This window comes from Myiozetetes cayanensis, unplaced genomic scaffold, assembly GCF_022539395.1.
Source record: "Myiozetetes cayanensis isolate MyiCay16 unplaced genomic scaffold, myiCay2020 scf1, whole genome shotgun sequence".
In the NCBI taxonomy this organism is placed as follows: Eukaryota; Metazoa; Chordata; class Aves; order Passeriformes; family Tyrannidae; genus Myiozetetes; species Myiozetetes cayanensis.
This window is the reverse complement of record NW_026086604.1, coordinates 147,566,106-147,710,284: the sequence shown is the minus strand read 5'-3', so window position 1 is coordinate 147,710,284 and position 144,179 is coordinate 147,566,106. Positions and strand designations below refer to the sequence as shown.

The 144,179-nt window shown below is 41.9% G+C and overlaps 2 protein-coding genes across 2 annotated transcripts; both read right to left on the bottom strand.

Moving 5' to 3' along the window:
• Window positions 1–1,687: 1,687 nt before the first annotated feature.
• AQP1 (aquaporin 1 (Colton blood group)) lies at window positions 1,688–20,650 on the bottom strand. Its single transcript, XM_050319648.1, has 4 exons — window positions 20,148–20,650; window positions 5,637–5,801; window positions 5,152–5,232; window positions 1,688–3,640 (listed from the first exon to the last, which is right to left on the bottom strand). Exons 1-4 carry the CDS (start codon window positions 20,535–20,537, stop codon window positions 3,461–3,463), a joined length of 816 nt encoding a protein of 271 aa, XP_050175605.1. The 5' UTR covers window positions 20,538–20,650; the 3' UTR covers window positions 1,688–3,460.
• Window positions 20,651–71,827: 51,177 nt separating this feature from the next.
• Window positions 71,828–139,968, bottom strand: MINDY4 (MINDY lysine 48 deubiquitinase 4). Its single transcript, XM_050316111.1, has 18 exons — window positions 139,751–139,968; window positions 138,425–138,544; window positions 137,842–138,050; window positions 134,563–134,821; window positions 133,122–133,531; window positions 120,095–120,153; window positions 119,663–119,772; window positions 118,579–118,695; window positions 115,969–116,057; window positions 112,053–112,154; window positions 111,028–111,091; window positions 109,899–109,964; window positions 109,574–109,641; window positions 94,032–94,095; window positions 91,547–91,708; window positions 82,099–82,279; window positions 77,753–77,825; window positions 71,828–72,999 (listed from the first exon to the last, which is right to left on the bottom strand). The coding sequence occupies exons 1-18, from the start codon at window positions 139,811–139,813 to the stop codon at window positions 72,951–72,953; spliced, it is 2,265 nt and encodes a 754-aa protein (XP_050172068.1). The 5' UTR covers window positions 139,814–139,968; the 3' UTR covers window positions 71,828–72,950.
• Between the last annotated feature and the right edge of the window lie 4,211 nt (window positions 139,969–144,179).

Below are 144,179 nucleotides of genomic sequence, written 5' to 3'. Positions count from 1 at the left end.
TCCTGGACTCGGGAATACTTCCCTCTGCTTTGTCACTTCCAGGGACTGCAGGTATCTGTGTGCTGTGAGCTACTTGATGGGGGGCTACTGAGACCGTGGTAGGTGGTCCCCAGGTAATCCATGGAAGCATCTACCCTTTATCATCTTCCCTGTGAGGGTGGGGAGGCCCTGGCACAGGTTTCCCAGAGAAACTGTGGCTCCCCCATCCCTGGAAGTGTTCAGGACCAGATTGGAAGGGGGGCTGAACAACCTGGTCCAGGGGGTCATGTCCCTGGCCACGGCAGCAGGGTTGGAACTGGATGACATTTCAGGTCCCTTCCAACTCAAACCATTCCAGGATTCTCTGATTTTTTTCTTCCTCTTAGAATGTGCAACAAATATAGAGGTTTGTGCCTGGGAATCACCACACAGCTGTCAGTCCACAGATCAGGAATTCTCAGTGCTTCATCACTGTTTCTGTTCAAACAAATGTTGAAGTCTCAGGCTTGCTCTGTCAACTCTGTTGACTTTCTGTCTGATCACATTCGCCCACTTGACATTTGCTAGTGGGTTTCAGTGTTTGCTGCTTCATGCTTTTAAATCCTTTGCTGGGCGTCTTCCAAATGTTTTAATGAGATGATAATAACTTTGAAGTGTTCTTGTCCAGCACAGAGCAAAACCCTTTGTGCCGGGAGGGAACAGCCACGGCCTGAATCGCTGTTCTCAGTTCAGGATCTAAGCACTACTAAAACTTTTTAAGTGGATGATTAAACTTTGCTTTCTTTAAGAAGAAGGGAGGGGCTTAAACCTGGAATGCTACTGAAATATTTTTTTTCATTTAATTTCCTTAAGAGCTTTCCTGTAAATTGTTTGAACATTATCACTGTGAATAAATGGTCTAGTGGAAGGTGTCCCTGACCACGGCAGGGGGTTGGAATTAGATGGTTAATGTCTAATTAGGGTCCTTTCCACCACAAAACTTCCAATGATTCTATGATTCTATAAAATACAGCAAAAAAATCACAACCTGTTTACTTTGATTCAGCTTGTTTCTTTGTTTGTTTTTTCACTAGTGAAACAATTATTGTACATCTTTAATCTACTTTATTTACTATTTTGGTGACCATAAGCCAGAGCAGCTAATATGACATAGGCTTACTCTACCCTAAATGAGAAGCCAGTCTTGCTTGTCTTCAAAGTTTTGGACTTTGAAGTGCAGAAAACTAGCCAAGATATTGCTCTTTGCAGGGTGTAGCCCAAGGAACAAATTGTGAATCTCACATTCCTTCCATCACTGGCAGTGTTAATTTACCTCAAGTTTGTCAAAACAAACTGTTTACTTTGGGTGGCTTCTGCAGCTGTTCTGGCTCGGATTTTGTAAGGCAAAAAAAAAGGTTAATTTGGAGTCAGTTGGGACAACAGCAAATAAAATTGAAAAGATACTCTGGAAAGTGGGTAGAAGGTTGTGGTGTCTGCTTCATTTCCAAATATGATTTGGATGGAGTTGGATTCCAGGTGAGGGCCTGCTGTTCCTGCCACAAAAACAAGGAACACTCCTTTCCCCAAAGGGTAGCATCAAATCAAAGGAGCAGTCAGGAGTGGAAAAGCAGAAATTGCCTCAGTCTTACCACCTGAAGGATGGTACAGAAACTGAATTTGCATTGTGTTACCCAGCAAATGAAAAATCAAGAATCATGAACAGTTCATGTGTTAGCACAACTGATTTTGTTTATTTTGAAACCACCCCAAAATCCAATCATGCTCTATGTACACAGACAATACACGAGATAGCACACCAAGTGTAGACAAGAGAGATAAAATGTATTCTGGTTTATTTTGCTGGTGATTTTCCTTTTTATTATTTTTTTTTTCATTGTACATCTGCTCAGGTTGATGAGATGATCCAACCCATATGGATTCCTGTGTCAATCCTCTCTCAATTCCCATGCTTCACTGTCTCTGTAAGAAGAGACATCCCTCTCACTACCCCTGGGGTGTTTCTCTGAATGGTGGACTGTGCTGATTTTTTTTATTTAGATTCCCCTGGGCCTCATTTCTTATGGAAAACTGTTTAGTGCAGAACAAGTATATCAGCATGTATCTGCTTTAACTATATTCTATAGTTAGTAGGTAAGACCAGCTAATGCCTTGGGTTACTCAGGAAATCATAAGTAGCACACACACAAAACCAAAACCAGAAAACAGACTTCCAAATCATTTAAAGTGTTAATTTTCTCCACGTTTCCAGTGTCATTTATTTTGCTAAGCACTGCTGCAATTCTTTTCTTTCCACTTGTCGTCATGCTCTGATTTTCTTACAAAACAGTATACTAGGCTTTCTGTATAAAACATATATATAAACATTTTTTTATATATATATATATATATATAAACAAAGCAACGACCCCCAAAATGGACTTACACTCAGGTATGCCTTTGTCCCTCATTAGAAAATATACTGTGTGTCCATCTATTTGTTGTCCCTGAATATCCCAGCGCTGGCTATTGGAATGGGGTCACAAAGACAGGGACTTCTATTCTCCTTGTTTTGCTTTAGAACATACAGATAAATTACATAAGATGAACAAAAGCAGAGTAGTGACAGGAACAATCAGATCCTGCTCACACACACTGGCACCATGTTGTTCTTGTGGCCATTGTTATTACTACTCTCCTATTTGACTTCTAGTTATTACTTCCCAGGAATTTAAAATATCTGTACATTGTTTCTTGTCCCATATTCTCTCCCCTCCCCATGAGCTGGATGCAGGGTCAGGGAGAATGAAACACTAGGAAGTCTAAAGGATCCCAGGACTCTGGAGATTTTTACCCTGCTAAACTTTTCTGGCCCTCCTCTCAGAGAAGAACAAGCATTTACAAAATTATGGTTAATTCTACATACCAAGTAATTTTTAGGGGCCTTTCACTCCAAAAGACTCTTTTGGACAATGATTTGAGATAGATTTTTCCCATGCATTGCTGGTATTAGATACCAGCCTTGTATTTTTGTATAAATGCTTTTTTTTTCAGATGTAAGTCCCCCATTATGATGGTTCTCTGTCCTCAATATCCATTCTTTCAGCAAACAGCCTGATCATTTGAACTACTTATCATTACCGAGTGATGTGGTGGGAGAACTGCCCGTGCTAAATACACCAGAAAATTTGGTGCTAGCAAGGGAGGGGTTAAATTTCAGCCCAATTTATTTAGCTCATGCAAAGGTGTCTAAAAATGACTTCTTGGCCTGAAGACTCTATAATTGAAAAACCACAGATATAAAAAAGAACCCAAAAACATTATTAGGACTGGGGGCATAAAATGGAAAACCATATTGAATTAAAAAAACCCACAAAGTACTGCTTGCTGGTTTACAAAGAGTCTATAACACTGATAAAATCTTCGGAAACCAATGTGCTGCTTTTTTTTCCTTTTTTCTTTTTTTTTTTTTTTTTTTTTCCCCCCCTTTCCTCCTTGTCCTTCTTTATTTCGGCTTCATTTCCACACGGGAGTTCATGTCATCTCCTTCCAGGTCGTACTCTTCCACTTGGCCGCTGGTCCACACCTTCATGCGGTCGGTCAGGTCGCTGGTCCTGGGAGCCAGGATGAAGTCGTAGATCAGGGCAGCGCTCGCTCCCCCGATGATTGGGCCAACCCAGAAGATCTGAAACACAGGGGCAAGCCCGGTTAACGCATCAGGTCTTTCCGCATTTGAAGCTCCCTCCTCTGCAGAGTTCCTCATTCTCACAGGGAAAACGACATGGAACATCGAATTGACACTCTGTCTCCTGAACGCTTACTTAAGCACGAGGCAAGAGATCAGGAATTTCTCACCGTGAATTGGTGAGAGACCCAGAGGTGAATGACTGTGACTGTGTTGCCAAGTTCTGATATTTAAAATCGAGTATTTACTACAAAAACATCTCTGCTGCTCCAGGTAGGTTTGGCAGCAAAGCACAGTTTCTAAGACACCGGGGCATTAGATTCCATTCTCCCTTTAACTTCCAGTGACAGGTGAATTTGAAAGAATTACTTAATGAGGACCTAATTAGGAGATTACTTTGCTACTAGCTGCTCTTTAGTTGTGATATTGCTGTAATTGAATTGGTCTAACCACTTAAGGCAAGTAAAGTTTGGAAGGACAGGTAATAAAAGGATTTTAGTAGACAGGTCGATTTTATTAGAAATAACTGCTGATATTGAAGGATTTGAAAGGCCAAAGAGTCACTGAGTCTAAAAACTTTAATTTCAGCAATACCAGAAGTCTAACATGAATTATTACCTCTATCTCCTGCTGCCTGTACAAAGGATAACACTTTTTCTATTAAATTCTGAAAATACCAACTACTGGCTTAGTTGCTTTACCTCAGTACCCCAATAGAAATTTTTGTGTGAAATATTTTAAAATTTCCCCAGTATTCTTCTTTTGTATTTCATTCTTTCAATTAAAATGGCCTCCATACCCACACTTTTCACAGCCCATTGTAGTATCACTCAATTTCCACCAATGCCTATGCAGTGACTGCCAAAATCATGAGTAGGAGAGTCTGAAAAAGCTACATTCTATATATTCGAGAACACATGCTCATTTACAACTTTTTTATCATCCTCCTTTATTGAGCTTTGGTGAAATGAATAAATGTTTGTGAAGTTGCTCATTTTAACCACATTCAACCCCAGGGCATAATCTAAAATTCATGGTGTTTCCAGAGCACCTATCCTTGAAAACACATGAGCAGACACTTAACTTTAGGATGCTGAACATTTTATTGGCTTCCAAATATTGGATGATCCATTTCAGTTTATAAACCTGCTTAATAATCTTCCTAAATTGGGTTTTACCAGATTAAGCAGCAGCACTTTATAAAGTCAGTTCAAACAATAAATACACAACACAGGATTTTGTGTAATAAGGCTTAAACATGTAAAATGTTCAAAATAAATAAATATAAAGGGAAATAACCTAAGAAAATCTACTGTATTACTTTGAACACAGGGATTGAATGAGCTTGAGGGTCTTCTGATTGCCCGAGGAGGGAGATTTTTCTTCGTTAAACAAAATAGAAACAAAAACTCAGTCAGCTGGTCCTGATGATGCGTGTTTAAACGCTTCTGATCTTGTAGGTTATGCATATTCAGAGAGTCTTTTTAGGTAAAGAAACTTCTCCAACTTACCCAGTGATTTTCAAAGTTGTTGGCGATCAGTGCTGAGCCAAAGGATCTGGCCGGGTTAATTCCGCAGCCGGTGTAGTCGATCTGGGGAGGGGGAAAGAGAACCCAGTGTGAGGCACATGTGGCACCTCCATTTCCCAGTAGGGCAGGTGGCAGCCTGCAGCAGGGTTTGGATGCCCACAACAGCTTTATTCACCCCACCCATTCTTCCTTGGAGAAAGGGGGAAGAATGTTTGCCCCAGGTTCGTCCTGTCCCACCAGGGAGACAGGTCCTACACAGCAACTCCTCCCAGGTGTGCCACCTCACCACTTGCTGCCACAACCACAGAGCCCTAGAAAGGAGGGTCACGTGTGTTGCAGAAACCAGGAGAGTCTCAGAAGTGGAAGGAGAAGGAAGAAACTATCTCTGCCCCATCATCTTCCTGCCTTCACCGGCTCATCCTGGGGTTGGGACGTTGCAGGTACAAACTGTGAGGGCTAAAACTTACAGCAAGCAGATGCCCCAGGGCAACAGAGAGACCGATGGCCAAGGGTGCTGATCCCGAGACATCATTCCTTCTGCGGTCTGTGGTGGCCAGGACACACAACACCAGCTGGAAGGTGGCAATGATTTCGATCCCCAGCCCTTGGCCTGCGTTGATTCCCTCTGAAAGCTGCAGTGAGACAAGAAGCAAAATGTCACTTGATATTCCTACCAGGCTTCAAGCAGTGTAGCAAAGTTTTGTAGGATCTATTTTCTCAGTAGGAAAATGTAGATCTGCACAGCCATTTCTTTCCTCAGGTGAGCTTTGCTTAATGGGGGGAAAAAAAAAAAAAGAAGGAAAAGTGAATGGAAATTAGTTTTGAATCTTGCACTGCAGTAGTCAAGTCTAGGCATAGACAAATTCCTGGTGATTCAACGTGGTTGAGTGGCTGCTGAATCCAGACAAAGTAGACACTCAACCACGGCACAGAATGAGAACATAACTAATCTATTTGAGAAACAAATAAGCCAGAGATTCTCCCTCAGCACAATTTACTTTTTCAGGAGTGAACTGTGGTGCCTGAGGACATCAACTCCTTGCTTCTGAGATTTCCACATTATTATTAAGATACCTATGCTGGGAACCAATTGGCTGAAAATATTCCTCTAATTCCAGTTAAAATGACCTGAGATATCCACGGTGTTGCTGTGGGGCTGGTAGATACAACACAAATCCTACAGAAGACCAAAGGAGACTAAAAAACCCTCTAGATGTCAATATTTAGGCAGTGTATCTCTAACTTGGACAGCTAATGGATGTAACCGTTGGAGAGGAGATCCATTCAGCTGATGAAATGGAGGTGATCATTGAAAGCCCTGCCTTTAATTTTATATAGATCTCATTTGGCTACAAAGATCTTAGGCACTTAACTCAAATGTAGATTCTTTTTGGCCTAAGCTAAGACCTAAACTAAATCTCATTCAACTTTTTTGGGATCTATAAAAGAGCACCCACAACTCAGGAATCCTCAGGAGCTGAGGGAGAAATATTTCAATTTCCTCCTAAAGGGAAGCAGATTGTCTAGAAAAACTCAAACTGGCACACATGGATATTCCAGTGGTATTATTAGCCATGAAATCAGTAGAGCTTCTTATAAATGTAAATGCTGTATGACACAGCTGAAACCACAGTAATCACACAAGTGAACATTACAGAGTGGAAATGCTGTCAGTATTTCAGGAGTACTGATGGAAATTTGTGTTTAGCAAGAAACCATGGAGCTAAACCATTTTTATAACGAGTTTTGAGTTCTACTTCTAATTTCTGTATTCAGTGGTGTCTTCATTAAGTCAAGGCAAGGCTGTTGCTGAGCTGAGTAACTTGGTGTTAAGCAGGAATAACTCAATTGCACGGACAGGATGGAACATGAGCTTGGACACAGGCCAGAGAAACTGAGAATGGGAGTGACTCGGAGTAGGAAGCAAACTCTGAAAAACTTCTGCTCAAAAATACTGCTGTGAGGAGTTTCTCCTTCTGTCAAAGTCTCTGCACTGAAAATTGCTGGACCATGCGTGGCAAAACTATAATTACATGTTGTTGTGACCTGTCCAGAACAATGAAACCATGGGAGATCTTGCCATAAATTTGGTTTTGTGGTTTTATCCCCTAATTTCCCCAAAGTAATATTTCAATAACCTCAAAACTTAAAGATGTTGAACTCTTTCACTGTCCACCTTTTCTACTCATTTTCTTGTTTCTTCTCTGTGACAAAGTAGCATCATATCAAATCCCTGAGTACTGGAAAAAAAAAAATCTCAGTTTTTGGTCAGCATAAATCTGTTTAGCTACATAAACCCAGTGAAAATAAACTGATTTTCAAGTCCTGCTAATCTGAGACATCAATAAAGTATTTTTATGTCTTGTTCTTCAATATGCAGTAGTGATATCCTCTCAGTTAAGAGCAGTTTATCCACAAACAGAATGGAATTCTGGTTGAAATGGTAGATATTTTGGTTCCTTCAGCATCCATACAGCAGAAACTGAAATCAGTTAATGAAACCTTCAGCATTAATAGAACTTACATGTGAGATGTATCAGTCTGACACAAATATATACATATGAGACCACTGAAAACTGCATGATCCAGAAATTCATGCTGAATTCCTGATACATCTCTTAATTAATATTCTATTACTTAAGTCATCCCCATGTTAAAAATAAACACCGTTTTTCACTGCAGAGACAGTGGGATTTGTGGATCTCAATAAATTAGGCTTCAAATGTGCTTTCTTGATATCAAAAGTAATTTAGGAATCTGGACTGCAGACTCTCTGGAAAATCCTACTCACATTTGGAAGGCCAAATGGCCAAACTTAAATCCAGGTGACTTAGCAAATAAGTGACTGATGTACACACACCCAAAAGCAGAGAAGAAACTAAATTTGACAAGCCTTGGCATTTTAAGAGATGAAACACTGACCAGCCACTAGGCTTCCCCCTCATTGGAAGGGCTTCTATAAAAGACAAAAGACAACAAGAGCAAAAAAAACCTGTGCTTTAAAACAAACCTGTGATAACCCTTATCTTCGAGAGGTGGAAATCATATTCTTCCTTTCCCTGCAGCGCAAACACATCCTCCAGCTGACGTGACTTGAGGTCATTCTCCCTGCTAATCAACACTTATTGATGGGCCTTGTGGAATCAAAGAAAGCCTGGAAATGTCATAGGAAAGCCCTTGCTTTCCTCTAGCGTGTGATTTTACAAAGCCTGCCAGGAACGTAAGATCCCAGAGCAAGGGCTCTGGGACCTGTTCCAAAGCGAGGCCAACCCAGGCAAGCCTCGGAATTCTGCTTTGCTGTGGCCTAACAAGGAGTGTAGGAAGGTGCATTTCCTTGCATCAGGGTAAAATGTACATATATGTGTGTATGTTTATGTTTATATGATCTTTGTTCAGAGGCTCTGTAAGTGTTACCCAGCTAAGAGTGCAACGTGAGACACCTTTTGCACCTTTTAAAGCTCTTGGCAGAACCAGGTAAGCACAACCAAAGTGACTTTGTTGTCCTTTCCTTGTATCTTCCACTTTTTATTCTGTTTTTGTTTGTCTTTTTTTGTTTGTTTGTTTGTTTTAAGTAAAGCTTGGATTTTTGTAGGATACCTGGCTCCAGAAGCTTCAGGGGTGTCTAAAGCTTAATCCAAATCTAACAGGAAGCAGTACTGTACATTAAACCTGACTAAAAATCGACAGCTGGTCTTAACATCTGGCAGTCTGCTACAGAGAATATCAAGAATATGAGGTGACTGTATCTCTGGTGCCTAAAGAGACAAAATAATGCCTCAGAACATAAGAAACAGCCACCTCTACTGCAGTGTTGGGGTGAAGGGGGCCTTTTCCAGTGACTGTACCCACACTGCAATGACTTTCTTCCCTTCACTGGTCATGAGGTCTGTGGGCTAACCCTGCATTTGCCTTTGATTAATCTCATGGAAAGTCTCTGACACCTCCTCTCAACCCAAAAATGGTCATTTAAGTCACAGAAAAAAATGTCAGAGGACAAGGAACAGCTTCAGTGACTCCCTGAGCTTTTCATACTTCAGACTTGGGAGATTTGAGTAGATTCAGTGCTTGAAGGAACCAAACACACTTTAAGGGATGGAAATGAACCACACAGGCCCACATTCATCTCCAACACAGTTTCCCACACCATAGGAGTCTGTCCAGACTTCTCCTTTTTTGCTCACATGAATAATTCCATGATATTTCATTTTTAGGGCACTATTTTGACAGAAGAGGGACCAGAAACACACATGAGAAATGTGTTGCATCACTGGCAAGAGCTGAGAATTAAATGTAGATACATTCATCTGATCAGCTGAATCAGTCTTGGCTGCATTAACTTGCACTGAGTAATTCTCTCTTGGCTGTCACAGCACCCAGGTGACAAGCAGAAACCTCCATGTAGACACCCCAAGGGAGGTGTATCCTGTGAGCAGAATTCCACCATTTCCAACCACAATGATTCTGTGATTAGTATTTTTACCCTGGTTCCTTGTGCATCTAAACAACTGCATGGAATAAAAATCTGCTGGAATTCAATAAATGTACAGAAATCAAATCTTCTTCTGAAAGCTCCTGAGATGGAACTGATTGGAACCTAAGGAAGCACTTAAGGCAAGCTGGAGCCCTCTGCTTTGCATTACTGGGGATGGAATGAGGTACAATACTGGGTCCCCATTCAAATATTAACTTTATCTGCTAATGCTGCTCCTGAGAAATCCGGTTTGAATTCACTACTGACTCTGCTTTGAGCAGGAGGTTGGACTAAACACCTCCTGAGGTCCCTTCTAAGCTGAATTATCGTATAAGAGACCCTGGTTCTTTGGAAAGGTTCTTCCTGGAGGAAGGTTTGGGGCTGGATTGCCTCGGTGCTCGCTGGCTCAGCTGAGTTAATGATGTCTGGAAGCAGCTGGTGACAGAAGCAAGTGGAGGAACCCCGAGTGGGGGATCAACCCCAGTGAAGGCTCTGAACAGATCTGCTGGTGATATAACACACACCGGTCAGTGACTCAAGAGACATGAGCTGTAATCAAACAAGGACTGGTAAACTGAGGGAAATATTAGTGAAAAATCATTATCTAACCACGAACATGGGAGTATCCAGCTGAGAGGAACACCCTCTTTTTTCTTAGGAAATGGGGAGCGGCCACGTTGCTTCCAGTTCTCTACATCAGGCGGGAGGCAGGAACTGTGGAATTTGTTTCTCAGAAGCGCCCTTAGCTGCCATGTTTAGCTGACTGCCTTCCACAGCAATAATTTGGGCAAATTAATGGTATGTTTTCTTTCCTTTTGATTTTTTTGCTTTGTTTTGTTTGTTTTTTTGGTTTTTTTTTAGGACAGGATATTTGCCCGTTGTCCGCCTTCAGAAGAGAAACGGGGACAGGAAATTAAACTGGCCCAAGGTAAACCCCACTGTGTACTTCTCCAGTGCCTTCATATTTTTCTCATTATGAGCAAAAGTATATCATGTCCAAACCTGTTTCCCTTTTTATGGATAAGGCAGTTTGTTATGAAAGGTGGTTCCATCCCATGGTGCTGTGCTCCATCTCATCCAAAAAGCCCAGGACTGGAGCTTCAAGGGTCCAGCTTACTTTCATATAACTGGGATTAGTTTCTCATCGTTCCTGAAATATCACAGGCCTCTGGAATTGGAGAGGTCTATTTTTTAGCAAGGGAATGCCAGTTTTCCCCATTCTTATGAAACACCACTGGCTGGTGTGCTTCAGATGGAGAAAATCTAAGGCAAAGCAATTTAGTGAGACATACTACTGGCTGGGACTTTTTTTCTTTGCATATCTCAGCCATCCCCACTAAATTATTACCTTACCTCTGCAACAGCAGATATTTTTTTCTTAAAAGCAGATCTTTAGCATTTTATTCAAAACAAAATCTTGCAATCTTACTGCATTTTATTCCTACAGCTTAATCTATCCTTTCTGTGATTTTCTTCTTTTTCTTAATAAGTGAAAATCTTCACCTTAGTTTAAAGGGTTCATTCTCTCTTCTTCATCCCCTTGCTTGAGATATTAATTATGCTGCTTTATACCAACTATCATTTCAGTGTTTAGCTGGGCAAAGTTCTTCAATGCAATGTTCTTCAAATGTAATCTCAGAAATTCATGTCCCTACTTCCCTGCAAACCATCTCCCTCTGCTTCACCTGCCATTTTTTCAGACTTTTCTCATTCTTCCAGCTCCAACTCTGTCATGAAAAGAACTTGATAGCTTCTACCTTGATAACATACTTTTCTTCTGCTGGAATTCTGTCCCAGATCTCCATAGCTGTAACTCTTCCTTTAACTGACAGTCAAAATTTATTCAGAGATTTTATCCCTGGCTATTTAACTGCTGTTATTCACTTCAACAGTCTCCCTGTGAAATGGATATTTCTATACCCATTATTTGAGTGTTGGGGATTCAGAGAGAACAAAAGTCTCATTTTTTTAGGAAGTAGAGACAGGCAAAGATCTAAAGAGTTTCACTTAAAATTATATGACAGGAGCACTCAGAAGCTGCTTATGAATTAGCTTTGGATTGTGTCCTAGATCAACAAAAGAAACGTTCAGCAGAACCTGGGGACAAAACATATTGTCCTCTGCTAGATTATCCTTCCTATAAATACAGCCTTAAGAGCTCTAAAGGGGACTCATTCAATTCCCAAAGCAGAAATCATATTTTCCGTTCTTTGGACAGCAGACACCCTCCAAGAACAGGATTAACCTCCCTCCTCCCACCCTCTCTGATGGTCGAGGAGAAACCAGCCAGGGCTTTGTGTCACAGCAGCCTGGTGAAGAGAAGAGAGGTGGTTTAATTTATATTAAACCAGAGCACATAAAGTTTTTATGTCAGATCAGTGACAGGCAGTAAAAGTCAGCCCCTCTATAGGACTTGCTGGTTGGAGACAGACCATTTGTCTTACTTGCACTTTCCCTTTTGGATGTGCCTCTGGGAAAGCTGTTTCTGGGGAAACAATTTTTTTTGTTGCTGTTGAATCTTGCTGCTGAGAAATAAACAACTGCTGTTCAGACGATGAGGAATTGTGAGGTTTTGTACTTTTCTTTCTTTACCCAGCAAACCACAAGCAAATAGTTAATTTTCTGTAACATGTGAAGCACTTATTTATATCACAGAGCTGTTTGTGATCTCCTGGATTACCAGCCCAAAAGGAGACAGTCTTTCAACGGAGAATTCTTCAACGGGAACATCTGAATTGCAAGCCTAATAGGATCTTCTTTTCTATGTTGTTACTGGAATAACCAGCTGGATTTGCACAAACCTCACAACATGGTTCTTGGCAATGGCACCAAAGTGATATTTTATATTTGTAGACAAACACTCCAGCACAACTTTGACATTTTCAAACTTTCCAAGTCTGAGGTAGTTCATGCAGTCAGTCTTGTGCAGCCTTGGCATTTCCATGAAGTTAAAAAGCAGTTCTGAATACGTGCAATGGATTTCAGGAATTAGGGGAACAATTCCAGCTCCTTCATTTCTCCACCTTGTTCATCAAGCAAGAAGTCATAACAAAGGAAGGAAAAGGGGCCAAACCCGACCTTGCTCATTCCTCAGTCCAAACACAGTCAGCACTGCCTTCAGGAGAAGTTGTGTATGTGAGTAAGGAAACATGTGCCACAGTTCTGCTCTGAAAGCATCCATTGACTTCCCTTGGCACAGAATTAGTGTCAAGAGCCTGGAAATATTTAGGTTTCTGTGATACCTCTCAGTGGTTCCTCGAGAGGGGATGCACACGGGGCTCATCCAGAGAAGCACACTGAGCACTTCCTTACTCCTTTCTAGTCTGAAAATGCCAAACGAGAAACTCATGGCAGAGATTTCAGGCCAAATTTTTGCCCTCCTGCAGTTTATAGTTTCCTCCAGGATGCCTGTCAGGCCCTGTATATTTGATTTAACAGGCTGATGTTTTGCCTTAGCCTCAGATCTCATCAGTGGAGCTGCAGCAGCTGAACACCTGCACCAGCTTTGGCTCTGGATGCCAGGAAGAGCAGTACTTCCCCACCAGGTTACACATTAATAAATACACAGGGACTGCCTGCTGCTCCCAACCAGGGCAGGAAAACCTCCAGGAGACACTCAAATGTTCTGTGACATCTGCATAGTTATTATTCTGGAGGTACTGATGGGCACAGCCACAGACCATGAGGTCTCACTGTGATCAGCAGACAGGGAAAAGCTGCCTCTGCTCACTTGTAGTACAGAGACAACACCTAAAGGCAGGGAAACTCAGGAATTTAAAACCACAGATACATAACATACAGATTGTTTATTCTGTATGGAGTTGAGCACAAGCACAATAGCTTGGATTGGTTTCCCCAGCTCTGGAATAGGGATTTTTTTCCAAGAATGAAGATTTCTTTGGCATTTTCAATTGTGGTGGCAGGTAAAGACCTCTCTCTTATTGAATCCTCTCGATGAAGCTGCAGAATGGACAAATAAGCAAAAATGTACCATTGCTCTAAAGAAAACAGGCAATTTCCTCTCGAGACAAACAGGAAATTTTTCAAGGGTTATTTTTTCTTCCTTTAGTACTTGTGATGTGGTTTGGTACCCTTGTTTTAAAAATGCTTCTCTTAAAAATACCTGTACAGCCCAGATAGTGATATTATTTAGGATCCTCTGATTAAAGAAACATTATTCTCCACTCCCTGAAGGTTCACATTATCTGCTGAAGCCCATGAGCTCTGCTACAAAGATTTCTATTTTCTTCTTACCATTGGACCAATTTACCCAGAATTGATCCATAATATCCATCCTCATGTTTGCTGTGGAAATTTCCATTTGTTCCCAGGCTGTGGTTCCTGCTATGTCAGATCTTTAGACACCCACTAACAGAGATTTTTTAAAAAGTTCTTTCTAATTAAAATTAAAACAAATTAAATTATGGTTAGAGATAGATTTCTATCTATCACTGTGGTGTGTGAACACACATACACACAGAATATCCCATACATATGGCACAACACATAGAACACCATGGAAGGGAAAAACCATCTTAACTTTTTATTCACCAGTCAGGAAGGGTGGTGGCAAAATGAATTTCCTTATATTTCATACTTAATCCTACTTAGTTTGACAGCTGGTCAAACACAGAAAGAAACCATTCTCCTAAAATCCCAAAATGACTCCATTTGAATTACAATATTAATTAATCTACCAAATTAATAAGGGGTTTGGGCCTATGGCAACTCAATTTTTTGCAACCCTCTGTTCACACCTTTAATAAATTTCTATCATTTCTAAGTGAAATTTTAGAAATAAATAAAGGGCATTTTAATCTGAGTCTTGCAGAGCATTTCTCAAACAGTGAACCAGATGTCCTTGGGTCCTCTGGATGTGGACCATGATACAAAACCCACTTTGAAACCCCCTGTTCTAGCACCAAAAGGCCACTGGAGGATCACTCAGGCCTTGCCTTGTGTCAGAAATAGCTGTGCTGCTGCATCCCTGCGTGTCCTCTGCCAAAATCTCGGGACAGGGCTGTGTTACTACAGAAACACTAAGCAAATCTTGGAAATGGAAATGAGATAATAACCTCTCTGAGATCTGAGATAAGGATTAGAGCTATAATCCCCCGTTAGCCCCAAATGCTCCGGAGAATGGGTGATAACCATCAGGTTTGTGTCCCAGCCCAGACATTTCTGCTGTCACTGTGAGAACTCATTAGAAAGAGGCCAAGACCGTGGCCAGTTTTGAGCAGGTGCCTTTCCTGTGTCCCACCTGCCCGGCCTGGGGTGATCCAATACAATGCTGGCAGGTCATAAAAGGCCTCTGCTGCAAAAAAAAACCTGACACTGAACAATGAGCCATTGTTGTGACAGTTCTTGGTTAAGAAATAAAAATCCCAGATTAATCTCATGTGCCAGAATCATTTTGCTCAAGCGGTAGTAGGAAGAATGAAGCTCCTCGCTGCACTGAGGCTAGAAAGTCACAGTATGTAATCTAAATTTAAAAAAAAAAAAAAAAAAAAAAAGACATCCAAGGATTTTTAACGTGCGCTAAAGGTCAGCAACTCGGCCGCATGTCCCGTCCATCCAGCGGCACCTCTGGAGCTGCAATTTTCCACACTGACTCAGAGGAAAAGCAGCATCACTTACTCAGTTGTCCACTCACGCTGTCAAGCCCTCAGTTTATTTTGGAAGTTCTTCCAACTCGAGCCTGCTTTGTTTAATTTGAGGTTGAAGGAGAACAGACCCGCAGGGCGCGGGCAAGAGGAGAGAGGGAGATCACAAGGCAAACAATGAGTCACCAGGGGCAACCATGCAAGTCCTGCTCCCCGTGGTCAGAGGGCCACCAGTGGTGCACTGGGTTGGACCAACTGTTGGGAGTCCCATCCGAGATCCCCTCCCTGCGAGAACTTTCTAAAGGATGGGAAAGAATCAATGAGAAATATCAGGATAAAAACTTCAGTACTGACTCAGGAATACCATTAAAAGGTGTTGCAGGTGCATTAAAAGGTGCAGCAGATCTCAACTGTATGCAAGGGAATTCCCAGTGAAGGGTCAATTTAATGTTTGCACTTGAAGTCTCTGTGCCTTGGACATTTTTTGGGAGAAAAATCACCTGGGTTCATGTCCTAGAGATAAAATTGTGTGGGAGATCCATGTATCCTATGCCTTATCCTATGTTCCAGTCTCCTGGAGATAAGAGGTTGTTCATCTTCTCCAAGTAGCAGAACAAGGCTGGACCTGGGGAACGCACAGACAACACGCGAAAAAACACATCTCCAGCATAAGGGTTCTAAGCTGCTCTGCTGGTGCTGGATCACAATGCAGCTTACTGGGATTAGTCACGGAAAAGAGGACTCATTTCCATGACTGGAAGTGTTCAATTCCAGGTTGGAATGAGATGGGCTTTAAGGTTCCTTCCAACCCAAACCATTCCACGATTCTGTGATTGTGTGGTGTGACTCTGGTGAGGGTGGAAGGCATCTCAAAGCAGCAGATACTGTCCTGGTATGAAGAGTCAAAGACACCAAAGGTTTCCTTTCTCCCTAACTGTTTATCACCAAAGGATGCTGCACCTTATGGGCACAAATTCTTCTGCCACAGCTGATCCAGGTTTGGGGACACTCCTCTCAGCTGTGGTGGCAGAGACACAGCCAGTCACTCTGGAAATCCAAAGGGTGTTCCAGCAACATGTGACTTTCCATGCCCCAGGAACAGCATCTATATGACTATTCACCTGTCTCAAGAAAACGCACCAAACCTCCAAATCCACTGACCACAGACCTCTCCTGGCTTTTGCAGAAAGAACTTCAGTTACACAAACAACATTTATCAGTCCACTGAGTGTTTTCTAAACCCAAGTCCTTCTATTTGTTATTCTTGGTTGTTTTTCTTTTCTCTTTATCTACCCCAGCAACGCTACCTTCAGGTCTGTTTTTCTTGCCTACACTTTCTGATCCACTTCGAACTTGTAAAACCCTCTCTTTCATCATAAACTTTGAAGGCAGAGTTTTCAAATAGTTTTCAAATTATAGCCCCAAGAGTTAGGGGGCACATTTCCTGGCACTCCAATCTGTGTGCCAAAACAGAGAAAACATGAAATTGTGAAGCGGTGTCTGCGTTTCTTACAATCTCTGATTAACTGAAGGCATCAAATTAACCTGAGCAAAAGAAACTTCCTCAGAATGTTTTTAAAATCTTGATAAAAGCTCTCCAGATAATCATTGCTGAACAGCAAATAGTGTGTTACCTTAAAGCACAGGAGGCTGCTCTCCCCTGTCCTTCCTGCTTGAGCTCTCTGTTGGTCATTAACTGCTCGTGCTGAATAGTTCCTTCCATTATCCAAACTACAGATCTGTCTTCACTAGACAATAGCCAGCTCTGCTGGCAGATGAGTGCATTTGGGATTAGGTATTCTCTATTCTTGCACTTTTACCTAATGGAAACTTGTAACGTGTAGTAAATCAACTTCCAAAGAAAGATACAATATGATGTGAGGAAAAATATCTAATTTTTTTTAGGAGAGCGAGCACACTGCATACTCCTCTTTCAGCTTTTCCAATTCTCAAAGCTTTTACTTTGGCACCCACCCCACTACTAGAATATGTTGGAAGTTAAGTGTTTTAAAAGGATTCAGTAATCTAAATACCCCCTGAATATTGTCCAAAATGTCTTGCTCGGAACCAGCCAAAGTAACTAAAAATATTTCCTTTGACTTCAGTAAAGTTTGGATCAAACTCTTAATGTGTGACTGCTTTGCTTGTCTTAGTGTAAATGACATCTTAATATGGAACATGTTAAAGGAATCTCCTGCATTTTCATTCTCCCTTCTTTCTCTTCAGCCTTGTACCTTCCATGGCTGAGTTTTGTGTTTCATTCACTTGTGTTTCCCTTGTTCTCTTGGGGCAATGAGAAAGACACGGATTTATCCCGCTTAATTTTGGATACTGAGCAGAGGCTCCCAAGCCTGGAGCCTCGTCATGTCAAGGAAGAGCTGGGTGTCTCTGGAGGGCAACTTGATGGATCTAAAGGCTGAGGTCCCTCTGTTTGTCCCTCCTTCTCTGTGAACTAGAGAGGAGCCTATGGACATGGATTCTCAGCTTGGTCCCTCAGTGCAGGACCTACAGCTGGGCAGGATAAATCTAAGCTCAGGCATGCAACCCCACCCAGTATTCACTGGGAACACTGGATGGACACTCACTCCATTAAACTGCTTCCACCTCATTTTTCCTGTTTAAAAAAAAAAAACCAAAAAACAGCTCTCCAAGAGCATGGCAGGGTCAGGACAGAGCACAAAGTCCCACACATCCAAGCCCTCTTCCAAACCTTATCAAACAAGCATCTCATCAGTTAATCCACACCTCATTTTCCACAAGAAGGGCAGGAAGACAAAGCAGCTGGCAGGGATGCCAGCTCTGTCCCTCCCCTCCTTGTCCTCAGGTTAAAAAGCGTAACATTAAAGCAACTGTCCCTGGTTTCTCCTTGTCCTCTGTTTGCTGAGGGAGGCACCGTGCTCCTGGTGCTGGGCTGTGGTTTCAGGATGTGCCCTTGGCTGAGACCAGCTCTGCACAAGCACAGCTCAGACCCAATTTCCCTCTCAGTTCTCCCCTCCCCAGCCACTCCAAGCTTGTCACTGGGAAGTGAATGGATTTGCTTTCCCTTCCTCTCTAGTTCTTTCCTGCAAGGGAGAAGAACAGCTGCTGCCCTCCCCATCCCCAGGGAGGTCTCCCCACTGCTCCTCTAGCCAGAACATTTATAACTGGATGTGAAAGAGGAAAGAAAAGAAAAAAAAAATTAAAATTGTATGATAATGACAAACACTGAGACCAGGGATTTTAGGAACTATATTATCCATTCATTGCACAGAAACTGTGGCCAAATATGCAAAATATACATGATAGAGACATGACACTGTCTGGTTTTGCCTTTGTAGCTCGGGACTGAGGAGTAAGAAGACCTTTACCCCGCTTTACAAATGGCCAGTTTTGGGGTTTTTGGTTAGAGGAAGGAACCAGTCCTCAGGATTTTATGGAAGCAAAAGGGAAAGACCAAGCTTAAGTGCTACTGAAACCAGACCTCCCGTGTTTAATGGCACTTGGACCTCTCGAGGAAACCACTTGGGTGGATCCCCTGTCCCGTGTGGTTGAGCTGTTCCCTCTGCCAGTGGTTTCAGAGGAAAAGATCATGTATCACACACACAGACAGAGCCTTCTGGAGTCAATAAAGTTAGTTGCTTTTCTTCCCCAAAGTGTTTTGCATTAAACCCATCAGAATTTCCAAGACGGTGGCAGGATGGAGTAGCTGCAGGCACCAGGCTCGAGGGAGGAAGGCAGTAACACCAGGGTGGGTGACACTGAGCTGCTCAGGAGTCACCTTAGCATCAGATTTTATTATGTTTTCTGGCTCCTCTTCTGAATTAGCTGCAATGCCACAGCGTGCAAAACCATATTAATGTTTTGCCTAGTTTATTTCAGAAAAGGTACCCTATCTGCAGCTTCATGTCCCAAATATCCCTTCAGTTGGGTAGATCTTTCAAATTAGCTCAAGTTATAAATATTCTGCCAGAGAGGGGCTACAGAAAATATGTGAAATAGTTGTTTTTAAGAGATCAGGTGAAATAAGTGACTAGAAGGCAATTTCCATTTATAGTGCTGTGTGTACTGCAGTGGCTGTAGCACTGCCTCTGACAGTGGGATGATTTCAAGTTTAAAAGTGTATTTAGCCTTTTTTTCTCCTATTATGGTGCAAAAACAACAGCAAAATGACAACATTTTGAGGAGGAGGAGTTGTGGCCAGGCAGTTTTTAGGCAGCATGATGTGAGCATCTGGCTGGGAGAGGGATGAAACCTGCATCACTGTTACCTGCAGCTGCCTCACATCTTTACACCTGAGAATTCAGGATTTGTCCCATTTATGCACAGAAATACAGGGAAAGGGCAGCTGGGATTGTGTCAGGCAGGATCTGAGCACTCTGCCTAATGCAACAGGTAAGGCTCACACCTTTGGGGACAGGGTTTCTCTTGCTACACTCCTCTCTCTGCTCCCACAGGTTTTCCTTGCAGTCATCATCAGGTTACACAAAACATTCATTAGGTATTGAAAATGAAGCACATTCACAGAAGCCAAAACAACACTGGTACATGCACATTAATCAGCATGTCACCTTAGAGACCCTCAGAACCACGAAAGATCAGGTAACTGCCCGAGATTTCAGTGTTAAATTGTTGTCAAGAGCCATCTTTCAGCAACTTGGATGCACAAAACTGAACATAAGCAAAAACTCATCCCGACCAGAGCATCCTAAAGCTCTGAAATGAGGGTGGGGAGGAAGGACCATCCCTATGACACAGATCCCTCCTGGAATCAGTCAGGGCTGGATTCTCTGCCACAATAAGCAGTTGGCTGCCTGAGGTCACCATCATCCCCCCCCCCACACACACATGCACAACTTTAGTAGGTTACATTTCGACCTGGGAACAATAAAAAAATAAAGAAGGATGCATTAAAAGTTTCTACTCACCGCATTGAGCCCCAGGAGGTTGTTTGGGAGAGAGGAGGTGACTCCTGACAGAATTGCCGTGGCCACCACTGCCCCCAGGCACTGGGCAAGGATGTACATGAGCGCCTTGAAGATGCTGATCTGGCAGCTGAGCAGCAGCCCCAGCGTCACCGCGGGGTTCAGGTGGGCCCCGCTGATGTGGCCCACGCTCTGTGCCATGGTAGCGATGGATAACCCAAAAGCCAGCGAGACCTTCACGTTGTCCTGGGACCTCGTGGATGTTTTGTTGCCCACCACGGGGAAGCTGAAGCCCAGAGCCGAGCCAATGCTGATAAAAATAAAGAGGCTCATGGCAAGGAACTCAGCCACCACTGCCCTCCAGAACATTTTCTTTTTGAACTCACTAGCCATCTTTCCTCTTTCTCTCTCTCCCCTCCTCACTTTCCCTTCTCCCTCTCTCCCTTCCTTTGCCTGATAGTTTTTCCTTTGAGGTCTGAAGAGAAATCTGGAGGAAAAATACAGTCCTTGGATTATTTATAGGGCTTTGGGTGGTCTGTAGGAGGGAAGGGGTGTTGCACAAAAGGAGGAAAGAACATCTACATAGATGCTGACTGTTAGATTGATGTAAGACACTGTTTGCCTGCCAAAGTTTTTTCTTCCTTTTTTTTTTTTTTCCTTTCCCCTCCCTTACCAGCGTTCGATCTCTGCCGCCCGTTTTTTAAGAGGCTTTTAAAAATTCTTGGAAAAATCTTCTAGGAGCGCCTCGGGAATTTTTTTTTACCCTCTACTTCTTGAACTCCTGTGTCATCATTCAGCACTGGGATTGGAATGAAAGCTTTGATGGGATTTCTGTCTCGAGCCAGACTGAAACAAAAAGCAAAGTTATCTGTGCAGGCTGGTGAGTTATTCACGCTCAGCTTCAGCGGCGGCAGAGAACAGCTCAGAGTGGCAAATAAGGCTGACAACTAAATAAACCCACACTCCAAAGACTTCAGCACCTCTGTTTCATTTAGAAACAGGTAGAAATGTCCTTTCTCTTGGCTCTGTGGACGTGGAGTGTTTCGGATGCCAAGTCTGGCGGCTGTACGGACACACTTGTGGATTTACACGGCTCACACGAGCTGCTGTTCACTGAGGAGGGATCAGTTTTAATCTCTGTGTAAAGCTGACATAACACTGAGAGTAAGCTGGAAGCTTTCTGTGGATGCAGTTTGGATGCTGAGGGGGAATTGTTTGTTGTTTTGTTTTTTGGTGTTTTTTTACTGTTTTGTTTTAATTTATGTCATTTCTTCGCTTTTTCTCTCCAAAGCACAGAGGTGTTTCAGGGTTTCCTCAGCCTTCCTCTGCTGACCAGCAGGAATTAAAAAGCCAGTCTGGGGTCTTCCTGCAGTGCAAACCTGCGTGTCACCACCCTGATGAGGGTCAGCTCCAGATGTCCTGGTTGTCACCAGGGAGAACTGGCTGCTGCCTCTGAGCCTCAGGACTGCCCAGAGACGGGGACAGAGGGGAGAGCAAGGGAGAAGGGAAATTACATGCTTGGTTTTGCAGACAGAATGAATCTCCTGGCAGTGCCAGAGTGTCTCTGAGAGCAAAAGGTCCGAGTGCCTGGTTTATCTCAGCGGGACTTGCACACACGCCTGGGATTAACCCCTGTGCACTCAGATCCCTGCCTGCCTCAACAGCTGGGGGCACCTCCATCTGTAAACCAGGGGGTTTGCTCCAACTTCAAACCGAGGCAAATCTGATCCAGAGTCAGGAGCTGATTCACCAGACACAACTCTTGAAGGATGGGTATTTAAAATCAGCCTGCTTCTCTGCCTCCTCTTTTTTCTCCCTCTTCTTGCTTTAACATCTTCTAAATTGTACTTAAATTAATTCAAGGCTTTTTCATTTGGACAATATGTTGGTAAGAAGAAAAAAAAAATCAAACACACACCTGGATAGTATTAGACAGTCAATAAGGGGTTTTAAAATATATTCAGTTTTCAAAAGATGATTCAGTGACAAAGCTGAAAACTGTTTAAATAAGAATCCAGATGTCTGCAGCCTGTCACCCTCAAGTTTTTATTCTCCCTAGGCATCAGATGTTCTTGATTTTCCATATAGCCAACTTTATTTCCTTCTGTTTTATAATGCACTTACACAACAGAACTGTACCAGTGAAAAAAGAAAAAAGCAAAGAAAAGGGGAATAATTCAATTACCAGGTTTACCCTTCTAATTACAGTGGGACTTCAATGAGGAACCATGTGACAGGCAAATCAAAGATCAAATTTAGCCAAATAATGGTAGACGGAATTTTAATATAAGATACAATTGATTCTAGTTGTATCCTTTTCAGGGAAACTTTTTATTTACTGCAAACAGTCTCTGAGGCTTCGAAGACCTTCAGTGAGCAGCTTCTCTGGTCCCACCAAGCAGATGCCCAAGACACAGGGCATGTATCACACACCTCAGGGAACTGAACACAAGAGTTTCCATGTGTCCCAAATTGGCACCTGTGGGATGGCTCTGCCCAGATAGTCAGCCCTGTCCACAGGAAATTCCCTCTTTACTCACTTCTTCCTACAATTAGGAACTGGATGACCAAGTAACTTCTGTGTCAGTACTGATAAGGTGAGAAAGAATCCCTCCAAGGAAAATTTCTAGAAGCCAGGAAAACAGCCAGGGGAAGCATTGCAAAATGCTTCCTTGATTTCTACAGTCTCCTCTAAATATCTCTGACTGGACTATGGAAGAGACTGGGTACCAGGAAAGCCAGACCTTTAGTCTGACCAATGGAATATGTGAACACCACACAGATTAAATGTCTCTTTGAGAGTAGCAGGTTGGGCACCCACCTTGGTGCTGAACCAAGGTCACCTCACACTTGTGTTTTAATCCTGGGACTCCCTGTTGGTCTCTTCATAACTATTACCCATCTCTCATTTCACATTTTGAAACTTGGTGCCACAGTAACTCAATAAAACAATATTTCAGGCAGAAAAAGAGAAAAAAAAAATCTGAAATAAATTAAAGACAGAAACGGTTCCAGGGGATATACACACACAAAAGAGATGGGTGGAGCTATTATCCAATTTTTCCATCTATGCTGTGATGTGAAGTAAACCATGATCATCTCTGCTGTGTTGTTACTGATTGCCTGCACGGTGATGATACCCAGGGCCCCTCAACCTTCAGCTCTGGGCAGAGAGAGCAGACACAGCCTTGTCCTGTGTGTAGAAGAACCACCAGGAGGGGAAACAGAAGGGGATGAAAACAAAAGAACAAATCTATTGCACAAGAAGCAGAGGGAGATGTGGACAGAATAAATTATACAGCAGTTTAAGTGTAATGAGGAAAGAGAAAACATGAGTAGAGAAACCAGTTGGACTTCTTCAGAAATGTCCACCCCAACACAGATCTAATTGGTGCTCTATCCATTATTCCACTTTTCCACTAAACAAGCTCCATCCCATGTTACTCAGGCTGATGGCAAAGACCCCAGTGCTTGGCCAAGCAGCCAGAGGCCTCTAAACTCAGACCCCACAACCACCAAAATCCCCCAAAAAGGACAAACCCCAGTTTCCTACACATCAGATCTGCTGGGTTTAGTGCAGACAGCTTTTCTGGGTGTGGTTTTAGCTTATGCACCCAATCACACTTGCAGGTGGGGTTTGGATTTTTCTGGAAATAGAGAGAGATGACTGCCAGCCTTATGTAAGTGTTTAGGACATGCAATTAAGAACAGATCTGATGGGAACGAGAGGGAGAAAGTAGCTCTTTAGCTGAGGGGCGTTTCTTCACAGATGATTTAAACCAGTGTGGTCCCAACAACTCTTTGATTTAGTTACACTAGAGACAGCTGAGTGAAAAATCAAGCTCACAGGACTGGATATTTAATTGCAAAGATCCCAGGACTGACTTATTTTTTTTTTGTCTGAAACAAATCAGGTTCTGGAGGGCTGTAGCACAAATCTCACTTAACGTTTCAGTCAGAAAACAAATGTACTTGTAGTTCGAGTGGTAGGCTTTGTTCTTTGCTCCCACACGTCAAATTGCACAGGATAGCTGCTTTTTGAACGAGAAACAAATGTCAGCGACTGCAAATTTGGTCTTGGCCAACATGAATTCTCCGGGAATTTCCCTCTTAGGTGAAGGAACAGTCAAAGTTGAAGGGCAGAAGGAATGTGTGTCAGTCCAGCAGTCAAACGATTGGGAGAAGCAGGGGAAATTCAGCAAACCACAATTATTCTTCTCCTGAGAAGAATTAGTTACCCCGTGACCCTGCCAGACCAGTCTTTTAGCAGGAAAGCAGCAGTTCCAGGAATACTCCATTTTATACAGTTTCAGAGACAACAGCAATTCCTACTTCTGCCCATAGACTTTCACCCCTCTGAGGCACCACCAGCTCTCACCACCACGGAGAAGAGCAAAACCATGAAGCAAGGAAGAGCTGTAATCTTGCTCCAGCACCTCAGAAATGGGAAGGAGCCCGGCATTTCTGGTTGGAACGAAAATGTTTTCCCCAGAAAACGTTCTGTTTGGTGCTGTCCACACAGAAAGTTGTAGCTCACAGGTGGGGTTTCCAGTAATGCCACTGAATTAAAGAGATTTGCACCACCAATATTCAGGAGCTGCTCCCTGGGCTCCATTCTTTTTCTGGATATAAAGAGAACCTCCCAGTTTTGCTGTTGTAAAAAGTAAAAGGTGGCCACTGAGTCAAGGGAAAGTCACTTGGGAAAATCTCTACAAGAGGTCCCTGAGCACAACCAACACCTGACAGCAGGTGATGTGCCCAGGAACTGGCAGGGGCTTTAGAATGAATCCCTGGCTTAACTCTCCTAAATCTAGGCAAGATGGAAGATTTCAGACACATCCCCCTCTCCAGCATTTGCTACCAGCCAGTCTAAGCACCCACTTGCACCATATGGCAACTGCTGAAAATTCCCTCCTTAGGGACTCGGCTGACTTTGTTCCCTGTGTGGAAAACTCAGAGCCTGAAACCTCCGCCCTTACAGAGCTGGGCCCTGGAATTGCTTTGGGAAGCTGGACCTGAATTATCAGAAACTCACCTGTGAGGATCAGCAGTTATTTATCAACCTCGTGAGTCATCTGGGTTTTTTGGGAGCTGAGATGGGATGTCACCCTCTAATGAGCAAGATTCAAAGGTATAAAGTTCACATGATTAATTTTCATTTAGGTACTTCCTGATTCAGTGAAATCAAAGCATGGTTTGAAGACTGATCAAGTTTTTCCTTTTCTTAGAGACAAAAAGTATCTGCACATTCCTCCATGTTCACCTGGATAACATAATTCTCTTTTTGATGGATTTTTGTTCTAATTTTTCACTAGATGGGGTTATGCTGAGCCTCATTTTTATTTTATTTTATTTTTTCCCTTCAGACCGTAATAAAAGTGTAGAAAAGTTTATCAATGAATATATGACTGGATAAAATATGTGGTTGTACAATTAAATGAATGGAATTCACTATCAGCAGAGGCAAACTTATTTACATCGATGATCAATTTAGTCCAGATGGACAGAGAAGATGATAAAAAAATTGTTTTCTCTTGAAGGAGATTTTGGAGGCATCTGAAGAGAAAATCCTTCCTGAATTTCCTCTGAGAGTTTGCCTCCAATTTCAAGTTTTCCCTCTTCTGAGGGCAAGAGACCCTACAGCACTTCCCGAGAACATATATGATGCAGTGATAAATGTGTCAGTACAGCACAATTTTTCATCACAAGTACAACAAAGCCATGTGGGTGGCATTTGTCCCTCCTAATTGTTGGTATCCACCATGAAAATGGCTCTGACTGAGCTGATGTTCTTTGTCTTAGTGAATGCACAGTGTGTGAGCTTTCAGAATGTAATCACAGTCCTTGGTTTCAGACATCTACACTCCATTGGCTCCATTTAACCAACTTTTTAGGCTTCCTGGGCTGCCCAGCTCCAGAATCAGCATTTATCTTTCTCTGGGAGTCCCAGTTCTCTGGCCATGAGAACTGTCCAGCTGCCAACCACACCAGTGGCAGGACTGTTCTTACCCTTTTTTTGACACTTCTGGGACATTAAGTAATAAAGATTACTGTCTTCCAACTGAGACATAAAAGGGAATTTCCCAGACAACTGATAAATCAGCCTGCATCAGGAATCAGATTTTTGCTTCCCCCTGATTCTCCTGTACCACCAAGCTGGCAGCAGCATTTCCACAGAGAAGAGGTGTTTTCCAGCTTGAAGAATTCTCTGGTTCCATGATCGTGGACCATGAAGTTCTTCACCACTGCCTGCTCTCCTCACACACAGCAAGCAGGGTGCTAGGAGAGGGTACAGAGAAGTTGGCTGTCCCCAGGAACAGCTTTTGTCTGAAGGCACCTTCCAAATTAGGCATTTCTTCTCCCCAAGCTGATGCTGGAGACAGAAACCACAGGCTCTGCTGCTTAGCAGCAGCATTAATGCATTAAGCAATGTCCCTCTTACAGCAGCAATGGATATTAACCAAAAAACCATCAATGCACTCTAAGATCAAGCCATTTTTTTTTTGTGAGAAAGGGGGTATTAATCCCTTGTCATGAAATAGGAGAAAATCTTACCTCTTTTTCTCCAAACCAACCTTCTCATATGTGTCTTATTTAAACACAGCTGGCTTGTGAAATGGTTGGTTTTTCTGGTAATCTGAGAAAATGCCACCACATTGAGGGTTAAATGCCAAATATTTTTTTTTTCCTAAGTGAACATATTTAGCAACAATTGTCCTTTTGAATTTCCTGTGCCCAGTGCATCACTGGGAGGTTGACCAAATTTTTTTTTCTTTTTTTTCTTTTTTTCCCCACTGCACATTGTGTTACATAAAATAACAAGTCTGCCAGGAATACTGGGCATGACACGCCAGTGACTGTGCTAATGAAAGCCTTGGTACTTCATTACAAATACAGGAGGTGAATAAACCATTGTTGCTGCCATAGGAAAGTTTTCAGTATGGATCACAATTCGCTCAATTTTTTGGTGTGCAGAAGAAATCAAGCTGAAGATGCCACTGCTATAAGCTCCACTGGAGCAATGCTGATGATTTGTTCGTTTATTTGGAGGTTTTTATGCCATTTTCCTGAGTTTTGTTCCCAGATTTCATCCCTGTGTGTGCTCTGTGCTCTGTTTCCCCACAGTTCCACTGCTCAGGCTCACAGCTTGTCTTTGGCACAGTCCGAGGTGCTGATTCAACATCACAGACTTCTTTACAACAATGAATTTCTTTTATCTGCCAAGTGTTATAGGGCACTGGATGTTGAGCTGATAGGAAAATAAAAGGGAGACCTTGAGGTGAAACTTGTGGCCTATTTCCCAAGCACAAAAAAGCCTTGAGGTGAACTTTGTCAGGTTTATCACAAGGCCACAGTCTGGGAAGTGTCAGCTGGACTTGTCAAATCTATGAGATCACACAGCAGCAGCAAAGTAATTCACCATTTCATACAGGCTGCAGGGATTAGGCAACAAAACAAGGTCACTGCAGGCTTTTATGTCTTACAGAATGTCACTCATGGTAAATGGATCTTCCTTGGAAGTTCCCTAGTCTTTCCTGCATCTCCAGTGTCATTACAATCCTCCTGACAGCAGTTTATCTAGGCTGCCTTAAAGACCTTCCTCAAGGGTGGTGAATCCTTGTATGCCTTTAAATGTTTGATTCCAGTGCTTACACCCAAACTTTCCAAATCTCCCTTGCAAGGAAAGCCCAACAACATGGACCTTGGAAAAGATTCATCCCTCCCTCTCAAAAATTTGCTAGATTTTTAAATGTCTTATTAATTTGTAGACTAAACAACTCATTTTCTTGAAAACTTCTGTCTTTTGGCCCTCTTGACTTCTGTTAATGTAGTTTTTTATCTGGTGTCTGGAGGATTATAACACAGTGAATTTCCTCTATAGAAAAGCTTCTTTGTACTGCAGACCAGTTTTGCAATTCACAAGGTTCATCTTAAATTCTGATCTTGCACCTCCACACTAATGCTGCCCCTTCTAAGTCAACTAACATTTGCAACTTTAACACCTCCTCGCCACTCCAGCCCTCAAACCAATGGAAAATAACACCCCAGAACAAGAGTCTAGCAAAGGAAACTCAAAAGGACAATTGTTGTTAAATATGTGCACCTAGAAGAAAAAATAATTTCTGAAATTTAACCCCAAAATGTGGTGGCATTTTCTGAGATGGCCAGAGAAACCAACTGTTTGGATCTCCTGACATCCTCAGTTTTGATGATGAACCATCACCATCTTTGGGGGCAACTTCCCACAGCCATGCACTTGCTGTAAATCCATAATCCTCGCTGGGATTGCCCTCCCCCTGATTACAGGAGCAGAAAGCTCGTGGTTTGACTGAGCTCAAGGAATAACAAAAACTATTGCAACTCCCTTACAGGCGACACTTAAATCAAAGCAAGTCCTGAGCAACAGTAACATTCACCTCACCTGACTTCACGGACATTCCATTTTATGCTACTTGTTTCCCTCATTTAGCGGGAAGAAACAGGCACTCGTGGCACTTGGCTCATGGAATGTGTTTGTACATCCACGTTGGGACACAATTGACCATGTTGATCGAATCTTCACTTCAAAGTGAACTTTGATGCGTAAAACTGCTATTCTTGTCTGTCCCACAGATCATGAGCAAGGCCTGCCCCATTCCTCCAGGAACAAGCTCAGAGCACGTTGGCACCGGGGAAGGCAGGAAGATCTGTCAGCATCTACTCTGGTGGTAACAAAAACATAACTTACAACTGGGAACGGATCAGAGTCTCGTGGATATGAACTATCAGAGAATGAATCAGCTTCCTGGTGGTTGTATTTCGGCAGGAAACACTAAATTTAGCCACGCTGTTAACAAGCACACACAAAATAAATAAATCTACCAAACCTCAGGAACTGTGTCTTGAAGTTACTTTACAGGCTGAAGATCTGTGTGGTCCTGTAGACACACAAAGGCAAAATATCTGCGAGGCCTTTAGCTAAGGTTTGGGTTTTTTCACAGAGAGTCTCATCCTGGTTGCATTCAGTAGCATTTGGGCTTGCACAGCTTTGTCACAAAGCTGGGATCCTGCAAATCCCTTTGTGATTCTCTTATGAAGGGACTGAAGACTCTAAAATGTTACTTTCCATCAGGAGGATGGATTGAAAGGAAATGCAATGTCCTCTGCCATGAAGAAGGTCTACCTTTCCTCTGCCATGTGTCAAGATGATGTGAATCACTTTCAGAAAGTGTCTTCCTTCAAGAGCTATAGAGGGACCTCAGATGACCATCTTAAACTCAGTGTTTAACTTCTGGATGGATGAAGTTAAATGAAATTAATCTCGATCTCGGTGAAGATCTCAGACAGAGAAACTTCATAGAATGCAAATCACAGAATTATTTGGGTTGGAAAGGGACATTAAATGTTATCTAGTTCCACTAGGCATGTTCCACTAGACCAGGTTGCTCCAAGCCCCATCCAACCTGGACTTGAACTCTTCCAGGGATGGGGTTTCACTGAAAGCTCAAGTTTCCCATGTTCCTAAACTCAATTATTTCTTTATACTCAGGTGAGTGGAGATGGGGTTCTCTCCATCACAGCCAAACACAGCACTGCACACACCCCTTCTCTGTGTTCACTGGCACAGTCTCCTAAAGCATCTTTGCTGATAAAGCTCTTCTATCAACTGTCTCCTCTCTTTTTATTGAGGGTACCATCCACCTTCCCATTTCTGAATACTCTGGAAAAAATAGCCATGGGCATTTCATAGACTCAGAGAATCATCTAGATGGTTTGGCTTTGAAGGGCCCTTAAAGATCATCTGTGCACCTTTGAAGGCCCACTGGTCCACTGATGGATATAAAACAGTGATCCTGACATAAAATGAGCTTTTCCAGAGCTTGCTGTAGTGGTTTAAGACACGTTTGTATGCAGTGCTATCCCTGCACTGCTGTCCCCATCCCACAGGGAAATTGGGGCCAGGGTCTGTGTTCAGAGGAGACTCAAATAAAGCAGATAATTAAAATAAACCCCTTGGCTTGGACAGAAATTGATTTTGGATGTGCACATCGTGTGGTGGAGTCTCGGCCGGCTGGGAAGGAACTTTCCTTTAAGAGATGGGAAAAGGAAAGGCAGTCACAGAGGAGCCCACTCTGGCTGATGTGGCACCCTCCATTTGTGCATTCATGCCCTTCAGCCAGGGAAGACTGGGATAATTATACCCCCTACCAGGTTTTGCAGAGCTCTCAGTAACTCCAGACTCAGTATTTGTATTCTGCTGTGGAATTGTGTGTGTTTGGATGTGTGTTTTCCAAGCTTTTTCTTCCTGAGCCACTGCCTGAATATCTGTGAGTGGTTCAAATGCTAAGTGCTCATCACTGTTAACAACATTTAGCCAAGTAAGGATTCCACTGATGAAGTGAATTAAAAAGAAAACCAAAAACATTGCCATATGCCACAAAGATTGCTTTAAAGGAAAGAAGAGATTCCTGAAAACAAGGCTGGTAGGGCAAAACCTAAGGAAAATCAAGTCAGCAATAGGCTCAGTTTAAACTCTGAACACCTGAGAGGAAGAATGGCTTCAAATAGCTGCTTTTGAGGGTATTTCAGGAGTTTTGTGGGCTTTAGAGACTTGTTCCTGCCCTGCATTCCCACTTGGTTACTTGGATTACATGGTAGGAAGACTCTTGTGGTCTTCAGGGAGGGTGGAAAAATGGAAGGCAAGATGCCACTCAATGGCAGAGACTTTCTGAACAAGGAAGAAACAGGAAAAATCAGCCAGTTGTGTGGTTTGACTCAATCAGCAGTTCTAATACCCAGGGGTTTCAGAATTTGCACCAAGATGTGTGTCCTAGAAGCTCAGCTGCTTGTTTGCAACACAGGCAAGCAAGAGGATAAAGAGTGTTCCATAAATTAGGTCTGTCCCAGCAATTAATTCCACTTTTCCATAGTGACTGGATCGATGGTGGGAGGAAAAGAAGAGTGAGATTGGATGATCTGGCCTGTTCTGAAAGATGACACAGATAATAGGAGTTGGCAGGTTTGGTAAGGTCATAACTTGGCCTAATGGGGCAACAGCATGAATGTAAATAGCAGCTATGAGGTCTGTCCTCAAATTTGGGGTCTCCCAAGCTTCTTAAGGCACAGCTGGACTCCTCAGAAGTCAGGGACAGTTGCCACTGTCACAGAGCAGTGACATTTCTATTAGCAAAGAGCTGCAGATCTGGATGAGGGTGTGATCTTGTTTTCTTTGGTTATCCACTGCCACAGATCCAGACAAAAGAAGAGCAAGGAACAAAATGCTGATCATCAAGCCAAACTCTTATTGTGAAGTTTGGCTCAAACTTTGTGTGTTTCATGTGAGAATTATGCTTGGATTGAATACGGTGGAAGGAAAAATGTCAGTTTGTCTGAGAGAGGGAACATCAAGAGAAATAAAGAGGAACAGCTGGACATGGTTGAATTCATGTAGAGGTCATCACATTGTTACAGTCATTTTGTCTTTTATGGACAAGGAAGTGGAAAGGCTGCAAAAAGCAGTTCCCCCTTGCCCAGCTGACACACTTTGACAGGACTGGGACTGACATAAACCGTGATTCCAGTTATTTAAAATAACAGTTTTACCAAATGCAACCCTCACTCTTTCTTCCTCTCTCCCTCTGTGCAATGTGAAGAGCCTGAAATGGGACTGAGATGGGCAGTAAATATGTAAATTGAACAAAATTAAATATATATTAAATATATATTAAATATATATTATATATATATAAATACTAATTAAATGCACGTTCAGTTCAGATTTTTCCAAAGGATTGTCAATTTGCATTATTTTATTTACATTTGGTGTCTTCTAGTCCTAAAAGGCAAGGGATGTCAGGGAGGTGTTGAGGACAGAGAAAAGCGAAGTAGATGGTGATCTCTAGAATATCTCCTGCCATCTGGGCAGCCTGAACATCCCATAACATGAAGGGTTTGCACAGAAACTTCTTGTACCTCAACCTATCCCAAAACACAATTGAACTTCAAGACTCCAAGGTGTTATCATGCCAGTGTTTGTTTTCATTTTCTATTTTAATCTACTGGAAAGCCACACATAAAGACTGCTACAACATTTTCCAACCTTCTCAAAGATGTGGGGGGAGGGATGACATTCCAGATGGAGCCACTGAGGTGCTGAACCTGGAGTTGTTTTCATGGGAGGATGATGTGCCTTAGCCTCCCTTGCAAGAAGCTTTAAAAATTAAGCCCCTTAGGCTTCACAGTGAAAGATTTTCTTTCCTGACCTGGATTGTGTTTGCAGCTCTCCTTTGAACTCTCTCCCTTGTTTAGGTGTCTTTTCAGAAGTGTCCTCCAGAGCTGGGCACATCACTTAACAAGTTTGAGATGGTGCAGTTTACTGACGAAAGGTCACTTCCCATCTCCTGCTGAATGTTCTCCATGTGCTCCCAGAAGTTGCACTTGTCTTTATTTTTTTCACAGTTCACATTGAGACAGTTATCAATGCTTCATTTACCTCTAGACAGATAAATTCATCCCCTCCCACACACAGAACCTGCAGAGTTTCCTTCCCGATATTTTGGCCTCAGTTTGACTTCACTAAAACAACTTTGACTGGACTGTGAATAATTAATCATTCCTTTCCTATTGGTCATTTACTAACCTGTCTTTCTTGTGATACCAAAAGCAAGCCCAGAAAAAATTTTTCTGAACAAAAATGTTCAGAAAACTGAACTCCTAAAGGTATTATATTCTCATGGGGTGGTTCCTAAGCATTAGATAGCAGAGGAACAAGAAAACCTTTTTCTCTCTTTGGTGCTTTCCTGAAGCCCAGAGAACCTTAAAGACCTTTGGAAATTTAGGTGGCATAAAGTCATTGTGTGACATGATAAATCACTTCCAAAAGGGTCTCCTCTGCTGACCACATGATCTTGTTTATCCTTGATGCAGGTCCTTCATTTTCTCATCGGGGAACAGACAACTCTACTGCTGTTGGCTCATTGAACAACATTCTGTCCAGTCTTTCCATTTTTTAATATATAAACTTTGCTATTTTAGTACAAGACTGATCTGTCTTTCTGGTTTATCCAGTCTATACAGTCCTGGAGGCCTTTTTAGTCCTGTCTGATACTTAATGAGTTTAAATTAAACAATTTCTCAGTTCTCTGTGTCCCCATGCATATCTTCTTCTGTGGCAGATTCTTGCAGACTGTTCTCTGCTTTACTTGCTGCTTTGGGTTTTGAAGATACAGTTCCTTTATTCCAGCTCTCATGTTTGTAAATTCAGTGTCTGTCCTTATCACTTGAATCCCTTTCACTCGTGTGAAATCTGCAGCCACGCTGGGAAAATCAAAAAAACTCCACATCACCCCTTCCTACCTTTGCAAGGTGGCCAGCAGTTCATGGACAGCTGGATTCTTTGGTTCCTGAAGGATTATCAACATGAAAATAAACACACTGGCACATGAATCTTGAGCTGTAGTTGCAAAGGAACTGATGGAATTGCTTCTCTGGCTCACTGCACTGTGCCCACACGCCCTGGAAGCTGGGTGAGGAATGTCTGGGGTTCAAGGTTCACACTTCTGTCCTTCCATGAGCTCAGCAAAACTCCCAAACTCTCCCGAAATCCCAGTGTTACTGGTTCCATTCATGGCAAGAAAGGAATCAGGGCACTGGAGAGGAGGGGGCTCTGGGTCTCACGGTGAAGTCAAGGCTCAGCTTGTTGGTCTTTTAAAGGCTCATTTACATTTAAGTGGTTCACTCTAATAATAAAATCCATCACAGAAAGGGACAATAAGCCCTAATGAAGAGTCCTAAATGCTAAAGATCTTTTGTAGCAGCTTTTCCTTGCACAGTGGTGGGTACTGAATTGCCCAGAGAGCACACACACTGCCAATTACCCAAAGTCTTGATATCTTTGGCAGGATCACATAAATAATGTTTCTCCTAGAATAACATGTTCTTGAACTCTTTCTCCAGTGTATTCTCTGCACATGTGTTTCCCATTAGTAGCAGACAGGGAAGTATTACCCAAGAGCACTTGTAAATCCAGTTTACAGAGGCGAAAAGGAGAAAACTGAGACATTTCTAACACCATCTTTGAGTCTGGTTTGGAAACTTTCTGATCTGCCTCTGCTTCTTTATAATTGTTTATGTGTGTGTGTGTTAAAGGACATGCAGGCTGTGCAAGATTTTAGATGTTTTAAGACCAGTTCCCACACCTGTGATCTCTGAAGACTGGATAATTCTGCAGGTTAGGGTTGAAGTAGAATATCAGAATATTAAACACAATTAGCATTGTAATATTGTTATAAAATGAAATGAAATGAAATAAAATAAAATGAAATAAAATAAAATAAAATGAAATAAAATAAAATAAAATAAAATAAAATAAAATAAAATAAAATAAAATAAAATAAAATAAAATAAAGAATCTTTCTAGGGTTCAAGTCTGAGAGAACTGGGGTTGTTCACCCTGGAAAAGAAAAGGGTGACCTTTTTGTGGCCTCCCAGTACCTGAAGGTACTGAGAGATGGAAATGCACCTTGTCCAAGTACAGCATCCAAGAGCGGTGATGCAACCCATTCCCTGGAATCACCAACTTCTCCCTAAGAAGAACTTCCTCCTCCATTATCAGGTGGCTAAAGTTGAGGTGCATCCTCAACTTTACATGGATTTACTTTACTCAGTGCACGTTTTCCCAGTACTGTTTCTCCTCTTACCAGGTGAGGATGGAACGTCACTCATCCATAAGGAGTCACTTCAGCCTGGCCGAATTCCCTCTGGAAGCCTCTTTGACACACACAGAGGCTCGTGCTGGCACCTTCCACCTTGACAAACACACGGGACCGACACGATCTCATTCCAAGGTTGGAAACATAATTGATGGTGTGTCAGGGTGACTCACATCACCACTTACCTCATGTTTCCCCTTCTCAGCTCTGCACAGCCTCATTTTCCATCAGGAAACCCTGTGCAGGTGGCACACAGAGCTGTCCCCTCTGAGTGTCACCCTGCTCGGTGTGGCTTCTTCTCTGGAGACAGGCTGCAAAATTTCACAGCTGTCAAAGTTTCTGTGTTGTTGGGAAAGACTGTCGTGTCCTGAGCCATCCCACCTTCCTCCAGTTAATTTGTTATTTAATGTTACTTTTCCTGTCCATCCACAGAAGGGCAGATCCCATCTGGGCTCTTTCCATCAGTCCTCTTTTGTCTCAGATCTTAAAATACACAATCCTGGTTATCTTGGTTACCTTGCTTTAGGAAAATCCTGAATTTTCCACCGTGTTTCCTTAACTGGGGGTTACTGATCTCTTGTCTTCCTCCTCTGATCCCTCACCCCACTCCTTCTCTATCATATGAAAAAACCTGCTTGTTTTCAATCTCAGACCTTTTCAGATATTAATCTTCTTTTCAATCAGTATTAACAAGGTGATAGAAACCTCTAAGCAGTCAGTGAGGACAAACATCTTCACCTCTTTGCTCCATTTTCCCATGATCTCATCTTAGACTGTTTCCCAGCTTATCTTTTACCCAAAAAAAACCCCCAAAAACCCCAAAACAATTATGTGTGTACGTATTCAGAACAAATTTGTTGTTCTCTACTCACCTCTTCACAGAATGCCAGAGTGGCTGAGGTTGGAAGGGACCTCAGAATGTCGTCTGGTCCATCCCTGCTCCATCAGGGATGATGGTTCAAACCTCTGAGGGATGGTTCAAATCTCTGTGACAGTAAGACCAATGAGAATCATCTCAGCATTTTAGCTGGCTACACATTTTGTAGGGTCAGTAACTTCCAGAAGCCCAGGTAACAGGATCTCTCACTTCATGTGATACATCCCTCAGGTATCACAGATGTCAGTGCACTATTGTGATAGAAATATGTCTCCATGAGTCCTTTTTGTTTCTTCAGGGATTATATTGTCCTGTTATTGGCAGCCTTATAATTTCTTTTCCAAGATCAGCTAAGAAATCATAGGATGCTCACATCTTAAACTGAATAACCCATAAGAGACATGCCAAAAGAAACAAAGCTGTCTGTTGAAAAACTTATTACCCCTGTCAAACTGTGTTCACTTGTTAGGAACACCATGAGTTATATCTTTCTTTTTTATTAATGGTGTTTTCTGGCGGCATTAAGCTCAAAAACTCACAAGTCTCAGAGTCTCAGAAGTCTCATATCTACATGTAAACTGGGTGCCTATGATCCCCTTTTATTGAGTTGAGATCTGGGATTTAATTTAGTTACCTTAATATAGGTATCAAGAAGGTTTTGGTATCATATTTTTGTGCCAAGGGCATTTGAGGTTCCATTTCCCACCTGACACTACAGTTGCAAGTCCATACATTTGTAGATCCATTGTAATGGTCACTTTTTCCACATAGATTAATCACAAATGGCACTGGACCCTGCCTTTTGATGACTCAACTAGAGGGTAAAACTGCTGGAGATTCGGGACTTTTGAAGCTTAACTTAAGGAAAATGCTCATATTTGACCAGCTGAATTATTCTTTAGACCCCACTGATTACATGACTGGACATCCAAAAGGTTGCAGTGGGATGTAAAAATCTAAATATAAGTGTCTCAATCTCTCAGGTGAAACCCAGCGCATAATTTAGACCACCTGCCTCACACCAGGCTGCCTCCAACCCATCTCATTTCTTGACAAGGCACAGTTTCAAGCAACAGTGTTCAGTTCAAACCATTGTGAGGGTCTTTCAAGTGTGGTGTTTGTATATTGATTGGCTTTGAATTGTAGCATTTAGATGTCAACTGTACACTTGCTTTCTACAGTGTTTTAATACTCCTTTCTCCACCCTGAATTTAGATCTCTTAACTGTGAAGAGTTATTTACTGCCCTTGGAAAAAGGGTCTAGGACCTGACAGATCTCCTGACTCTAAAGTTGTTTATTGCATTAATCTTAAATTACTTATTTTCTTCCTCTTTGTTCTATCCTCCTGGTTATATTCATAGAACCCTGGAATGGTTTGAGTTGGAAGGGACCTTAAAGATCATCTAGTTCCAACTCCCTTGAAGTAATAGCACTGAATCCCTTTTTCTCTGCTGCACTTAATTACTTTAAGATTATTCTGAGGCCCCTCCACCATTGTTGAGCAGGTTATTTACAAAACTTACCTTTTTTCCATGAATTTTAGCCCTTTTCATGGCCTTTGCTGTCTCTCAGAATTCACTCCAGCACATCTCCATGTAGATGTTTTACATTTGGAATAATGTAGTTCACAACAGTTTTTCCAGCCACAATATGCCATATTTAAGTATTAAGTATTAAAAAACATCTTTCTGTGAATTGTCATCTGTATTTTAGGATTATGATGGAGCTATTTCCTGCACACTTAACGTCTTTCATGATCTGACAAACATGATAAGCCTAAGTGCCTAAGTTGTGCCTTGCATCAGCTTTAAACAAAGTGTTCTCTTCTACGAGGAGTTGTAGCTATTCTGAAGAGAAATGAGGGGTTCTGCATAACCTTTTCCATCATGGATTCACTGTGCCATTTGGCAAAGCAATATGTCAGTTATTCATGAGAACAAAAACACAGAGAACTCAAAATATCCACTCTATTTCTTTTTTTTTTTTTTTTTCCCCTCCTTACCACAGGTTAAAATTAGAATAAAATAATCGGCTGGATACAAACTTGGTGAACTTACTTGCAGTTTCCAGCTGCATTTTTCCTTTACCACCTGAAAATGTGAAGTTAAGTGCCCTGGGGTCCAGTTCTGACCCTGTTTTCACTCACATGTGAACGAGCCACAATCCTGCTCAAAATGAGAATATAGAGAATGTGAGAGACTAAGTCGGGACCCCTCGGTGATATTATTTGCCAGCACAGATTTTTCCCAGGACAATAAAGGGAAGTGATCCAGGAGGAGGAAACAATGAAGCTCTCTCTGGTGGGAATAATGGAGAAAACCATTGTTGGTGGTGAAAACAGCTGGAGCTGCGAGGCTGCACTTCTTGGGATGTATCTGAGCTGCTGCCACCAATTCTCTAAAAACCAGAGTGCTAATGAATGGGCTTTTGCACAGCAGTTTATTCCAAGGCCTGGTTGCTTTCCAGGTGATTGTCAGCCTTCCCCAGCCCATGGTGTGAACACCTTGGCCCTGGGCCTTCGATTCAAGCCTAAAATTGCCCTTCAACGATGCTCCTTCCCCCTGTGCAGCTCTGCCACGGGCTAAAATTGCAGACTCATGGTCAGTTTTTCTGCCACTGACCACAACAGGCCCTGGTCTACAGCAAAGCCTGTACTCAGAGAGATTAAATAACATACACAATTTCTTTAGAGCAACACCACACCGTGCAAAATACACTACAGAGCTTCCTTGCTATGTGGCAAAGCCACACTCTGCTTTGTCTCCTGGCACAGCAGAGCTCATCTTGTGTAGGGTCACAAGAAAACAGGCTCAGGAAGAAAACCTTTGATTTTCAAGGGCCACAAATTATTTTTTTTTTTTAATTATTACTATTACAACTGACACTGAGCGAAGAAAACTCTGATTTCGCTGCATTTCTTATAAAGTGTCTGCAAAAGGTTAAATTACAGTAAAATAGTCTCAACAGCAATCTCTATGATGGTAATGCATGGAAATAAAATATGAGAAAAGAGACTTTTAGAAAGGAGTCCTAGAAAATGAGAAACAGAAAATAATCAGTGATACATGGCCTTGGAGGATACAGAGTGAAAGCAGATTGCTTGCATTGTTTTGGAGGTTTCAAATAAGGGAAAAATAGCTTATTTCAGGCTGGGGTTTAACTGGTATTTGGAAGACTTCCAGTGGTCACAGGCTGATTGAGCCTTGTGCTTTAAAATAAAATACAAATGGCTTGACAAACCACTGGGAATTTGTGTAGCCAAGGAAAAGAGGCGGGGGGGGCTGACAGAGGCACATTCCTGACTCTCCTCTGGATGGGATGTTGGAGTGCACCAGTCCTGGGCTTGTGTCAAGGGTTTCTTGTAAAAACAAACCTGAAGATGTAGAGGACAGAGGGGCCACGGAGCCCTCAGAGCCTTTCCTGGGTGATCCAATGGGATCCACTGCTCTGCACACCCACCTTTTCTGGAAGAGCATTCAGAAACTCTGGGTGCAGTTTGAGAGTGGTAAGCAAAAAATGTATAAAAGGCAGAGAGGCTTAAATGAGTAAGAATTTAAACCCTGTTTTCTAGGATTTATAAATACACTGACGCACTGGAGAGATTTAGAGCCTGAAAATTGTTCTTAAAAAGAAAACCACTCCAAGCAATTTAAAACAATTTTTAAAAGAAAGACTTGGAAGGTAGGATGATGCAGATATCGATCTTGGCTGAGTTATCAGTGCCCAGAGACAGATGGCATGCACTGACTCATGGTAACAATCACAGGGATCATCTTTTAGTACACTAATTGTCAACATGCAAAGCAAAACATGATCCATAATCCATTGTTATTTTCTATTATTTTCGTTCAATGTTGTTGGATTATTGGGGCTGTACTAATGACCAGGAGTAGTGAGTGTTCAACTGACCATGGCCCCACGTGATGATAGAGAGGATATTTTTAACTTTGTGTTGCAAACATTTCTGCATTTTCCTCCATATCCAAAAGTGACTCTGAGCCTGCAGGACCCTGCTAAAATCAGGTTTCTGTACAAGTATCTACAGCACTTGGACAGAGAGTGTTGTTCAAAGGAATAATATGGGAATCACACCACGTAGGCTCTGCTCCTCCACACATTCAGTGGGGCAGCCAAGGCCAGGATAGCAGTGGGAATGTGCCTGAATTCCTTCCACCAGCTCAGGTGAGAAACCAGTGAGCTCCAGCACTGTTGGTGGATGGGACTGTCAACAACGAGGTTCTCAGCTCCAGTGTTTCAGCCAAGGAGTTTGGTGGGTTTCAACCCTTCTCTGGTGTTTTGGAAGAGTTGTCAGCCAAGCTTTCCCAGAGAAAAATTTGAGAAGACAACCAGACCATGGTAGCAATTTTATGACATGAATGGGTGCCTGCTGGGGACATGCCCCGAGCTCTGGACCCATTTAGTTTTCCAGTACAAACACAGGCCATTTCAGCCACCTGGATCCACAGGAGGCTTTACAGGAGGTGGGGTGGTGGGATCTGTAGCTGAAACTTCCCTGTGGACTTTGAGCAGGACTGCTCTTATTTCTCCTGGGCAGGCATTAGGATGACATGGGATGTTCCTCATTCAGGCACTCATGACACAGCAGGAAGATCAAGATGGTACCACCAGCAGCAAAAGGGATTATGGATGAACATCTTCAGGAAGGGTTTTAGTTACTCCTGGAGAAGAGGGCAGATTACACAGCTCCTGACTGTTCTGGGGAGGGAGCTCTGCTCTACTGCACTGTAATAACCTCTCCTCTTTCCTACCAGGCTGCAGTGGTTTTCCATTTCCATTAACTGGCCTGGCCACAGGGCTTTTGCATTTTTTCTTTTATGCAACACAAATATCAGGTAGTGAGTAGTTTGATGCCTGGCTGATGCATCACCTGGGTTTATTAACTCAGAGAGTCAGTGCAGAGCAGTGGGTAAAGAGGGGGTAGGATGGGCATAAGAAATTATTTCCAAAGTCTTTCTCTTCCTATTGTTCCTTCCTATTCTCTTCCTTCATTGTTCAAAAGCAACAAATGCCAGAGTCTGCAAAATGCAGACAAAATTTCTCTGATTTTGGCTTTTCCCTGATACTGAATTTATAGAGCAGTAGTAATACACTAGGAGTATACTAGTAGTAGCCTACTAGTAAACAGTAGAAATATAGTCAGCAGGCACTAGAAACATTCTCATGATGACAGCAAATGGTTTATACAGTAGAGGAAATGGGAATAAATGAATTTAGAGTCTTTTCTGGCCATGAAAGTCAACGAAGCCTCATCCAGCCTGAAATCCCTGGGGCACAGCAAACAAAGCACCCGGAGAGGAACAGCTGGATTAAATTTGACTTAAAAGCCACCATCTTTGGCACTGGCCAGTGGACTCGAGTACAGAGATGAGCAGAGTGATTTTCCAGTGGGATAAATTATAACCTGCTTCCAGTTTTGACTCTGCTATTTCAAATTGATGAGCTGATTGAGAAGAGCTGATACCGCTGAATGCAATAAATTGGGCCATGAAGGAATAGATTTATGTGTGCTTCCCCATAAATTAGACTCAGATAACTCCACGATTTTATTGAACATAAACCAGCCTCTTCATTTGCTGAGAACTGCAGCCTGATTTCAAAAGCTTTCCTCGGCTGAAATCTTCCATATCCTGTCCCTAATCTCCTAAACCATCTCAGCCCTGGAGCACAAATATTAGAGGAAAACAGGGAGTTACATTTTCATCCCATGTGCTTCCTCTGCGTGGATGTGAATGGCATTCACAACCTCTGAGCTGGCCCATGTGGTTTTTGTTTCTTGGAAGAGAAGCGAGTTGCACGACCCCTTCCATCATCAAATTCAGTTCACTGCTGTTAAAAAGATTCCATATTGTGTTCTTACTTCAAGAAATACATAAAACTCCATCTTACAAGCAGTTAGCTCTTCTTCACCTTCCTCTGTTTCTCCCATTACAAAGCTGTTCCCAAACTTCATGGTTTGGGAACATGGTTAGGAATGTATAATTTCAAAATACATATACATTACTCTTAAAATAATCCCACTATTCCTGTGCCATGCTTTACCTTAAACAATTCTTATTTTTCAGTTCTTCATCTTCCCTCAAACTTATTACAAAGAAACAGCAAAATCTTTCTCAATCATTGTTTTTAGCCCAATTCTTATACTTTGTTCTTTGGAACAGGGATGATGAATTTAAAACAGACATAAACACTCCACAGCGGGGTTGTATTTCTATTAAAGTTCATCCTGTCTACTCAAATATCCCTTCAAACTATCTATAATTTCTGGAAGTCTCATGGTTATCAAGAATTCCAGCACTGAAATTAATCAGCCAGCCTGGTTTCTCATGCTAATCCAGACTTCTTCCACATGGAGCCTCCTTTGGTATTGTGTGAAGGGCCTGACGAAGTCCTCCTGCAGTTTGAATGACACTTCATATGAAACAAAATTATTCTTGGGGGATAAAAATATCTTTCTTTGGTTAATATGCTTCCCAGGAAGCACTTTCTCCCCTTTTATTTTCTGCTGCCCATACTCCTGATTACACGAGGCGGGCACTGTGTCCAGCCAAGCCCTTCCTTGCTGGCAGGTTCCAGATGTATTTCTTCCTCTTTATTTTTTAGGGAGTTGAATTAAATTTTCACCAATGTCTTTTCTAACCCCTAACTAAGAAAACTAGGTAAACCAGTTTTGTTTCAGAGCTTAGCTTGTACTGCTTGTTGAGATGAAGGATTCAATTTACTTCCACAGTGTCTGATGTGAGTGATTTGTGGGGATGCAGGAGCAGATCCCCCCTGGATCGTTTTGGATTTGGGATCTGCACAGTCCAGGCATACTGAGCAGGATAAAGAGGAAGGTGGTGACCCATTAGGGCTCCCCTGCTTAAAATATCCCAGTTTACACAAGGCTGAGATAGCTTAATAATGGCAATGCAAATCTTCCTGCTGCAGCTGCGGCATCCAGACCTTCTTTCTCCTTGGCTTTCAGACACAGAACACAATTTTAGGTATGCTCTGGGCACTGTCCTTGGATGCTGCCCAAGACCATCAAGCTGCTCCCAGAGTCTTGTAGCTGTTCACATGGAGCAAGTGTTTTCCACTGAGCAGAGGAGCAGGATATTGGAGGCAAGATTAAGTCCCCCCCGTTTCCCAGCACTGAATCAAACAAAACCTTCTTCCACCCACACGTTGCTGTCTCAGCTTAACAATAAAAACAACCTGCCAATCTCTCCCCACACAGAAACCTTTAGAGTTTTCGTCAAAAGCAAGGGAAAGGTTCTGCAAAATTTCTCAAGCCCACCAGGCACAAATTGCCATAATTCCTTTCAAATTATCTGCTGTTTGTTGTTTTCTTTGAAATCACTGGATGAATCAGATCAGAAGAAAGGGAGTGGGGTATTTCCTGTACCAAAAACATGCCACAAATAAAGACAAGAAAGTTTTGCTCCTCTCTAGAGAAGCACTTGTTGTGCAAAGCTGTCAACGTTTCTGAGCAAAAAATTCAGCACAGAGAGTCAGGGAGGTAAAAGCAAATGGGAGCCTTTAAATGCAGTTGTAGGTTGGGAGAAGACTGATTTGGGAAAGTCACACACACACAAAAAATGTGAATTGAAGAACCTCCCCTAAACAGAGACAAGAAAAAAGACAGGAAAATAACAGAGTGAGGCTCAATTTTCATAAAGCTGAGACAGCTACAGAAAAGAGAAGCAACCGAAACATTTGCACTGACAAAGAACGAAGAGAACTAACAATGAATACTCAGAGTCTGATGGAAAGAATATGGCAGAGCAAGAAACTGGATTTAGCTCTTCCCTGACCTGCAGCCCTTGGACCGTGCTGACTTCCTAGAAGCAAGCTGGAAAAATTAATGACTATTAATAAAAGACTCATAACAGTCAATTGTTTATTCAAGCTGTTCCCTATGCAGGGATTTGGGGTATCATATCACTTAATGATGTGTTAAAAAAAAAATCAGGAATAATATGTAAGGTAATCATATATCATTCATATTTATATATAGATATATTTTATATACACCTCTAGGTGGAGGAGAAACTTTCCCAACAGGACCACTTGCATTAAGAGCTCCCCTGGGGAAATGAAAAGCACAAAATTTTTTTAAAAACTAAATAGAAGCTTTTTCAAAACCAACAAGTTTGCACTGGAGAGAAAACCTGCACTGGCAAGGAATTGGACCTTTTAATAGTCTTTTCCCATCTCTACAGTTTGTGAAGATCTTCACAAAGATTCTCACAGAGATTCTGACAATGCTTTCCAGGAGTTTGCTGACAGTCAAAAGGGAGAAAATAGCTGGAGAGTTACTGGAGCAGCTCATGCAATTCCCCAAACCAGATCATTCTCATCATCCTGTCCCCTTGGAACACGAGGGATCCCAGAGTGGAGTGGCCAACTCCAAGGAACACCTGGCTATGCCCACTCTGATCTGCTGCAAAGCCCTGTGCCCTGTCATTAGCAGGGACATTGTTCACTAATTCCCTATTAATTTCAGGAGGGAAAATTCAGAAAAACAAAAATGAAGATAATCAAAACTGATGAGGCAGAGGAACAACAATTTTTTTTTTCCAAGCTTATTTCCAGTTCATCCCTGCTGACCCACCCATCTCCAGGCCCCAGTCTGTGGCCAGAGAGCCAAGGGCAGCAGCTTTGCTCAACAGACAAGCTTGTGTACCCACTGCACGTGGGTTTTGCCTATGAATCACCTTCTGATGTTGTTCCTGTTCTTTTCTGTGCATTTATTAAAACCATTCCAAGAGTGGGATGGACATCAGATGAAAGATGTCTTGGTAGAAGAAGCTGTAATTTCATATGGAATTGCTTTGGGACTTATCAGGCTGAGAAAACTGTGCAGATGTTGTGTTTCTGAGCATTAACTTATCACTGAATAGGCACTGCTTCAACACAATTTATATTTCAGTCCAGGGATTTCCCTGACAACCTCCTCCAAATCATTTCTATCTGTTAATGTCCTGTCAGATTTAATGATTCTGGCTCTTCCGACAGTTTTATCCTTAATGTGAAATAAATGCCTTCCTGATGCTTCACTGCGTGCTGCTAATGGAGTGCTAGATTAATATTTTTATTTATGTTTGTCTTCTGGTCTTCAGAGGCCAATCCAAGCTGGCCACTGGAGGCCACAAAGCAGATCCTGCTGGAAGTTTCACAGGTCTCCTGGCCAGGTGGGAATGCCATGGGCACTGATGCAGATATGGAGGGGGGATCAGCCTCAAAGGAGGGGAGCAAATCTCAGAGGAAGCCACTCCTACTGGGTAACTAAAGGCAGGCGAGTTATTTGGGAGGCAAAATATGTTTTGCCAGAGGAATCAGAAAGAAGGGAAAGTCTTGAGGCTCTTGGGACATCAGCACAGGCACAGGACCAGCTGCACTGAGCACAGGCCAGAGGAAGGAAGGGTTTTGCCCACTAAAACTTCTTTCACTCTGTACAAACAAATATCTGGGTTTCACAGTGCACAAAACCTCCATAACCAGCACTTGTGTATCAACCACAAAGATTTACTCCAGGCACAGAGAGCTCTCATATTTTTTTTCTCAGCCCTTGCAAGAAATAACATCCTTCACTTAGGTCTCAAATCCACCATAAGCCTGCAGTTATTTGTTTCTCTCTGTTCCTTTAATGTCAGAGAAAAGCTGTTCAAAGGCATATTTGGGCTCCAGTTACCTTACCAATCAAATGTTTGCTTCAGCAAGACTGGATCCAGCCAATGCCAGCAGGACAAGTGGTCCTCCCTGGAATATTCTCATTTTTCTTCAGGATTTGCCTTTTCTGGGCTGCAAATCTCTGTGCCACAGTCTCTCAGGACTGATTATTTATTAATAATAATTTTTTATTATTATTATTTATTATCTCCAGATTGTTGGTGTAAAGAGAGGTTTCTCCAGAGGCTGTCACCAAGCACCCATCCCTCTCCTCTGAATGATGGAGCCTGATTTTGGTGTCAAACTTTGGTTCTTGAAATGAGGTGACAGGAACATCTCCCTTCCCACGCTGCGTCTGCTGCAATCAGCTTTCATAAGGATCCAGGAAATTTGAGCTCCTTAGGGGACAGAGGTGGAAGGGTGTGTTTCCATCAGGAAAATGGTGATCCAGCTGACAGAGAAGATATAGGGAATATCTGAAACACTGGCAACATGTTCCCATACTGATAGATATTTCCATCCCAGATTTCGAGGAGAACAAATTCTCTCCCCCTACAGAGAGGTTCTGCAGACAGGATGACAGAAAAGCAAGACACTCCAAAAAGCACTTGCCCGTGATAAGACTTGTTTCTGAATTGTTTGCCTGATTTTTCCGTGCCTGCTTAATGGGACCAAAATACTTTCAGGACAAGCCAATGCAAGAAAACAGGCTGGCCCAGAAGCACAAAATATGAGGTGGGGAAGAAACTCTTGTCCCCTAACGCAGCAAATATTTCAGAGAAAAAAAAAAATACCCTCCCAAAACACAAAACCTTCTCAAAAGGTCAGAACGATGAATAATATTTCATCCTGCAGGTTGTGGAGTCATTGCATTCCTTTTCAACAACACCAGAACCACATGAAAAAGTCTGCAAATACCACTGAAGATATCAGGGAACAACTCAACTTACAGAGGCCCTCGCTCTCCTATTTAGGCAATACTTGGCCTAAATAAAATTTAATAACTGGTACCAGCTCCCACTGTTAGGAATAAACACTCTATAGGTAAGTTATCCCTTAATCTCCCAGTACCACTGTCAACACTTAATTAATGTGCTTAAAGGCCTGGTGCTGTCTCAGTGGGATAAAGGAATTTTTCACTGTTTATTTAGAGTTAAATTATAACCCTGTTGCCATTTTTAGGCACCTGAACAGTGTATGAGTTTCCAGATGTGCAACCCCATTCTTTTCAACAGCCAAGCAACTGGTTTCTAGACAGCTTTTGAAGCCTGATTTCTGAGCTGACAGCATTTTTTTGCAATATATGTATTGTTTAAATGCCAGCACTCCAGTGATTCTTGGTCATCAGAATTCTTCTTCATTCTGTAAATTACTATCCCTGAAATAAATAATTCCCAGGGCACAGCGGAGGGATAAACTACTTGTGTTTCACATGCAGTTCTGTTTGTGTTTGTGTGAAACTCCAGGTTTACAACTTGACCTTTCACTTCTTCTCCAGTTCACTCAACCTGCTGGAAGGGGCATTTTTTCCAGGAACCAGCCTGGGATGAAACCTCTTCAACTCATAGGTTGCAAATGCCAAATGATGATTCTATAAGAAAATCTCATATGGTGTGTCCTATTTCAGTAATTTATTTTGACAACAGCAAATAGTAAATTTATGCAGAAACAGAGGAAATAATTATTGAATGCCTTAAAATAAATAAAAAAATAAAAGCATATACATTTGCAAACTCTTCTCTTTTCAGCCAATGCCCACACCCAGCACAACCCGGAGTTCATCCTGCATCCGTTTGTTTAAACAACGGAGGAACAATGAAACATTTCTGGACATTCCTGCAATTGCATTCTATCCATCAGCTCTGGCAGCTGCTTGGCCAGTCTGCATCTGACCTCCAAAATAAACCCACCCTCTGAAGAGAGCACTGCAAACCTCCAGAGCCAGCCTGTTTGCCTGCACAGTGATTAATTCCGAGCGCTTTGAAAGCGAAGCCAGTGCGCTGATAACGCGGAGCAAACGGAGGGAGCGCAGCGTGGGACAGCTCGGAACGAACTGTTCCTGCTTTCCCAGCCAGGCTGATATCCTAACCACGCATCAGTTTTCCCAAGGGATGGAAAATGAGCACCCCGGGCAAGTTTGAAAGGCTTGAGAGGAGATCTTATTGTTATCCTCCTCATCTCCAGGATTGTGGAGACACCCCTTGATAAACACGCAGTGAAGTCCTTCAAGTTGCTCCAGCCTGAGATCAATCTCCCTGTCGGCTGAAATTCAAGGGCTTCCCTCTCGAAGGCACCCCTGAAAATTCCTTCCGTTATTCCATTGATAAACCAGGAATATTTTGTGGAATAACATATACTGATAAGACGTGAAGGCTGAGATGAAGAGGCGTCTTATGAAACCCAGTTGAGAAACACTTGGCTTATCTCAACCAGATGTTATTAAACTCACCACAGGAATTACTGGCTTAGATATGCTGGCCTGTGTTAGGAAGCCTTCAACCCACACGATTAAAACAGTCTCTTTCAGCTTTAAAATCCACACATCCTCGCAGTTATTGAAGTCACTAACTCCTCTGGAATTCATGGCACAATATAAGTTTGTATCTTTTTTTTTTTTTCTTCAGAAAAGTGTTCACAAAGAAAGGCTTAAAAGCATCAGAGAAAAAAGCTTCCCTTTTCCTTTAATAATTTTCAAGTCAATAAAGCAATTTGCAGTCATCTGCCTCAGGATTTAGGAGTGATATGAAACATTAGAGTTCTTTCCTAGCATTTATGCTTGTATCTCAAGCTCATCCCATTGTTTCTGGACGTGCCCAGTTATAGCCAAGGAAAACTTAATTAATCTTGACTTAAGTCAAAGGAAACAATTTAAAGCATCTTAAAATACTCTCTGGGGCTCAGGGGAAAAAAAGCAAACAAGCTTCATAATGGAATACATGATTTCATTTCACAAGCTCTTACCAAGTTTTCTTCAATTTGGTTGAACATCTGTAATGATTTTCCAAAAAGAAAGCAATCAGTATTGTTTGTAGCTGGAGGGCTTGAGTTCATGTCCCATCTGATTTTTTTTGTGTGTGTGTGTGACAGTTCTCAAGATGCTCCTGGGAATGCCCTGGTCTTTTTTGCACTTTTATTTTACTTCCCCCACCCCTTCCTTCACGTGTAGCAAAGTGTCCTGAAGACTCACGTCAGAGGGAGTGGAGGTGTCATCACTTTAACAAAGAAGAGTGTGCTCACAGCATGTTACACCCAACATCCCAGGAAGGCATGGGGATGGTATATGCAGGGAGCCTCTAAAACACTGAGTTCTTCTTGCCTAAGTGCCCTTTTTTGGAAGGAAACAAACATAATTTTTAACTTAGGTTGGATCTCAGGAAAAGGTTTTTCACCCAGAGGGTGGTTGGGCACCGAACAGGCTCCCCAGGGAAGAGGTCACAGCACCAAGGCTGACAGAGCTCAAGGAGTGTTTGGACAGCACTCTCAGGCTGGGACGGGTGGGATTGTTGGAGTATCTGTGCAGGGCCAGTAGTTGGACTCGATGATCCTGATAGGTCTTCATCATATTCCCTGATTCCGTGATAATGCATTTTTCCCCCAGCTCCATCGTGCACCTGTGTTTGATTAACTTCAAAATAAAGTCTGTGCTGGCCATTGCTGGCTAGGGTGTCATCCTCTATAACCTGCTTAAATTCTTTATTCTCCTTAGAAAAACACTGAAATTGTTAAGGACAAGTCCTGAACTTGTTTCAGAGCATGCTGAAGGTGATCTGAGTGGGTGGCTGACAGTTCACTGAACTATCACACATCCACTGCTCCCGTAGCCTGGAAAGATTTCCAAGATACACAAACCAGTGAGGCAGGACCAAACAAGGTGTCAGAGAGCTCAGCAGGGCTGTTTGCACTGCTATCAAGACCCAGGCGTGACCAAAGGCATGAGAGTGACCCGAGAAAGGTGAACATGTTGAGATCAACAAGCTCACACAAGAGACCAGCTATGAACAGCATCTTTCAAACCTTCCAAGGACTTCTGCCAGCGTTTGGTGAAGCCACTGGGGATCAAAACATAGCTCAGAACTTCATCTTTCCTGTGCAGATAACAACAGAAACCTGTCTGTGTTGTATCTTGAACCTCAAGGGCACAGCATGCATTATGTTAAATTATCTTCTACAGGGCCACAACTCAAGAGAGACAGCTGGAAACTGGGGGCAGTAAGGAAAAAGTATTAGCTACTGGTCTGTCCTGGGCCTGAAAGGCAAAGATTATGGAAATTGTATCCTAAGGAAAATGGGAAAAGGGGGAGACATTGGAGGTTTTTTGCTTTTTTTTGTTTGTTTCCAAATATAAAATGAATATATGTTGCCTTATACAGGGATGCACAATTCTGGTCAGCAAAAGAAAGGGACACTAAATTTCAGTGCTCAGGAAAGCATATCTTTAAAAAGCTGAGAAAACTTCCCTTTAAAAATTCCTCAACAGTCTTAATATTTACCATGCACAATAACAAGAGCATCAGAATAAGAGATGGAAGCAGCTTTTCCGTGTGAAATCTTTTGGGGCAAAAGAAACACTGAGATATAACTTGCCTGTCCTCCTTCCACCAGATAGGGGAAGGTGAGGAGAATTCTTTTAAGGGATTAAATTTTCTATTGGATAAAAGTCCACGTTCTGTTAGTCATCACAATGGAAATAAGGTGTAAATCAGCCATAGACAGTTGAGTTCTGTATTTATTGCCTGATTTGATCCTTTATTCACATATAGAACTCTATAAAGGTCATTTAAACCCAAGCAAGAGGGACTCATAAGTTCATCTTCATTTCTGCAAGGTCTCAGCCTATGAAGCCTTTTGGTTTTCTTCTTTATGTTCATTCATCTGTTTGGTTATTTCAAAGAGAGGATTCACTGCCCTTTATTTCTTCACTATTCTTTTACTCAGGCATGGTTTTCTATTCAATTTTCTTTTTCATATTTGATCAATGTTCTCATTTGAGCAATGTTCTGAAATGTGACAGTTGCAAAAAAAAAAATTTAATGAAAAATTCTCTAAAAATGAAGCAATTATATATTAAAAAAAAATAATCAGTAAATACTTTCCTGGTAGCATACATATGGTCCACTTCTGAGCTCTGCTGTTTATTCATTTTGATAAAATCTTTAATTTGAAAAAAATGTCAGTATAGTTGTGACAGGTGATATTTATTTGTTTGTTTGTTTGAAGGTATTTTTTTGAAAACAAACCATAGATGCTTTAAAAATGTGTATTTAAAAGACGTTTATGGCACCAGAAGATGCAAATGTATTACGGAATATCCTGGTTCTGCACTATTGATCTCTTCTGGATGAAATATCGGACCTACCCTTGATTTTGTGTATCTTTTACTTCATGATAACTGTGTCCATGCCATAAAAACACACAGTTCTAAGGTCAATAAAATATCCAGCTTGGGCTGAAGGAAGGTTTTCTGTTTGGTGGGGCAGTGGGGGAGCAGCAAACACATATCCATTTCCACCAGCTGTAAACTTCAAGTGTCACACTAAAGGGCTCTCACTCAGGAACAGTCCACCCATTTATCCAGCCTCTCAAAGCAACGTTCTGTTCCCACCCCTCGTTTGCTGTGAGCAGGGAATGCCAGCGCTGTGGTGTTGGTGTGTCAGGTACCAGACCAAAACATCCCTTGGCACAAGAATTACCCCACGCTGACATCTGTGCTGCCCTGGCAGCTTCAGCTCCAGAACAGGAGCTGGCTTGGTCGAAGGTATGAGCTACACAAGGTGAAAATGCATGTCATGACACCAGATGTGTCTCATTTACAGTGCACAGAAAGATTTTAGAGATAAATTCCCCTCTACTCATTGAAAATGAGGTTTTAGTAGTGTAAGGAAGCTTTAAGTAATTGGTATTTCCAGGCAAGCACTGACGACCTACAAAACTGCAGCATTAGAAAGGGGAGGTTTGGGATCCCTACATTCTGAAGTTTGATCTACATGTAATGGAAAGTGGGAAAAGAAAGAGAATGGGCAAAAAAGTTTATCATCCAAGCTGTCCAGTTATCACCCCTGACTTAAATATATTTGTCCTGCCTTTCAAGGGTGCAAAGCTTCTGTCCTCAAAGAGGTGTCAGAAGCTGCTATAAACCTGAAAACAGGCTGCTATCGTTTTCACCCTCCCCCTCCTGCAAAACAAACCCTCCCTCCATGTGTTCCACTGCAGAGCAGCAAAGCAGATAATAAAGGTCATTTTCTGTGTTTCTTTTTCTTCCTGTTTCATGCAGCTCCTGTGATTTTTCAGGTGTTTTGAATAAAACGTCTTTTTTTCATCAAAGGCTGACAAAGCTAGCTTGCCTTGTCTCATCCTTCTGGCAATGGACTGGGAAAAGCTGGCCACAGAGGCATTTTTGGGAGCAGCAGCGCTCCCAAGCATTTCTGGGTGGCTGACCTGACCAGCAGATAGATGTGTGTGCAGATAGATATATCATAGATATATCAGACTGCTCTGATGCCCTGCAAGCCAGTACCTTCTCTCCAAGCCCAGCAGGAATACCAGGGATTTGTCACAACTGAGCCTTGGCCAGTGGGTGTCACTAAAAATTAGCTGGAAGGGAAATTAAAAAAAAAAAAAAGAGTAAAGGGGCAAGGTAACCTGCATATTAAAAGCATTCCAGACCTTATTGTTGGCCCCGAGCCTTGTTTTGAATCCTTCCTTCGGTCAAACAATGGCAGTGAGATCAGAGCCAGGCACCCAGTGCCCGCTGATTACTGACGCTTGCAGGGAAGAGCTGGTGGGATGCCTGGATGGGATGGGAAATGACTTTGCTCAAGCATCCCGTGCGGATTCCCTGGTGGTGGTGGCATGTTTCTTTTCGGGCTTCCTACCCTGCTGTCCCTCGTGCAGAGGGGGAACGTCAGCCAGGTGACTCACTGGGATCCTGCCCCGTGTTTACTGCCACAGACCTCCCGGCAGGGACTCGCTCACTGCGCGCAGCCTGATTTTCCCAAGAACACCTCAAAGGGCTAATTTTAAATTAACAAAAGCTTTGGAAGGCAGGGAGAAGGGAAGGGGGAGGGTGGGCTTCTTGCAGGAGGAAAGCGATGGCAGAAATAGCCTCCTTCCTTTTTCCTTTCTCTTGTCCGAGATAAGGAAACATCACACGCTACAGGCAATTCAAAAACAACTTGAAAGGCAGATAAATTTAGTCCCTGGTGCTCCACTGGGTGGACAATCATGACACAGAACAAGTCTTCAGCCAGGAGGTTTTCAGGGAAAACTACCACTGGTGAAGGGAAAGGGGCAACAATCAAGGAGACACCACTGGCATTAAAATTACTGTAGGAGCAGGTCATAAACCCCTTTAGAGGAAAGATGGTCCAGTAGTAATCAACATGGACCTTAATTTGTGAATTCCACCCAGGTCTCCTGGGATGCTTTGATATCCTTTGGTTGGAGGTATCCTTCTGTAGAAGGGGTGGACTGGCACATGATGAGCATAAATATGTAATTTTCACATTAAAAATTCCACTGTTCCAGTTCTATCAAGACTCAAACTCAGATCTCTAAAAGGGTGAAGAAACTTATAGTTCAAGGAGACAAAAGGTTGAAGGGGATGAACGAATCTCACAGGCACTGCTGCAGTCTGATGATCTTTCTATCACAAAATGAAGGGACTTTTGGCTCTGAGGTAGGGAAATGCCATCAGAAAACGACACTGGCAACTGCTCAGCAGAAGCAGAGGTTTTGCATGGAACCAAAAATGCTGGAGTCACACTCCAGATTTAATACAAGGATTACACTAAAGCCCCCTCCTTTTATGTCTCCTGTCAACCATCTCTTTGCTGCTTTATTGATTGTTTTCTCAGTGGTCTTTGGTTTATATGGAATTTGACCTGACTTCTAAACTTTGTCTGGCCAGCAAAGATATTCTTTTCATCCTTGTGGTGAGAATGTATCAACCACAGGTCAGCACTGGCTTGAGGACATTTGTACAATGCTCTGCTGCACTAAGTAAACACATCTTTAATCTCTCTGTACCATCTGGAAAATGATATTTCTTTTATTTTTCCCTTTTGATTTTCTGTTCAGTTGAGATTGCAAGTACTAAAAGGCAGGTCCTTTCTCTTATTACAAAAGGATACATCAGCACAAGCAGGACAAACAATCCAGGACCTGTTCCTTGGCCTTGAAGGCAAGTGTTGTGATTCATCTTATGGCCATATGGCTAAACTGTCATCCATGTGAAATAAAGAGTGGCCTCATCCACACCCTCTACTGGGAACAGTCTCTGACCCTGGATAGTACTTGAACCATCTCTGAGCTTTTCCTGGGAAAGGGAAAAATTACATGGAGCAAAATAGTTTGAGGGAGTAGATCATCATGTGAGATTGAAGGCCCAGCCCTGGTCATCTAAGGTCACCAGGTTGATTTTGGACCAGTGGGTTTGATCAGAAAAAAGAAAAAAAGAAAAAAAGAAAAAAGAAAAAAAGAAAAAAAGAAAAAACAAACAAACAAACAGAAACACACAAAAACCAAAACAAACAAACAACCAAAACCACCAGGATTTTTCCAATTCCTTTTTTGATTTGGGTTCTGTTAAACCCCTGCTGGTGAGCACCTCCCTCGAGGAAAACACCAACTCGAAGGCAACGTGCAGCCCCCACACAATCACTCCTGCAGCAGATAATCTTGTGCACTCCCAGCCATTCCTTGCTGGTTTTCCAGCTCTGGAAATACGTGTTTCCAGCACAATATGTTACAGCAGTGCATGAGAGGGAAATGCCATTAAAGAACATGACTCTCCTGACAGAGCTGTGGTGTGAATTGCTTGGCTTGGCTGTGGTGCTCTTCAAAACACACAACAGCGAGAGCAACATCACTCAAATAATCCTTCCCAAGTGTAGTGAGGAGGAACTGCTGGTGCCACGGAGCAGAAAAGGCTTCCAAAGCTCGGATTCTAATTTCCTGATCTTCGAAAAAAAGAAGTTGCTCATCTGCAGCTAATCATGTTTGCGCCTTTCGTTGCCTCCAAGAGCAACATTTTCCAAGGTGCTTTTAATGAGCTGAACAGCCTCCTAAAGACTCAGGAGAGACAGAGAGGCTGTCAGAGACAAATCCCTTTATTTGATTAGGCTTCACAGGGTCTTGGTACATTCCAAACCGAAAAGAACACAACAAAGATTGATCCTCCCCCCACCTAAATCAGTTGGACTTTTTCTCCAAGGTGGGATGAAATCCAGAACGTATTAATTAGAGACATGTTTTGATGAAATGTTGTTCTGTGGTGCGAGGCGTGTAACCAGGAAAGCAGATTAGGTTACAGGAGAGACAGAGCTGGAAGTGACTTCCAGAGGGAGAAGGACGAGGAGAGGTCGAGGTGGAAGGTTTGATAGCGAAAGGCTCAACGAGGAACACGAAGGGGCAACCACACAACGTCAACCTCACCTCTTGTGGGGGCTTGGACCCTCTGTAGGACACAGGGCTGTGACCCCACCTACATTCTCAACAGCTTTGCCCACAGATAAAGGCATTTCTTCACACTGAACTATTTCATGTGCCTTGGCAGAAAAGCACATAGTTGCTGAGCAGTTGGGAAAGTGTTTTGTCAGAGACAGTCTGGCTGAAGGTTTGCTTATAGCACTGTTTGCTGGAGCTCTGTTGGGCTACATTTCTCATCTACAATCTGCTCTGCTTTCGCTGCTTTGTTTTCTTTCATTATTATTTCTAATCTATCTAAAAGGGCTTTCTTCCCCAAACCCGGAGGAAACTTTCCAAATTCTTAATTCAGTCATTTAGTGCTTTTAGCAGCAAATTCTTCCAGTTACCTGCAGGTAACACGGTCTCATAAACACCTTTGACAGAAATCACAAGACACATTCTGCGCTTCCAGGCACCGTCTGTGATTTGTCTGACAATGTAGCTCCCACTTTCACCCTCTCTCTTTTTCTGGAAGCCAAATATTGCATAAAACTTGAGCACAGAATTTGAATCAGTTCAACATAAGCTGAAATGCTGTCACAGATTTATTCACAAGTTGCAGATTCAGTTCTAGAGAAAAACAGACTTGCCTTTCTGCTCCATCCTTTTGAAGGAAATCTGCTTTTGAAAAAACGAACCCCCCCTTCAGTTTTCATCTGTACCTTTCCTGACAAGTGAAAAATTGACTAATTCCGTGAAATAATATTTTCTTACTTGTTTTCCTTCTTTGATACAACTGAGATTTGGCCAGGACACAACACCAACCTGCCAGAATTGTGCGGAAGGCGTAGGACTCGTGGTATTTCAGACCCAGTCAACACAATTAAACAGCTTTGTTCTATTTTAAATTCACAGAACACGGCACTCACCTTAGAAGCAACTTCCAGAAAGTTTTGTTTTGTTTTGCTTTGTCCTCAAATGTGCTGATTTCCAGAACATTTAGTTTCCAACCTGAATAACCAACTTCTGTGGAACCATCTGAGCTGAGCCTCCAGGTCCGTGGCAAGACTCACCTGTTGAGAGCAGAGGATGTTCTTTGCACACAGGGTCTTGTTTAGGTTCAGGCCTCCCTGTGAGACCTTCTGTAACTGCAAAACTACATATTTTCAGCTCAATTTAGCCTTTCCTCAAGAAAAATAGAGCAAAAAGTTTCAACAACTCTGACCAAACTTGTTAGGTAAATGGAAAATTAAATAATCCATAAAACCCTACACGTAAAAAAACTTCAGATGCCCACACTAAAAAATAAGAGCCATTATTCTCTTTCTGGTTTTCTATTTGATTGCAAACTCATTCACACAATATCAGGTTAAATCTAGCTCAGTCTTTTCAGAGCTATAATAACCCCAAAGCAAATTACATCCTCAGCTTGCTGACAGGAGTCCTAAAGGTCAGAACTCTAAATTCCATTGCTTTGGTTTAGTGCCAAGTATTTTGGAAAGAGAAAAAAAAGAAAAATCAAGTAATCTTCATATCCATCTTAACAGATACAAATAATTTTAATAAACCTAAACTGTTGCCTGAGACTCTGTGCACCCTGGAGTCTCATTCAAGTTTTGTTCTGACATGTAAAATAAAACCTAATGAGAAGTTACCGGAGATTTATGGGAAGAGAAAGGAGAATAATATTTTTATTTCATTTCCAAACTGCTGTGGAGCCAGTAAGGGATAAAAATGGTCTCTGCCAGATACAGGTTATATTGTGGTTACTGAGTATTGATTCTATAATATCAGCAGAAAGACATGGAAAAGGAATAATTATAAGGGATCCTCTGGGATAATTATAAGGGATCCTTGTTGTGCCCTTAGTTTCCAGAGGATTTTTTTATATCCAGTCTGAATTTAAACTTTATTTACCTACTATCACCTAAGTTGTTCAGAGAGGAAAATCTGATTCAAAACATGGAAACCAATCAATTGGACCCCATTAGCTGACAACAAGCTCTTGCTGTTTATATAGAATCCTAGAATGGTTTGGGTTGGAATGGCCCTTAAAGATCATCCAGTTCCAGCCTCTGCCATGGGCAGAGACACCTTCCACTAGCCCAGGTTGCTCCAAGCCCTTTCCAGCCTGGCCTTGAATATTTCCAGGGATGGGGCAGCCACAGCTTCTGTGGGTAACCTGTGCCAGGGCCTCCAACTAAAAATTTCATTAATTTTTCAGAAATACCTTTAAAAAGCTGGGAGCTGGGATGTCTTGGGGATTCTGGTACTGAAGTGATCCATGTGTGACCAATTTCTGTCTCTTCTCAGTCCCTGTTCTTACAAGTTAAGCCTAGAGAGGTTGATTAAGTACAGAGAAATGATTCTTTTTGCTCCTTGGCATGAGAAGGCTCCAGGATCATCCACTCCACACAGCTTCCCTAAAAAGGAGAGGAGGAGAGCATGCAGTGCTCTCCACAAATTGCTTCCCCGGGAATGTTAAGGGAGTGATTAGGCAGTAACGATTCTGCCTCCTGGGGCAGGGAAAGGTCCTCTTTGCTCTGCCCCACACTAATTTTCCAGCACATTTTCCTCGGTAGCAGCCCTGCTTTCTTCACATCCCTGCTTTCTGTTGCATCAGTGATTTGGTTGTTTTGGTTCCAAGTTTTCTTAATGTTCCCCCCCCCAACCCTGGTTAACAGTCCTTCAGCTGTCAGGTCCTGACTGACTGTTTTCACCTGGCTGATGACTCTGCCTTTTTCCTTCTTTGGTAAAAAATGCCTGGATGTAGAAATTCATTCCCTGATGAAAAAGTCTAATTAACTGATAAAACCCAATATCTCGGTGCAGCTTATTTTTTAGCTAAATGGTTGTACATATATATATATTTTTTCATGTGAAATTAACAGAATTTTTTCTATTTAAGTCAAGGTTACATTTTGTCTGGGAATCTGTAATTTCTCACTGAAAGGGACCACATGATCATTTTGGTGGGGAAAAAAATCATCATTGACTTAGCACTGACAGTGCACCACGGCTATAAAACTCCAGCTGAAGTAGGCCAGCCTAAAGGACTACCACACAGATCTTTGACTTCAGTTGGTTTAAGACTATTTAATTTATTTTATGCTTTGGGAGCTGCCAAATTAAGAACCCACTCTCAGTCATGGAGTTTTGTTTGAGTGCAGCCACCTCAAAGCTGATTTTCAGTGAAATCCTCTTCATTTTGAAATCAAATCATATTGATTTGGGCGGGAGTTAAACAACACCTTTAAAGCTTTTTAGTGGGATACAGATCTTTTAAACTGAGTTAGCTCCCTTCATTCCACGCCAAAACTGTTTTCTCTTCGAAGACCCAATGGGTAGAGATGGATCAGACTCATTGGTTGGTCATTAGAAATGTCATTAGAAATGTAGGGCCCTGCTATGAATTACTCCACACAACTTCTGTGGTGACAGAAGGTATTTAAGACTAGGAATGATGGATACTGAAGAAGAATTTAAAGGCAAGCCAGAAGTTCTCTGATTAATTCTTGCAGAATCCTAGGATGGTTTGGGTTGTAAGAGATCTTAAAGTTCATCCAGTTCCAATCCCCCTGCCATGGGTAGGGACACCTTCCACTAGACCAGGTTGCTCAAAGCCCTGTCCTATCTGGCCTTGAATTGTTTCATGTCTAATTTTCCAATATCCACTCAAATTTTGGTTTTTATTTTGCAATGAGATCCTGCATGTCAGAGTGAAAAGGTGCCAGTTTTATTCTCGAACTCCATGTTGTTAAGAAATAGGATTTGAAAAATAAAACTCAGCTCAGCAAGGATTTTCCTGAATATCCTCAAGTATGTCAGGACAGAAGTAAACAAAAGGCAAGTTGGAGGGGGGCACTCTATATGTCCTTGATTTGAAGTTACTGTCTTTCTTCCCTGAATTTCCCTTCACATTATTGCAATCATGTGCATTGGTGTTGTCATTATATCTTTCTATTTCATTTCCAAATTGCAGAGGTGCAACCGGGAAATTTTAGTTATTCGCTTTTGATTTAATAATAAATTGTGATGTCATTTACAACATTTGGAAAGAAATGTGCAGTCTGAGGTGGGGATGCCACATGCTGCTGATTTGGGATAGAGCAGCAGGTTTTATACTTCAGCTCTGGAGGATGTTTGGGCATCCACTGTTCTCACTCCTGATTTACACAAAGGGCAACTGCATTTATCTCTTATAGCAACAATCATCTTGGCACATGCTGGCACTGCCACTGAAAGCAGAGTGATGTCACCAGAGGCCGTTTCCTACACACTGCACTGGAATTGCTCAAAAATCCCAGCTGGAAAAGAGCCTGCTGAGCCCTGAGATCGTAAAGGGCTTCTCGTGCGTAAATGACACTGATCCTGAGGCTGGAATGAGTAGTTACAGGCTCTGCAAGCTCAAAAAGAGCATGAGGGAAACTCATCTGAAATCATGACCCATCTTGTGTGCGGTGATCCTCTCTGGGAAGTGTGTTTGTGTATTCCTAAGGCAAAAGGTAGGTCAGGAGGGGGCCATCTAAACCTAAAAGATGTGTAGGGTGATAATATCAGATTAAGCCTTTCAGGAATAAATGAAAAAATTATTATAATTATTATTAAAATTATATTATAATTATTATTAAAATTATATTCTGATTAAAATTATTGTTGAGCTATTCTACCTCAAGAGATAAACAGCACTGAGCCCAGTTCTGCTGCTGAGGTATCAGTCTGTGTCCTGTGTCCTCCAGCCCAGCCCAGCACTGAGCACTCAGGCTCACAGCCCGAGGGAACTGTGTGTCTGTCGTGAGGGCTTGAAAAAAGGAAAGCTCTTGCCTCATTTTGCTCCATTTTTGGTATGAAATGGCAAACAGGCCAGTGCTGCAGTAAACAAAATGCAGTTTTGCTTCACCCAAAGGGGACACTTGTTTTTGAACACAGAAGTGAGCACAAGAAACACGATAGCCGTGGTTTTGACTTAAAAACAGATCAGATCTTCTGGCTAACCACCCCTTTCCCTATCTCTGTGGTTTGCTTCTCCAGTTCTCTGTCTTCAGACTTACATTTTTTTTTGTATGGTTTGCAGACTTATTTAGCACAACAACTGGCCATGAGTATCAGGTTCTTCCTAGGAAGCCTTGATCAAGAGGTGTTTTTTAGCTTGTTCATTCAAAAAAAAAGTCCTTTATTTTCAAAATCCTTAGCAATAAACTCAAAAGCACAAAGCACAAATGGAAATAAAGGTCATGCACTGGTGAACAGCAGGTAAGAACATCTAAGTATAAAATATTTCTGAATATGAAGAACAGAAGAAAAGAATCAACCTTCATTTGCTGTAGGACTGTGGGCAGTGGCTTCCCTTTGGATTTTGATCACAGACTCAAGGTGTCCACAATATAAATTCTCTTTTCTTGTATCTGTCTAGATGTCAAATATTTTGTGGTAAAGAGAATATTTTTGTATTACTTGCTATTAAAACTCACAGCAAAGCAGAACCTGGTATTAGTCAGAGTTTCACTGGGGTGCAGTGGAGCCCAGAATCAACAATAAAACCCTAGTTCTGGCACATGATATTTAATGTTGGATTTGTGATTAATATTGGATGTGAGGTACAATATAGTGGTATGGCATTTCATAACTGTTCACCTTTATTATGGAGAAGATGATAGGAAATATTAAATCAGAAACCCATTATCCACAGAATTACACACAGTCCCAGACTGGTTGGGGTTGGAAGGCACCTCTGGAGACCATCTCATTCCAACTCCCTGCCATGGGCATGGACACTGTCCACTAGAACAGGTTGCTCCAATCCCTGTCCAGCCTGGCCTCGAACACTTCCAGATCTGTAGAGACATGGGGAAAAAATAATAATCATGAATCATTTATCAAGGGAAAAGTACAAGAGACGATCTCACGGAAGGGGAAATTTGAAATCTACTAAGTGGTAACGTGACTTTCACATGTGTCTACAGTGGAATGAAGGACCAGAGCAGGTTTTCCTGAGTTTCTAGAGTTAGCACATGATGTCTTACAACCCCTTTCAGGATCTCTTGTTGATGTAGCAACAAATTCCCATCCCATAGATCCAGAGCACAGGGAGTCCTCAGGGGGCTGCAGCTGTCCAGTAGTGCTGTTAAAAGCCCCCAAAAATGTTGTCACATTTATTTCCTCTTTTTTTAAAACAGCTTAAAACAAGTATCCAAAACCTTGATCTCTCCTTTAGTGACTTGCACCACGTGATGTGACTAAAAGCTGATCACCATAAGGTTCAGTGAGGATCCCATGGATGATGACTGAGGCACCCCAGGTCATGATGATGGATGCCAGAGGCAGCTGGATCCAAGAGCCCAGTGGATGTGAGGCTGCCACAGCTCAGTGTGGCTCTACTAACCCAGATAGGATGTTCTCTGTGTGTTTTCCACACACTCACAGTCTCTCCAGTAGTTGCCTCAGACATTCAGACCCTCCAGCAGCCAAGTTGCCAACCCTCTGGTCCCTCCAGTATTTGCCCCAGGGCCATGGTCTCCCCCATGCCCACCTCCCACACCTCTTACCCTTCTCACCAGCTGCTCTGGTTTGAGGTTCTCTAACAAACTGTGCATATCCATGGGTGCACCCGTGCAGGGCTGCAGCTCCTTAGGGAAACACTCACACCCTGGTCTCTCCAGTTCCTGGACCCACAAACACAGGAGCCCCATGAGCCACAGCCCCTTCTCCAGCTGCTGGATCTCAGACCCCACACGTACCTGTGCGCAGGGATAGGGAGCCCCTCGCCCAGGAAAGTATCTGGAAATGGAGCTTAATGAGGAGACAGGACAGACTGAGACGTCAAGCACAGAGTGTGGCCAGCCCTGGTTTTACATGGTCGAGGTTTTTATCCCTTTACCTCTCTGTTTTCCCACACTTGCTCCTCCCCAGATCACATTGATTGGTCCATCCCCCCGAGCTCTCACACACTCCCACAATTCCTGTAGAATATTGCACAGTGGGTTTTACAGAATCCTCAAATGCCCCTCCTTTGCATCCCACTCAGATCCCGGTCCCTCTGAAGGCAGTAAACCCCACAGCTGTCAAGATCCCCCTGGGAAGAACTTCTTTGGCCAAGCCAAGACTTCTCCATGGGTCAAAGCCCTGAGCATGGGCTGGTCACCCTCCCAGGGCAGCCCCAGGAGTGACAGACAAAGAACTCCATTGGCACTAATTACAATTTGGGGGTTTCTCCACCTAATTGCAGTTCCTCAACTCCTTGATGAGCCTTTGTGTTTTCAGTGATTAGCTCTTAATCAAATATGCTTAACAGATGAGGGAAACATCCTGCCTGCTGCCTGGCTTGTTGCTCTTCTGGCCAGCCTTGTATGGCACTGAGCATGATTTGCTCATCCGCAGATCCAAAAATAATTTCCCAAGGTCTGGGGAGCCCTGTCTGACCAACGTCTCATGATCTCTTCCTTCCAGCCACCCTATATCAATCACCACCTTCTCCTCACCCACATCTATGAAGATTTGAGGACCTATAAAACTCTTCCTGATATACAATTTCTGTCGCATTTATTGCTGTGGCTCCCTCCCTCCAATTAAAACACGAGTCTTTCCTCCGGGTCTCCTCATTCAGTCTGAGCCAAAGGTCTGTGATGCAACTCTACCCCATTCACATCCCTACTCAAAACTCCTTTTCCCAAGAAGAATCACCAAATCAGCTGGAGAATCACCTTCTCCACCCCACTGGGAGATATAAATGCAAGAATGAAGAGATCAGTGAGAACCAGCAGTAATTGCTTCATCAAGAAAATATTGTAGATTGGTTTTAAAGCAAAGAAATCGATTTTGAAGCAGGGTCCACATAGAACATTTTCCTTTTCCAAAAGCTGGTTACAACCATGAGGATACACTGTCTCTTCCTTGCAGACTCACTCCAGCAGCCACAGAATCTGCACAGCACTGACCACCATTTAGGCAAGGCAAAAGAGAACCTACACGAGCTGCATATCGTAAAATTTAGCAGCACCCCAGCACAAGCTTTGAGGACCCCAATAAGAACAGATTGCTCAGTTTCCCCCCTTTATTTTACCAGCCATTGCAGGACATTCTTTTCCTGTACTTGGAAGCTTTACTGGAGCAGGTGTGGCCATGGTGCAACTCAGAGGATGTACGCAGCCTCAAGACCTGGCCCCAAGTTTCACCTTGGCCTTTCCATGCTGATTTAATTTAACCCAAGGCCAGGAGTTAAAATATTTAAAAAAAAAAAAAAAAAAAGGAAAAACAAATCAAAATCAAAACCAAACCAACAATTCATGCCTGGTTACATTTGTGCTTGTGACCTACGCCTGTCCGAACAGGAGTTGGACAGGACAAAGCACAATGCACTTCCTTGCTTTTATTGCTCTCATTCACTTCATGTCATGCCAAAGAAGGTTGATTTAGGAAGTTCTAGTAATTAAGTGCTGATGTTTTTGACTGCTGTTCCCCAGGGACTCACAATGACTTGTAATTGTTGTTCTGTAGGAAACGCTTTCTGGAACGATTGTAGATAACATATATTCTCTGTATGGCTTTACTTGTACTTGATTATTTTTTCAAGCAAGGAACATGGTTTCTTTCCTTTCCTTTCCAAAGTCACCTGTTGCCTGCATCCTGGAAACCTCATAAATCACCTCCTCTCTCAGACCACACTGACATTTTGCTGTCAGAGTCCACAAAATAAAGAAGCTTCCTAATTCAGTTACACATTAAACATGGAAGATGCAAAGTGGTAAAAACAAGGAGAGAGAAAAAAATCAGCGCTGTTTTTATAGTGTAAGTTACAAAGTGCCTTTCTTTGCTCTCAGCAGCTGAGAATACTTGAAAGGAGGAAGTAGAGGAGCAAATGTGTATCTGGAGAGCACAAATTATTAGAAGAATTTAAATCCAGATTGGTGCTGTTAGAGAAGGCTCCAACAGGTTCCTGGAATGGTCTGAGTTGGCAGGGACCTTAAAAATTACGCAGTTCCACCCCGTGCCATGGGCAGGGACACCTTCCACTAGCCCAGGTTGCTCCAAGCCCTGTCCAACCTGGCCTTGGACACTTCCAGGGATCCAGGGGCAGCCACAGCTTCTCTGAGCAACCTGTGCCAGGGCCTGCCCACCCTCACAGCCCAGATTTTCATTGTAATATCTAATCTAAACCTACTCTCTGGCAATTTGAAGTCATTCCCCCTTGTCCTGACAGTCCATGCTCTTGTAAATTCTCTCTCTCCGTCTTTCTTGTTGGCTCCCTCCAGGCACTGGAAGGCCAAAATTAGGTTACCCTGAAGCTTCTCTTCTCCAAGCTGATCAGTCCCAGTTCTCTCAGCCTTTCCTCATAGCTCCTAATATAGTTTCTCACTCATCGTGTTGTTTTCCTATTAACTATTCTGTTAAAAATTAGTGGGTGCCTTGACACTGTTGCATAAAACCTAATGGATTCCACTCAAAATTAGAAGAAATATAATAATTATCATTCTGATTCCTCTTTCTGTGCCCTCTGCTACTCATACACACAGACACAGGGTGTGATTTTTGGGGTTATCATGTGCAGAGCCAGGAGCTGGACCTGATGATCCTTGTGAGTCCCTTCCAGCTCAGGATATTCTATGATTTTATGTATTTCTCAAAGCACGTGGCAAGCAGCCATTAGATACCTATTTTCTCCTTCAGATGACTCAACTGTTATGTATCTGAAAAAAAGAAAGGAGCCTAATTTTCATATTTTCACCTTTTATGTTCATCTGCTGCTGACTGAAAACTAACACAAATAAACCCAGAGCAGGTTTTTTACGTGTTTGTCAGGCTTGCAGACTGGAATAATAATTTTTGCATTATACTGGGTTGTTTTACGGGACTGACCTGAGCAAGAGAGACTCAGGAAGGATGTGGTGATAGGAATTCGGCCCTGAGAAGGATGTCAGTCATAATAAAACTGTTCTGCATTGAAAGGCTCGTAAAAGACCAGCTCTCTTCACACGCCATGGCAGAACATTCATTACCCACTTGTCACGCTGGCTGGGACTGGCATTTACCAGCTGCAACTTGCTATTGTGATGGTTTTCCCCCCTTTACTTCTGTTGACCAAATGTAAACAAGGCACGACAGCAGATTTGAAATCGTCTCAGCAATCTGGTGCAGCCACGTAAGAAACAGGAATACAGCCACGGGTCACAGGCAGTGAGACACAAAGACACAAACCCTGGGGCTTTCTCCCAGCCAAAATTTAACGGTGTATAAGGGAGAGACCTCCCACCTGAGACAAACAAAAGTGTGGAGCCCACTGAAAACAGTGTTAGCTCATTTCACAGGGTCACAGATTGGGGTGAGGTTGGAAGGACCACAGTGGATCTCCTGGTCCAATCTCCCTGCTCAGGTAGGGCCATCCCAGAGCAAATGGCGCAGGATTGCATCCAGATGGCTCTGGAATACCTCCAGATTTACACTTGGCATGAGTTTGTCCCTGAGCATGTTTTTCTCCTGCATTTAATGGTCAGTAAAGCAAACTAAGTGTCGGCTTAAAACAGCATCACAAACAAGAAAAATTCTCAGTAACACAAAAAATCATTGATCTGTGATATCCTGCACCTCTGCAGTAAAAGGATTGGTAACCCCTTCCATGTTCAAGGTTTAAGGTGACTTTTTTATTTTACTGAGGTTACTAAAATTAGTTTGTTGTTGCACCTCCACTGATGATGATGCCTTTTTAGTGTTTAGGATTTAATCCCTACCAAAATCTCACTGATATGTCTCACATCATATGCACAGCTGAGCGAGTGGCTGCTCAGTAACTCCCATCTTCGGTTTGGATTTCAACTTCTCTTTGGAAATAACCTTGCAGAAACCCATCTATCCACAGGGAACTGTCTCCCCATAGACCTGTACAACTGGAAATCCTGAACCTCCCCCTTCCCTTAGCCAGAAGTGATATTTTCCCCTCTCCCTGCAGCAACGATCCAGAATCCAAGGTCTGGAGGCCTTGGCTCACATCCACACCACTCACCACACTAAGTACATCTCAGCAAAAGGTATGTTTGTGGAACATAACTTTTAACCTCCAATCCTTTGTGTATTTTACAGAGAGGAGCTGAACACTTTAATTCTTTTTTTGGTTACACATTCTTCTCTGGTGTTTCGTCAATCAATAAATATTTGCTGAATTCCGCTGCATGGAGTATTTTTACAAATGCCCAGAATATTTCTTAGATTAATTGGGAAGCTCTTGCCAAGTGATAAGATGATGATAAGGAAGTAAGCACAACACCCACACGAGGTAGATATCTTGGGTGTTTTATCAGGATTTAGGGTTGTGACACAGTCCTGGTGCTGTTCTTACCAAATCTCACGTCCAGGACACCTTCCAGGTCCCAGCTCAGATCTGCCTCCTGTGTGCCCACGTGAGCAACCTAATTTTATCAGTAGCCCTTTCTCCAAAAGCTGGCAAATTCCTGCTGCTCAGTCCTGTGCTTTCTTCCACAGAGATGTTTCTCCATCTCACAGCTGAAAGCTGTGAAGTGGCAGCCAGATGTGAGAAGGGTGCAGGAGACAGCAGGAATCTCTCACCCATCACTTCATTCACTTGTTTTGTCAAGTGGAAGGCTCTATAAAATTGATTTTTTTTTTTCCTGGCTTTATTATTCACACACAGTGGGATTCATTCATTCCAGATAGCCAGTATAATCCATGGAGACCCAGACAGCAGCAGGCAGGGAAGCAGAAATCCAATTCCTTTTGTAGGCACCTAAAAAATTCATGCCTGTACTGTGCCCATTACTCAGCAGTGGCTTCACAGATAGTCCTAGGTCACAGGTTTACATGGAGATATCCACCCTGTGGACACCTCTGAGCAGATTAGATGGATCCTACCTGAGACTCACAGAGGAGACCTAACTTCCTACAGCAGGGAGCCCCCTGAGCAGACAAATTACTGCCAAGACTTAACTGACAATTCTGGAGGCTTTTGATTTGGGATGACCACTTTCAGACACATGTAAGATTTTATTTTGAGGTTGTGGATGGTCACTATTCTCCAGTCCTTTAGAGGCATTGGGACATTACAAAACATACTGTGTTACAAACATCTCCTGGTAATCAGGGCCAGCAAAAGGATGTTGTGTTGGATTTGAGTCCATTAGACTTGTTGCATCTCAATTAGTGTCCTTAAAGGAATGAGGGTTTGTAAGTTCACAGAATCATCCAGTTCCACCCCCTGCCATGGGCAGGGACACCTTCTACTAGCCCAGGTCCCATCCAACCTGGCCTTGGACACTTCCAGGGATCCAGGGGCAGCCACAGCTTCTCTGGGCAACCTGTGCCAGGGCCTCACCACCCTCACAGGGAAGAATTTCTTCCCTCTGTCCTTTTGAAGCCATTTTCCCTCATTCCACCTCTCCATGATCTTGTCCAAAGTCCCTCTCCAGCTCTCTTGAAGCCCCTCTAGGCACTGGAAGGTGCTCTAAGGTCTCCCCTTCTCCAAGCCTTCTCTTCTCCAGGCTGAGCAATCCCAACTCTCTCAGCTTTTCCTCATAGGAGAGGTGTTCAATTACTCCAACCATTTTTCCTGGAATCCAGCTTCAGAGCCCTATTAAAGCCACACTGCAGCTTCCAGATTTACTGCCTCTGAGCCTCTTAATCTACTCTCTGCACAGGACCACCTCACCTCAAGCTGTTCACAGCAAACTCCTCATACCCTCTATTTTTTCATAAATGATCTCAGGTTTCTCAAACTGGCCTTGAAAATTGAGGTACCCAGATCCCTGATAAGACATTTTAACCTGCAAAAAATAAAACCTCTGTGAAGAGCGTGTGATGTTTACAGTGTCATGGAAACCACACAGCACCTGAAACTCACCTCGATGCCAAGAGGCAGAGATCAAAGAAAACATTCTGGTTGGAGGGTCTGGCCAAAAGAGTCAATGTTCCCTCCTTATGGATAGTGAAGAGTTGCCCCTTTAAGCACAACTTCCATGAGGTGACATCTGTTGTAGTGATGTATAATTCCCTCAAGCAAAAGAAAAGTTTAAAAAACCCACAGCACTGAAACTTCAAATCTTGAACTACTGGTAAATATTTATCTTAGAAATAAGTCACTTTTTCTTTATAAAATTGGTACTTGTTTCTACACTGATAAAGTCAACAACTACCAGTGAGTGACATCACAGAACCAGGTTGTTTTCACTGTACCAACAGTCCTTCCACGCCCTGGTTAAAATGACAAAATATCTGATTGAAAATGCCCTTTTACCTTCTCTAGTTTTATAAACAAAGCTGCTAAGGAGAGACTGCTTCCTTATTTCAGAACTAATGTTGGATTTATTATCTTTTAGCCAATGAAAACAAATAAATGAAGAGTGTAAGTATATTCAAAGAGTCCTTAATGGGGTGACTTTTCCTCAGCTTATGCAGCAGACGAGGCTCTGGATCATACAGAGAGGCATGAGCAAAAATTTTCTTTCCAAAAAGAAACCTCTGTTTTCTGTGTGACCTTTCTGATGAAAAATAAAATAAAATATTAATAAAATATTAAAGTAAAATACATTGGTCATTAAGGCTTTGGTACTTAATTTTTACATTTCTACAAATATGAAATGAAGAGAAAAATTATTACAAGACCAACTTTGTTGAGGGTTAACTTTTCATCACCTACTCAGCAGGAGCTGTCCATACCTCATGTACGGTCAGTGTGAAATTCAGAGCAGTTTCCTCCACAACAAACTTACCCTGGGACAGGAAAATTAAGCAGAGTTACCAGAATAATGTAAATCCATATTTTTCATCACATTATGCTTTTGCAATCCTACCCAAATCACGCAGGCCCTCCGAAGAACTGACTATTTTACTCCTTCAAAAGATTAGTGCCAGTATTTTCAGAAATAACCAGTGATTTGAGGTCCTCGTGGTTTAATGGGGTTCCCAAGAACCACAAGGAAATTGTGCCCTCTCCAAGTATTTCACTTTCAGCAGCTGAATCTTCAGAGCCCCCAAACCACTTCCCACTGCTGGAAAACTTGGCTGATGGTGGTGTCATTCTTTCCAGGCTCTTCAGCTTTCCCCTGATTTCTGAAGTGACCATTTCCTGCCTTTTCAAGTTAACCCATTAGATACATTGCAAAGGTAAACAAAATGGAATCTGCCTCAGGAGAGTGAAAATTTGGAAACAACAGACCCACATTGTCATTATTTCTCTACCAGGGAACCAAACACACAGTGATGGCAGAGATTTGATAATGCCAGTCATCACATCCCAAAGTTTTCCCAGATTTGACCAGTGTAAGGGCAGATATGAGGGAAAACAAGTAGCAGCAGGTTTATCAAATTAAGTGTGAATTTTACCCAAAACGATTTCTTTCACAGCTGTTGCTGCTTCTCATTACTATTCCACTGACCTGATGAGGCCCATGAAACATTTACAATTTAACCTCCCAGATTAATTCCCACTAGAAAATTAACTATTAAAAAAAAAAACGAAGAGGAAATCTGGGCTTTTACTCCGACCATCCCTTTAGATGGTTTATTTGTACAGGACACTCTGTACGAGACAAAGTTAAATAAACACCTTGTACAAAGGTGGTATATATGACACCTTGCCAAAACAGTAGCTCTGTTTACATATTCATCTCCATACCCAATATGTCATGTCTGTTGTTAGTTAAAGGGGTCAGTTTTCAGCACAGAGTGTAATTTTTTTTGTGCCACAAAGACAAGAGAATGAAACGAAGGCATCACGCAGACCAAGTGCCAACGTCACCCCTGTCTTTGAACGCTCAGTTATCAAACTGCCGCTGTTTTGGTTGTTTCAGGAAGTCACGTTATTTGGGCAAAGGAAAAAAAAAGAGAGAAACAATGAAGAGGAAAATATAACTTAAAAAAAAAATCTAGATGCAGGCTGCTGGGACAGGATATGTTTCTACACGGATCTGTGCAAAGGTTTTTGTATTGCCATATAACATTTTGCATCGCTTTGTCTGGTTGACTCAAAAAGCGCTTTAAGGTCTAAAGGGAAACAATTTCTGGTGCTTTATATTGGATAAAAATATGCAAGTCTTCTTCTTGAAGCAGCCAGTGATCAGGTAAATGCTCTGGCATTATTTTTTTAGAATATTTAGATACAAATTAATGTTCTGGTTGCAGATTTCTTCCATATGGAAGCATGTCCTAGAAAATCTGAAGAGCTGCTCCTTTGCCTGGTAAGGACACTGGCACTGAACCCTGGGGAAGGAAGATACTGCTTTTAGGTTCCAGGAGCAAGGATGGGGGAAGGAGCTTAGAAATGCTGAGGTTTTCAGTGTTCCAGCTCAGTGCAATTACCCCACACAGGTCGTAGGTGAGGGTTTGGGGAGGGAGGGAACAGCTGAACCCGGAGTTTGTTCTTCCTAAATAGATGGCAGGTGGACAGTGGACTTTTCAGAACAAATATACAAGGACACAATGACAGATAGTAGGTGAGAAAGATCTGTTTGAACAGTTTTCACAAAAGTACTCCCCATAACCAGTGATGAAGCCTCAAAATTGTTCGGAGTCTGCTTTGACAAAGGGTTAGAATTCAGGGCCTCTCCTCATCTTCACTTATCCTCCAAGATTATCCATAAAACACAATCTATTTCCAAGCCCCTTTCACTAATCTATCCTCTGTCTTACACCCTGAAAATCCTTATATCTTCATGGATAAAATCCACTGGAGGAATCCTCCTGGGCTTCCTTTATACTCACCAACCTACAGTCTGGCACACAGTTCTTCTCATCCTAAAGCAAAGATAAATCACACCCTGATATCTCCCCTCCTCTGACCAGAGGAGAACAGATCCTCTGGACACATCTGCACTGCAAACATCCACATTTCAGTCAGATAAAATCTGGCCAGTCACAAAACAGCTCCTCTCCTTCCCCAGATGAACCCTTATCTGTGCTGCTCTGCCATCAGGGAGTCAAAAGTTATCTCCAAACTGTCACTCTTTAAAGCAGTGCTTTAAAATAAATGGTGCAGGTTTACTAGACTGGAAAATCCAGAAAGGAATTTTTTTGGTTCCAAAAGCCTCCCACCACTTGTCAGCTCTACAGTATTTTCTGTCCAAATGGGTTCTGCAAAAAGAAAAAATCTTACATTATAGATGTAAAATCTCCCTGTGAGGTAGGTGGGAAAATCAAACTGTATTTGCTTCATGAAACAAAGCGTGGACTTTAGAACTCAGAAATTTTGAGAGGGGGAAAAGGCTTTGGAAGAGGGATCTTTGGCTGTTTGTGATCTCCCAGAAACACTGAAGCTCACAGTGAGGTCAATATCTTAGAGGCATTATTGAATCTCCCTGTAGCTGACAGTACAAACACATCCCTGTGCACACACAGAGGAAAGGATTTGCCAACATCACTGTAGGAGAGTCAGGAATGTGCCTGGAGGTGATGCTGTTGATGCCTCAGGGGCTGAATGGGAGATCTGCATCTCACAAAGTTTTAAGCAGTTTGCCCACTGCTCTAAACCAAACACATTATATTACAGTGAATTAAATAAAATTAAGATGACTGAAACTCTGAGATGCTTTACTGCACAGAATGGCTTTAAACTGACAGTGGGCAGGTTTAGTACAGATATTTGGAAGAAATTCTGTGCTGAGGCAACAGAAGCTGTGGCTGCCCCATCCCTTAAAGTGTCCAAGACCAGACTGGACGGGGCTTGGAGCAACCTGGGCCAGGAAGGTGTCCCTGCCCATGGGAGGGGGTGGGAACTGGATGATGATCTTTAAGGTCCCTTCCAACCTAAACCATCCCTTGATTTATGATAGAGATATTTGATCTGAATGAGGAGCAAAGGGGGAGACAGATGCTCATCCAAAGACTATCTAAACCCTTCTGGTACATTGGCTCATATTCAAGTTGGTTTTCAAATCTAATTCAAGTGCTAATTTCCCAAGATCCTTATGTGCATAGTCGTTTCGGTTTCTCCACACCACACACAGCAGGACTTTGAATTTCTGTTGGAAATTGATTTTCCATGAGTTTATCAGGCCTCAGAGGAGCTTGCACACCGGTTAGGAAGAAGGTGCTATGATAAACGTCAGAAAGTAAAAGTTCTTTATTAAACTCTCATGAAATATTCACTCTCAAGAGAGAGGAATAATTCTGGAAAGACCATTTATCTGCCTTTTTTCCAAGGCATTTTTTTTCCAATCTTCAGTATGGTACCTTGTTCCAATTTTGGTCAAGTGCTGCTAAAACATGTCACTTACAGAATTAATTTCAGAACACAAAGTGCTGCTTCAGTACCTCACGATACATCTCCACAGTACCTCATTCCAGTACGTGCACTCTATTCAATCATGAAAACTGGTTTCTATCTCAGATAGGCACCATTTAAATCTCAAACCTAACAACTCTTCTGTTTTTGTGTTTGTTTTTTTTTTTTTGTAATTCTGAAGAATCAAACCACAGATCTAATCTGTAACTTGGGAGTATAAGTAACAGTATGAATGCAAAGATACTGATACAGCTGGCTGTTATCCAGGAAGAAAAATGAGCTATATCAGCACGAGGCACTGTTACACACCAACTGCACCCAGCAGTAAGAATGTACTAGTGCTATTATCCTGGTAACACAAAACCACAATCCTTACTGCAAATTTATGACACAACAAGAACTTTGTATAGGTCAGGCTTTATCTGGTCACCAATCTATTGAGTGCCTATAATACCAGGTAAGGAAGTGAATATATTTTTCTTGGATGATGTTTTATACTGGCACTGGAGTTTTGCTGGAGAAGAACAAGGCAGTACAGGGAAGGCATGCCCAGAGAGAGAAATCTGCGTTCAGCATCTTTCATCAGATGCTTTCAAACAATTGCAGGATACAGAGTGGATCCAGAAAGAGACCTCAAGGGGACGTTGACGACTTCACTGCTTCATCTGTAACCTTGGTTTGGTGGTGGGAACTCAGCCTGCCCTCAGAAGTTTTATGCTGAAGGCAGTGACAAGGGATTTACGTAAGTTTTGTTTATGTTTTACGCAAAATATCTCAAGCACGAGGTGATTGAGGTGAAACTCCCCCAGCCTGCAAACCATGTCATTCTTCCTCAGCATACACTACCCAGCTCTTCTCCTGTTTCCTTTACTGGTGGGAATAGGGATGTGCTAATCCAGTCATTTCCTTCTCGTCCTGGCAAATAAAGCGCAGGTCGGGTCAGTCACAAGATCGGTTCCGTGCCATTCCAGTCGATGACAGCTCCTTGCCACCTAGAAATGAGAGCAATCATTTGACACCCATCAGTCAATCGGGTCCTTGGAGAGGCAAACCCACACCCCTCGACCACCCAGAAAACCTCAGAGGGGTTGGGATGGACTTGTCTGGGATAACGAACCACAGCTCAAAGGGAAAGAACAGAAGTGAGGTGGTTGTACCCCCAACAGAGAGTCCTCAGCAGCAGCTGATTCAGAACAAGGACCTTCATGTTGCAAAGACTACAGGGAATACCCAAGAAGGGTAAAAGAACTAACCCCATATGACCAGAACACTCAGTCTCAGCTGTTAACAGGCAATTTGCACCCTCCTCTTCAGCAGGGCTCTGATCAGGAATGCTCTGACTCAGAGACCCTGTGCCCAGACCACTTAATTTATCTTTGCTCCTCACCTTGGTTCCTTCAGAGCACCCAATGCCTCATTTTAATGGTGATGTTTTGCTTTTCCTGTGTTGAGGTTCTGCCTCTCTCTGCCCTTATTCCCTCTTCAGAATAACACTGGAGTTGAACATTTCCAGGTGAGTCCACACGAACATGCACAAAACCATTCCATGTTTTTAATTCCTGGCTCTGCACTGGCTGCCAAAGCCCAGCGTGGCTTCAGGACTATGCAAAGGGGGTATCAACCCTGAATTTGTCACTAAGTGTGTCTTCAGGTCACAGCAGAAGACAAAAGATCTGAACCCAGACTTGGTCAAAGCAGGATGATGCTCTCCAGTCCCACTGCACTGAGTCAACTGCCTGTACAGTCAGAGCCCCTCATGGCACGAATTCACCCTTGTCTGGGGCATTTCTCATTTGCAAGGTCATGGCCCAAGCTTTCTGGGAACAAAACTATTACATTCCCAGTGTTGAGTGTTTGTGTCTGTTTTGAAAATCTTTCTAGGGGGGGTGTTCACAGTGGTGAGGCACTGGGGAGGGGGTGGAGGCCACGGTGAGTTGCCAGAGTGCCACATTCCTCCTGTCACCGAGGACAGGATGTGTCAGCAAGGGTATGGCAGCTCAGGCCTTTTGCTGAGCAAGTCAATTAAGTGTAAAACAAAACCAAAAGCTGAATCCGTGAGGCATTCAGAGCGGTGTCTCAAAGGAAGTGACCATCTGAGGGGCTGTTGTGAAATTTTTCCCTCTGCGTTTTTCACTTTGCTGAGAAAATAAAAATTAAAAAAATAGAAAAAGCAGAAAGACTGTTTCCCATTAGGGAAATTAGCAGGAACATACAGTAGAGAGGTCTCACATCTCCAGCTAAGAGCAGAATATGTTCTAGCTGAGGATATTCGACCTGGCATTTGCTGGTGGTGACAGCTCTTCAGAGCATCACCTCCAAAGTGACCCAATGCAAGTGGAAAGTACAATTGCCACCTTCTGCCTCCATTGGATTTTTCAGGTAATAACACAAATCATCCCTCATCTTTGTGTACAATCTTTCCAAAGTGCAACCTTCTACCTCACCAGGGTGATTAGAGCTTTGAGAGGGATCCACAGAGACCTCACAGAGGCCAAAAGACACTGAATTAAACCTGCTCTGGGACTACACTGTACTCTGGAAATACTCATAGTGTGACACCATTTTTGCTGTTGCTAAAGATGCTTTTAATCACTCTGCAGTGAGGAACTGGCCTTTTTTAAAGCAGGCTTTCAATAAGGAGCTTAAACAGAATATTATATTTTGAATCAGGGCTGAAGGCAACTTACAGAACAAACCTTATCTCCTGGGTTTATTTTCAAACCATTTTTTAGAATGAAAAGCAGCCTTTGGCTGTTTGCTCCCATGGGCATGGGTACAAAAGCTCTTTCCCCTATTGAATGTGCACAAGAAGAGGTGTCAAACAGTGGGGATCTCACTCACAGATGCTAACCAAGTCTTTCATTCACAGACAGAAACAAAACTGCCCAGACAGTGCAGGGGGATCACCTCCCCACACTATCCTGCCACAAAGTAATTCCAATGCAAGGCATTTTCTAGCTGCTGATTCAATCATAATTTATCAGATTAGCAAAACTAAAACTACATTTGACCAGTCTGGTTCAACTACAACCTCACCCAGGGGTCATGGAGTTAACAGGAACCGAAGAGGAACCGGTTCAGGCCCCGAACAATGCTCAGTCTGGAATAACATTCAGTGAGTATCTCCTGAACTAATAATTTGGTATTGTTTTAGAGCACATCAGTAATTCAGGATGAAATGCCCATGTTCTCCTCTTCTCCATTAAATTCCCAATGGTTGTCTCACTTCAAAGCCACACAGATGCACTGAAGCATCACACACAGCCCCACCAGCACAGACCGATGGCAGAGGGTTAACAAAACACACCTCTGAATTCAGACTGCAATATCAGATCCCAGTTTTATTCCCCTCAGGCAGAGCTAACAGATGTTATTTCCTCCAGTGCAGAGGGATGCCGAGGATCAGGGCTGTGATATAAGAGAGTTCTTCAGGGAAGAGCAGGATAAGACGTCTGCACGGCATCTCCAAAACAACCCAGGGATGCACATTCCAGACATCCCTCGCTCAGAATCTGACTGCTTCCACAGATGGCTGGGGCTGGGAGCCACAATAAAAGCACTTCTGCTTGTCCTGACCCTTTTTTTTTGTGAGTCTGCAGGTTAAAGTGATACCTGTTGGTGACTGGTCATTCCAGCCACCTCAAGTGTTACCTGCTTTAAACTCAAACCTCACTCTTCTGACATTTTATAGACTGAAAACATGAGCCTCCTCCTCCTCCTGCAGAAGCAAAACAACCTTTCTCTTCTGATAATAAAAATAATAATAAACCTCTAAATACAGAAACAGTCTATATTACATATGCAGGGAGAGGATAAGAGAACAAACAGCAGAGAGTTGGGCAGAGAACTCAGTGTGTTACAGGACAGTGGTGCTCAAGTGTTGAGGTGAATAATGGGATTGTCATGAATTAAAACAGAACTGAGGCACGTGAATGAAAGGAAAAAACCCCAATCAGCAATAATCCCAATCAACAACAGTTAATATTCTCAGTTCTGATTGTGCAGGCTGCCAAATTCTCCACTCTGCCTGAGAAATTATCCTACATTTTTTGACGAGAAAAGTTGGATAAGGAGCTTCATCATGAATACTTCATCAAAATGAGTAACAGCTCTCTGCTTGCTTTACTGAAAATTAGTTTAGGAGTGTTTTCCATGGTTTTATGATAGGAAGCATTCCTTTTTTTTATATCCCAATTTGTTAAAATATTGGTTAGTTGGGTTTGTTTTTACTTTTCCTTATATGCTGTTTCATAGTTGGAAGAGAAAGTTCTTAAAACAAAAAAGGAAAAATTTAACATGAGAAACCTTTTGCAGCAAGGCCACCCTTAGATAAATAGGCCCAAAGCAAATGGAGAGCACTGAAAACAAGGAGCCAGAACAATCAGGGTAAATCAGACAGTCCTGAGAATGGTACAAACAAAACAAACTGACACTGGAATTTGCTGCTAATTTACTTCTCCAGTAGATTAAAGCAGGGAGCTTAAAACAAACAAACACCAGCACTACAAACACTGTGTAACTTTGATACAATGCCAGGAATGGAAGATATTCTGGGAGCAACTTTAAGTAGCTGCATGCATTATTCCCCCTGTGGGGGGTTCTGAGGTTACACATTATTTATTCTAGTTTGGAGTCGTGCTTATGTGTTACTGGAAGAGAGGAATCAATAAAATCTGTATGTGCAGGGAGCCTGGACTGATGTCACTGCTGTCACCTTTCAGGATGCCTCTTCTGCCTTCCTGTAGCCCAATAATGGCAGCCCTTCACCAACACATTGTTTGGCAGCCCTTGACCTTATTTATTTATTTTTTGATGTTTTGGAGTGGTTTTTTTTTACAGAACAAATTGTGGCAAAGAGAGTAGGGAAATTACAAGAGAAATCTGAAGCTTGGCTTGCTGATTTAACGAATGTCATGGTCTTTGACAATGACGCTTTTACTTCTTGCTCCAAAGACATCCAGACAGTAACTTTCAAAGCCATGCTGGAGTTGATATAAAGCTGATTTTTCTACCCAGTTAAATTTATCCATTTTGCTTCTTTCATGCCTCACTAAGCTGAAAATGTTCCCATTAACCTCAGTATGACTTGGATAAGTTGCTTAAAAGCCCATCATTTAATATCATATAAACCTCAAAATGGCCATGAGAATCCTAACAGGACAGGAACTAGCCTTGTATTTAGGGAGAGAATATGAGCTAAGAGCTGTCAAGAATGATTGCACAAAACACAAGAGTTTTATGGTCTTGACAAACTCTCTGCTGCCCACAGACTCTTGGAGAAAATGAGATTGTTGAGCAAAGGGCTTCATGCCTTGAAAAGGATACCCAAGTCCCCCACTGCAACTACACTTTTCAGAAAAGACTGATGAAAATGGAGTAAACTCTCTCCTTTTCTCATTATACCTCACTAACAGGGATCAACCACTCTTAGGAATCTAAATTTAGATATCCTGAAATCAAGTTGTGCTCTCAAACCGAATCTGGTTCAGTCAGTTCTTGGTGAAGTCATGAAAGTTCCTCTAAGAATGAAGTGAACACCTTTGCCAGGTCAATGTTAACTACAATAACACACAACCAAATGTGTCACTATTATCACAGCCTGGCCTGTTCAGATCCTTTCTGATTTTTAAGCAGTAATTTTTATCAACTTTACTTGCACCAATATTTTCACTATGCTCCAGCCTTATGTGCATTTTCTGTATCAATGACAATATTATCTGTATGAAAACTTGTCATTTCACTTACTTTGTCCTAATACAATGCTCAAGTGGAGGAGTGAGATCATTTTCTTTGTCTTCAGTGCACACCTGAGTTGTATCTGCAGAGACATAACAGACATTGTCAGTGGCTGGGATCACTTCTACTCACACAGGATCCCACAATGGCTCACAGGAACTCCCCACATGGAAGACGTGGATTATCACTCACACTGCACATCTCCCAGCCCACTCTGGACTGAAATACCCTGGAGGGTGAGCACTGCTGTCACTTCAATACCATCTCCTGCCCTCATTCACACAACCTGGATGGGTGACTCATCCCTGGAAGTGTCCAAGGCCAGGCTGGATGGGGCTTGGAGCAAACTGGTCTAGTGGAAGGTGTCTCTGCCCATGGCAGGGGGTTTGGAGTGAGATGATCTTTAAGGTTCCTTCCAAACCAAACCCTTCTACAATTCTATGACCTAAAAAGAGTGGCCACAGACAGGGCTGGGAACACTCAGAGTAGATACAACAACTGAGGCTCATGGGAGCTACGTTTTTTGGGAAATACATTTAAATACATTTATTGTGCCCAGCATTAGTTGTTCTGGGCCAGAAACTTGCCCAGAACTGTGCTGGCTACTGAACAGTCAGGATGATGGTGGGACAGTGTTCAGACTCACTGAACCACAGAATCATGAAGGCTGGAAGAGACCCCTCAGATCACTGAGAGTCCAACCATCAACCCAGCACTGACACACCCGCCACCAAACCACGTGCCCTGACCCAGGTTAGTTCACTAACACAGAGAGGGTTTCAAGGAAAACCACGGATCACAAAATGAGGGCTGTCGTGAGGCCTTTATTTCACAACATGATGTTGTAATTACTAAGGAAGTAATTGCTGTTACTCAAACACCACGAACAGTGGTAGTGCTTCACTTGAAGAGCAAAGCCCAAGTCCAGGCCCAGCTGGTTTAAGACTCCTGGAAAAGAAGATTGTCCCTTGACTACTTAGCAATCAATGCACAGCCAGGAGAAGAGGAGGTTGAGTTGGATATCAGAGAGCTGCCCCAGGCTGTGAGCATTCCTTAGGGACGGAGAGGAATCCCACTGTTCAGGGGAAAACAGAGAGGTCACTGTCTCAGACAGGAGATCTGTCAACAGTGAAAGTAGTCGCTGAACTTCCCAGGGACAAAACATCCTGCAACCAGCTTGGATGTCAGTCTGCTCAGCTGTTTCCTGTTTTGGAGTAAAACATTTAAACTGCAGCAGGTTATTATTTTTTTTTTTCTCTTTCTTGTCCTCTTTCTGTCATCCAGCCAGTGGATTGGTTGCAAGCAATGAGTGATGCCAAGACAGGGTGCAGGATTTGGGTCTGCCTCAGTGAGACTGATGCAGACAGGATGGGAGGGAATCGTTCTTACATTCCCAGCTGCCAGTCTCAGATAGATCTGGCTTTCTCATGTCATAGAGAGAACCTGGATCTCCCCTGTGTGTTGATCTGATCAGCATAAATACATGCAGAGAACTCTGAATGACTGTAAGGGCTGGAATAGGAAATGGACAATATTTAAAAGTGTATAAAATGCTTCCCCAGGAACTCTGAGGTACACAGGAATCTTTAAAGTCTAAAAGAGCCTCTTTTATCCTAATGCTGAAGAGTTCATAATATAGAATCATAGAATTCTTGAGGCTGGAAGCTCTAAGATCATCAAGTCCAACTGTCAACCCAGCACCACCACCTTGCTCACCACTAAGCCATGTCCTCAAGTGCCACCACGGTTTTTGAAATCTTCCAGGAATGGTGATTTTCAGCATTTTCAGCTTTGAATTCCTCCAACCAAGAGGTCTGAATGGAGATTTTTCACACACAGGGATAGGAAAAAAAAAATAAATATCACTAAAGGTATATCTTACAGGAGTAGGCAAGGAACACTTAGCAAAGTTAATTAACTATCAAACTGTGTGTTAAAGTGTTTCATACAACTCATTCAGAGCAAGCAATATTGAAGTTACACTCTTCCATCAACAGCTAGAAGGATGTGAATATAATCTCTTTTATCTCCACTTACATTCTAAGCTAAAGGTAGAGAGAAACTGAGCACCACCACAGACTTCACTGCTTGTGCTGACTTCCAAGGGATCTGGAAAGGGACTGAGGATGGTGTCTGTGATTCTGGAAAAATCTTCTGGGGAATTTAGTTATATTATTCAGTGTCTTCTTTTCCTTCTCTGCTTATCAGAAATTTCTATCCCAATAGAAAGGATCAAAGAACCTTCATCCCTTTAGGATTGTTGAATTCATTAGCAGGTGTTTTATACTGGCAGGAATTTTGTGTCAAGTGGATGGAGTCCCTGCCCACAGCAGGGGGGTTGGAACTAGATGATCTTTAAAATCTCTTCTCACCCAAACCATTCTATGATTTCTTGTCTACGTTTTGGCAAATAGTTACGGGGGTGACAAGCAGGACAAATTCTCAATATAAAGTGGCCATCGCTATTACTCTCAAAATTCTACTCTTTTCCATTCTATCTTTCTATCTATCTTTCTTGCCCAGTGTTTCCTAAAATGTGACCTGGATTTTAATCTTCCTAATTACAACCGAGATTCTCATTTTAAGGAATTTACCCTCTTGCTTTTTGAAAAGCAAACAGCTTTGCTGACCAGCACCCTGCCCCTCACACTCTACCTCCAGGTAACACTGCTAAACCACCACCTCCTGTTGGCATTTCCACCAGGGGAATACCAGTAATATTCTCAGCAATCTGATACTTCCATCTGGTCCTGTGTGCATGGTTGAGATGCAGGACCAGAATTACCTCTCAGATGTGAAGTTAATTTCATTTTTCTCCAGACCCTAGCAGAGGATTATTGCACAGCCAGAACTAGGACAGGGCTTCCCTGGAATGATGAAAAATATTTGCATTTTACTGCCTTCTGCAGAATGTCATAGATAACAGAGGATTTACTAGGACACATCCCTGGAAGAGGCTACAGCCACAACAAAAGAGATTTCTATCTCTCCATGCACATTTAGGCTTTGAGGAGACACACACAGATACACCACGACAGGTTGAACAGTAAAGAGAAACATTTATACATGCTCTGAGCGATTTCTCATCCAGGGATCTTAGAGCACCTGGCAGCTCTGGATTTTGGAAACATTCCTGATGTATTAATGATGGAAAGACAGATAAGGACTCCTGGTTTGAACCACATGTTACATGGTGCAACACAACAGAAAAAAATGTGTTTGTAGTCCTATGCTGAACTTTCCATGTCATTTTTATCTGGGAGAGACCATGTGGGAACCAGTTGGCAACTAAAGCCCTGTAAAAGTTTAAGCATGTTTTGAGATAATATACAATGTGATGCCTACAATAGAATGGCAGGGATTTTAATTAAAGTAAGAGGATAAAAAACAGGCAGAATGATGACTGAATTCACTCTCAAATCTTGTGAGATGCTGAAGCCCCCAGCACCACTTGATTCAAGCAGAACATAAACCACCCAAATATTACCCATTCTGTCCAAGAACATGGATATTGGTGCAATTAAGGAACAGAGATAACTTATTTTTAAGGAGCAGACTACAACAGAGTGGCTCCTTAAGATTGAGAAGGAATTTGATTATCACAGAATCAAAGATTAGATTGTATAAATATATCGAAGGAAAGAAAACAGAAGATAAGTAAGATATTATTAGCAAATAAAAATGTAGTGGTCAAGAATGTCTTGATATGGTAGTAAGTAGGTGCTTTCTAAGGATCTGGATCCTTATCCAGATGCCTTCCAGTTGGAGAAGTGTGTAGTTACTGTAAAAGCAGCTGGATAATTTGGCATGGTTTCCTGAAACAAGGAGTGTAACAAACTGGAAGATCTTTTGCAGGCTTGTGTTTTGCAGGTAGGTTTATAAGCAGGTAGGAGATTTTTTTGTAGCAGATTACTGGCATCATCAAGGATTTCTGCTCATTTTCCTACTGGCATGGAGGGTTGAGGAAGAGAAAACTTGCATTTCCTGCTTGTAAAAATGATGTGAGATGATGTGAAGGAGAATGGGAGTAGTTAAATATGGTTTAAATACGGCCCTGGAAGTATGAACAGGCCAGATCACAACCTGATCCGTGGAAATCAGTGCCACTGATTTATACACAGTGTGTATGAAGTGACATTTACTCACTTTTAACCCTTTCAGCAGCTTATCCTCAAAACCTCCTTGCGAAACCTGATTTCCAATTAACCACCACCGCTAATTATGCAAATTAGGAAACAGGCACACAGTATTTAATGCCTGTGACCATCACTGCCTGTATTACTGGGCTCTTCTTCCTGTGCTGATGCTGCTGCCACCCCCAGAGCTGAGGTGCAGAGTGACTGGGCTGCACATACCAACTGTTAGCCGGATCTCCTCGTCCTGGTTGGCCAAACCATCGTAGTAGTAAAGGTCAAATCTCCTGCCCGTTTTCCAGTCACTGAGTAAATCCTTTTCCAGGCAGAAAAGCACACTGAAGTGGCTCTCACTGCACACCAACCAAATTGGGTACTTGGGGGTCTTCAAGTAGCAACCAACCTAAAAGATATAAAAAACATCAGAAGGTCACGAGGGGCAGGGGGAGAAACATTCATTGTGGAAAACATGGAATTCAGGAGATCACTTATTTATTATGGTCTACAAACTTTAATGAAGGCTCATTACAGAGTCTTGATGAGGACACCTTCAGTAAATCAGGGAAGATATAAAGCAAATATTTGGCTTTCAATCAGAGGCAGGTAATGACATCCAGCTGTAGTGCCCTGACAGCAGAAATATCAAATCCCAGATGATCAGAACCAAAAGGAACCCTGTCCTCTGCAATAGCTGTAAAACCACAGTGAGTTCAGGTCAGGAATGCAACAGAGTGGGAGATTCTGCTCTCATGCAACAGTAGCTGGAAGCCAGGCAAGAGACTAATAGGATCTCAGATAACATGAGAACCCCTGTGTGGGCAACTCAGCTGAACCCAAAATCTCTCCTTGAATTAAGAGTATAATACATTCCTTTCACTTTACCATCTTCTTTTAGCTTCACAGTCCAGAAATAAAGAAGATTTTCAGCTATTAGAAGAAACCAGTAACAGAAACACTTGTTTTGCTTTGTTATTCTTAACAATGAAATCCTGTCACCTGAAAAACACAATGATTTCTTTAACCAAAGCCTTTACAAAGGCTTTGCCCTCCTTCTGACAGTTGGAAGCGTATTTATAAATACTCTGAATATTCTGTATGAAATTACATGTAAATGATTTTCATGCTCATTCACAGATGTTTTAAACTCGAATAATTAAGAGATTTAATCTCTAATCAGTGAGGGAATGGGATTCCAACAGCACTGCAGTAGGAAAGCCAAGGGTTGGCATGGCACAACCTGAGCGTGGCAATCCTGGTGGGAACATTTGCACCGTTCCTGGGAGCACAGAGGGCTCAGGAATTCATCTGAAACACTTGGACACCGACACACACACACTATGGGAAACAAACAGGATGAAGTGGAAGCGTTGGTCACCTCCCAGAGCTAGGATACCACTGCTGTTACTTTTGAAACTCAATATATGCTGATTTAAAACGAGTCATGGAATTTCCTGCATCCCCGAGGTCAGTGAATATCTTGCAGGATTTTCTTCCCCTCATATTAATGTGTTTTCAGACAGATGCCATCCATCTACTACTGCAAGCTGCTGCTGTAAAGCTGCAGTAGCAATTAAAGATATTAGCTCCATCAGAGTAAATAAGAGAGCAAAATTAATCATTAGATTGCTCGGTGAAGCAAAGAAACTTTATTTCTTCCAGCTAGGATTTTAATACTCAGCCACAAGAGGTATTTACTATCAGCTATATTCCTGTCATTGAAATCTGTATTCTAAGGTTCTGAATAATACTGGTTTTTCCCCCCACTGAATTGTTGGGTTTTGTATCTTTGCTGGAAACTGGGGGGCTTTTAACAGAAAAATTCTTATACATGTTTTCTAGACATAGATTTGTGGATATTCTACAGTGCAACCCTCAGTTCTTCCTCTTGGGCACAGGTGCAAATGTCATCTAATATGTTGCCAAAAAGCAGAAGTCAACATATATTCTGTTGTAATTAAAACTCTAAACAGCACCCTAAATGATAAAGTGTGCTTTTATCATGATTGATATTTAGAATTTGTATCTGAAGAGTTACAGGAGCGCAAATCCAACTGCTTCCCTCCTGAGAATTTCTCCTCATGTTAGACAACAAGCCTCCAGCTAATTGAGTAACTGTTCTCTGACTCATTACTCTGCTAAAAATCTATTTAAAACAGCCTTTTATGCAACAGTTTTGTTTTTTATGTAAATTCTTGGCTTAAAAGTAAAGACATTTTTAACAAGTTTACAATAGTACCGCTAACAGGAGTCATCAAGAAGGGAAATACGCAGATGCAACAAAAGATGGCAAATTAGAGGGACACGGATGAAAAGATTCGGTCTCACAAAGATGCACATTTTAATGTGCAGATAAGCCAAAGCCAAAAAGAACAGCCAGTCTCCCCCATATGTCTGCAAAAGTGACTTCCCAGCTCCATCAAACAACGTTTGACAAAATAAGATTAAAGAGTACAGAACTTTCAGAGCCACATCCACTGCAGTTCTCACTCCCACGAACCGTCCCACCAGAGTCAGGACAAACTGTGCAGATGATGGAGGGCTGTAGGAAGATTCTCCAACTATGAACAGTTTTCAATTCCAATCCTTGCAGAGAGCAGTGAGGGCATGAACTTTGAGACAAAAAGGAATCTAAAGCTGTAGCTCAAATCCTCCTGTCCCCTAAGAAGGGAGGAGTCTTCATTTGGGCTGCATCACCTGCATTAGCTGAGGGTTAGCTGCTGGCTTTAACATCCAGCTGCAAAACATGTCTAGATTTTTTTTCTACAATATATAACATGGAACCATGTTACTGACAAAGTGAGGACAGGCATCATTGTGAGGATTCCTTTGGCTGCTTCTTCAAACAGCAGCTGTTGAGTGGACTGGAATGACAGAACTGTGGAAGCATTCAGGCTGGAAAAGACCTCCAGGATCAGCGAGTCCAACCTTCACCTGAACACAACCTTGTCAACTAAATCACAGAACTAAGTGCCATGTCCAGTTGTTTCTTGGACACCTCCAGGGATGGTGACTCCACCACCTCCCTGTGCAGCCCCTCCCAGTGCTTAACCAACCTTTCAGTGAAGAAATTCCTCCTGATGTCCATCCTGAACCTCCCTTGGCACAGCTTGAAGCCATTTCCTCTCATCCTGTCACTTGTAGCCTGGGAGCAGAGGATGAGTTCGAGTTCACTACAACCTCCTTTCAGGGAGTTCTAGAGAGTGATAAGGTCCCTCCTTAACTGAGTAATCCCAGCTCCCTCATCAGATTAACTCCCCCTTACAAACCCCTTAAGAATGCTCATAAATGTCAGGGACACCATTCTGATCTTCGGAAAATGTCAATTTTTCAAAAGCAAGCACCTTCAAAGGGCTCATTTTCAACACTAAGGGCCGTCTTTTTCCACGGCTGATTTTAGAGTGTATTCTCACAGTGGTGAAATTAAATCTACACACAAAAATATTAAATCTACACACGAGTATTTATCACTGGAGAATTATTCCAACATCTCTGCCAGAATGGGTGGATGGTACTTCACCATTCAGCTTTTATTTGCTCATTGAACCAGGCTGCCTTTTGCCATGGGAGTTCTAAGAGAAGCAAACAAGAGAATATGATATCAAAACCAAGGGGGATCACTGGATAAGACTGATGTGATGGCATTTTTCTCTGGGAGTTTTATCACTTCCTGTAATTTCCCCTCCTTGCTTGTTGGACTTCACTTTTTATTTTCTAATTAAAATTATAGCTGTTCTGATTGTTATATTCAGAATGTCTGTTTGCCTGAATACAACTGGTATAGACACTTATTTTACAAAGTAATCATAGACTGGAGTGATTCTACTGGGTTCTTGTCAAACTGAGTAATTGTTGGTTGGACTGAATCCAATAGGATTGATAGACAAAAGGATAATTACACCCAGCTTTCAGAGTTACAAGAAACAGCCTATTGTTTGTTCTGCCAGTGTTTTTCCCCCACAACTGCAATGACCTTTACTGAATTAATATCAAACAATGTTCCAATGGCGTTAAGACTGAAGTGTCAATGGTGTAAAAGCAGATATCTTTGCAATAGCCCTTGGGTGAGCAGGAATCCTCAGGTCACCTCTTCCACCAGCACTACTGAAACACCAGGGTCAGCCACATTCCTGTTATATCTGCAGATAGTTAAAGGACACTGTGAGGGCAAAATTACTGCCATTGACAGGTACTTGATTTCAATTAGATTAAGAAAAATAACATTAATGTTCACGATCTGACATTCAGAGTATGTAGAATTAAATGGCTCTGCCAGGTGAGACAGAAATTGAAGAGTTTTTAGCCATATAGTTATAAAATAGTAGCAAACACTACGGCTACCTAAGAGCCCTAGACAAATTCTCTGCAGCTTTGGAACCTTTTTGTTGCAGAAAAGGGAATGTTTCTGATAATGGAATGGGGAGGGATAAAAGGGCAACATTAATAATGAAGAATAGAAAGAGGTGTGTGTTCAGTCCTAGGACTCCCAAACCAAAGACTCCTGGAAAGCACTGGCTTATGGCTTAATTTCCCTTATGCTGCCACAGTATAAAAGACAGCAGATGTGGCAAGGAAAATAGATGTCAGGATGCCAGAGAGCCTCTGGATCTTGTCTTTACCCTTGTCCCACTCTGCTGCTCTTCTGGTATGTCCCAACAAGTGAATAAATCGCCAGGGAGGTTCAGACCCTCACTCAGATTTCAGCACTTTGCCATCTCCTCGCTGCACATGAAGGGGTTTCTAATTCCCTGCACTAAGTCACATCACTGCAATGACAAGGACAGGTCAAGATTTCACTTCACTTAACTCTTCTGCATCTATTTCTAGGCCCTCTAACTTAGGTTGGCCCTTAGGCTTTGGCTGTCTGTAAAATTTAGCAAGGAAGAGATGGGCATTGTCAGAAATTCTGGCATTCCCCTGTTCATCTGTGATGAAGGGAGTTGGCTGCACTCTGACCTGAAACATTCTCAGCCTACAAAGGACCTAAAGCGAGATGGCACAAATCCACATCCAAATGCAGGTATTTATAATCTAGAGAGACATGTGGAAAATATTTGACTTCTCATTTTCTGTTTTGTCCGTTTGCAAAGCATGCAGGGCTCTTCTAAACATGTGAGCTTTGGTATTCTTATTGTCTCAAAGCAAAGCTCTGAGACTCTGTTTTATTTGGAAGGATGTTGAGGAGAAAGCAATGCCAATACCCTAACCACAGGGAAAACAACTGTCCATAACTTGGGAGGACAACAGGACTTCATTAAAGAACATTTCAGTTCCAGACTAAAAAGGGAGATGTAAAAACAGGGAGTGAAGAACACGCTTTTTCAAAGGCCAGTGCTTTGTCAGCCTCGTTTCAGTTAAATCTGAATGCATCACATGGTTTTGCCCCCAGTGACACAAATGCCTCACATAAATAGCAGCATCCCTTGCTGAAAGCATCTACAGGGCACGATATCTACCCCTATTCCTGAAAAATAAATGGAAAATTAAACCCAACCATCAAGTTTCCATTTTGCACTTGCTTATTTTTGTTGCTGGTTTCTCCAACGAGGTGGTTAAAACCCTCTTTCTAAACCTCCCCACTCCACAACCCCGGGCTTGAGTCCAGTCCCTCTGATGGATAAAAGGGGTTGTTTAGGAGACATATTTCCCAGGGAAGAAGGGTACAGGAAGGATGTTCCACAGGGCAAATAAACCAGTGAGGTGCCAGAGCACAGAGCATGTGTGCTGAATTTAATAATTCCAGTAGGTCCTGTCATAGCACAGAGTGTGCTGGTCTCATCAAAAGGACCAGAGATAATGTTTCCCATCTGTGGAACTTTAATGAATAAATTCTGTTTATTTCTGTTACTCTTTGAAAAGAAAGAGGGGGGAAATGAGCGTAACTTCTTTGTCAGTGTCCTCTCTTCGTTTTCAGAAACGCAAAAACTGAAAAGCAGCAGTCTCTCGAAAGGCTGAGAGCTCAGGGAGTGCCTGGGACACTGTAAGGAATCAGAGCAGGGAGAGTTTGGGAGGTCACAGGGCAGGAGGTTTAACTACTGCAACAGGACAGGTTAAAGCAGGAGGGAATCAGTGAAAACAAAGATCAGAGTGAAGGTTCAAAAGGGACAATTAACCTTGAGCACTTCCATTGCTTCACATATACCAGCACATAACTAAAGTGGTTTCAAAACACTTCAGATGGATGAGCAAATTCATCAGCCACTACCATACTGCCTTCAGAACGAGGGATTCAGACCTGTGTTCATCCCAGTTCAGCCACGAGCTTACTGGGAGACTTACTGGGACAAGCACTTTGACTTATATTCATCTGTTAACCCTCTCTGTAAAATGCTAAAGACACTTGGCACTCTTGGAAAGCACAGATCTTTTAATAGGAAATGACACATAAATGCTATATATTGTTGTTTTTATCATAATTATTAATATTAATCAGCACAGTGGTATTTATTGATGGGTTATTAATGTTATTGAAGTAAGAAAGTTTTAATAATAATAATAGTAGTATCTTTTAAAATTATCACCTGAGAATGCAGATTATTTTTCCCTTTGTCACTGTAAGTCTTTTAAATGACCTGCCATGAAGATGAAGAGCACCTGTTTCTATTTTTACCATCAGGAGAGATTCTGGAAAAAAGAACTTCATCATCCTAAGTCTTTCCACCTGCAATTTTAATGTGGCATTTAGGTCAAAGGCTCTGACCCAAATGCAGGGACTTTCTCACCCAGGACTGCTATAATTGGCCCTGCCCAATCCTGTTCCTCATCCCCTTCTCTGAGGTCTTGTCCCTGCTGAGAAACCACTCAGCTTCCCTGAGACTTCACTGGACTGCTCTGTCCTGCAGCTCAGCAAACAGAGGTAACCTCCACCAATTTTCTGTGGATTGACCAGTTTTTGGAAACGTTTCTGTTGCTTTAAGAGCTCTAAATAAATCCCAGAAAACCTAAAATCTCAATTTAGGCTTCTAAGTCAAATGTGTATGATCATATGGAATTAATACTGCTTAAATATGGGCTTAGCACAAAGAAAGAAAAATCCAAAAATGTGTAACTTGGCTACTGAAAAGTAACAGAATTGGGCTTTTAGCTTTTTGTGCATTAAAATAGGGAATCTCACTACGGAACTAAATGTTTGCACATGAAATGGATGGAATGGATCCATCTGTCACTGGGAAACAATTTGCAACAAGCAATTACACTGCAGAAAGCTCTTCTGAGTGTGGTGATATGTCAGGGCTGAGAGTGATGATCAGACACTAACAGTTCCAGACAAATTACATGGAGCACACATTTTTCCAATCAGCAGAGATAACACGCTCAGCATGACCCACTGGGAGAGATTAATGCATGGGGAACAGTGGGATTCTCCAGGAGAGAAAGGAAGGGATCATTTTGTTTTCATTTGCTACTGTTGAAGTTTGACAGGGGGATTAATTGAGTTCACATGCCCTCATGGTATTTTCAGCTCACATGCCAAGGGAACTGTGGGTTACACACAAACACTCCACGTGTCAGACAAGGGAGATAAAGTGGTATAGAAATCTTTCTCTCCACGTGGATTTTCAGCATCCAGCCTGGAATCTTGAATCTCTCTTCCTAAATGTGTTGGTAAGTTGGAACAAGTCTTGAGCAGAGCAGTAAAAACAAGCTTTGGACAGGATGCACTGATGAAAAAGGGAGGAACTGTTACATCAGCTGCAAACGTCCAGCGGATGGGGAGGAATTGTTCAGGGGGCAGGTTGGACTAGAAGAAAAACTATAATCAGAGGAAACTAAGTGAATGAAGAGTCAGGTTTAACACTAGTGTATGCAAACACGGGTTGTGTAGTAGATGTTAAAATCTCCAAACTCACAAGTACCCACAAACCTGTATTTGTACTTTTATATTTTAAAGTAGAGGAGTAGGAGAGGAAAGGTAAAGATCACAGTTAGATGCACTAAAATCAACCAAAGAATGGCCATCTGAACAAAGAGACAGGAACTTCAGGGACACAGATTTTGAAAAGAAACCATGCTATATGACAGGACATAAAAATATCCGGAATTATCCCCTGGGAGGTTGGCTGGATATGACCTAAAGGGAGTTTTCTGACTCCGATGTCTATGATTCACCATATAGCACGCTCAGGATTTTCTTACTGCTGGAAAAAAAAAAAAAAATAAAACCAACCAAAAATGACAGTCCTTTTCCATGACTGGTGTCAGTTCCCAGCCTCACGGGCCACACTGTAATTGGATGCTGAACCCACTTACTGAGAGGAAGAAAAGAGTCAGTTTGAAAATTCTATTCTCAGTTCCACTCCTGCAAACTACCAGTGACATTTATTTTTCCTAAATTGCTCCAAACACTGTAACAGAAAGCAGAATCTGGCCCTTCGTGCTGAAGCCACAGTGGAGACACCTCGATTTGAGGCCAAAGTCCACCAGAATGTGACTTTTGTTCTAGTCCTGAGCAGACATTGCATCTGAACTGAAATGCAGAGAACTCCCAGATGTTCTTAATAAAAAGCAAGACATTTTGCAGCAGATGCCCAGCTAGTGTAGACTCTAAAAAAAAAGGAAACTACGTCTACTGGAGTTTCTGTAACTGATTAAGAGTTTTCACTGGAAAAACAGATCCCTGCTCATGAGTCCAGCTCCCAGGCAAGGGCACAGTAGTAGAAACAGATCCCCTCTACCATATAATTTGCAGAGTAAGTGGAAAATGGTGTCTGATTCCCTGAGTAACTTACTTTATTTTTAGAGGGCAGGTGGGAAAGAAATAGCTCTTACCTGCACTGACCTCACTTACCATTTTGCTGCTCCCAAGTCATTTTCCTCACTAGAGAATGGAAAAAAATGCTACAGCGGTGCAGAACCATTTTTTGAGGTTTTAAATGTTACATTGTTTATAGAAAAGAAAAAGAAGCGTGAACTAGACACAGATGCTTATTTATTTTTAGCCCACTCTGTTCTGAATTCATCTGATTTGGATACACTGATATAATTGCTTGGCTAAATTCAAGCCTTTTATAATATGAATAATGTAAATGATTGTCTTAATTAAAAATAACAAAAGTTATAATTTGCCAGTAGTAGGAAAATGTAGCTGGGAAAAGGTTCAAACCAGGCTTTCTTTTCAGTCACACATTTATACTGGATCAGTACAAACAATTTCTCTGGCAATCACTTTCAAATTTCTACAGAGGTGCTGACTGCAAATCCAGATGAGACTGCTGTGAGTATCCAATCTGGCATCCAACCCAGGCAAGAGAATTTCAAATAATATTCTTGAACTAAACACAAGACTGTCTGTTTAAGATAGAACATGTCTTTAGGAAAGATGTCTATCTCCCCAGCACTGCAGATGGAAAACCAGTGAAATCCTTACAGAAGTTTGCCCAGAGGTAAACTAATGGCTGTCACTTCTTTGAAATTTTTAATCTATCTTTAAATTCTCATGATGAATACAATTAAAACACTAATTTCAAAAGCATGTTGAAGGGAACAATCCCACTGCATTAACAGCTATTTTAATTTCCATAATTTTTTTTACTGCTCACACAATACCACTATCCCTCCAGCACGGAGCAGAGCAACTGAACCAAGCCCATCATTTCTCTGCTGCTGTATTCACCCCAAACTAATTTTACATGTAGATGTTTTCTTTTTAATTAAAGCCAGAGAAAGGAAATACCTGACAGACATCGTAGTGCTCGAAGAGAGACAGCAAACCGATGTCGCTGCGGCTGGTGATGCCTTTCAAAATGGTGATGTTCCCATTCCCAGAGTCCAGCTCTATCACGTTGTTGAAAACATTGGACACAGCTTGGCCAGTCAAAAGCAGGTTCACCAATTCCTGTTTGTGGCATGTTTAAAAACAAAACAAAACAAAAAAACAAACAGTACTTAAAACAAAAACAAACAGCACAAGATTCATTGAGGGTTGGTATAAGTTACACAGGTACCAGAGCCTTCATTTACATCATGGCTTTAATTTCAGGGTTAGGATTAGGATTGCTCAGGAAAAATTCTCCAGATATTTTGGGCAAAATCTACTCCTACAGCGAAATGAGGAAATATTGGTGGAGTTTCCAATATTCATCTTTCCAAAGGCAAACTGCTCATAATCAATTTAGTCTTACATCCAACTCTCAACCTTCTCATATTAGGATTGTTTTGTTTGAACTAAAATATTTTGGTGTCCCTTTTTCTCTACAGTGGAACTACAGCATGAATGAGATATATCCAAAGCCTGTCTAGTACTATCTGATATTTCTGTATGTGCTCAGTGATGTATTTTGAGCAAGATTTGTTAAATTATTGTTCTTTCTTGCTGATTGTTTCTGGATGAACTCAAGCCTCATTCAGGAAGACCATTCACTTATATGGACCCATGTCACTGATGTACTCATATTTACCATAGGGCACTGTAGATTATTTCCTCTCCAGCTGGAGTAGGGGTTTTTCAGAGGATAAATACATGTGAGAGGGTGAGGGATATGCCTGTGACATGCAAGTGTCCACGAAGTTCAAGGACTGGAGACATGGGACACATTTCTTAGTGTAACATCCCACAGGGGCCAGCTGGGATGTAACCAGAGCTAAGAGCAGACTGTGCAGCAGCAAAGAACCACCCATTAATAAATACCATATGGCAAGAAACAGGAGGGGAAATAACAAGAATAAAGCTTCCAGAAAAAACAGTCCAAATTACCATGCCCAAAGAAATGAACAACTCCGTTGTTGCCAGTTTGGAATTGGTTTTAAAACTACTGCACACAATTATAGTTCTGTGTTTCTCCTGAAGGACTCCCCAGCGTTTATGGGTTCTTACTGATGTTTTTAGCAGTTCTAATCCACCAGTGATGTTCCATCACCTTCCTGAGGAATCACTGTGAAACCACAGTAGAAAAGTCTCCTAAGCAACAGTACAAGAGAACACGAAGCCTGCCTTTGGCAACCAAAATGGCAGTAGAATCACAGAGCTATAAAGGCTGGAAAAGACCTGTAAGATCATCAAGTCCAGCTGTGAAGCCAGCACCACCATGTTCAACACTGAACCATGTCCCCAAGTGCCACATCCATAAGTTTTTTGAATGTTTCCAGGGATGGTGACTCCACCTCCACCCTGGGCAGCTGTGCACCATATTCAGACCACACCACTGCCCAGCTCCCAGCTTTGAGGGAGTCTGTGTCACAGAATTCTTTGATTTATGTGTCCAAGGCCAATGTTTCCAACTGGGTGAATGCCTCTGGAGGACTACAGCCATTGGGAGATGTTGCTGCAGGACATGAGCTGGAATAAAGCCATGTAAAGTTTAGGTCCTACGTGTCAGCCAGCAATTCAGGCTGGTGATTTTCAAGCCCCAAATGGCTTTTAGACCCATCTATAATAAGTCAGGGACTCTAGTTTGAATTACCACTTATCTTCCATCAGCAGCAGCTCAGTTAGTGCAGCAGTGACCATTTACAGGGGAGTTGTAGGAGCAGACAAGACTTTCCCTGAAAGGACAGGGAGGAAACACCGTGGTACCTCAGCACTAAAATCAATGAAGGAGTTCAAAAGAGGCAGATGAAAGGAGTGTAAGGACATGCACATAAAGGTACAAGCACACATAGACCAGAAAACCAGGCTGGAAAGCAGAAGCTCCGAAAGCAAAGACAGCAATTCACCAGAACAAAATGAAAACGAATAAAGGATGAAGGTGCTGGACATTATGGAGATGAAGGAGAAAAACTAAGGGAATTTGTGGAGAGCTTAGAGTAGCCTTCCAGTACGTAAAGAGGCTCTAAGAGAGCTGGAGAGGGACTTTTCACAAGGGCATGGAGTGACAGGACAAGGGGGAATGGCCTTAAGCTGAAGGACTGTAGGTTCAAATGATATTAGGAAGAAATCCTTTACTCTGAGGGTGGTGAGGAACAGGCACAGGTTGCCCAGAGAAGCTGTGGCTGCCTCATCCCTGGAAGTGTCCAAGGCCAGGTTGGATGGGGCTTGGAGCAACCTGGGCTAGTGGAAGGTGTCCCTGCCCATGGCTGGGGGGTGGAATGAGATGATCCTTAAGGTCCCTTCCAACCCAAAGCATTCTGTAATTCTTTGATTCTCTAACTTGAAGGAAGAAATGCCATCTCTCCCCAGAGGTCAGCTCCTGGGACACCCCAGGGTCCCACCCTGAGCCCACCTGAGTGCAGTAGCCGTGGCTGCCGATGAGGCGGTTCGTGAGCACATCGAAGTCATTGCGCACCCTGGAAAGGAGGGGGAAGTGGAATTAAATCAGGAGTGGAGAACACTGTTAAACTGAAATACAGCTGTTTCTTTTCATTAGACTTAGCATCTCTAAATCTTGGGGAAAAGGAAAACCAAACTGCTTCCCATTCATAAATACAGCTCTGTGTTTCTGAATCCTTTCAAGGTGATTTTCCACATGGAAAAAAAAAAAAAAAAGGTGAATGTATCAACAAAACCTGTGGGGAACAAAAGTTGATAGAGCTGGACTTGGAAGAAACAACTGTAGAGGAGAATAGAAGTCATTGTCACCACTAGTTAGAACAGCAGAAATGAAAATTACTGCACTACTTGTCTGATGGAATCACAGAGTGCTTGAGGTTGGAAGGGACCTCTGGAGGTCACCTTGTCCACCTCATCTCTGGCCACCCAGGAACAGTTGCCCAGGACTGTATCTAGATGGTTCCTGGATATCCCAAAGCAGGTGAACTCCACAACATACCTGGGCAACATATTCCAGTACCCAGGTAAGACTTAATGCATCTATTTGTTATTCCTATCATAAAAAAAAGAGAAAAGAGAAAAGAGAAAAGAGAAAAGAGAAAAGAGAGAAAAGAGAAAAGAGAAAAGAGAGAGAGAAGAGAAGAGAAGAGAAGAGAAGAGAAGAGAAGAGAAGAGAAGAGAAGAGAAGAGAAGAGAAGAGAAGAGAAGAGAAGAGAAGAGAAGAGAAGAGAAGAGAAGAGAAGAGAAGAGAAGAGAAGAGAAGAGAAGAGAAGAGAAGAGAAGAGAGAAGAGAAGAGAAGAGAAGAGAAGAGAAGAGAAGAGAGAAGAGAAGAGAAGAGAAGAGAAGAGAGAAGAGAAGAGAAGAGAAGAGAAGAGAAGAGAAGAGAAGAGAAGAGGAAGAGAAGAGAAGAGAAGAGAAGAGAAGAGAAGAGAAGAGAAGAGAAGAGAAGAGAAGAGAAGAGAAGAGAAGAGAAGAGAAGAGAAGAGAAGAGAAGAGAAGAGAAGAGAAGAGAAGAGAAGAGAAGAGAAGAGAAGAGAAGAGAACTTTATGTGTAAACATTTATAATGGTGCTGTGTGGTCCCTTCTGTTTTGTGAAATCAAAGAGAAATTCCATGAAATTGCATTATTGATAATTATGGAGTGATGTCTCCCCAGGGTTCCCTCTCTCATAACTCTTGGAATTATTGAATTAGTGATTGGTTGATGGCTTGAAAAATAAAGGTTGTAAATGTGATCGTTTTTAACCTGCAGATATAACATAATTGCAAACATTATTTTATACATGAATAAATGTTTAATCTAGGTTTGAGAAAACACAATGTACTATATCCTGGGAGAGCTACAGCAATAAACTCCACAGATTAATTCTATGGATCATAAAAAGCTATTTCCCTTCAATACAAAATATGTTGATCTCAATTGTTTCGGCTCCATCTTTATGCTGGTATTACTACAGAGATAGAGGGAATGCCTGAATGATCATAAATTAAAATTTAATTATTTTACATCATCTGGGTTTCTCGCTGTCATTTGACTTGGAAAAATTTTATATGCACACAAATATTCATGTTTCTTGACAACTGGCACAAAAATTGCTTTTAAAAAGGGAAACATTCTGTTTGTGACCAAGTAAGAGCTGACTTGCTGTGGTGAGGGTAAAGGTAGCCAGACACTTCCCTTTAACATTGCTATACATGCTCCACTAAAAAATCTGTTTCTTAAGCCAAAAGCTGGGACATTCCGTGTCTTCATCCCAAACTTCAGATAATTACTTTCTCATAGGATTCCTTTGAATGCCAAAATCAGAATGTAAAATGCAATTTCCACCATTTACAGCCCTAAGGATACTTAAAATCACTCGAAACAAGTCGTAGCCATTGAACCACCATTCCCTTCAAAAAAAAAAATCATTTTGCCCCTTTATTAAAAAATTATTTTACCTCTTTTAAAAAATATATTTCGCCCCTGTGTGAAAAATGTCTTTTGGCCCTTTTTAAAAACTTACTTTAAAGGTAATTTACAAGCTAGTGTCAGTCATAACAAAGTGCCACCCGACATTCAGTTGCCAGCGTGAAATCAAAGGAAAGACCAAGGAAAGCGTGCCCGTGGCAGGGAAAATTCTCTCGTGCACCATTGCAAGGCATGGATGGGATGATAATAATCTTTGGATTTTGGCCATTTCTTAGTTTTAGAAACAGTTTCATCTTGCAAACACCGTGACATGAGCAGACTACACAATATGCGTCAGTCGGGGACGGTGGGACGTACGACACGGACAATGGCAGGAAGTTCTAATTCCATCTGTAGGTACAAACAATATGGGGGTTTAGAGGTGGATCTCGGATTTTCAAGAAGGAGAACATCTGCCTTTCGAATCAGCCCTGCTAATGAGGAAACAAATGTCAGGCACTGAAGACATGAGATTTACACCTCCGAAGGGGTTTGAGGTGGTTGTTCCTACCTGCCAAAGCTTCTGTGCAGGTGTATTTATTGGGTTTTAAGGTGCCAACTACGCTTCAGGCATTTTAAAAATATCAGATAATGATAACTGTGTGGGGTTTTTTTCTGCTGGGCCAGGGAGACATTCACTGGTGATAAGCAAACACAAAGTATTTGATCATTTTGCTGTCCTGTCAAAAACAGATGCAAGGAATAATTATCACTACTTTGTCCCAGCATGGAGTTTTCCATTTATAATTTTTAGATTACTTTAAACCAGAAAAAAAAACACCTCTAACTTTAAGCCAGGAGTCTTTGAAGTATCCCAGTCATCATCAGACTAAGTGAAGCCTTGACTCTTAATTCAGAACCCAACACTCCGTGTGCCACTGTGACAGAATCACAGATCAGGAAAGAGACACTACAAATTTACACAATGGTAATTAACATTAACAGTGTTAATGGTAAATATTACTTTCTTTTTCCACATTATCAGTATTTTCCAGTGTTGTGACACCACACAGTTCTGACTGCACAGTGAGGTAAATGCCTGGTGCAGAATGGTGGGAATTACCTGGTCGTACTGTAAGGTCTGTGGAAAAAACCCCCCGTAAAATCAGAGGCAAGATACTGATTCTTAAAATCTCCTGGCCAAATACTTAAAATTACACGTTTAAACATGCTTAAGCACGTTTCTGCTTCAGCAGAAATAATTCCCTGAGCTGATACGAATAAAAAGTTGCTGAATTTCAGATCACTCTATAAGATCTCTCGGGTTGATTTTTATTGGTAGCTGTAATGTGTGCGCTGTGGTTTACATCTCTGTGAATCCAGAAGGGACAGATTCATTCTGTACTGTTCTCTTTAAAAATATTTTTATTTAAATCTTCTTCTTTCCTCCCCCCAAAAAAAACGGTGATTTTGAGCCTTTACCCCGAGGCTTAACCATCCTGTCATTCCTCATGAAAGCAAACACTTTTCCTTCTCACATTAGAATCACACAAAACAAAAGTCATTATGCAGCCAAACAAAAGATATGTAAGGTGGATTCAGAACAAAAAACCTACTTTATAGAACTGGAGAAATCTCATAATGATTGAAACCAACAAAATACACCTGCTGCGAGTTATACCTTTTTTTCATGTTTTCTAATGCTGTTGGATTTAGGGCAGGAATGCCTTTCCAAAAAATATTTTATATTATGAATCTTTTTTCTCTTCATTCTCCTCTTGGTGATTGTGTGTTCATCTCCAGCCTTGTTGAAACTGCTGGTTTCAAGTTATAAATAATGTGTTTATTAAGGATGTAAACACTGAAGGTGGACAGATGTTCTGAGCCAAACCTTTGACTGCTCTGAATTGCCTCCAAGACAGTTAACAGACAGTTTTTAATCCATTCTGGGATATCCAAATATTTAGAAAATATTCTAAGAATTAAGGATAGACGGACAAAAATACCATTAGAAAGAAGAAGCTGCAATGTCATTATAAACCTCAGCACTGATGGTGCACTGATAAAATAAATTACAGTGATCTGTGTGGACTCAATAAAATTATAAAAGTGAATAAATACAAATCCAAAATATATATATTTTGAGACCTGGATATTCCAATATAACATAATCTGTAATCAGATGGACCTTTTCTTAGTTCAAAAACTAAGTTAAATAAGTAAGACATTATTAAAAGGCTTCCTACACCTTTATCTCAGTTTACTTCCAGGAAAATTCTTGAGGAGTCTTAAATGGAGAACTCCATGCTGGGACAAAGTGGTATTAATACAGACTATTAAATATAAATACTGAGTATTAAATATAAGTCAAATAAGTCAATATTAAATACAAAAGTCCCATACAAACTGTAACACTGGAATAATTCCAGACTACCAGCATATGAGTTATTTACCACAGATATTGTTTGGATTGTACAGTAGGACAAAATAAAATAACATACAGGGGAAAAAAAAGTGCATTCAGGTAAGTGCTGGTTGTTTTATGGTCCTTAACTCTGTGGCAAAGCTGCCACAGAAAATGGGTGACCTCACTTTGTTCATGGCAACAGACAGTTCCATTAACAAACACACAATTACAAGTCTGCTCCCAAAATAGATTTGGGGTTGGCAGAGAGAAAAACCTTGTCTTCAGGCACAAGGATTTCAAATAATTACAATGGGGATGTGGAAAATGACAGGATGGGTGACTGCCTTATTGTGTCAATGTTCCAGAATATTTTTTTTTTTTTATACTGGCACATGGCAAATATTCAAGTGGATGTTCAAAGATGGAGGGAAGAGCCTCTCTTAAAAAAAAAATGTTGTTTGGGGTTAAGAGCAGTGAAAGCAAGGAAGTGGCTTCATTCTTTATTTATCACCTTATAACACACCTGCTAATTTCAAAAATTTCTTAAAATTAAGTACTGTGGTAGTCATGCACATTTAATTCATCAGCTCTGTTATTCCAGGGTGCTGACATGTATATTTTTGTTTCACAGGGATAGATCTGATGGGAAAAGTGATTAATCTTTTGGCACATTCAACCCACTGTTTTATTTTTTAAAATAAATCATCTTTCTTGCTGAATGCAATGTCTTCCTGAGCACAACAGATCAAGCAAAGATACCAAACCTGTATCTATGTAATCACACTGACCCTGGGTTCAGCAAACAGTTGAAGAGTTTATAGTATGAGACTACAGTGGTTGAAATTTGGCCAAAAATCTATTTGTCAATGCTTTATTTTGTAGCAGAATCACACCTCTGGAGTCTTTTAATAAATATACTTTATTCCCCTAAAATCAAAATGAAAATGCTTTGATTTGCTGCAGGAAAGGAAAGGGAAAAACTAAGACTGGAAAGATGACAAAGCTAATCAAGCACTTAGGGATGGGCATCATATCACTAATTTTATATCTAAAGATGGACACATAAACAGGGAATCACTCTGGGCTTCTTCACATTTTTGTACGTGGAGAGAAACTGGTACATCCTGAGGGCAATTCAGGTGACCTTGCTTAGGTAATTTGCAGAGTAGAGGAAGAAACTGCTGGAAAATGCCTTTTCTCCATCCCATGAACAGACAGTAAAGAGCCTGGACACGGCCAGGAAATTCCTAAATACCAAGGCCTGGATGGATAAATCACACTCAGAAATATTCTGGCACTGCAGAAAGGCTGAGTCTATTTTTTATTTTTTTTTATTTAGATTAAAAGCTGAGAAAAATGGGAAATAAGGTTGATATAGAAATAATAACACCCTGTGGCGAGTCTTTGAAAAAAGACAACTCGATCAGACAAATTAACTGAAAGTAAAGCAATTTGTTATAGATTTTAGCTCAGCAGAATTTGAGCATTAGATACAGCAGACATAGTAGAAAAAGATATGGTAGAATCAGAGAAGGTTGTGATGGTTAGAAAGAAACATGGTTAAGACATGGAGCAGCTTTTCCATGGGAAGAGACTACAGAGAGAAGGATCATTTCACTGCCACAGGACACAACTGATGGACTGCAGCAGGTTTCACAAACCCCTGGATGGTGAGGAGATGATGAAGGAACATTTACTCACTACTTTTCATAACATTCTTCCCAGAACAACCCTCTGTTCCCATCACCCGTGGCGTGGGCTACAGCCATAACCCATCCTGGGATGGAGCAGAGCTGTAGAGGGGGAAGGAAGGAAGATGATGCTCCCTGCATCTGGCAGGTAAAATCCAGCCAATCCCAGTTACTCTCTATCTTAGTTGCTTCCTTGGCTTTCCACACTTTCCTCAGTGGTAGCTTAAAAACCTAAAACCTAGTCACATTTTTTCCAAGTTTATCGACTCACTGGCTGTTTACTGATACATTTTCATTCTGTACTAAAATTGACCTTTAAATTAAACAACTCTTCTTGATCCTTCTTGTTTACCTAAAATTGCTACCTTCCCATTTTTTAGAAAATAGTTATTTCCCATCTCAGAATTTGTTTTTTTTTAGGCTAGAAAATATAAAAACTTTCTTCCTTTGTAATTCTCTGATAAGAAAGATTTCTCATTCCCCTGGTCTACGCTTTTCCTACACTCCTCCCGGTTTTAATGGGTGAACTTGACCTGCTGTTTCACTGAGGACACATCAGTGCATGGCACAGTCTATTAATATTTCTTCACCTACTAAAACTTATTTATGCTGAGACACCCTAAGGGTATTTTATGATGCTGGTTCAAAGTCACTGTATGCTCTGCTGCTCAACTCCCCATCCTGCCATTTACAAGTTCTAAACCCCCACAGACAGCAGTGAGCAGTCTCTGTTTACAAGGCCTTGCAGTTTCTGTAGTGAAAATAAATTCTTTTTTATTGCCCTCATCATGAAACTGAGCCAACTCCTTTTTTTACAGCACGATTTGTTCTCTGTATTGACAGTGCCTTTCAGCTCTTCAGTCATCAGCACACTTCATTAGCACACCACTCCCTTTTCCCAACCTTATTGTGGGGAATAAAAGCTGTCTAATCCCAGACTGATCGTTGACAAACTCCATCAGTCATGTTCCTCATGCTGATAATTCTTTTGTGAGATCCTTTCCTTTATCACCTTTATAATTCTTAAAAGATCTCTTATTTTCACATTACCAAATGACTTCTCGCTTGGCGTAGTGTCAAATACAGAAAACCTCTTATTAGGTCTCTATCAATTAATTTTATTCTGGTTTTTTTTTTCAGTTTAACTAACAATTCTCAATTTGGTGCTATAACTGCAAGCCAATTTACTGTGTATTTAGATGCAAAGTAACTGTAGATTTCCATGAGGCAACTGTATGGTAAGGTATGAAAAAGCAGGTAAGCTTTTAGAATAAAGTCTACCCACAGTGTCAGAAAAAGCAAGAAAGAGCTCTGGATGTCTTGCAAAAGTTTAGGCATGAGATACAGGTATAAAGATACCTGTTTTATTTTGAACTTTATGTTGTGCAACCATCACTTTTTCAGGTTCAGCTCTACCTTCCACAAAGTTAACTCAGTTACAACGTGTAAATTCCATCCTGACTGCTGTTCCCCTTCCTGAGAGGCAGAATATTAGTTTAGATTTAGAGCATTCTCAGCATTACTCCTCCTATCAGCCACATCCACTCTGCACAGAAACTTCACATCTTTTCCTGATGGCTTTGTATTAACATGATAAGGAAACTGCTTGTTGTTTCATTTCTGCGACTCAAGGCCTGGTCTGACCTCATCTGAACCACATCACTTCTGTGTTTTCCAACACCACTGCGTGACAAGAGGGAGCTGCTGCTCACCACACTTTTTTCATTCCTTTGCCCCCTTTCCTTGGAGATCAGAAAATTCTCCAGAGAACGAGGCAATAATCTCCCTTCTCTTCAGGCAAGTTCCTCAGCTTTACGAGTTCCCCTGATCTGTTCTAGAGGGAACTGGCTGTGTCAGGGGAGCAATCTGGATTTTTTTCCCATGCTGCCACAAGCAACCTTTCTGTTCCATATCCACATCAAATCTGCTGTCACCCAATATGTAGACCACTTCTCTGCTCTGTGGACCCATGATGGTGAAAAGCTTCCTGATATTTCCTTAATAGGGAGATAAGAGTCACATATCTCAATTATTTGTGCAAATTCCAGGTCCTCCACCCCCGCTTTTTTTGCATTTTCCACCATACCAGTCCCTTACCTACAAGATATCACACAGAATCAGCATAACAACCTCTTTGTCTTCATGATTCTTCCCTTTTTTTGAGTAAAGTTTCTTTTTTTCATTTTCCTTTACCACTAACTTTTGCTCCTCGTTCTCCAGTCTTGCAAACTTCCTCAAACCTCATTCAGCTCTTCCTCTTCTTTGTCTTTGTGGTCACTTTTCCACTTGGGTCACATTCCTTATCTACCATGCTAAATATCTTCCTTATCTTCAGACCTTCTTTGGCAGATACCTGCTATTTCTGTTTTGTGAGACCCTCCTCTCCTTTCCTGTATCTTGTCTCCAAAAACCCCACTCTCCCATCACCTTCAGCTTTATGTTTTTGTTCCTGGGTCCCCTCTTTCTCAAGTGTTTGAAGGTGACATTTCACACACCAATACATTCCACTGCATACCCACTTTTGAAAGAATATAAACCTCAGAGCTTCAAATCTTGGTCTCACATCCTCTTACAAATATTGCTAAGGCTGTGTCATTTATTGTACCTGTATTCTTGCCTTTCTTTGAAGGAAAAACATTAAATTACTTCAAGCAAAATCCCTTCTTTATTACCTCTTAGCAGCTGTTCTGCATTTATGAACTTATTAATGTTGCAAGCAACTCTTGCCCAGTGAGCACTTTGGCTACAAGGCCTTTGTCTGATTTCCACAACAGAACCTGAAAGACAAGGAAGATTCTGAAAATCCTGAGTGACTTGCCACCCATAGGGCAGGAGGCACAGAAGTTCACTTACCCCAACCAAGGACTGGATCCCACACAACCTCTCTCCTATTTTCTCTCCTCCCCCTGCTCCTGGCAAATTTAACCTCATCATGCTTCCTCCATGTTGTCAAAATTGGTCTTGGAGAGAGGTCTGAGATTCTCAAAGATGGGATTTTTTTCAGTGAGGTCAAGCTGCTTGTTTGTTAGCACTGTAACATCATTGACAGCTGTTTCCCCTTGAATTCCCCAATCTTTTTCCAGCACCAGAAGGCTGAGCTGTAAAATACGTGACGACATCTATTTATATTTACACAAACTGCAAACACTGAGTGAAAAACTGCTCACACACGTAATTTCCCCTCGCTGTTGGTCTCCCAAGCTCTCTCAGTTAGGGGGAAACTACCACTGAAAAAGTTTTCCCAGAAAACTGGCTCACACATAAAATACACTTCCACCAAGAACTGGGAATGCCCCATGTGATTGGATCTTCCATGTGAAGCTGCAGTTCCTTTTACCCTTGGCCAAGCCAGATGGACATCTCACAGAAAGCCTTTCTTCACCAGCCAAACAGCGTGAGGAGAGTGGGTGCATTTCAGGGGAACTCCAAAATTAGAGACTGGACTCCAACTAGATCTTGGCTCTGGGACAGGAAAAGGTGTCACTTAAGGAAAGTGGATTGAGGGTGGAGGAACCTTCGTTCCACCCACAGCTCATGAGCCAGCAGAGCATCACTTTCCTTTTCAACGTCCTACGTGACTGAAAGACGTTAAAGGTGAAGTAACAGCTCAGAATTGGGGTTATTTCACAGGAGATGATACAGAAAATGATACAGAAAGGATACAGAAAAGGATACCCTCCAAAAATTGCTTGATATATATTAAAAGAGTGATGGTTATCTGTTACACATCTCAATAAAATCTTGTCTTACTGAGTAGAGGTAGTTTCCCACAGCTTGGCTTTCAATATGTTCTAAGTGCACTTATACAAATTTGTTTATTTGAGATTGTTTAAGATTATTTATAGTACTGAAGTGCACAGTTAATTAAGAGTGCTTGCAGCAATATGGAATAATCCAGTTTAAAATGTGCCAGCAAATAAAACCTGAAATGCAGGTGCCATCAGGGCTAGAGATGTCAAAGCTCAGCAGTCACTGTACAGTTTCTTCTCTGAGGCCTCCAACTTAAGAAGGACATGGACCTGCTGGAGTAGGTCCAGAGGAGGCCATGGAGATGCTCCAAGGGCTGGAATATTCCTTGCAACCAGATAAAGTAAAAGCAAGCTGACAAACAGATATATCTGAGCATCTTACAGGGCAAAATAATGAGCAACTATTAACATGATTTGGGGCTTGTGTGTGTTTATTTCAAGGATGGATTAGAGTGACTGACGAAGGAACTTGAACTTCCCCAGTTCAGTAAAATGGTACCAGAGGAATGAAGAACAAGTGCTCAAGGGCACAAAAGAACCCATAGCTCTAACCATATGATTCCCTCTATTAAAAATTGTTAATTAACAGGAGATTTCAGAGAGCGAGATGAATTGGGAATAACTAAGGACAGACTTACTTGCTGTGAGAAATCTTAGACTGGTGAGGAGGCATAATGTGATTTATCCAATTTAATAAAAACACACTGGCTTTTGAAATAAATAAATAAATAAAAAATAATAATAAAAAACCCCCAAACAAGTACAACCAACTCCAATCAACCAAAATCCCCCAAAACCAAAATGGAAACAGCATAAATAATTCTGAAGCCAGGCTGTTCACATTTCTGGAGCAGCAAAGACTACAGAAGGGTAGTAAGCAGAGTTGTGGGATCACAGCAAGGAAAAAGGTGTTGACGTGTATTTTCCAAGTTTTACAAGCAGCCAACCCTAATGAAGTACACAGCCTCCTCTTGACTTGCAAAATCAGTCTCCTTTTTTTTTTTTTTTTAGTGTTTTCCCACAGATAAAGCCATTGTTTTATTTATTCTCACACAAACACTCCAGAGGAAAAAATGGGAAAGACACCCTATGACCAGTGTTGACTGCAGAAGGTCACTGTGACCCGCTATCAGTAAGTGATAAAGTCAACAAAAGGGATGCTGCAAACACTGGCATTTTGATTTGTGAGCAACACAGTGAGGCTGTGTTTCAGATCAGGCTCAGTTTATTGTCTCCAGGTAGCCTGAAAACCAACACACTGCTCTTCCACACGGGAATTCGACCCTAAGGGGTTCTCTCATTCCACGTGTTCTTCGCTACAGGAGGTTCTAGAAATGCCATAAAGTTATTGCACTGATCAGGAAAAATCTGGCAGTGAAAACTGAGGGTGGGACCGGTCGGTGAGGAGCTGGAATTAAAGAAAACTGATGATCCAGTGAATGGATCCAAACGAGCCACATCCCAGTCCAGTGATGGTTTTGCATGAGGAAGGTGCCACGGACAGCACCCAGCAGGGAAAGCTCATGCTACACTTTTACTACATGTTGGGTTCACCCAGTCTGTCATTACTGGGCCTGTGTAATCTGCTCCTGAGCATTCCCAATTTCCCAACACACAGCATGAACTGGGGGCCTGCAGCCCACCCTTGAGCTCAGCCTCTCCCACATACATGGAAAACATCCTGCAGCTCTTATCAACGCGATTCCAGTGCACACTTTGCACGTTCAGAGAGATTGGTCCCCTGAGTGGGTATAATATGACTATTTTTTAATTTTTCAGGGGTTGTAAAGTAAAAAAAAAAAAAAAAAACCAACAAAAAGAGGTTACAATTGTTAGTGACCAGAATTCCTTCCTGTCCCAGGAGCAACAACGCGTTCTCAGCAACTTCCTCAGGAATTCTCACTCCTCTTTGGCCATTTGTTATCAGTTGGAGCAGCGATGATCGTTAGCGCTGGGAGCATGAAAAACTCATTACCCAAAATCTACAAAGCCCTGCAAACTCCTGCATTTCCTGGCATGCGTTCCCATTAAATAAAAAAAAAAAAAAACACAACTCAGATTGTCAGTGATTTAGAACAACTCTCCAACAGACCTGGCCGAAATCTGGAACTTCCATCTACAAGAAATATCCGTAACAATGCAAAAATTATGGAGCTGGCCCAAAAAGCAGCAGCAGCAGCAGCAAACATCAAGGCAGGACACAAAAATGGGGTACATTGAGATAACATCTCCACCAGCGGGTTTAAAGGTTCTGAAGCATGCAGGTTCCAGTAATTTGTCTAAATTTATTTGAACCTCCTGATATTTTTGGCCTCCTCATCTCCCAGTACTGAAAGTTACTCGCCGTGTGGAAAAAGTTTTAATATCAAAGCCTGAGCATTTCCCTGCCAGCCTCCAAGTTTTTGGACTCTGAGAAATAAGGTATAATCACTCCTTATTCAACCTTATCATGGTTGTCTACATTTTTATTACTTCCAAGTTATTCCTCTTCAGTGACGAAGAGGAAAGATTTTTTTATCAGTCCACAGTAAAGGGAAACTTTGTTTTCATCTTCCAGTCTGTTCTAGTTCTAATGTGTCTTTACTGGCCTGGTCTTTACTGGTCTGACAACTCCATGCAAGATAAACTATGAGAAGATCATACATTTATACAAAGACATTACCACGTTTTTATTCTGTTCTCATTTTTTATCACCATAACTCCCAACACATCATTTATTTTTTTGTCCATCGTAGAAACTATGTGTTCAGATAATTAAATTACTAGTAGTGGTGCTAGAATGTCTCTCCTTTTCTAGAACAGCCTATTTAAAGCCCATCACTAGGTAAGTATAGTTGAGACTGTATTCATCACCTTAATAATGCTCTCTGTTATTAAGACTTAATTTAATCTTTCATTTTATTGTCCTGTCGCTATAAAACAGATTTCATTTCACCACTGGATATTTACAGTGTAAAAGTTCTTTATGAGTAGAGTGACTTAGATTTTCTTATTTTATAGAGGAGATAAGTAACCACTTCAGGAGAGGATTTATGTCATTCTAAGTTAGACATTAAAAATAAGCCAAAACACTCATGATCTTTTTCTCTCTTTTTTGAGCATTTGGGTGCAAATTCTTCCATAGGAAGTAAATAAATCATAGAATCATCAAATGGTTTGGGTTGGAAGGGACCTTAAAGATGATCTAGTTCCACCCCCTGCCATGGGCAGGGACACCCTCCACTATCCCAGGTTGATCCAAGCCCTGTACAACCTGGCCCTGACAATTCCAAGGGCAGGGAGTCCACAACTTCTCAGAGCAGTAAGACAGATAATTACCCTAAAACAGCAAAAATCTAAAAAATAGGAGTCTTAGCCAACAGCTCTCCATCCATAAACAAAGAAAAAAGATAAGCACTGCCCACAGTAATTCTCCTCTCAGTTCTTGACACTTATTTTTGGACAGGATGACTCTCTTAGAGAAGCTTCTCTCTTTCCACTGATTCCAGAGGGAGCTGGGAGCACTGAGGCTTGGCACCATTTTTAGAAGGCTGCACTCAGATGAGATTGTTGGCACTGTGAGATCCTTCTGGGCTGCCAGAACAGGTTTAAGAAGGTGCTAACAAGTCTTGATCATTCTGAACTGTGGTCTCATTATTCACCCCAGTCAAAACTATTCCATCTTTAGTCTTCAACTTGCTGACAAGAAACGCTGATTATTTATTGAAGAGATATTTACCAAGGGACCCCAGAGCATTGTGGGCACATGGTGAAGAACTGACCCAAACAGAAATGGTTTGAGAAACTAAAATCTCTCAGCTTCTTGCCTGAAGCTGTCTTTTTCAATAAAATATGCACACAAAAATCAGGAAAACTGAAAATTCCCTTAACTTTTCTTTTGTAAAAACCTGATGATTTTTGGTTAAAAAAAACCCCAAAAAACTGGGACAAAACAATCCCAGGGAGATCTATTACTGGCTGAAAATTCCATTATCTAAAACAACTGTTACTTGTCTTCAGCTATTCATCCAGAACTATGCCAGTTATGTAAATAATTGCTTACCATGCTTGTAACACTCACTAAATGGTACATATTTCTTGATGGTATCAGCAGCAAGTTATTTATCTTGATATTTATAATATCCTAAGAGAAGCACTATGACATAGGAATTAAAATAGATTACTGAAAATTACATAAACCAAATTTAATTTGCACTTCTAAATAAAAAAATTTTGCAAAGGTCAAAAACCTGCATTTTTTGACAGAAAAATCCCTGTTTCTTAAAAACAAAAGATAAGTGCAATATCTTACACAGTACAAGCCAGAAGAGTAACAGTACTTTAAAATGAAGTTGTGTGAGAAAATCATGAAAACTCTTAAAAATAGAGCTCCATTTATAAACAATTCTGGAGCAGAACTGTAAAAATATTTAGATACTTCAAAATGCAAATAGGCACCATAAGGAATTTTCATGCTCGCTTTTGACACAGCTCCCCCAAATACAAACACAGATGACTGATGGGCCTTGTCATAATCCATCTGTTAAGAATTGACAGATGATGGGGAAAAAAGGCTCTTTGCTTATATTACTGAAGAATATTTATCATTTTATAGCAAGTGAAGCAATGCAAACAAGTAGCACTTACGAACTTGCTGCGTTTGGTGATTCTACCAAACGCCAAATAGATCAGTGCTTGCACAAATACCTTAACTAACCTGGACTAGCTCAGAAAAATGAGAATAAATGGCATACGCTATAAAATTCTCGCATCATTTGTGTTGGAGTACAAAAGTGGAGTCAAGCCAATGGTTGTAGTGTTACTGCAAGCAAAAGAAAGGCAGAAATTACAATAAAACCAAAAAAAACCCCAACCTGCAAACGCTTGCTGGGACCTCAGTAGGTGAGCAGCTGATTGTATATCTCAAATTTGGATTAAGATGCTATTTCCTTTTCCAGACAATGCAGAGATTTAAGAAATAAAAGCTTACATAAATCAAACTCATGCTGTTCTCAAGTGCAGCTGCTCTTTTCATCTCACTTCTTATTACAGGCTGTCAGGGAACAGTTCTCCCTTGCAGATAACTCTTGGAGATTTTTACAGAAGTGGAATGTGACAAGATGAAGAAAGCATTTCTATTCTGACCCACTGAAATTCACAGTATCACAAAAACACCTTTAATATGTATAAAAGCACAATTAAACGCAGCTGTGCCTGGGCAAACCTCAATGAGTTTTTAAAAGAGGTTATAAAGACTTTCCATTAAAGCTCAGCATATTTATTACACCAATAAACTGAGACCAGATCTGTCATATTTTAGAACCCTCTAAAAATTAGCACCTAAAACCTCCCTAATCCACTGTACACCAGGTTTTCTTTATAGTTATCCTTGATGGAGAGACTGGGGCATCATAAGGAAGTTATTCACCCCTACCTAAGACAGATACCTAAAGTATGGGAAAGAAAATGTCAACAGTCAAGGTAGGGAGCACAATACATATGACACCAAATATTTAGATGGAATAGTTTGTATCAGATATGGTGAACTGATTACTGCCACTTTAACAGCATATTTATATATATATAGATATATATGAAAATATTTACATGAAAAACCAAGATTAAGTTAGTAAATCTGCATAAATTCCCCATATTATTACAGCAAACACCAAGACAGATTAAAATCACCAGAGACTTAAGTATATCGTGGATTTTCCCTCCCCTTGCACAGTTTGTCTGCTTTGCAGTTTATGAAACAAGGATGCAAAAGACACTCACAGATTGATTGATCTTGATAAGATGACAGACACAGTCAGGAGGATGCACCCACAGGGACCAATTTCAAACTGAAAAAGAAAAAAGGCTGGTTTTATTTTGTTTGTTGTGTGCATTTTTTTGCTCCAGTGCTAAAGAAAAGCAAATGGAACTGAAGGCAGAAAGAGCTGTTCTCATTTATGCTAAAACTGAATTTGTTGCTCTTAAAATGCAAAAATCTGTCAAAGTGTTTGAAACACTGCTCAGAAGGCATCATATGAGACTGATAGACACAGAAAGTCTGGCAGCTGAACCATAACAGGTTTAAGATCTTCTCCATACACAGTACCTGGTGAATGTTCTGCTGAAGAAATACAATCAGGTCTTCATATCTCGTGGCACTGTGTAGTATTAGCTGGGAAGAAATGTTAGAAGAGAAAAAAAAGTAACTGAAACAATAATAACTCATTTTTATAAAATGAAAGCTGAAATAAAGGAGCCAAAACTAGAAAGATTTGAACTAAAAAAGTGGAAGAAATATCCAATAACATCTATCTCTTACTGTTGTTACTCAGTATAATATTGCATCTCAACACTTCCAATATTCTGAATTTTTAAATGCTGCTTCTTTTCATGGAAGAGACTTTTGGATTCAAATGAAAGCACTGTTTATGTAAGGAAAGACAATTCCCAGAACAAACACAGGAATGCTGCAGCTTTAGAACACATAGGATGGGCAAGCAGCTCACGAGTTTGTACCCATATGGTGAGGCACCTACAGCACATTTACAGCAAAGCATTTACCATACCCAGAGAATATTCTCATGAATATTCTTAATTAACACGAAATTCAGAGGAGCTCACAGATCCAGGCCCTCACTTCGACATTCTTTGCCCTTTTTTTTTTCCCCACCTTCAGATTTTGACAAACCCATTCCTCCGTTTAGGAGGCCAGCAATGTTTCCTCAAGCCACTAAAGCCTGGCTGATAGCACCGCTGCTTGCAAAGCCATCTGAGGGCTTCCCACGTAAAACAAGGCATAACTGCAAAAGTATTTTGCCTCTTGGAGCTTCTGGAGGGGGAAAAAAATGGCAAGAGAATTTTGTGTGAGACGAAGAAGAAAATGGTCTCTCCTCATGCTCAGGGGTGTTGTGGTCAACTTGGGAGGACCCTCGGTCATTTTTACTGCATAGCATCGAAAGCAGGGGCAGTTTACAAGCTTGAATAGTAGATGGAACAAAAAGGACTTTGGAGAGTCCAACTGTCCACAGACACTGGCACAACTCAGAGCCAGACTACAGGGTTTTGTTATTTCCAATCGGTTTTTGGATCGTAACTAACTAACTTGACATATAAGGTTTTAAAACACTAAGGGAGCAACGGAAATCAGATTCATTGTACCAAAAAAAAGAAAAAAAGCTAGGATATGTGGAAAAAAAAGAGGATATATGGAGAATGTGAGTTACACAGAGCCTTACAGTTTCTAAGATTCCATCTGCCTTGTATTTTCCAATGGGAGTGAACTGTTGTCTTCCTGAAGGCCTGAGGAGGATATTCAGACAAAGCTCGTGTTAAAAGGAAGAAAATGGCATTAAAGAGAAATCAACATGTTATATAAACTGAATGATGACCCATGCATTATTGCTTTAATCACTTTTTTTAAACAGACTTTTTAAAGTAAGTTCATATTACATATTAAATTTCCATCAACGAAGCAAATCCTTTACCTGTGCTGTGCTCTCTCAGTCTACTTAATACGAATTAAAAGTTTCTCCACGCAGAAAGAGGATAAATGTAAGTTTAAGGTGTTAATGACAGTTTTTACTGGAAAATAATATTAGAGCAATGACATTCAAAGAAGCAGAAGAAGATACATAAAATGTCATCACAGAGGAAGCCGTTTTGAGATGTAAAATATGCAAAATGTAATTTGAAATGTCTTTGAATTTGCTGCTTCTATTTCAGGTTTAAGAAGGATTTCTGTGTCCCAAAGCCTCTCTGTTATTTTTCAGCTATCTGTGTTTATCTAATAAAAGAAATTACCCAGTCTCACAAACTCTGGCTCACTTATAAAAATATCATGCAGGATCCAGTACAGCCAGAGCTGGAGATCTAAAAGTTGGATGATTAGTGCACAAGCAGCCTAACTGCACAGCTAGTAGGCAAATACAGCAAAGGAAACTTAATTCCAGCCATAACTGAATATCCTGCAATAGAGGAGAAAAATGCTGCATCTGAAAATACAACTCTTAGTAAAGATTCTGAGTGAATCCTACATTCAATCAAATCCACAGGATCTTTCACAGCAATTTCAAAGAATTTTTTCTATTCTGCCCAAGCCACTGGGAGAGCAGAAATTGCACTCTGGATTTCTCCATTAACCATTTTAGATGGCACAAATACAGCTGGCGAAGCTTTCCTGCTGTGAATCACGTTACATCTAGAACAGACAGAGGTACAGGAGCACCGCACAGCACAAATTAAAAATGCTTCTCCTACTCACAGGGCCACGACGGCTTTTTCGTGGCCCCCCGCTCGCCACAGGATGTCTGCGATGGCCATGGTGAGGCACTTGGTCCTGTGAACTTCTGAGGGCTGGAGACAACTGCAGGCCAGGGAATAAAAAGAGAGAGACGAGTTCCAGAACGTGAGGGCAAAGAGATTCATGGCAGGTTTGTAGCCAGGAGAGCAAAAGCACTGTTAGAGGCTGTTTAGGTGTTGTAACGCCTAATAATGAGGCAGGTTGCCTCAGGAAATCATCACTTAGGTATCTCAGTTTCTTCTACAGTCCAGAAAGAGATGACTTGGATGGCCAAAAACCCTGTGAGTTGAACAGGAAGCTGGTGTTGTCACTGAGGAGACATTCCAGGTATAAAGGTGCAGTTGAATCTGTCCTTTCTCTGAGGATTAAGCGCCTGAGATGCCACAAGAGCACTCACTGTGCACCCTGTGTTAAGACTTCTCAGCACCTAAAGAGCTCTCAAGAGAGGAGGTGCAATTGAAGTCACCACTGGAATAGTGGGTTTTCTAGAACCACTCTCTAAGAGGTGAACCAGCTTAAACCTCATTTTAAGCATTTAAGAGACAATCAGATCCAGTGAACAGAGCCCAACTTCCTCTTTAGATCGCTACAAAACAAGCTGGGCACAGTGGGTGGGTCTCTTCTGAAGTCAGAAGCAAGCCAGACATTTGAAGGAAGTAAATTCACCAAGGTCAAGTGTTAACAGCTGTCTCTTGTATTTTGGGGGACCTGGATGAGTTCATGTTGCTCATAATGATGGTTAGACTGCTCCTATGGGTACTCAAGCTTGCTGGTCTGAGTCTGTATTTCCATGACAAAACCCTTGTCAAAGAGGTGAATTTAAGGGATTAAATGCACAATCACTACTTCTAGGAGATTAATGCTGAATATGGTGTCTGATTTATGGCAATAAACAATACTGTATTGGCAAATAATGAACTAGAGAAACTACTTCAACTTTAAATCTGTAATAAACCCACTTCAATAATCTCTAACAGGATCGGTTTATGTTTTAAAATGCAATATTTATGTTTTAAATATGATTTTTAGTTTCCAAAGGCCTTCATACTTAACTTCTTTTGAAGTTTTTTATTACTTAACTCTTGTCAATAAATCTGCACCATAATGTTACTACTTCCTACCAAACTTTTATGTAAAGCACCATCTGCAATAAACACTAGGCTTGCGTGTTTTTTTTTTAATAAGTTGTGCCCCAAAGTAGTGACCTAAAACATCACAGTAACTGCCCCAGAATTGCTCAGTGGAGCATCACTGCTTCTGAAATATTTTCACTTAGATGTTTTGCTTGGAACTCACCCAGTGATGTGCAAAACTATGGAATGGAATCAACAGCAGTCTGTTGATCCCAGACGTGTAGGAACACTGTGAACACACATCCTACAAACTGTGTTTTGTGCAGTCTTCTAATGCCTCCTGTTACTCCAACTTCCAGGAGGTGAACGGAGAAATAAAGGACCAGGAGGTTTTAAAAGTCACATAATGGAAAACTGGCAGGTTCAAGAATAAAACCCAACATCTAGGAGTCTGAAGAAGTGGCCAAGAGATCCATGCCCCTGGGAAGAACCTAATTGGAGTTTTCTCCAGTGGCTTCAAGAATGGCAGTCTTTGAAATTCAGATATTATCAGACCTAGAGTGTTACCAGCATGGGAGATGATCTCAAAACTTGTTCCCAGCCTTTGAGTAAAAGATCTAATAATTCAAAAGACTAAACAAGAAACATCAAACATCAAAAACTTAAACAGGCTTTCAAGTTCAATGTCTGCCTTGAATATAATGTTCATTTAGAGAATGTTTCCCTCTCTGAAGGATGTGAGATATGAGAAATAATTGGTGAGAGTTTTCAGTAAAAAAAAAAATATAATCACAACTTTCCCTTATCTCTGCCTGTGTTCAAATACAGACACTCAGAGATCTGTAGGAAGCACAGCAACTAATTTATGTGTCTGAGAGAGAGAGCACAGGAAGAAGGAGACATGATAATTATGACCTGAATGTCAAAGAAGCCTGAAGTCAAACACATAATGTGAAGTGGGTGAAAATTCTAAAATCCAGGTTACAATTAGACTGGAATATTAATCCTCTCACTTCAGACTCTGAGAATTCCCTTTTTTTTCTGCCAGACTAAGAGTTTCTGCCCATGGCAAATACATCATAAGAAAAGTTTGTTTATCTCAGGAATAAAAAAGAAAAACAGTATTTTAAAACTATGTGGATTATAGGAGAGGAAAAATAGGAGGCAAATACTGCCATGTAAACAGGATAGGTTGGAGCTGGCATGAGTTGGGACACACAGTTTAAACAAGCTGGCCCAAATCCATTTATTTGGGTGCCACATAATTTTATGACATTTATGATCACTGAACCCTACTGAAAGAGGAAAATTAACATCTCTATTTTTACCAGGGATGACCTGGGACACAAAGGGACCGAGGAGCAGATGATCAAAGGCTGTCCTCCAAGCTGAAACGAATTCCTGGTTTTCACAACCAGAAATAATTCTTCTGTGGAGGTTCCTGGTCATAAAATCTAAATATGCACTGCGGTTCTTGCAAGGAAGTTTCTGAGGTTTTACTTTTATGTAGGCAAGAGCCTCATTCTGCCTTCAAAAGTCTCATTATAGTCTGAATTAGGCAACTGAAGTTTTGCTAGATAATTTTTGCACCTTTAAGAAGTGTGCTTTAAGTGACTTCAAGGAACAGGCAATTTTCAAGTGATGAATTCACAGCATCTTGTTTATTTGGCCCTTGTCTTGGGGCTCATAGGCAGTCAGTGCCAATACTAACAAGCAACAGCCATAATGGTAGTAACAGTAAAACCTTCAGGTTTGGATTCAGGCTCCCAGCCTGGTTTTCCACACTTCTAATGGTTTACAGGGTCTTGTATCAGGACTGTGCACCCACCAGTGCTCCTGAACCTGGACCACCTGGGCCTGGGGATCCCCTGATTACCTGCCAGCTCCCATCCTTGGTGATGAAGACAAATGCTGATGTTCTACAGGCACCTGCTGCTCTCCATTGTGGATGAAAAACAGCCCAAACAATGGATTTACATTAAGTATCAGACAAAACTAAGGAAAATCAACCGAGACCCCATCACCTTCCCGAGCAGTATAAGCAGAAAAATGGATATTTAAGGCCAAAACTTACTACAAGATGAACATCTTTATATTTCAAGGGAATGAAGTTCAAGAAAGACCTCACCATAAAAGCTTCTCTTCTGACTAAATTGAGGTCAGGCTAATTGAGGTCACAAGTAACACACAGTGGTGGCAGAGTAAACCAGTAAAATAGTTTCCCCTATTTAACATTCAGTTCATATAAAGCACAGGGAAGCTTTGTGGAATTTTTCTTTTGTAATGGACCTTATTTCTTACAGAAAACAGAAGGAAAATATATGAAATCTGGTAATAAAGTATTTTTTTGAGCCAGTATTCCCCAGCAATTCACTGAATAAGCCCTTCTCCTTTAGCAAAGTGACAAGTACATTGATATTATAGCAGTCCAAGCAATTTTCTTGACACTAGCAACACTGAACAATATTCCTTTAAAGTAAGTAGAAAATACACACACAGAATTTCAATTCAAATCCTATTAAGGAGTTTAAACGTGAAAGATCAAACACAGAAGCAATTAAAAAAAAAAAAAAAGCTATAACTTTAGTTTTCACCCTCTCTGAAATTCTTAGTGTCAAAACCTGGATGAATTTCTTGGTCTTGCAAACCTAGATTACTTTTTATTTGAAATCAAACAGAGACAAAGAGAAGTTCAGTAAGTTCAAACCCAGAAGGCTCCTGAGTGGCTGCAGCAGAGAAATAATTTTTTTTTTTTTTTTTTACTACTGTATGGAAAACGTTTGTGCTGTCAGTCTCTGACTTACCGGGTGTCTTTATTCCTGTTACTGTCTGCAAAGAGCAGCTGCTGGAGGACACAGGCTTGAACTGCAGCCAGGACTCCACATGGGCCACCCTGAGGGGAATAATGGGACATTCCATGAGGAAAACAATTTGGAGCTGGGGAAAACTTCTGCTTCCATTCAGGCTAAAGCCATCCCTTCATCTCTCTCTTTCTATCCATGACTCCACAGCTCTCTCTCACTCCAATGAAAATCACTCTTATTAACTGTTTTCACGTTTCCTACCTATTTTTCCTGAAAATACCCAAACATCTGTAACATCAAGGGAAAGGGTTTTTTTTTTTAAATCTGTTCTGTGATTATGCAATGAGCAAGACTTGTTCCTATGGATTAACAACATGTCAGAGACAGCTGCACAGCTTTTCCTGAGAAGCAAATGGTGTGCCCTCTTCTGGCCTAGAAAACTTCATCCAGCACAACTCTCCCTCCCTTGTCAATTAATTCTCTCCCAGGTGCCTCATATCATATTATTGACTCCAGTAGTTTGCTGAGGAGACAGAGAAAAGCCATCCTTTCTCTGGAACATCTACACATGGATGAAGGCTATGCAAGCCACAAGACTAATACCACAGATACCACAGTGCCACCCACCAAACTCCTCTCAAAACCCTGGAGAAGAATGAAAAGGGCAGCCAGCACTGCTATTTTTAAACAGCCAAGCGATTTAAGTGATCAGTTTAATCCCCAGGTTGTCCTAAGTGCAGCATGAAGCCCAAGGGAATGGGACCTTCAAGTACATTCAGTATGGACAGTATGGATCCCAGAAAATAAGGTCCTGCAATTAGAAAACAGCTTAGATATTGATACATTCCAATTTTTCACACTACCTCTCTATAATTACTTACATAATTACTGAGTGAATTATCTGAAGTATTTTAAGGAAAAAAGCAAGGTTTATTTTAGTCCATCAGGGAAAGTCTCCCAGTCAAAAAAGGAATGATAGGATCATTTCTAAATATCCTCTCATAGCACCACAAAAACTTAAATTGAGAGAGAACCAAACAATTGCTCAGCTGAAGTGAATTTTGGAAGTGGGAAGGAACATATTAATGAGCTGAAACAGTCACATCTAAGCAAAACACCTTTCCTGTCGTGGAATTTATGGCAGGGAATTTAACGGTCAGTGAGTTGCTGGAAGTGATGAGACATCCTTTCTCCAGCAGCAGGGTCTGGAAACACCAAAGTAACATTTACTGTGGGCCAGTGAACACTCTTGCCACGGCTCCTTTTGGAGTTCAAATTAACATTTAATATCTTTTTTTTTTTCCCACTAGGTTTCCTAAGATAAGCAGCTTTCTTCTGAGATCACTGGTCTAATGAAATATTTAACTAGACGAGGCAAGTTAATTAAACATCCTAATGACATGTTTATTAGCCATTGTCCTCGCCTCAAAGCCTCTCTTCCTCTCATTTCTGTACAATGGTCTGCTTCTCTCAGCCCAGATAAAGATTTTCTGCATCAGCACAGAAGCTTGATGAGTGTTTTGTAAAGAGGAGTCTCCTCCTTCCCAAGTCTTTATTGAATCCCTCAGCTCCTTGCTCCTGAGGGACCATCTGTGTGGATATTCCAGGAGCACATGCAGAGAGAGTCACAGGGATGACACAAAAGCTTTCAGTTGTGGCTGAGGAGGATCCATTTTTACAATGGATCTGTTTGATTCTGGAGGCAGCTACAGAGGGGGCTGTGCATCAGCCAGCTGAGAAACCAGGCTGGCCAAATACAGAGCAGAAAGGGGGTTCTGAAGCACTGAAGCCTCATTCTGTAAGAGTCAGAAGTCCAGGGAGGGCTGACAAGACAGGCACCAGGTGAGTGAGTCCCCCACTAAATGCCACGACCAGAGAGATCTCTACTAGATCTAAATTCCTATGGATTGGGTACATGCTTCCACCACAGTGAGCAGCTGGGGATTTCAGACCTGTCCACTCAGTGGATGATGGTAGGGAACTGATGAAAACCCTGGTTTAGGGAGGAGGTGGCATCTTGTGGCTGCAGGCCAGAATTACAGAGACATGGATGCAAAGGAGATGATCCCACCAGCAGTCACAGTGTCCCAGTGACACTGCAAGGGCATTTGTTCCCTTTCATTTTAGGAATGAGCCTCAACATTTGACCCCCCTATCAAATACCTTTAGGAGGCAAAAATCTCCTTGTGACTTCCCAGGCACTGCAGAAAATTCTCGCTCCATCTCATTCTGAGACAGGTCAAGCTCCATCTCAAATTTGTTAAACACTGCCCCCACATATCATTTTTCTCTTAATCTCCATCCTTGATTTAAGCTCTTTTATTCTTTTACCACCACCAGCTTTCAGCTGCAGTGGCTTTTCTTCCTCCCTGTGAATAATTCCCCATCACACACACACACTTTCTGCAGCTACTTCAAGTTTCCCTCAGAAAAACCCCATCCATCTCAAGTCTCCCACCAAGACTTGCCAAGGTGACATAATCCAGTGGTAACAAGAAAAATTAAAGAGAAGAGCCTTTAGAAGATTTATGTTTTCACTGCTGAAACACACAGCCTTTGTAAACTCAGTGTAAAAAGCAGAGTTCAGTGTAAGGAAGTCATTTACTGTACCTTTTTCTGCACAATGCCATACTTTAACTGTGGTATACTGCTAAATGTAAAACTCTGGATTTTCCATTCTTCACTGAAGCAGCAAAGACTAGAGCCAAACAAAAGGTTTTTTAATTCCTATAAAAGAAAGGGAAAAGTTTTCATTTTTAAAAACGAGTCCAAAACATGGGTACTTTTTCTTGCAGCAGTTTGTAGAAAAGAAAGGAGGAGTGTGGAAGGGTAATGACTAACTCCCTATAACCACCCTCTTCTGTTTTATCCATACTCTAAATAGCAACACTCCAATGAAAAGGAGCAATATTTTCCTTTTCCTGCTATATTCCTTCCACTCATAATGCTGTGAGCTGCTCAGCATTGGAAAATATTTATGTATAATGTCTGGGGGCACAGCTTCCCATGAAAGCATTACAGAATATTCCCTGAAATTTAGCAGCTGGGAGAGCAACGTTTACTAATGGTTACATTAGAGAGGAAAGGACCCTGTGGGACACAGGGTGGGGAAAGGAAGCCCATTTTGCCTGTCAAAGTTGCTGGCATGAGATAAATGCCAGTTAAATGTAAAAAGTAAAGGTGAGTAAATATGAATGGTCAGCTCAGTGTTGGTGTAGTTACTCCAAACTCATTGATTTAGAATAAAATTGGAAGACAACATCATTATTTTTTTCCCTCTCTGTCTGAATGGGATGGAAAATATTACAAGTATTTATGGTTCCATTTCTTCTCAATATTGGGAAGATAAGCAAGGGAGGAAGAGAGGTAGGGGAATAATAAGCTCATTCTGAACCCACGTCAACTGAAAGGACTGGAGAACAAGGACATGAATAACTGACAAGAGGTATTAAGAAAACAATTCAAGCTTCATTAATTAAAGCTTCAGGTGGGCTGATGAATCCTGGCATGCTCTCCTGGTATTTTTCTGAACTTTTGGATGGGCATCCCTAAATTACTTTGTCCCCTGAACACCACATGAGGAATATACTCAGGAATACAGCACGTGTTCAGTCCCACACAAACACAACACAGAGCACCCCACTGCAGCTTTGGGCAGCTTAACTGCATTTACCACCATAATTATCAGTCTTACTTTTGCAAGGGAAATATCAATTGCCTTGGATACTATTTGAAGCATATACAGCGTTGAAAGGTCTGGGTTCTTATTAATTTCTCCACTTGTTTCTTCATCCTCAACACTGACTGCAAGAAAGAAAAGAAAAACCATAAAATGTGTTGGATAACAAAAATTTCTTCCTCCAACACACTCAGTGTCAGGAGGTCACCAATATGAACATTAACATATTGTCATCCATCTTTATGAAAAGGAAAATACGGTTTTTAGCCAGAAAGGACAAATAGAAATACATGAGCCAGTCTTTGATTAATATTAATGACTTTTTTTCCCACCCTTACCCAAGAAGTTAATAGAAAATTCAATTAAAAATAGCTACAAAAGAAGCAACTTGGTCACAGCTGCTCTGAAAGAACATGATGGCAAAAGCCAAACGGAAACTAAACTTACCTAATTCCAGGACTTCTTTCATCTGGTCTTCTTTATAGCCAGTGGATGTTGGAGACTTCCTACATGAAAATTAAAAGAAAAAATGAATGAGTAAATGTTTGTTTTTAATGAGAAAAGTTGTTTGAATAAACAATAAGAAATATGGGGCATTCCCCCACAAGCAGATAATTGGGGGGGGATGTATATATATATATATAGTCTAAGAAATAAATGCTCTTAGAACAAAACCTTTCCCAGGGAAGAAAGCTGAACTCCAGGAGTTCATCAGGAAGAACAGCCAGCACAGAGCTGGATTTGGGATTTCAATCCTGTTTCAATACATCAGTTTCATTTCATTTGTGATTTGAGGATCAGATCATAAAATAAAACTTACATCCATGAGAGGGATAAGGAGAAGATTCAAGTTAGAAATTAAACTATAGAAATATTCAAATAACAAAAGTGGAAATAGGTGTTTGATTGGTTCCTTTACCAGGGTAATTTTTTATCCACGAGTAAGTAGCAGTTCTTCAGCTGGTCTCATGATTTAATTGTATATTACATTATTAACAGGTTAAAATTCCTATGAATAAGTGCTAAAAGGACCAAGCATTTCAACTTGGCTGTGAAGTCAGAACTGAAATAGAATGCTAGATTTTCGGAGATGAGATGGGTTTATTCTTCCTGTTGAATTCATCCCAAAATTAATTCAGAACTAAGGAAAAGTTTCAAATAACTATTTCTAAAAACAGCCTTTTTTTGTTTCCCCAAAAAAAGCAATACTGTTTCATTGGCTTTTGCTTTGGGAAAAAAGGTATTGCACTGACAGTCCTTTCAAAAATAGTATGGAATCATTTCCTCAGCAACATTCTTTGTATGCACAATAATATTACAGTAACAACTGCTGTCATATCACATACTTTCCATTAACTTAATTTCCTTTTCAGTGTATGAAAGATTAATAAAAGCAGAACACAGACACACCACACTCGGGATCTGCCCAGTTTAAAAGCATTCTGGCCCCTTTCTCGCTGATAGCATTCGATACTATAAGAACATAAACACTTCTCTTTTTATCTATAAATAAGTTAAAGGTTTGATGCAAGGAAATGTGGGTGGCCCAATCCAGGAAAGGTAGAACGGAAGTGAATCACCCATGTTCTAGGTACCTGAGGTAAAAATAAATGGGATGTCCAGGAGGTCAACATAAATGAGAGGTCTAGAGCAAATGTATACAGTGACATACAAGTAGCACTGAGCTCCCACTAAACATACCAGTACTTATAATGTGATACAGAATTTAATAGAGTCCAGTGTGGCATATTTTATAACACAATCAGATCTCCCCTTGCTGTTTCCTAAAACTGAATTTCAGCTGAGATTTCTTTTTGCCACTTGTTTTCATCTCTCCAGGCCAGGGAAAGGGTCTCAACGACATTAAATTTGCCAACATAATGTTTTTCAGCCAAGTTATGTCATTAAGCTGCACTCAGGCATAACCAAAATGCACATTTTCGTTTTGTCTGAGGTTGCACACTACCCTCTGCTCTTTCCTAGAGAATAACGTGGTTCCTCCTACATCAGACAATTTCCACCTGGTTTTGCAAGAGTTCTTTACACCTTTCAAGGCCAGGTTGGACGGGTCTTGGAGCAACCTGGTCTAGTGGAAGGTGTCCCTGCCCATGGCAGGAGGTTGCAATGAGATGGTCTTTAAGGTCCCTTCCAACCCAAACCATTCTGGGATTCTGGGATTCTGACTCTTAATGCTAGCACTACAGGTTCCAGCTCCGTCTCTGGCCTCAGTTTCTGCTTGTTTGGGTATCCTGTAGATACCGTACCACATCTCCCTGCTTCATTAGATGTCCTGGATACCTCAAAGTCCCAAATAGCACTATATCCCTATGTTCAGGCACGTGGATCACTCCCTACATCAAATTAGCGGCACCTTTGATTCACTGCTGCCCAAAACACTTCTCCTTGGTAGTGTTTCATGTGAAAATATTTATAAATAAAAACACAGTCAGCCATGGTGCATATACAGCTCATACAGCTCACCTGGCAGCAGTTTTTGTAATGTTACTGCTCTCTGGTAAGTCCAACAGATGTTGCATCTACACCCATTCCAGGAAGAACCCAGCCCAGGGTGCAAAGCACTTTGAATTCTCCAGGCTGAGAATTCCCATCGAGCCGAGGAAAGCGCTGACATCCAAGATTAATGTCGGGTGTTTTCTGGTTTAAGTGGGGTATTTTTGCAGGTGTAGGTTCCCTCCTTAAGGAGAGCTTGTGTTTCTCAAAACAGGCAGGACATTTATTGCAATTTCCACGTCAGCAGACGGTCACTGCGCCAGGAAAATTTATTGTACGCGTAAAAACCATACAGTGAGAACACTTAGGAAGGGGGAAGTCATCCCTCATGGCAGGAAAATGGGACAGGAAGAAAATATGCTTCATTCTAAACATACTATACAGTACTTTCTCTAAATATTTGAACATTCCTATGTGACCTTCATGCATTGCAGAAAGCTGAATTTACACAGAGGAGCTGAACTCACAGAGAAAGAGCCTCTTGGCACAATAATGAACGTACATTCCACTATTTCCTATTTACACCAACATACACAAGAGGGCAAATAAACAAAGGGGCTTGAAAAATAAACCCTGGATATCACTGGTTTTAAGGTGACTGTTGTGGTAAAGCTTATTTTCACTGCCTGATTACAACAGCTTTTCTACTGGATCTTAATCTCTCATGCCACATCCAGACACATCCAATATTCTTGGTATAGTAAGATCTGGAGGGGAGGGAAGGTAAGAAAAAGCTTCTATTACTACTTGCAAAAGGGTAAAAAAAGGCCCTTCTATGTGATGCAGCTTCGGGGCACAATTATAAAAACAGAATTATTAAAAGTACGTGTAAAGATGCAAAGGACATGAACACTACCAATGCCAGGTAATGTATTTCTATAAGAAAAAGACCTTGTCATGAAGATTTTTATATAAATTCTGGCATGTTTGCAAGCCTGGTTGGCAAAACTAACAGGGGTTAGATACTTAATTTCTCCAAATTTCCTTTTTTAGTGAAGACCTGTATCTGCACATTAGCTGTATGAAAAGTTAATTTGTGAACAGGTGGCTCATTGACAGACATGAAACAGGTAAATGGAAAACATGTCATTGAAAAAGGTCATTTCTAACAGAAATAGATTCTCACACACAAATAAGTGTCCTGCTGAATTTTACTAACTGTAGAGACAACTCAAAATCTTTGCTGATAATGTTTGTATATGAAAATGAAAATTATTATAATCACGGGTTGAGCTACAAGATGGTTTGAAATGCCTGATGGGTTGGGCTCACCTGAACAGAACACTCTTCCACAGGCTATGAATGAATATTTATCTCCATTATATATGACCATTATATTTTATGTAACTGACCCAATGGCTGCCAGCAAAATAAACAAGGATCAGTAAAATAAAACAGGGAGATAAAATTCCATAAAATAAAAATAGATGGCAGCTAAGAGACACTACATAAAGCACTGGGAAGGGTTTCCAGATTTCAGCACTCAACCAATTCCCATCTGTGGAGGTAAACAGAGCCCTCTGCTCTGTTGATCACACATAAATTACCAACCCTGTTTGGCTTTGACCTTCAGCTTTTAGGCCATTTATTTTTGAGGACGTGGAATATTCGTGGCCTTCCATTTCCTGTCAGAAACCTCAGATTTTTAACAGCCCAAACCACTACAACCTGAGAGGTATTAGCAAAAATAAAAATAAAAAATTTCCTGAAAGCTATTAACAACTCTTACATTGGAAGATAAAAGCTCACACTGAGGATGAGGTTGTTCTCTTATTTCTTTTTTCTCTTATCTCATTTTATTATTAAAAAAAAATGTGAACACAGATAACAGGCAAGGGTGAGCACATATCTCTGCAGGGAGAGATCTGACCTCCTGGGAAAAGAATCTTAGGAAGGGGAGGACAAAAATTCCTTGTGCTACCTGTAAACAACTGACTGTTCTTAAGGTTGGAAGGGACCTTCAAGATCATCTTGTTCCAACCCCCTGCCATGGGCAGGGACACCTCCCACTAGCCCAGGTTGCTCCAAGCTCCGTCCAACCTGGCCTTGGACACTTCCAGGGATGGGGCAGCCACAGCTTCTCTGGGCAACCTGTGCCAGGGCCTCCCCACCTTCACAGGGAAGAATTCTTTCCCAGTGTCCAATCTAAACCTGCTCTCATTCAGTTTAAAGCCATTTCCCCTTGTCCTGTCTCTCCATGCCCAGCACTTAAAGTCTGTCTCCAGCTCTTTTGGAGCTCCTTCATGCACTGAAAGGCTGCAGTAAGTTCTCCCCAGAGCCTTTGCTTCTCCAGGCTGAAGAAACCCAATTCTTTCAGCTTTTCCTCTTAGGGGAGGTGCTCCATCACTCTAATCACCTTCACGACCTCCTCTGGACTCGTTCCAACAGGTCCATGTCCCCTCCTACACCAGGGACCCCAGAGCTGGATGGGGCACTCCAGGTGGAACACGTCCTGCTTCCCACCACGTTCCCCCTGGAGCTGCTGTGTAGACACAGTGAATGAAAACGATGTGAAACTCTACCAGCAAAATAGGAGGTCAACTGTCTGTCCCTGCTTCACACTTGAGAAGATCTAAGATCTACAAGTTTGCATGAACAATGAAAATCCTCAACTGGCTGACTGCGTTTTAGGCAACGGGCTGGACCTTTCCAGATTTACATCCTTTCCAAAAATAAAGAAATGATACAGGGGCCATTTGTCACTTCCAGTAATTGCAAAGGGCTTCTTCCTATGGGGTGCTGGAAAAATACTAAAAAGGGCAAATGGCAGCCCCACAGATGTTACAAACCAGCTCTGATGCCATAAATCCACCGGCACAGCACGAAAGTCACAACAGTTTACAACTTTTATTTTATTTTAGCTTCTTTTTTCCGGTCCAATCATTATGTTATAAAAGGTGTTATGCAACTGCAGACACTTGAAAGTTTTCACTCCTGAGTGATTTGCCAGCCCCTGTCTCTTTTCATTAAACCCGTATTCCCCAAAGGTGAGCCCGTTACGGAATTCCAATTGCAAGGGTCAAACAAAGACTGACTCCCGGGAGTAAGGGTGGCAAAAGGCCTCCAGGAGGGTCTGAGTGTCCCTGGGAAGGTGGGAGTGCCCTGTTCTCACCCTGCTTCCTGCCTCCAGAGCCACACCAAGGCTCTGACGAAAGCCTGAGACGATGCCAGGTGTGGCTCAAGGGACAACGCCTGGTGCTACGGGCAGATCCCAGACAAAGGTGGAAGGAAACAGGCAAAGGGAATTTACTCTCAGGCTGCTCCAACCCCGCATTCCTTTCCGTCCTTTTATCCGAAATGCTGCACTCTGACTAAACTCCCGTTTCCTAGAAATGTCACTGGTGCCCAACGCATCCTCTTCCTCTCCTAGTGGGAAAAATGGAATTAATTCCTCAGACATTGCTCACACACACACTGAGGATGCTGGAAGATCCTGGAATTAGCTGGGATTTTCTGGCTGATTTTGAATAGGATCTAGTTTTTATAACGCCATGGCCATGTGAGCTCAGACCTCACTCCACACAACAGGCTCTCAAGGTGATGGGGACTTCTAGAAACTGCTCAGCACCCCCCAGGACCAAAGCTTCCCAAATTGCCAGGTATTATTTTAGACAAAGCCATCTCATGTAACACACCAATTTTATATAAAACACTGAAATATTATGACCCACACTACAGAACTCACTATTCCTAGAAAACCTACTTTTACACCAAAAGGCACAGTAAGGAAAGACTGGAGCCAACCATAGCTGCTGGGTAAACAGTGTACATTATATAACTTTGCTGGAACTATTCTTCCTTTGAGTTGGAAATTCAATTTTGTAATAAAAAATACTGTTAAAACTGGAATGTTGATTAGCATTCCTCAAGAAACGTGACATTCATTTATTAACCCTGAACAGAACTGTATTTTCCTGTCTCAGTGTGCCAGGACTTCTCATCAGTGCAGCCCAGAAATCTCCTGGTTTGTGCTCTGCTTTGTTGCTTTATGTTGACTGAGGGAACATCGAATCCTGCTCTGGACTTGCTCAGAAACTCATGGCCAGCGTTCTCTGCCAATGTTCTAATGCAGATCAGCTCAGCTTGTGGCTGGGAATGATGGAGCATAAAAATGTGTGGAGAGGATCTTTGCAGTTTTAGGCACCCAATCGTCTATAATTGATAGGTATTGGCTTGGTCCTCACACAGAAAATAAGCTCTTTTATTCCTGTTAATAACAGAGAGCATGAATACTAATCCTTTAAGGACCATAATGCTTTCAAAATAATATTTTAGCGTTATGGACCTTAAAATATTTAAATAATAATATTTTGAAAGTGTCAGATACCTAAAAGAATCATAAAAAAAAAATCCCAAACCTGAATATATTTTTAAAGGATTTTAAGGATTTCTTCAAAGAAGATTCGTATTTTTTAGCTCTAAGGATTTCCTGTCTCCACAAAAAAAGAGGTTTCAGGGACTCTTCTTTTTTTGGACATATGAAAGAGAAGAGGCAGAATTTTCCCTAACACAATGGGTTCACCTGTACTGGTCTCCATTCAGGATGAAGAAATCCATAGGTGGTTCAGAAAGCAAATAAAGCCATTTACTCTTTCTCAGTCTTAGAAATACAGGGAGTTGAAGGGAGCTACATTTTCCATAGGAACACATTAAATACATGGAGGAAATACAAAACAACTCAATAAAACCTAACAGAAGAACAGTAGCAAAAATTCAGAGCAGGGAAGATAACAACACAAGCAGACAACACAAGCTTTAGACAAAAAGTGCCTAAAGGAACATGAAAAATATCTGGAGTATTTTAACAGAGGTGAATATGTAGCAAGAAACAGAAACATCAGCCAAACATCAACTTTAACTGTGGATAACAGGATAGAAAAAAGCAAATGCAAGGTGCACATAACAGAAAAATTCCTTATAATAAGGACTGCTAGAAACTGGAATATACTATCAGGGGAGAGGTGTCACTTTAGTTACTTAAGACTGGACTAGACAAAAACTGGAAAAAGTATTACAGCAATTACATATATATAGTGATGATTAATCTGCCATAGAAAGAAATGACCTTAAAAGGTCTTTTCCATCTTTAATTTCTAAGATTCTATGAAACATGAGTAATGTTCCACTGAGGAACTTGGTATCTATGGCAATTCCCTAACCCAACCCTATTTGTGTTAGAATGCAGAGCACCACTAGAAAAAGGCTCATTACCAAACAGTGAGGGATATTTTGGGAATGGGAAGCACTAAACAGTGCCCAGCTAAGGTGAACTCAGTTGAGACACTAATACAGGAAGAGAAATCCTGGCTCTGAACTCACTGGCACTTGCTTTCCTGGTGGTGGAGATGAAGTGCATCAGAGATACTCAGGTTTTGGTTGGAAAAGGGATCTGAAGCCAAGCTCCAGAGTCATAAACCAGTCCCTGAAGTCTGAAATATCCATCTGTACTGGCAGACTGCTGGAAGGAAACCACGAGCTCACAGTGAGTTTGCAGCCAAGGCTGATGGCAAGGCAGAGGAGGGGATGGCAGAGACAATCGGGGGGACGGGATAAGAAGGGGGACTGTTCACAATGAAAGGATGAGTGGAGGATCAATTATCCTCCCTGCTCCTGAAACTGTGTTATAGATCTCTTTGGACAGTGGGATCCACTGCTGCATCCTTTTGCTCACGAATGGCAGGGGAAAATTTTTGTTCTGATGTAACAATATTCCTGATTCTCTGTGCCTCTCTGGCATCCATTCCCTCTGAGCTTCTAAGCAATTGGCAAGATATCCTTAACTTCAGGGCCTGATTGCAAAGCCCTTTTGTTCCCTTGGGTCTCTGATTCCAGATTTACACTTTTTTTCTTATTTCAGTGCTCTGATTCTAGTTTTTACGCTATTTTTCTTGGAATGAGGGGAGGGAAGTTGGTTGGGTTTCTACACAAAAACTAGAAGTTCAAGCATCACAATATGTTGTTCTTAAGCACCAGAAGTGAGATGGAGCTGTACAGACAATATCTGCCCATCTGACTCAGCAAAAGGTGGTTCCACCACCCTGCAGAAGTGCAGGGGACCAGAACAGATTTACTCATTTAGAAACTATTCAGCTCAGAACTGGAGGGTTTCCAAAGCACCACCACACCTTGCACTGATGGGATTAAGGGGCATGGAAAACTGGGAGAGCTCTTCAGAAGCTGCAGAGGCAACAACTGCAACACTTGTCTGTAGTGAGACAGAAGAACTGTTTCTCCAAGGCTGTGAAGTGTTTTTTCTTGCCTTCTTCAATTTTATTTTCTCAAGCCACGAAAGGAGGAAATCTTGACTTTCTAACACCATGTAGCCTTCCCAAATAACTCATTATTCACACTGTTTTTTTACAGGAAAAGTAATAGAAAGTCTTTAATCCAGGGACAGTCATCAACTCCAACACCCTTTTATTTTTTTACAGTTCCTAATGATCATAAATTCATTCCACTACAGACCCTTGTTCTTTATTCTGTGTGCTCAGGTTAGTGATAAACACTCCCCTCCTCCAGGGCATTCAGATTAAGGAGAATCACAAAGGGGTTGAGGTTGGAAGGGACCTCTGAAGGTCACCTGGTCCAAGCCCTGCTCCAGAGAGGGTTAACCCTGCCTTTGGATATTAAAGGTGTCAGAGAACCTTCCCTCACTGCCATTCAAGGCTCTGCCCAGGTGAAAAAAACTCAGTAGAGCCTTTAAGTTTGCTACCTTTGACCTGAGTTTGTTCCCTCATCATTGTCTCTCCCAAGTTCCTCTGGATCTTGCAGCTTAAGAAGAAAATCACAACTACAGATATGGCAATTTTTAGTTGGAATCTTGGATCAGTCACCTGAATTGGGTACTCTTAAATGTAAGGTTTTATTCCCTTGAAAATCTCAAAATTAAAAAATTAAAAAGCAGTGAATCATCCACATTTTACTTGGCCTCACACACAACTAACACAACTAAGAGGAACAAGGGCTCAAGAAAAACAGAGGAACAGTGAGAAATACTCCTTTGAGGACGAACTATAAATAACAGCACCAAAGTTACCCAGGAGGGGTTTCAAATTCTCCAGTGAAGTGGCACTGAGACATAAATGTCATTTTTAATTTCTGAAGTTATATAAAATTGCTATGAAGGAGCACGGAGGAATCGCTGACATAATTCTCTATGTGCTTTTTGTATAACACCCACCACGTTCCAGCACTTAAAGGGTGACTACAAAGCAGATGGAGACTCCCTTCTTACAAGGAGTCACATGGAAAAGATGAGGGGGCCGTGGGTACAAATTACTCCTGGGGAGATTCCAAGTGGACACAAGAGGAAAGTTTTGCACAATGAGAACAATCAGCCATTGGAACAATCTCCCCAGGGAAGTGTTGGATTCCCAAACACTGGACACTTTCAGCTGGGCAGGGTGCTGGGTTGCCTTGTCTAGACAGTGCTTTTGCCAGAAGGTTGGATCAGATGATCCTTGAGGTGCTTTCCAACCTGGTGTTCTGTGATTCTATGGATTGAGAAATTAAATTAGCTGCTGTTTGCTTACAGCTGAGGATACATGAAGATTTGCTGCCACCTATATATTGGTTTTGTCCTGAATTAATTAAAAACAATGTTATTCTAAAATAAAAAGACATATAGAATCTGGGTAGGTGTGCAAACTCTACAGCGTGTTATACTTCATGAAATAACCTCTCATGACATGGAAAAGAATATAATCATGGCATTAAAAAAACTACCATGGACCCAAGAGAACAAAAATTTATGTTCCTCCTGTAATTATTTCTTTCATTAAAACATGTGAGTCAAAATACTGTGCATCTGCATTTCCCCAAGATATTTTGTATTTCTGCCCACTCAGTTTCCAAGCATTTATTAAATAACATTCAGCTTGTCTTCTGAAGCATGGCAGTGGTTTTACTTCAGTTTTTTTCTCCTATGTAGACACAGGATGCCTTTACCCTGGCTAGGCTACAACAGCATTTTTTGCATGTGAGAAAAGAGAATGAAAAAGTAAAGCAAATGAAAGGAAAAATAAGATTTATCTTTAGCTTTCTAAGGCAAACAAAACCAGAATTGCAGATTCTGTGAATGAACCAGCTGTGGTTAATCCTACAGAGATTTTCACCTACTCACTCATCTAAATACTTACATTAGCATTTATGTCAGAGGTTTCAGGTAACAGAGGATGGAAGAGGATCCAGAGTAAAATCCACTCACACATTGTAATTTTTCATGCCTCAAAATGCTCAAGCGCTCTGGCCAAACCCTGCAAGGCTCTCAAACACTGCAGGATTTGGCTGAGGGGATAGAAAAGCCTTGTAAGAGCCAGGCCCTATATTGTCAACGTTTCTTTGGAGTCTCACTTCCACCCCCTGTTCCTTCCACTTAACTTCAGGAGTATCAGCATCCTGCTGCTTTCTGTGAGCGTTTTCAGGAGCTCAGAGCTCAGCAGGAATTCAAATGCTCTGCTGGCTTTAACTCAAACCGGCTGGCAGGAATGTCCCTGTGCTCCTGTGGAAACAGATTCCATGGACTCTGCTTAGGAAAGAGCTCCCTCTGCTGCTCTCGCTGAGGCCAAACCAGCCCTCTGAAAGGAAGGGAACTGTTCCAAACCAGGATCACAGCATATTGCACGAACTGGGCCAGTGGGGCACCCCGCTATGGTTGTATTCCCTTCTCAGGTCCCTCCACCATCACTGCATAAGGCTTGGAAACGTCAGCTCAGTGCATCAGTGCAGCTGAGTGAATCACAGAACCACAGAACCAGAGAAGCATTAAGGTTGGAAAAGATCTCTGAGATCATCGAGGCCAGCTGTTAACCCAGCACTGCCGTGCTCACCACTAAACACTGTCCCCAAGGGTCACAATTTGGAACACTCCCAGGGACGGTGACTCTACCACCTCCCTGAGCAGCCTGTTCCAACGTCTGACCACCCTTCCAGTGAAGAAATTTTCCCTAATATCCAGTCTAAATCTCCCCCAGCACAACTTGAGGTCATTTCCTCTGGTCCTGTCACTTGTTATGTGGGAGAAGAGCCCAACTCCCACCTGGCTCCACCCTCTCGTCAGGGAGTTGGGGAGAGTGAAAAGGTCCCCCTGAGCCTCCTTTCCTCCAGGCTGAGCCCCCCCAGCTGCTCCTCATCAAACTTGTGCTCCAGACCCTTCCCCAGCTCCGTTCCCCCTCTCTGGACATGCCCTCAATGTCTTTCCTGCCATGAGGGGCCCAAAACCAAACACAGGATTCAAGGTGTGGCCTCCCCAGTGCTGAGCACGGGGGAACAATCCCTGCCCTGGTCCTGCTGGTCACACTGTTCCTGATCCAGGCCAGGATGCCATTGGCCCTCTTGGCCACCTGGGCACACCTGGGCTCATGTTCAGCTGCTGCCAACCTGCACCCCCAGGTCCCTTCCCGATGGACAGCTTTCCAGCCACCCTTCCCAAGCACGCAGTGTTGCACGGAATTGTTGTGACCCAAGTGCAGGACCCAGCACTTAGCAAGTGAAGTTAGCACAAGAGTCTTCTCTTGGTAATAAACCATCCTGAGACTGGAAAGGGCAAAGCAATGGGTCAGCACTACCTTCCACAGTCAGTCAATCCCCACGAAACGAGAGCTGTGTGGAGTCAGATCCCATTCCTTCTGCTTCCACAGTGACTTATGAGCTGGCTCTCCACACTCACATGGAATCACACAAGACTTAATAAATCCTTCCAGAAGCAGAACATCAACGATGGATCTGCAGGCCCCAGTTCCAGTCAAGCAACAGTTAAACAGCCACTGCCTGACACACCTCGGCTTTCCAGTAAGATATCTAATAGAGAACTTCTTGTGAGTTTTAAGACCTCAGACTGTAGAACTCTGGCCTGTTACTCAATAATCTTGTACAAATGAAGTTAGCTAGTACAGTGTAATGCTGGTGGCTATTTTCAGTTGCTTTTGGTTCCAGACAGGAAGCAAGTGCCGCTCCTGGCTCATTTTCAGCTCCAGTAGATCCCCAATTTGTGACATCCCACAGCCCCTAACATAAATGTGGAGAGACCTAAAATATAACTGCTTCTTTCTCAGCAGGGCCTCAAAGCACAGCATCTCAAGATTTATAAGAAATTAAATTAGAGAACAAAATAGCAATAATAATTTTTAAAAATCCAGCTGCAGTTTTAGAGCATTAACAAGTTTTTGCAGCACTTTAAAAAAAAAAGAAAAAAAAGGCAACAAAACCTGGCTGCTGTTAAATTTAGTAAAACAGAAATATTACTTTATGGCCCATGGAAAGGGATGTGCCTTAAGTTTATGGAGCAGCAGATGATATAAACTGAAAGACATTTCTACCGATTCTAAAGCACACTCATCTCCAGCACCAGGAGGAACAAGAACAAACCTCAGGGTGCCTGAGCCTTGTGCATCATTTTACTGCTGACATCTGTGTGCCCCTGTAGGATGCAGGTGTCTCTCCACCTGCTCCAACCTTCCCATCTGTAGTGGGGGCAGAGTGGCTGGTACTCACCCCATGCTCAGAGGTGTTTGGGGACTAGTGATGAGAAGTGTTGGATAATGAGGCAGCAGATTTTTGTCATGCAGATTTTATATCCACATGCCACAGCTGCCCTGCACTGCTCAAATCCAGAGCACCTTCAGCGGTTCAGAATTCCAGAGTGGTTCAACTCTCATGGATGACTCCACCTGAAGCATTTCAAAACCCAACCCAACTCACAGCCCCACTACTAAGCCAGCTTGGAGATACCCCAGTCTGGGTCCTGTGGCTTAGGAACCCCCAAACAAACAACATCCCATGCCTCCCACTCTTAAATTCTGCACAGAACGAAAAATATATTAAAAAAAAATCAATTAAGAGTATAAGATAACGAAAAATATGTATTTGGAGCTCACAGGAAATTCTTCTAAAATTTCTGCAACTATGTGAGTTAATGCAGGAGAATAAACTTGTTTTAACATAATATTCTTACAAATATTCTTACCTGTGGCCTGACAACCGACTCTCACTTTTCTTGAGGGATCTTTCCCTCTTCTCTCTCCCAGACCCTGAATGTCTGTGAGGGGCACTCACTTTAAGGCTTTTTTCACTGCTGTCTGTACCAAAGCTTGGAATCGATTTTCTTTCCTCTGCCTTGGTCCTCTCCCTCTCGGACAGCAGTCTGGCAATAAAGTCATCTGGATCTTTGGGGATGTTCCTTAGCTTTTCAGAGGCTGAACTCACGTGGGGGCCTGGCACAGTCTTTGATGCAAACTCCACGTTTACTTGTGTTGGAGATCCTTTGCTTTCCTGAAAATCAGTGCTTGGGACTCTCAGGTCATGTTCTTCAGGCTTGAGCTGTGGTGGGCTGCTTATGCTGGTGGATCTTTTTGAAAGCCTCCTTTTTTGGAGATCCTGGAAATAAGAGCCATTGGAAACCAGACATTAAAATTTTACCATCTTCAAATAAACATGAAAAGCAAAGGAAAGCTCTAGCACGAACTTCTGAGCTAAGCAATGTGCTTATTATTAGGAATCAGGTTATAAAATAAATCAGATTTTTAAAACATTTATAATAGATACAGACACACCTAAAATTTGCTTAAATTTTGAACAGTATTAAAGAGGACCTATGCAATTAAAAACTGCTTTCTTTTACCCAATGGCATCAATTAAATACTTCCTAAAACCTTAACTTTGGGGTTATATCCAACTCAAGAAACCAAGACATATAAGATGTTTTACTGGAAAGACTGCCCACCACAGTTATCTGGTCTTTATTTCCAAATCAAGACATATATAAGAAAATCCAACTAATTAATTTAACTTCCATATGGTCGTCAGTATTATTTAAATTATATACTTAAAATTCTCATTATTGCAAGCTTAATTTTATTCAGGAAAAGTGTCTGCCTACATAAAAGCAGAAGGAAGGAAAAAAAAATAGGCAAGAGTCTTTTAACTGTTTTGAAAACATTTATTGCTGGAATATGGTCTGATGATTTGATCCACTCAGAAACATATTTCTAACTGAAAGTAGTTTTCAGTTCCAAACTGCTACTGATTAAATGGGAGGTTTTGGAAAAACCTGAATAAAACAGATCCTGTGAAGGTAAAAAAAGGCAATTTTCCCAGGAAAATGGAAAACCCAATCCATCATCAAGAGTTATCAAGAATGGGAAAGATTTATAAAGGACTTGGTGACCTAAATCACAGGCATGCAGGGGGTAGCTGCCTGCAGTGGTTATACCTGAAACAGTTTGAATTTCTGAATTAACCAGAACGATTTCCCTAACTTACCACATCTTTTCAGCCTGCAGATTTAATGGATTAACAGGCAGGAGTCATTTCAATATTATTTGCAAATGACTTTATTGCAGAAGGTTAGATTAAAAAAAAAAAAAAATCCATGGCAAGCCAAATATTTTGGAAGTCTTGGGAATCACCTCTGGTGAACTTGCTACTGGTCCAGCCATCATTCCTCTGGCAATGAGACCAGACCTGAGCTTTGCCTTCTCCTTCACTGTGGATTTCGTCTCCTCGGAAATTGTTGCTGCTTTTAAATCTTCTTGACTATCTTTTAACTTCTTCTCCCCCTCAGAGGGTAAGTGGCTGTTGTGTGTTGTCCCTGTGTGGCACTTTTCACTTCTGTGCTGATGTTTTCTGGATGAAGGCATTTTATCCAGTGGATTCTCAACATCATATCTACAAGGAAGAAAAAGGAAGAGCTTGAAACAGCAAAATAATGAAACATTAAGTTAATGAAGACATCTACTTGGCTAAGCAAAGCACTGCTGTCAAATAGAGTTATATTTTATCTAGAAATGGCACTCAAATACAGTCACTTTTCACTTAAACATCTGTACGTAGGTCTTCAGGACATTATTTCAGTGTCATTATTATGTGTCACAAGTGGTTGTAATATGTATAACACTTTACTCTCATGCTTATTTTGATATGTAATGGGTTCAAACTGAAAGAGGGGAAATTTGGGTGAGACACACAAAAGAAATTCTTCCCTGTGAGGGCGGGCAGGCCCTGGCACAGGTTGCCCAGAGAAGCTGTGGCTGCCCCATCCCTGCAAGTGTCCAAGGCCAGGTTGGACGGGGCTTGGAGCAACCTGGGCTAGTGGAAGGTGTCCCTGCCCATGGTAGGGGGTTGGAACTGGATGATCTTTAAAGTCCCTTCCAACCCAACCCATTCTGTGATTCTATACAGTAGCAAAAAGAGTATTTTACACACCATACCAGACAGGTCCTAGGCTGTGACCAGCAGTTCCTGTTCCTTCTTCATCTATTTGAAAATTTGTTAACACTTTTGCCAACATCCTCTGTCATAAAACTGACCCCTTTCACTCTTTGTTCAGACATACAACATTTATTTTAGTTGAAAAAGAAAGGCACTTTTGTAATGGAATTTATGAGTAGTTCCCAGTTCACTGACACGTCTTTTGTGTCAGTTGATAAATTTATGTTCTGTTTAACCCCAAAATGTTAGTGTTCTTCATGATAACTATCCCTGAACTTGTTTTTTTATTCTAGGATGGCTTCCTCCATCCTAATTCATCATAGAGCCAATTCCATAAATTGAAACATATTCTACTACAAAAATATTCCTTTTATTTAACAAGTTAAAAATTGGGGTTTGATGTATGTCTCACGCTGTGAGAACACGCTGCATATGTAAACTGAAGGGAGCATGATCCACCTCTGGGAGCATGTTCTTCCTCTGGAATCATTAGATCTGAGGACTGTTACCTCTGACCCAGGGCCATGCAACTCCTCATTGCCCTGGGGTACAGTGTTGTCTTAGAGACTGTCTGAACAGACATTCAGAAAAACCTCCAAGAGGTCAGTTAAAAGGAAAGCAAACTCATTAATAAGGAACCAGTACAGAGCACCTCTCTGTTTACACTCTCCACCCCTGAAAGCATTGTTAAAAACTACCCAGGTAGCTGAAATCAAAACTAACTTCAGGCACTGGCTGGTTGACCTTGGACATTCCTGATTTTAACTCGTCCAGAGGGAGTGGGAATGACAAGGAGGATCACAGAGCTGTGCTTGAACGTGGTGTCTCCCTGACTGCTTCATTTTGTGGGATAAAATAGGATGTGGCTGAGACAACTCATCAACCTGTCCATGGTAGTCCTTGTCACATCAGCTCTGCAGCCACGGGACAAAGGGGAATGGCTTTGAACTGACAAAGGGAAGGTTTAGATTAGATATTAGGAAGAAATTCTCCACTGTGAGGGTGCTGAGGCCCTGGCACAGGCTGCCCAGACAAGTTGTGGCTGCCCCATCCCTACAAGTGTTCAAGGCCAGGTTGGAGCAACCTTGTCTATTGGAAGGTGCCCCTGCCCACGGCAGGGGTTGGGATTGAGTGATCTTTAAGGTCCCTTCCAACCCAAACTATTCCCTGGTTCTGTGACAGCAAGAGAAGACACACAAAATCACACAGGATTTAGAGGGAAATCTGCAAGGAAATACAGAAATCAGCCCTGCCTGGAACTGGCAGCTTTTAGTGTGTGACTGGGGAACATGTCCAAGCTTGTAACACATAAGACTGGTCATGTCCAGTTTTCACCTTCCAGTTTCCATTTAATCTGACATTTTGCCCTCCCTGCCCCAAAGATAAATTGGGTTTGTTCAGACTGAAACAGAGAAGGCTTAGAGGCAACCTAATTGTGGCCTTCCAGTCCCTGAAGGGAGAGTACAAGAAAGGTGGAGAGGGACTACTCACAAGACCATGTGGTGACAGGACTAAGGGTGAGGGAATGGCTTCAAACTGAGCAGGTCTAGGTTATGTATTAAAAAGAAATTTCTTCCCTGTGAGGGTGGTGACACAGAGAAGCTGTGGCTGCCCCATCTCTGGAAGTGTCCAAAGCCAGACTGGAGAGGGCTTGGAACAACCTGGGTTAGTGGAAGGTCCCTGCCCATGGCAGGGGATTGGAATGAGATGGTCTTTAAGGTCCCTTCCAACCCAAACTATTCCATGATTCCATGATTTTCAAGTGCTGCTTCTGAGCTCAACTTAAAACACCTTGGGTTTCTTCCCCTGTTGGAAATGAGTTGGAGTTTTTTTTTCAAGAACTGACACTCAGATTTAGCTGCTTTGAACATGTTGTGTTTAGGATGAGGAATAAAAGCTGATTAATTCTCTAGGAGAGGAAGGTAAATTACACTTTTGTGCCCATTTTAAAAGCTCTCTAGGGAAGCACAGGGCTGTTAGTCCTCCCTGAGGCACTAATACATGAAAACCTTGGTTACATACTGTTTTCAGGTATTCTACAAGATGAAAACAACTGAACCTACACTGTTTGTAACAACACTGAATTTAAAACTTTAAGCCTTGCTTCTGACTATGTAATACATGAATATATCTGCAGTTTGAGTGTAGGTGCTTTCTTTCACATCCAAACATGCTTCAATGTGAGTATTTCCAATTTATGAGGCATAAAAGCTCAGATTTCTACATCCTTCAGTGACTGAAGGATGTAATTGAGATTATCAATCTTCATAATTGGTAAGGAACATAAAAATCCATTTTTGAAGGGTGGCTTGCACAGGAGATTTTAATCATCTGTATGCTTAAGCTTTTATGCTACTAGGATAATTAATAAAAGGTAATGTAGGTGAAATGTATAAATGATAACATTTTTAACACTGTTTCCCCTAATTCAAAAATAAGTGAAGACACAGGATAAAGAGAAATAAGTCAGACTGTACCTGGAAGCTTGAGTTTTGCTTTCATCAAGTGTAATGGCATTCCCATGCACATGATCCTCATCCAAGAGGTCGGGGGGATGGGATGTTGAGCTCTTACTCTGAGGAGCTGACAGAGTAGAACTGGAACCAGTGCTCCTGGAAGTCCCACGGTGTTCGAGGAAGTAGTTAGTAATAATTTCAAGAAGTGTTTTCAGTGGGCTCTCCTTTGCCTTTCCCAAAAGAAAAATGGAGTTCTTGGTGAGACAGGATATTCTTTTTAACCTGTGCAGTAACTGAACATATTAACTATTTCCACCTGTGTATCCCAGATGTGACTGTACAAACAACCCAGGAAAATGGGAGATGTCAGCTGGGGAATGTCAAGAGCTTGAAGGTGCTGCTGGGCTAAATGAATTAAGCACGATACAGAAAAAGCAATGAGTTACAGTCATTTCTTACCCTCGTCTCAGCTAAACATTGTAAAGGGTGGTTACTGAGCCAGAACATTTCTTTTCTGCACTGGGAGGGTTATTTTGAAGTGACTTGTAACAGGGCTGCCTCGTGCTATTCAGCAGGTTTTGGGAAGCACCATGTATTCCCTTACCTTGTTCTGCTTGTACAAGGAGTGCAGATGCAGGACATTGCGAAGCTCATTCCTGTTATTGATGCTGAGTGCAGAACGTGGAAGCTCCCGGTCCATGATGGTGATGGTTTTCTTCAAACCCTGAGAAGGGAAAGTGTCAGTTACCAAACCTTTTGTTCTGGATTTTGTTGGATGTAACACAAAGCTTGTGCATGGCAGTAATAAATAACCAGGTAACCCTGACAACCTGTGCCTTAACCCAACCAATTTAAGTGGTATAACACAAGACTAGTATTTTGAGAAAGAAAGCCCCAATTCCTTCCATGAAGGGTTACTGTTATGAGAAAGGATTTATTTTTCTGCAGATCGAATGTCTGGTTCAGATTTAGGGAACTAAGGACAAGCTGTGGTAAAAAAAGGATCATTATCACAGCTGGCTCTGATGTGTAGGAAAGGTTTGGAGGGCAGCAGTGCCCCTTGGTTTGACCCCAGGGTTGAAAATATGAATTCGGAGAGGGGATGCAAAACATGAGACTGAGGTTGGTGTAGCACTTAACAAGACAGTGGTTGTTTTAATTTCTGATACAAGCTAACCCATTCCTGACACTGGGAGTCTGACATCAGCAATATTTCCTTAGGATTGAACATAAATACAATAGGTACTGTTGCCTGGAAATGCAAAGGCGCCTTTTCATCTGCTCAATCCCACACTCCCCACACTCATGCGTGGTCCAAAGTTCCCTTTACAGCATTAAGTTTACAAAAAGTACAACGGCCTCTCTCCTCCCCTTCTCCCTGTCTCCTTCCCCTCATATAAATCTGATTTCTGCCGAGTTATTACTGAAAACTAGGGGAAAGACACAGGTTACCAGTTTCTCTAAAACCTTTTGCCTTTATCCCCCCACCCTCAATACTTGTCCTGAAAAGCTTTGTCTGCCCCTTGTAAACACAAGGACAACAACAAAATAGATAACTTATGGGAAAAAACAAACACAAAAACAAACAAACAAAACCCAAAAGCCACAAAAACAAACAAACAAAAATAATAAATAAAAAACACAAACGTGGTTGCTGATTTAATTTTAAGTTTCGCAGGCGTGTGTGGGTAAGGATGGGGCTTTCTCACACCGGGAGGAAGCTGCTTCCATCGTCAGGAATAACAAGGCACTGTGGGAAACGTAGTTCAGCAACTCACCCGAGAAGCTGTGACCCTTCAGCTCCAGCTGCTTTCACCCTGGAATATATTCCCCCTCCCAGCATCCCTCCGCTTTTTTTTTTTTAACTACTTAACACTCCCCACGTGCCGCTCTCGTTTGGGCTAAGCCGGAGAAAATCGAGAGGAGTTACCTTTCTACTGAGAAATTCCCTCACCAGTGATGCAGCCACTTCTTCCACAAAGGAGTTGTCCATCTTCAGCCCAAACCCTGCTCACGGGGGGGATGCTTTTTCACTTCTTCTACCAAACCCCCGGAGCCCGGAGGCATCGCAGCTCCCCGGGGCGGCTGTGCCGGGCCGGATCCCGCAGGGATGTTGCTGTGGAGACCATGTCATAGGAAGCTGGGAGAACTCCTCCCCCTGGGAAGGAAGGAAGGAAGGGAGGAAAGAAGGAAGGAAGGAAGCCGGAGAGACTTGGAATTCGGAGGGCTCGAGGTGTAGCGGAGAGGCGGGCAGCTCTGTGATTGCTTTATTATTTCTGTGTTCAAGAAGCGTACGTAGTTATTTGTAGGCGAATGCTGTGCTAATGCATCTATTAACTATATATATTCCTTTTGTATAAAATAAACAAACTAATTCATTAATTAGCTTAGCAGCTTCTAAATCACAGGATCACAGAACCATGTAGGTTGGAAAAGACCACTGAGATCATCGAGTCCAACCTGTGACCCAACACCACCGTGTCAACCAGCCCATGGCACTGAAGCCACATCCAGTCTTTGCTTAAACACCTCCAGGGACGGTGACCCCACCACCTCCCTGAGCAGCCCCTTCCAATGTCTAATCACACTTTCTGTGCAGGAATTCTTTGTAATGTCCACCCTGAACCTCCCGTGGTGCCACTGAGAACTGTGTCCCCTTGTCCTATCACTTGCTACCTGGGGGAAGAGCCCGACCCCCACCTGGCTACACCCTCCTGTCAGGGACCTGTAGAGTGAAAAGGTTCCCCCTGAGCCTTCTTTTCTCCAGATTAAACACCCCCAGTTTACTCAGCAGCTCCTCACAGGACGTGTGCTCTAGGCCCCTCCCCAGCTTTGTTGTCCTTCTCTGGACCCACTCCAGCCCCTCAAATGTCCTTCCTGAATTGAGGGCCCAGAAATGGGCACAGCACTCGAGTCCTCCCCAGTGCCAAGTACCGGGGAAGAATCACTTCCTTGGTCCTGCTGGACACACTATTGCTGATACAAACTAAGCTTGATCTCTCATACTGGCTGTGTCTGGGGTGGGAGATTCATCAGCTGAATCTTTCCTTTCAGGTTACACCTACTTGAGCCAATAACATGATCAAGGCTGGGATTGTGGTGGGCATGGGGATCTGACTGGGGTACACTCTGCTCCTGGATATTAACCCAGAATGGAGATTCCACAGCCTGGCCAGCCTCTTCCAAAACTTGACCACTCTCAGGTGGTTAAACTGTTTTCCCAGCAGCTGGGGCAGCACGGTGTGCAGTGTAATTTGTCTGGTTCAGCATCAATAGCTACTGATCATATACAATCTAGAAACAACCTTCTGGTTGGGGGTTAAGGGAGATGCTGCCAGTAACGTGGCACTCCCAGCCATCCAGCAAATGTGAGGTCTGGAAAGACTTCTGAAAGTTTTCTTTGAACATTGTGGTATCTGTAAATATCACAATTGTTTTCCAGAGTGGGTAACACTTAATGGAGTGGAATGGCTCTGATTTTTAAAAGGCACCTGGAGCGGGCTGACAACTTTTTGGTAGAGAATCTGGAATACAATAAGGTCTGGTATCAGTGCAAAGTAATTTGAACACATTATGTATTGCTTGTATAATTGCACACAGTGATGTGTGTGCTGCAGTTTGTTGACCCCCCCTTGTTCTCTGCTCTGTGCTCTGGAAAACATAATGGCACTTAAATCTGATGGTTTATACGCTGGTTGAGGTGACCTTTATTTCTCTAGTTAATGTTCTGATGTTTTTTGAAAAATGCAGAACATTTCATTGTACAAAAAAGAAAGTGAAATGCATAAAAGTGTAGCAACTTTTTTGTGAACAAAAGGCATTTTTGTAAATAAGGGGATTGGTGAGTAACTGATTTGCACGGGAATGAACTTGACTGGCATTTGGGATGCTGAGTAAAAAGCTGATTGAGCTCCTTGTTGCCAAAGCATTGTTTAGGTCCACTGTGTTTATTTTTCTGTTGCTTGACTTTTTTTTCAGCCCTTAGCTCAATCATGGGTGTGAAGGGGAAATGAGTGGAAAACATGAGTAAGATACAGATGTCTCAGAGCTCTGAATACACACAGAGCCACAGAAGAGAGAGTAACTTCCCAGGACAGTAGTTGGAAATAAAGTTTAGTGAGAAGACAGGACAGACTGCACTGACCATGTGCACAAAGACAGATGTACTGACAAGCCCTGGCTGCTCACATCCAGCCCCTTCTGACTCCTTACCTTCCTATACATGTAGCTAATCCTTCCAAAAATACCTTGATCCTTACCTTCTCCTGTCTTTGGTTCCTTCCCTCAAGGGAAGGGACTTCTTAGTAAATTCTGAACTATCCTGTGTCATATAAACCTCCTCCTCAGTCCAAAGGGTGCTCAGGAGAGCCCTTTTGTTATATTGTTGATGTTTCTTCTGGGAGAAGATGTTGCTGGAGCTCTTCTTCTCCAGGTAAGTTATTGGGGTCCCCTTGCCTGTTCAGCTTTGCCCCTTCAAGCTGAAGACCCCTGTGGCAGCTCAGAGTAGCCAGGGCATGGTATTGCTCAGGTTTTCCCATTTGCCATTCTCTCCTGAGCTTCTTTGCAAAGATAAACATTTTCTCACACAACCTGACAGCTCTTCCTCTCTGCAGCTTTCACTTCTCTGGGATGAACAAGCCCTGTGCCCTCAGGAACCTTTAACAGGACACATTCTCCAACCCCTGCCCCTCTTGGTGACTCTCTACTGAACCCAACCCAGTTGGTCGATGTCCTCCTTGTACCAGGGCTATCAAAAATGTGTGTGGCATTTCACATACACAAATCAGGGGGATGTGATCTAAACTCCCCAGAGCCAAGGGGGTTAATAATTCCCCTCAGGCATTTTTCCTTGATTAGAAGGCAATGCTCCATTGAATAGAACCCAGGATGCTGTGAGCAGCCCTTGCTGCCAGGGCACAGTGCTGACTGGGGTGCAGGTTGCTGGTTACCAAGACCTCCACATCGTTTTCCAGAGACTATTCCAAATAACCACCATCTCCTTCGTGCACTGAGAAGTGTGTTCCAGAAGGACTCATGTCATCATTTCCCCATGAACTGCAGGGAAGCTGACCAGCTTGTTGATCCCTGGGTAGAACTTTTGGCCTCTTTTTGCAGACAGGTACAGCACTTGTCTTCCATCTCCCTGTCACTCCACAGCTGTTCAAAGATGACAGAGCTGTGATACCAGTCATGTGTGTGAGAGAAGCAGCACTTCTTTTAGCCCTTAAAGTCTTCTACAAGCATGAACTCTTGAGTGAGCTCTGGCTTTTCTGACACCACCTCCATGTGCCTTGGCAGCGTTTCTGAGCTCCTCTGTCGTAACCTGTGATGTCTCACAGAGCTCTAGTCATTCAGGCATCTTGTGTTGATGTGCTCATGGTATCCCTTAACCCATGGGAATGAGCAGCCAGCTCCCAAGGACTGGATGAGCATTGGCAGTCTCTCCTCAGCATCCCTGATCCAAGCCCAGGGGAAAAACAAATCTGCCTGGACAGGGAATCGTTCTTTTCCTTGTCATCTGGCTCTGAGCTCTCCACATTAAGGTGCCAAGACCCCAAGGGAGGGGCTCTAAAATGATTTGGAGCCCTGGACACAACTAATGTTGGGCAGATATACCATCCTACTCTAGAGGAGTGGTTTCATTTTTGGCCACTTACTGAAATGTCTTTGGAAACAGGATGAAACTGGCCTTTGAGACGTCATGAAGAAGCTGGAACAGGTTGCCCAGAGAGGTGGTGGATGTCCCATCCCTGAAAAACATTCAAGATCAGGGCTCTGAGCAACCTGGTCTGGTTGAAGATGTCCCTGCTCATTGCAGGGACTTGGACTAGATGGCCTTTAAAAGTCCCTTCCAACTCAGACTGTTCTCTGATTCTATGACACTTTTCTTCCTTGGAATTGCCTCGGACAAACCTTTGCCTTGCTGGTCCCTTCCAACTCAATTCTGTAAGTACTAAGGGTGTGCATTGACAGTACAGATGTACCTGAGTGGATTTAAAGAGGTTTTCTGAATGGTGTGGTAGCATCTTGATTGACTTGACCAGAATCTGTGGTGAACCAGATTCCTTTCTACCTTTTTTCCTTTTTTTTTCTTTTTTTTTCTAAAAAGAAAAAATAAAAAAAGGACTGTATGCACCTATAATTTTACCCTATGATTTAAATCTCCTTTCTTTGTATTGCCTCATATAAAGGATTGATCTTTACATGTCTGCATTACATAGATATAATTTTCTCTCCTTTATGATTCATGTTCTGTTGCTCACATGAATAATTCTTTCCTCGTTCTTTACATTTCGTTTTTCCAAGATAAATTATTTCATGCAACAGTACTTGGAGTGCTACATTTTAAACATTTAATT

Excerpts from the sequence above, each read along its gene's own strand:
- AQP1 (XM_050319648.1), bottom strand. The coding sequence starts at position 20,537 with ATGGCTAGTGAGTTCAAAAAGAAAATGTTCTGGAGGGCAGTGGTGGCT. Across the intron at positions 5,802-20,147 it reads ACCTCCTGGGGCTCAATGCG|CTTTCAGAGGGAATCAACGC; the intron begins GTGAGTAGAAAC and ends GTCTCACTGCAG. Across the intron at positions 5,233-5,636 it reads CCCTGGGGCATCTGCTTGCT|ATCGACTACACCGGCTGCGG; the intron begins GTAAGTTTTAGC and ends CCCCCTCCCCAG.
- MINDY4 (XM_050316111.1), bottom strand. The coding sequence starts at position 139,813 with ATGGACAACTCCTTTGTGGAAGAAGTGGCTGCATCACTGGTGAGGGAA. Across the intron at positions 109,965-111,027 it reads CAGATGGAATCTTAGAAACT|CTAATACTACACAGTGCCAC; the intron begins GTAAGGCTCTGT and ends ATTTCTTCCCAG. Across the intron at positions 73,000-77,752 it reads GAGCATTGTATTAGGACAAA|GTGGCAAGGAGCTGTCATCG; the intron begins GTAAGTGAAATG and ends TCTCATTTCTAG.